This window comes from Triturus cristatus, chromosome 4_2 (assembly GCF_964204655.1).
Source record: "Triturus cristatus chromosome 4_2, aTriCri1.1, whole genome shotgun sequence".
NCBI classification, from domain to species: domain Eukaryota; kingdom Metazoa; phylum Chordata; class Amphibia; order Caudata; family Salamandridae; genus Triturus; species Triturus cristatus.
In genome coordinates, this window is record NC_140586.1 from 42,275,381 (window position 1) to 42,419,559 (window position 144,179).

The following is a 144,179-nucleotide window of genomic DNA, read 5'->3' on the forward strand; positions in this document are numbered from 1 at the left end:
TTTCCAGTAGGGATCTCGGATGTCTGCCATAAAGGAGTTCGAAGGCTGAACATCCCAGACTGCTCTGTTTCTGAGCTCTCAAGACGTAGAGGGCTAACGGGAGGAGGCGGTCCCACTCGGGCCCTTCAGCCGACAGCATTTTCTTTAGGGTGGTTTTCAGAGACTGGTTATACCGCTCGACGAGACCGTCCGTCTGCGGGTGGTACACCGACGTCCGTAGATGTCGTATATCTAAGGTTTTACAGACCTCCTTCATTAATTTCGAAGTAAACGGGGTACCTTGGTCTGTTAAAACCTCCTTCGGAAATCCGACCCTGGAGCATAGCTCAATCAATCTTTCGGCTATGTTAGCTGTTGTGGGTGCTCTTAGGGGAAAAGCCTCGATAAATCTGGTTGCATAATCAACAAGTACCAGCGCGTACAGGTTACCTTTAGATGAACGGGGCAGCGGTCCGATTAAATCCATGCCAATTCTATCGAAGGGCCGTCCTACGATGGGTAATGGAACCAGAGGTGCTGCTGGGGGGCGATGTAGGTTCCTTCGCTGGCATATCTCACACTTCGTGCAATAGTCCTTCACCTGTTTATAAATCCCGGGCCAGTAGAAATACCGCAGTATACTGTCTGTGGTTTTCTCGGTCCCACTGTGTCCGGCTGTAAGATGGGTGTGGGCGAAGAAGAGAACCTGGTCTCGGAAAGAGAGAGGCACCACTAACTGAGGGTCCCCTCCCTCAACCCCCTCCCGGTATAGGAGATCCTTGGTTATGAGGAATCTAGGATATCTCGGGGTGTCTAGGTTCTGGGACATATGTGCGCTCTCCCAAGCGTTTAATAAAGTGGAGTCATTGGCTTGTGCAATACGAAAACTGCGGTCCGTGACCCATGGCTCGGGAGAGATAAGGGTTGTTACTATCCTAAGGGCTGTTGTAATGGTTATCGATCTCTGAAAGAGGGCCAAAAACTCCGGATTATCCACCCCCAAAATCACTTCTTCCGGCAGGGAGTCAACCACACCTACCCTTACCGTGCACGGGTTTTTGTCATGGGGTTTTATCGTGACCTGAGCAAGAGGGTAGGGCCTAACGTCCCCATGGACGCATTTTATGTGTACTAGAACGTCCCGGACATATTGGTGTGGACGTATCAATTTTTTCTGGACCACCGACTGTCGGCATCCCGAATCTAAGAGGGCTTTTACGGTTTTACCGTTCAGCGACACACTCACATAAAATGAGGGACCTGTTTCGGCGGCATACATTATAGTCTTAGGGAGATACCCAACCTCCATGGGCTCCTCGGTCGCTCGTTTCTTGGGACACAGTCGCGCTATATGGCCCCACTCTCCACATTCGAAGCACTGGGGGCCTTGGAGCGGTGTTCCCTCAAATCTTAGGGGTCTAGGTTTCGTGTTGTCTGGTACCGGTTTCTTTCTCTCGGTCTTGACGGGAGTCTGTATCTTTGACCCCTTCTCGTAGTCCCACCCTGTGACCTTAGGTTGTGCACGGGCATAATTAGCAGCCATTTCAATGGCTTGCTCTAAGGACAACCCCTGGTGTTGTTTGAGCCACCTCTGAGAGGCGTAAGGCAAGGCCTCCATAAACTGTTCTAAGTATATTTTGGTCATTACTTCCTCCGTCGTGCTGGTGGCCGGTCTTAGCCACTTGTCCGCGGCGAACTTCAATCGGAAAAACAGAGTCTTGGGGTTCTCGCCGGGTATACCCCTCTCTTTCCTGAAGCGGAGTCTATAGGCCTCTCCGTCAAGCCCTAGATGGTCCAGGATGACCTCTTTTATGGTTGGGTAGGGCGTGGTGCCCGTGGGGTTGGCCACCTGATATGCAAACTGTGCCTCCCCTGACAGGAGCGGCGCCAAAAAGAAGGGCCACTTGTCCTCCGGCCATCCCATTGCTCTGGCAGCCCTCTCAAAGTTCATCAAGAACATGTCCGGGTCCTCCCCCGGCGTATATTTTTGTAAGGCCAGTCCTGAGGGGTGAGGAGCGGGAAGGGGTCGCGTCTCCAGGGGTGTTTGGACTATTGCGACCGGAGGGGTTTTCTGTAGACTCTCCATGTGGGCTGCGATAGTATTTTGGAAAAGGTCCCGGTCGGCTTGGGCTGACGTCATCTGCCTCTGTACCGCCCATTCTAATTTTTCCTGTCCTTTTACGAGATGCTGGATGAGGGCATCCATCTTGTCGTACAGACGGACTGGATCCCACTTCTGACACCAGTGTGACAGGGCTGGTGCGGCAGAGACGACAAACGAGAGAATGCAGTTTAGGTTGAGCACTTTAATCACAACCTTGTACAGGGGTTCTCCCAATAATGTCCGGTACACGGATGATATGTCTCTGGCTCTTCTGGTCTTTGTACTGCCGGTTTGACACTCAGCGCGAAGTTCGTCAGCAAGCTCCTAGGCGATCGTCTGGCCAGTTGCTGTCGAGTCTGCGGCGGGGATCCCTCCGAGTCTTCCCTCCGTCGTATGGAACAAAAGAGACGAAAGTGCGGGTTAGGTCGGGGATCTCGTGCGCCAGGGCACAAATGGGGCCGGGGGTGAGGGAAACCCAGTGCTTTTAGTGCTCTCTCTCTATCGTGACTGTGAGGGGGGTGCACGTGTGAGGGGGAGACTATGGCAGGGTACCGGATACGGTATAGGTGTTACGGACCTGGGTTTATCAACGGAGGTGAGGCGGCTTTCCCCAACCAACCCGCAACCCTTCCACGTACCTGCTCGAGCCACGCTCCTCCCCTGGGAACGTGGCCGGGCGCTTCGTGGTAACGTTGGCCTCCTGGCTTGTCGGGGTCGTCTCCGTCCGTTCTCTCCTCCGCCGTACTGCTACCTCCGCTTCTCCGCTCCCGAATCATCCTCCTTCTCCGCTCTGAATCTCCTTCCGCCTCCTGGGAAACGCCGTCCGTCGTCTTCCGGAATCCTACTGCTTTTGTGTATCCCAGCAACGTGACGTCATCGGTGGGAGTGGTCTCGTCCTTCTGAAAGGCGAAGTTAAAGGAGCCCTGTTCATTTCCCACGGGCCAGTCCTGCGTATAATAGGGATATCTCTCCTCCAGTGGTCTTGTCACCTCGGGTTGCTGCAGGGGGAGAGAAGGGGTCAATGAGACGTCTGGTGTACAACTGTACTGTTCATGGGAGGGTGGTCTTACAGTGTCTACCACCCTGTCACAACATGCAAGCTACATTCTATGATAGGGAGCTCCAGAGGTGTATTTTTTTCTAAAATGCCAGGATTGTGTGGAGTGCTCTAATGAGAAGAGCCAGCTATTGTTGAGGTTGGAGTGGTAATAGTACATTTGACCCTGCCAAAGTCCAATACTTTCTCTACTGTTGCTCAGGTTGGAGTAGGAATAGTAAATCTGACCCTTGCAAAGTCCAACACAACCCCTACTGTTGCTTGGTTTGGAAAGGGAATAGTGAATTTGAGACCTACAAAGTCTAATTATTTTTAAGTCACTTTTTAATGTTTTATTTTTTTAACATATATGTGAATGACTTCTTTTTAAGTTCGTTTAGTTTTAATTTTATATTTTGATTGGTTTTTTTTAAGGAATGTGTTTCAGTTTAAATAATTTGTTGAAATAATGTTAATGTATGTATTTATTTTGTCATACCATTTAATACCTATTTTATTAATTATTCTTAATATTCATTTTTTCTATTTTATTATTCACATGTATTTAACCCCGTCGCTGCGGCGCGAATTCCGCCGCGGCGCTGGGGGGGGTGCGGGGTGAGCGCAGCGCCGCCATGCTCATGACGGAACCACGCCGTCATGAGTCACGGGCGAGCTGTGCTCATGACGGCGTGGTTCCGTCACGACTCCGCCCACTCTCTATTTCGCTCGCACAGGTGGGGAATCAGTGCCGCGTGGGAGGAGCGGCCGCAGCATGACGGAACCACGCCGTCATGAGCACACGCCGCCCGTGGCTCATGACGGCGTGGTTCCGTCATGAGCACGCAAGGGGTTAATAATTGTATTCATTTCCATATTATGTATACATATTTTCTACATATAAAGTGTACATTTTCTTTTTTAAGTTATAAAATGTATACATTTTCTATATATTTATATATTTTTATGCCATTTTTCAAGTTAATATATTTTTTTTATAGTCAATGTTACATATTTATAATTTGATATTCTTACCTATATATAACTCCTCTATATGTATACAGTTCATATAAAAAGTAAGTAAAGTCAATATTTGTATCCTTGTTATCTTTTTAGCGATATTTCGTACCACATTATTTTTGTTGGTCGTATGTCATAGAATTGAAAAGGGACATGCCGTCTGTACCGGACTGCCAGATTTATTTATGCTTGGGTATTGAGCAGCAGAAACTGAACACAAATGATGTCTGAGAGCTTTCAGCACAACAGTCATTCATTGCAAAGACATCTGTATTTTCATTGCAGATGTTATTGTTCACATAAGGAAGACCCTGCACACCCTAGGATGGAGGAGTGAACATTGTTGTCTGTGCAGCAGAGTCAGACTGGCCCACTACCTGGTGGCAGGTGCAGGCCCGTGTGGGCGGGCGCCCTGCGGCTCTGTGAAGAGAGTCAGGTAGGGTTACAAAGCAGGAAAGACGTTAAACCTCAGTAATACAATCCCCGCTTTCACTGTTACCTGAGCAGGTGCAGCAGCACTGAGGGCTTTTCCTGCAAACAGCCTTTTCAAAGGTGACAATAGAAATCACTGCATTAAATCCAGGACCTGCGAAACCTGGCGTCTCTTCCCGTAATAATGAGTTAATCGAGCCTGGCCCGGCCTTAGGTAACCCTCACTGGGTAGGAATGACGAGAGTATGGGATATAAATAAACAAATGATATTATCCAATCAAGATTGTATGTTTCAGCTATATTAAGGAGCTGTTTACCAGTTGGGTCTCTTTAACAGTTGCAATAGAAAAATCATCAATTTGAATTCATTAAGGATATTCGGTGGGTGCTCAAAATTTGTATTAGGCGTTTATAGTAGTCGTAGGACCTTCTCCTGTACAAAGATACAAAAGGATGTTTGTATGCAACATAGAATAGTATTGGTCCTTGTAAAGAGCGGCAACAGATAGGCTGCAATGGATCCATACATGTCATAATAAGAAAGTGGAGAGGTTCAAGATGATGTACATAAGTGGGGGGGGACCAAAAGTCATATTGCTGGGCCCCGAGGCCAGAGGAGCAGGAACATTTCTTAACGGTGGTGGCGGGTGAGATGTTCCATGAACAGACGTGTCTTCAGCTACTTCCTGAACTCCAGAAGTGAATGGCCAGCCTGATGTATACAAGTTCACTTTGGAGACCACTGGTGTGTTTTCAATTTTGCACTTCCTCAATTCAAGCCTGACAATGTTGTGTCAAAGTTGCCTCTAGCCTTTTTTGCCAGAACGGCTGCTGCGCTGGCTGCTATAGGATAACAACTGTTGGGGGATCATGGGAGGGGGAGGGGTATGCAGGCTAGGGCTGGCAGCCAGTGCAGCCCCTTTTAGTTGGAAATGATGCAAGCCCTACAATGTGCCATGCAGTGACATGTAAAACACTTTTCAGTAGGACCAGAGACACTCTACAATTGGGCTAGAATGGACTATGGGCTCGGACAAGCCGCGTACCAGCTGAAGTTCAGACAGTAGTTCTGAAGCCCAAGTAAAGGAATCAGGATATTATTCTGCAATTGAGGATAACTGGGGACCTAGAACTGTCCTGTAAAATTGGAAACCCAGCTTCCCTGCTGCATAGAAAGAAACTGTATCCTATGGTTTGTGTTCTGGGCAAAGTTAACATCTGTGAATGTGATCCACTCTCAATACCGTAGATTATTTTCAGTGTGTGTGCACAGTTTACATTTGGCCTTGTGCTGCACCCTGTATGTCATGGTTTGTGTTCAGTGGGATGTTAAGTTTGTCTTTGAAAATATGCTGCACTCTGTATGTCATGGTTTGTGTGAATGTCAGTGTTCTGTGCTTACACTGGAGAATGTGCTGCATACTATATCTCATGGTTAGTATTCAATGAGGTGTCATGTATTCATTTGGGTTTGTGCTGCACTCTGCATCTCATGATTTGTGTCTTCAGTAGGGTCTTATGCTTTCATTTGGGAATGTACTGCACTTTGTTATTATCTGTATTCAGTTGAGCGATACATTCTATTAGGAAATATACTGCACCCTGAATGTCCTGTTTTTTTTCCAGTGTGGGTGCACAGTTTACATTTGGCCTTGTACAACAAACGGTATGGCATGGTTTGAGTCCATTGGGGTTTAAAGTTAACATTTTGTAATGCAATGCTGTATTATGTCGCGATCTTCGCAGTTAGAAATGTATTACGCACTGTTATGGTTTGTTTTACTAATATTTACTTTTGACAATAAGCTGAAATTTCTTATGATGAAATGTTTAAATATAGAAATGTACCAAACATGTTCAGGTTGTCAATTGGGTTTAATGTTTACAATTGAGAATGTGCTGCACTGTTGTTCTACACACTATGTCTTGGCCTATGTTCAGTGGGGCTGTAAAGTTTATATGTGGAAATCTGCTACATTCTGTATGTTACGGTTTGTGTTCAACTGGACGTTTTGTTTACATTTGGGAATGTGCTGCACTCTGAATGTCCTGGTTTGAGTTCAGTAGGATAGTTTGTTTACATTCAGGAATTTGCTGCACTTTCTCTCTGTCGTGGTTGGTATTCAGTGGGGATATGATGAATTTAGAAATAAGCACTTTCTGCAAGTCAGGGGTTGTGTTCACTGGGATGTAATGTCTACATTTGGAAATAGGCTGCACTCTGTATACCATGGTTTGTGTTTAATGGGATAGTATGGGTGCATTTGGGAATGTAAAGCACTTTATGCGTTAGTTTGCGTTTAGTCGGGATGTACAATATATATGTTGATATGTGATGCACTCTGTATGCCATGGCTCGGAGTCAGTGAGGTGTTCTGTTTACATTTGGAGTGTACTGCACTCTGTAGAGTCTTGTTTTCACTTTGGGTGTGCTGTTAACATTTGGCTTTCTGCTGCACTCCATGTCAGGGACTGTGCATGATGGGGTATAAGGTTAACATTGTGTAACTTGCTGCACTAGTGTGGTGGGCTATCTGCATGTCACAATTTGTTTTATTTTTACATTTGGGAATGTAAAAGTGTTGTGTTTACATTTGATTTTATTTACATTAGATAGCAAATTTCCCTCTGTCATGATTATGAATCCGAGGGTGTTATATTTACATATAAGAATATGCTGCATTATGTCATGGTAGTGTTCAGTGGGTGCTCATGTTTACATGTAGTAATGTGCAGCACTCTGGTTTGTGTTCAGTGGATTGTTATATCTGCACTTGGGAATGTGTTCCACTTTATGCATGTCATGGTCTGTGTTCTGTGGTGTAAGAAAGTGGACTATTTTTTGGGGTAGGTGACTATCCACCTCGAGCAATATTCAGCCAAAACCAAAACAGTAATAAAGTCGAAAAGCAAAACAATAAAAGTGGCAAACCAAATTAGAAAAATAGAGTAAGGTTTAATAAACAAAATGATACCAAAAATGGGCCAAGAAAAAAGTAAACTGCTAATGATGGTCAATAGTTGCGGTAGACCAGGACTTAGGAGCAATATGAAGCTGACTGCTACGGAGTGCGGGTCTGATACACCAACCAGGTTTGTCCTGGTCAAAGATTCTACCTTCGATTTAGTCTGTAAGTCCAATTCAATCACAGGAGTACATTTCTAAGGCTCACAGGACCTCAGGGAAGGCATTTAGAGAATCACTGGGTGTCAGGCAGAGGCCAACAGCAGGGGCCCGTCCAAGTCCACATACCACCGGTTAGCTGGGTGTTTCCTAGAAATGGCATCTTGCACCTTGTTATCTCCCTCTAGTCACACAGGAAGTCAGTCACTCACCGTTGGAGTCCCCTTCTTTGTCATGGGTACAAGACTGAGCAGGTCCAGTCCTTCAGTGCTCCGCTCATGTTACAGACAGCAGGCCAAGTCCTCTTCTGATCTTCCGTAGATCCAGAAAGTGTTCTGAAGGAGGGTGCCCCGAGGCGCCACATTTATGCTTGGCACTAGCGAGTGGGTGGGTGGGTGTGGCGCCTGGGCATGCCCTAGCCAATGAGTTAAAAGTTCCTGGGGTCATCACTATCAACTTTTTCAGTAGTTCCTGTTCACTTTACTGCAAAAAGGCCCAAAATGACACTTTTCAGGGTATTTTCAAGATGGTTAAATTCTTTGATCACACTAAACTTGAGCTCTGAGGGCATAGGTGTACGTATGGGGAGTGTACTATGGTAATTCTAGTGTCCTATCACATCTAACACTAAGATCCAATTTCAGACACTGTACCCATAACAAACCTAGAAACAGAAGTCTGGTAGGACAAAAGCAGGGAACTTCAGCAACCAGACTGGGTATCTACAAGAATTGTCTTGCTATCCTGTTCTTGCCCTTCAAATATACTCCAGGTGTTACATGTAGCTCAACAGACCTGTCAAGCATGATTTGACACAGTGCTGTCAACAGGAGGCCCAAAGACCCCACTCTGAATTGTCTGTGGAATTCAGGAGTCAATTCTGCCCATTCAGGTCAGGCTACTGTTGGCCTCTGGGAGGCATTTCACACCTTTTTACACCTATTCAAGGCTGAGAGCTGGTAGAGGCTTATGCAATTTAGGCTTCTGACATTTAAGGCAGGTAAAGGGTAACTTTCTAAAAAATACTTTTCCTTAATATTTATTTCAAATTTGACTTTACCATTGAATTGGATTTTTAATAACTATTATAAATTGTGGTTTAATAATTTTTCTAGCTGATACCTTTCTCAATTTAGCAGTATACGTATTTTAATCTGCACTCCAGCTTTCTAGAAAGGATAGCTAGGCCTGTGTAACAAATTGGATAAAATATTTGGGGTCAGTGACTACTGACCTCGAAGAATAACACAACTCATGTCAGGGTGAACCCTCAAAGTCACTAAATTAACCGGAGCTCAACCCCTGGTGGCTATGTCAATCAGCAGGCAGGCTTAACTTAGGTATTTATGCAGTACCAAAACAATAATAAAGTAAAAATGCAAAACAATAAAAATCCCTCCCGAATTAAACAAATAAAGTAAAATACAGTTGTTGTTTTTTAAAACTTTTTTTTATTGAATTTGATGACAATCATACATACAGTACCGATTAATAAATTGGCTAGTTACTCATACCTTTGTACATTATACAGGATCAGCAAAGCATTATTCATTAATTTATCACATCTCTGTCTGCAGTTCTGCGCATTTCCAACTCCACCATTGGGGATAAGCTTAAGTCTCCACGATAAACATTCCATTTGAACCATTTCCTGTCCCATTTTTTGGGGCACCCCCGGGCTATGAAGATCTCTTTCTCCGCTATCATGGACCTGTCTAATTCTTTTACCCGAGTCACCCCCCCATCCCCTCGCCAGTTCCCGCTTGACCGAAGTGTAGCCTAGCGTCACTAGCTGTTGTTCGATTTCAGTAAAGTCGGTTGCGGCCCAGATGTTCAGTAGTTCTAGTTGTGGTGTCAGAACTACCTCCTTTCCCAGTGCGGTCTGTGTGTGGTTTGTGGCTTCTTCCCATAGATGGAGGACTGTCAGGCAACCCCAGATAGTGTGGTAGAAGGTGGCTGGCTGTTGGCAACCCTTCAAACAGAGATCATCAGGTCTGGCGCCTATTTTTGCCAAGGTCACCCCAGTCATATAGGGCCGGTGTTAAATCCTAAGTTGAATCAGTCTAAATCGGAGTGTGATGGCTGCTTCTCTAGGGGACATAAGGGCCAATCGCCAATCCTCATCATCAAGTGGTCCCAGGTCTCCCTGCCATTGCTCCCTAAGTTTACTGAAGGTATCGGGCAGATTGTTGCTGATTTTTTTTATATGTTAAAGATATGGCTTTGGAGTGTAGTGACCCATCTAGCAAACGATCCTCTAATGGTGATGATTCTGGTATGTCCTTGACGTATTGGAAAGGCCGCCAGTAAGGTGTGTCGTATTTGCAGGTATCTGAATACTTCCCCTTGAGCCAGTTGGTGGTATCTCTGGAGTTCCTCAAACTTAATTATCGAACCCTTTTTAACCAAATCCCTTACCACTGAAATTCTAATCATGTCCCATTTATCGAACCCAGGTTGGTAACACAGCAAGCCCAGTTTAGTGGCGTCGCCTTTGTAAGGGTATTAGCCCATCCCAGTCTGGAGTTCACTTGGTGCCATATCCCCAGTGTGTGGGAGGTGAGTCCAAAGTACCTATATTTCCTAGTACGTGAATATAAGGCCCCTAAAAAACCGGAGCGGTCTGTTTGGTACCTGTCCAGAGCATAGGCCGGATCAGTAGGGGGGTGATATATCCAATGGTTTACAGCTACCAATTGTGAGGCCCAAAAGTAAAGCTTGAGGTCTGGTAATGCTATGCCTCTGTCATACCAACTTTCTGTTAGCTTTTTCATTACCACCCTAGGTGCCCTACCATCCCACAGCAGCGTACGGACCTCACTCTCCACTGCTGCGAAATATGCACCTGGGACTCGTTTGGGCTGTTCTGAAGGATATACAAAAAGGGCGGCAGAGGTAACATTTTGAAGAGGGTGGCGCGGCCCACTAGGGATAGAGGCAAGGACCGCCAGTGCTTTACATCTGTTCGTAGCCTAGCCAGCGGGTGCGCTAAGTTAAAATTGTGAAAAAGAACCAGGTCCGATGTGACAAAGACTCCCAAGTACCGGAATCCCTCTCCAGTCACTTCTATCGTACAATTAACTGGAAGGTGAGGGATCTGACCCCGGAGCACGAACAACACTGACTTGCTCCAATTTTGTGAATATGTTCAGAACAGCGTGTATGGATTTATAGGGGGAGGCGAGATACAATAATATGTCGTCGGCATATAGGGATATTCGGTCTTCCTGGTCTTCCGCCCACCTCTACCCTCGTACTATTATGTCTCGACGTATCCACGCCACCGGCGGCTCCCATATGAGAGAGAATATCAGTGGGGACAAAGGACACCCCTGTCTGGTGCCTCTCCGCAACGTGAATGTGCGAGACGTGTAGTTATTAACTCTCACTTGTCCCTGTATATCGGTATACAGCACTTTTACCCAGCCGATGAATTTGGGGCCTAATCCCACCTTGTTAAGAACTTCAAATAAATATTGCCATTCTATGGAATCGAATGCCATAGAGGCATCCAATGACAGCACAACTGCGTCTTCCTCCAGGAATTCTCTGCGCGCCAGCACATTGTGGAGACGACGTATGTTAAGAGCCGTATTTCTCCCAGGCATAAAGCCGGATTGATCCGGGTGTACTAGGGAGGAAATTACTGTCACGAGCCGTATGGCAAGGACTTTCACTAGGATTTTAGCTTCTACTTCTCTAGTCTTAATTCTGTACTTGTCTTGTTTTAGTGTCAGTCTATGATAGGTGTCGCTTGATGGGTTGTTTGCGTGATCCGACTCCAGCTTTTGGAGGTCCTCTTCCACCTGGATTAATACCGGACGCCTTTTTTGAATATAACCAGTTTTTAAGGACAGGGCTTGCCCCTTCAAGACCACTTTGTATGCCTCCCATATGGTTTGCGCTGAGTCAACCGAGCCCAGATTTTCTTTTAAGTAGTTCCCTGTTTGTGTGCACAGTTCCTCTTTTATGTCTGGTATTTTCAGCAGCCACGGGTTAAGGACTATAGTGGTGCGTGCCTGTCGCTCCCAATGCGTGAATTCAATCCCGACTGGGGAGTGATCCGATATGCCCCTAGGCAGGACTTGGGGGTGTCTAAAACTACCTAGCGCTGCTGTGTATGTTAAAAAATAATCAATACGGGTTAAACTTTGGTGCACGTTAGAAAAATACGTGTATAGTGTGTCTATCAGTTGTAGCGCTCGCCCCACATCTGTTAGCCCTATTGCTGTGGTGAATTCTGCCATGAGTCTGTTCGGTCTCGCTCCTGGCCGTTGTGGGTGCCTGTCCATTATATCGTCCATTGTCATGTTATAGTCTCCACCCATGATTAAGGTGCCCTCGGGAAGCCCGGACAGTATGTTACCAAGGTCCGCCAAGGCTGTCTTACCTAATGCTGGTGACAGATATAGAGAGATGACGTTAAGTGCCCTCCCCTCCCATTGTGCTTCTAATACCGCAAATCGTCCCCCAGGGTCTGACCATGTCTTGTGTACGATAAGGGGTGTACTCCGTTTCACCAGGATACCTGTTCCTCTGGAGCCAGTGGTGTAGTCTGCGTGTACAAGGAGTTTGTACCCCCACCTAGTGAGGGCTTTGCTCTTTTGTCCGACCAGGTGGGTTTCTTGCAGTAATACAAGATCCGGAGAGTGTCTCTTCAAATACTGTTGGACTATTCCACTCTTAATTTTACCGCCCATCCCGTTCACATTCCAGGTCAGAACAGAGAGTGTCCGATCTCTTTCATCCCCCATCACCCACTTTAGTGAAAGTCGCACTACAGTAGATCAATGATAATGGATAAGTGTCTTGTAACACCAGCTGAATACGAGTACCTCTTCTCTGTGCATTTCCCCTGTTTCTGAGACCAACGTGGACATCGGTACCTAACAATATACAATAGCCATGTTTCAAATCAACAGATACTGGATGAGTGTCATGTAATACCAGGTGAGTCTGAATAACTCTTTTCTGAGTTTTTTCCCCCGCTTCTGAGAACCGCTTGGTCATCGGTACATTCTAATATATGGTAACCACGTTTCAAATCAACAACCCCATGAAATGGGTGAACACCCCTCCCTCCTCCCTTCCCCTACCCCCCTCCCTGCCCCACTGTCCGTGGATGCAAAACTACCCACTCCCCAACTAGGCAGAGTGCCTCTCTCCCCCCCAAAATACTGAAAGAGCGTGGGCTCAGTCATTCCCCATCCCCGCTAGTTTCATGTTACATCTTGCCTGTTGCAGTCTATCCATTGTCCGTATTAGTTAAATGTCCCGGGAGGATCTCCCTCAGTGAGGTGTGAGATAACTACGTATACAGCAATCAAATCTCCAATCAGCCACACATGTATACGAGTCTTAGGAACAGTCTCCCCATCCCCTCAATACTTGCGCTTTCGCTGATCCACCGGCAGGCATCCCATCTCTCCAGGGTCTACTCAGGCTCCGCCATCTTCTCACTTCTTTCAGCAGATCTACCTCCAGATGAGTCATCTAGGTTCCCCCTCTGCTGTCTGCGTCCGCCAGTACGCTCTCTTCTCTGGCCCACACTCTTCGCCACCCTTCCAGCCAGTCCCATGCTTCCTCCGGCAATGTGAAGAACCATGTTCTGCCATCGGACTCTACTCTAAGTTTCGCCGGAAAGAGCATGGCGTATTTTACTTCCCGGTCTCTGATCTCTTTTTTCACTGCCTGGAAGCTGCGCTGCTGGGCCTGAACTTTGGCCGTGAAATCCGGGAAAAATGTATCTTTGCTATTATCAATTTTTAGAGGCAGATTGGATCTTGCCATCTGTAGTATGATATCCCTGTCTCGATAGTTAAAGACACGAGCGATAAGGGGTCTCGGGGGGGCCTCAGGTTTCGGCCTACCTCCCGGCACCCTATGTGCCCTCTCTATCGAGAAATAGTGCAACAGGGTCTTGGGTTGCAAGTGCGTGGTTATCAATTCCTCCACATATAGGTCAGCTGCCGGCCCTTCGGCTCGGTCCGGGACGCCTAAAATTCGTATGTTATTGCGGCGTGCCCGGCCTTCATAGTCGTCTAGTTGTTGCGCCATTCGCTCCTGTTTATTCTGCAAGTCAGCCACCTGCGTTTGGAGCTGGGAAGTGTCGGTTTTCAACGCTGTAGTAACGATTTTAAATTCCTTTACCCTCTCATCCATTTTTCGAAAGTCTGCTCTGATGAGAGAAACCTCTACGGTAACCGAGTTCAACGAGGTGCGCACTCCGTTGATGGCCGCCATGACGTCGTGAAGCGTTGGCTCCGACCCTGGTTTAGGGGCTGTCTGCGTCTCGGTTTTTTCCATTTGGTGCGATTCTCGGTCCTCACCAGTTTTATTCCAGGCACATTTTGCGAGTTTGTTCTGTGCGTTGCCCTTGGGACCCCTGCCTGTTGCCATGTGTGCACTTCGACGTCTTACAAGTCGATAGTAGAATCTGGAGCGGCCCCGGGTATTACCCGCCGCCTACCCAGTGAGTCTGGTATTCTCGCCGTTGGCCTGTCAGGTTTCCCTCGGGTCCTTTTCACTCTAGCTCTCCCGAATTCAGTCTCTTCTCTTCCGAGAGCTCCCGCTGTGCATGGGTACTCCGCGACACCGGGGGGCTCAGCAAGCTGCGCTTTTTTGGCCCACTCTTAGAGGTGATCTTTGGTGGGCAGGAAGATGTGCCTCGACTATCTCTCCTACTACTAAGCTTTGTTTGCACCTGAATGATTGTCGGGTAATCTCCACTTCTGTTTGGAGGTTGCTGGCCCCACCTGTATGTTGGGGGTGGCAAGAACCACCCACTCCGCTCTATGAGGGCTTCGCTGCAGACGGTGGTGCTCACTCAGACTTTCCTTCTCCACCCAAGACCCCCGTCTTCTCAGTGCCGTCTGACCGTTTTTGGAAGCTCCCCGGTCTCTGGGATCTTGCTGTCTTCCAGTGTGTCTGCCTCAGTTCCCCTACGTATGGTGCACATGTGTGGGCTCAGTCAAAGCCGGAGTTACCTCACTTCATAATACTGCCCCAGTGGACAGCAGAAGGTCCATGAAATTGGGTTTGCACCCGATTAGGACTCTTGCTACTCACGGCATCCGACGAGTAGATATTATCTCACAGTCTCTATTTCTATCTGCACTGGGGACGGGGTGGGGTGGGGCGGGGCGCTGGGGGGGAAGGCTGGCCGCTGTCTCTGGTGTCCGTCGGCCTGCACTTATGCCCCTGGATAGTTACGAGCCTCCCCTCTGCTTTCTCTCCCCTTACCGAGTCTCTTTTCCGCCCGGGTCTGGTCTGGGCCTAACAGGCCTTTCCAAGCAGGGCCTCGATGTCTAAGGGCTTCCCCGAGACGCCCGACTCGATCCTCCGGGCTGCCGCCGCTATTTTCAGAACCCCACACACCTTTGCACTCCAGTCCACCGCTTTCATATGCCCGTGTTCCGCACCACAGGTCGTTTCGGTGAGCTGGTGGCGCGGCAGCACTACAGGACACCGAATTCCGTCATCGGGTGCCTGGATGCCGCCATGTCGGAGTCTCCGTCTTTTCCCCGTCACTTCACTCAGGCTCTGCTGTTTGGGCTCCGATCACTCTCAATCGCCCTCCACTGGTTTCTCAGGGTTTTCCGTACTCTCGGAACGGGTTTCCAAGTTTAGTTGGCACAGGATTATTTAGGATAGCCGGCAAGGATGCAGGAGCTCACTTAGGCAGCGGCCATACTCGTCGGCTGCTAGCCACGTGCCCTCTAAAATACAGTTTTAAATTGACACCAAAATTACAACAATACAAAAAGGAGAACTGAAGAGATTCATTTTTTTAAAGTTTTAAGTAGGAATAGCACCAAGAATCATAAAGTGCTTATGACAGTCAATGTTCGCTGTAGACTAGGAGCCAGGCTTAATTTGAGGCTGGCTGCAATGGAGCGTGGGTCGGATACACCAACCAGGTTCATCTTGGTCAAAGATTTTACCTTCTGACTTTAGTTCTTCAAGTCCCAATCCACCACAGGAGTTCACTTCTAAAGCCTTCCAGTATCTCAGTGGAGGCACTAGGTGAGTCACAGGGTGTGAGGCTGAGGACAACAGCAGGTTCCAGTCCATGTCCAGTTGCCACTTTTAGTTGCAGGAAAGGCCTCTAGCAGCTTGTTTTATCCCTATAGCTTGAAAAGGAGGTCAGCCGTATGACCCTTGGAGTCCACTTCTTTGTCCTGAGTACAAGAGGAAGCAGACCCAGTCCTTCAGTGCCGCTCTCAGGACACAGACAGCAGGTCTAGTCCTCTTCTGTTCTCCATCATCGCCAGAAGTGTTTTGAAGTACATGCCTGGAGGTGCCACATTTATGCCTGGCACAAGCTAGTGGATGGGAATGGCACCTCGGCACTCACTGACCAATGGACTAGAAGCTCCTAGGGCCAATTCTACCCACTTTGATTTTCATGATGGAAAAAATCTTCAGCCAAACTTGGGCTATGAGGGCTGGAGTTGTGTGGGAGTGTGCTACACTAATCCTACTGCCCTTCTACATCTAACACCAAAATACAGCTTAAAGCAGCCATTGCAAACCCAACAAACCCAGAGACAGAAGTCTTTTAGAACAAAAAAAGGTTCATCAGCAAGCAGACAGTGAATACACAAGAATTGTCTTTCCATCTTGTTCCGGTCCTTTCAAGCATGCCTCGGTGTTATAAGTAAACCCAACAGCCTGCTGTAGTGTCATGGTAGATTTGACACTCCTGCAGGATTTGCCAAAGCAGTGTCAAAAAGGATGCTCACAGCCCCCACTCTGCAAATTCTGCGAGGTTCAGAAAAGTTTTAATCTGCTCATTCATGTGAGTCAATTGTTTGCTCCTGGGAGACATTTCACACCTATTCAAATGTGAATCCCTGGCAGGGAGAAGTTTGACAGCAAATGCAAATTATCCTCCAGGAACTTCAGACAGGGAAAGGTAACTTTCTAGAAGTTACTTTTCTTTACTATTTATTACAAATCTGACTTCACCATTGAGTTGAAATGTTAATAACTATTCAAAATAGTTGTTTATTTTTGTAGGTAGTTTCATTCCTGAGATACAGTATTAGGATTTGAATCTATACTCTAGTGTTCTACATAGGACAGCTAGGCGTGCCACCGTGAAAAATAACTTTTGGGTGCTACTCATTGTAAGGGCATGTTAACATGGAATTAATATATGCTCTATTTAAAAATCATGCACCCTGCTTTGTGGGTAACTAAGCCTATACAAGGTTGATTTATTATTATTTAAAAGGGAGGTTTTGACTCGCCAATAGGGATATTTTTACAGGTTGAATTGCAGTTTTTAAACTGCCACAGTCAGACAATAGTAGTGCTGAGGGGCTGACTGAAATATTGTCTATGCCTTGTTGGTACAAAATTAAATGGCTGAAAGATGTTAAGACCTTGCTTTGTGACCTCGGTCTTAACGACGCTTGGGTGAATAGAACCTCACCCCCGAAAGCTGAACTGAAGAAATTGTACTGGAGTTGGGTCACTGCGAAGAGGAATTCTAGTCTTTATGGTGCTAGAAGCACCACTGAGTTTTTAAGGCTTGAGGATGAAGTGCGTTATGAGCCTTATCTTGATATTATCCAGATGCATTTTGATTGAGCCCTCTATTTTAAATTTAGGGCTGGCACACTTCCAGTGCGCGAATTAACCGCACGCTGGAAGCCACCTCTTCAGACATCACCATTTTGTCCTTTCTGCGAGACTCGAGTCGAGTCAATTGCACATGTTTTATTTGCATGTCCTGAATATAAAATCCCAAGGACCTATTGGCTCAAACCCCTGTGTAGAGACTTAGGCACAAGAGACCATCTCATAGCCTTGCGCATTTTTAAATCAGATACACGATCTCTGTATGTTTGCGCATTATCCAAGTTTCTGAGGTGGTCTTGGCTTTTAAGATCTAAAGCCCTCGCAGTCCACACATAAGCAGATTTTTCTCTTTTGTCATATTGATTGCTTATATTCTCTTTTAAAGAAATTGTCTTATTTATTCTGTTTATATGTACTTTTTACCTTCTGTCTGCTTTGGAAATCTGGTGATATCACTGTTTTATGACTAGTTCTGTGATTTTATATTTGTCTATGTTATAAATGTACACGCTTTTAAGATATGCTTATATCGAAATAAAGCTTATTTCATTCAATAGTAGAACTGGAACCATGTTTTACATTGTCACTGTAGTGGATGGCACAATATGTGCTGCAGTCCACTAATGATATTTAACTTACAGGCCCTGGGTACATTATGTGCCATATACTAGGGACTTGTATGCAAGCTTAATATACCTGTTAGGAATATGCCAATTCAACTATGTTTAAAGGAGGAGCACTCACATTTTACTACAGGTTAGCAGGGTTAAAGTGCACAGAATTGTAAACCCAGCTAAATATAGGGTCCTGCAAAAGGCGAAAAATGCGGGGTGACCATGCAGAAAAGGCAGATTTCCTACAGCATGCCATGGTAAGAAAAGCTTTTTGTGTATAGTCAGTGTAGGGACATGTTAATATTAGTTTTGTACACGTCTCACTTATAAATATAATGCACCCTAGCTTGTAGGCTACATTGCTTACATAGGAGCCCTTACTAAAATTTAAAAGGGAGGTTTATTTTAGCTGTCAAAATGGGTTATTTTAACAGCTCGTACTGGAGATTTCAACTACAGCAGTCATGCCACAATAGTAGGCTTGAGGCCATGTTTTCCTTGTCACAGTGACTAGCTAATGACACAATAAGTGCTGCAGTCCACATGCGACATTTAACTTTCAGGCCCAGGGTGCACTTTTACACCATATACTAGGAACTTATAACCAAGTTAAATATAACAATTAGCATTAGGCCAATCATGTTTAAAGGGGAAGGGCAGGCACTTTACTACTGGTTAGAAGCTGTAAACTACACAGAGTTCTAAATCCAGCAACAAATTAGGGTCTACCAAATGCGAGCACGCAGAAAAGACAGATTTCGTATAAATAGGGGTTTAATTGTAGCATTTGAATATAGTTTCACGTTGTCATGGTTTGTATTCGGTAAGGAATTATGTTTACATTTGAGTAAATTTTGCTCTCTGGACGTCACTGTTTGTATTCAGTGGTTGTGTAGTTTACATTTGGCATATGTGCAGTGTTCTACATGTCACAGTCTATTTGTGAAGTGTTATGTTTACATTTGTCAACCTGCTGCAACTCTGATCAAGGTTTGTGTTCAGGGGGGGTGCAATTGTTTACATTTGGAAATGTGCAGCAATAATTGTATTTTCTCTGTGTAGTTCGCCGACACCACAGTGCAGGACAGCATTGCAGTTGTAACGTAAACTTTGGCTGCCATACAAGTTTGTTTTGGACTTTGTTTCCCTGAAGGCAGTACATGCGCTCTACGGTGGAGGAGGGGGCTTTAGGTCAAGGGTCACGGGCATTAGTAGTACGACTGTTGTGCATGCCAAGTAGTGTGCGTTCAGTGTTTCCGGAGACGCATCCCACGAGGTCCCAATCTATCTCTGTTCATGGCCCTCTTCGCTCGTGTTTACCTCGGTGGCTGCATTCTTGAGGGGTGGGGGAAGAGGATAGAGTAATCCATTCCGGTTCCCATTCTTCTGCGTAGAAGAGTCTGGCGTGAGCGCGTGTAGTATTTCTCCGTCGAGGGCCCCCGGGCGGGGGGGGAAGGCCTCAGTCACAGACTCTATTCCAGGCCCCGCCGCCTCAGCTGCTATTTTTAGCCCATTGATGCTCGAAGGGATTCCACTGACGTCCATGGAACGCACTGTTGACGTCACCGGCTGCTCCGCCCTCCTCTCCCCCCCGGCGGCGGAGGAATCTGCGGGTGGTTATGTGAACCGCACTATGGTGCGTGGAAGATGGCGGAGGGATCCGGAACGGACCCACACTGGGAAAGATGATGAGCCTAAGGGGCCCCTTGCGCCCCCTTACCGGCAGTTAGATTACAGCACCCCCCACGCGCCGTGGTCTCTACCCGGAAGTCACCAGTCTCCCTAATCGGTGGCACGAGGGAGCCCTGAACACCCTTTCCCCAACTCTCTTGATCGCTGGGCGAAGAACCCTCGCCCCCACCCTCCGGAGCAGCTATGTCTCGTCATGAAGGCGGGGGCAGGTGAGTGAGTTAGTGTACAAGATTCAAGTGTTTACATCACGTTAACATTTTGAAGCAGGTAAGGAGTTTTAGAGGAGTGCATTTAAGTAGAGAAACCCCTGAAAAGGAGAAAGCTACAAAGGAGAAGGCTACTATAAAAGAGTTTTGCCTTAAAATTCTCACTGCCTTAGCTTACAGCATTGGTACATATATAGGTGGGTAAAGTTTTAAAGGTGGGGTACTGGTATGGTATTGATATAGCACTCCTTAACCCCTTTTAATGCATAAATGACTTTCTCATACACGCCAGCTTGATCAAACTGGGTAGTTAGAGATTTTGAAAAAAATTTAAAATAGGGGAGCATTGTCCCCATTCGCTTATGTTCAAGCACCTAAAATAAAGCTATTTTTGTCTTAAAAAATTGGTAGTCCTTCCCCCTGAATAATTTGGTCTATTGGCATGCATGCTTTCTGAACCATTATAGAGCAACTCTGCATCATAGCTATAGTGCTTCGTAACCTTGACGAGGTGGGGGAGCTCTCAAGTGGCATAGTTCCATGCAGGAAAGGAAAATTCAGTCCTTTTGTTTTTTTCATTGCTTGCTTGGATTTTTTAGTGCTCTTTAGCCTAGTATAAAACCTTGAGTACAAGGAACATAATTCAAAGAAATTGGAACTGCGAAACTAGAGAGCCCTGGCCTCTAGTTCTGCATAAAGTTCTTGGGTGCCTTTAAAAGTACAAATTTGAATATGTGTTGTTTGTAGTTAGGCCTATGTGAACTGTAATGGGTGACCTATTTTGGAAATGTAGTGTGATCATAATGCCTAGAGCACCTCTGCGTTTAACCATGCATAGAGGAATCGTGTCACTACAGAGGAGGAGTGTAAGAGGATGGTGGGGTGCATATATTACCTGGTATTACTTCTGATTTTATCTCACTTGGTATTATGCCTCAGAAAATAAACAGATTTTAATGTTTGTTCAAACTCATTGTAGTTGCTGGTGATCCTTATTTTCTTTGTGTGCATGTTCCAGATCTTGAAAGTAACTACAGAGAAAGAACTGACCAAAGAAATGCGTTCTTTTAATATAAAAAATAAATTGGGAGTATTTGGGGAGATTGTCGGGAGCAGTGCTGCACAGCGTCTGAGAGTCCACTTTTAGCATTAAAGCCTGAGCTTTGATCAAAAGAAGATCTAGTCCTGATCATTTGATCTTCGGTTGGACAGTGCAGAGTGCTTTTAATGTGATTTCTCTAGTCACAGAGTCCGTGCGTAGCCGTGAGGAAATGGGTGATGTAATTGTGCCTGCTCAAGTATAGCACTTGTCTAGTTTTAAGTATTCTTGATCCATAGAAATTTGCCGAGTAGGTGTTTTGGGAGCCCAGTGTAAAGCCACTGGCATACTCGATGCATGACATCACGGGTACTCTGGCGACCAGGACCCCGTTAGCTTAGAAAAGATGCTGTGCAAAAGTCTAATTGTGAATATTGCATTGTTGGTCCCTTGGTTGACCTGTGGTGGAAGACCATATTAACTCCTAGGTGCGTTACTATTGTAGCAGTGTTTGGAGAGGCCCAATATCCTTTGACCAGACGGTGGTGTGGCTATATTTTTGCTGTGTTCTATAAGCGAGGAAGTCTCTTTTTAAAGATTTTATTTTCACAGGATTCTGTTGCATCCTCGTGCCTATTGCCCTCAATAGTAATGAAAATTCAGCTGTGTCCAGGTCTCATGGTTTTTCTAGCTTTAGGATGAGCTGAGTGTTGCCAATATGGTTCTAGCAATTATAATTGAGAGTTTCTTGTGTTTCCTGTCAGTGGGTACAGGGAAACATTACATAGCAAGGGAGCTATGGTAGAGTTTTGGGGCCACCTACTCAATTAGTAAACTAGTGTGCAGAACAAAGTAAGCATGAAGATTTGGTCTGTTTCTGCATGGTATGTCTTAAACCATTTAAGAACTGTTCATTGGTTTCCACTGAAGCTCAACATTTGGAGCCGTGGCTGACTGTGCCGAAGGCCGATGATGAGTTGGATGAGAGGGCAACCGCACATTTATAACCCATATTCTTCGGTTCAGCAAAGATTGCAATGGACACCAATTTAGTGCCTTTTCCTGGCAAGAAACCAGTCTATCAGAGAAGAGGTGGTTTTATTTGAGGAAATCCGAGATTTGTATGTAAGCTGCTTTAAAAAAAAAAAAAAAAAAGTTTAAACAAGTTTTATTGTTTTCAAACACATACACCACAATTGTTGCAATAGCACCACAGTGCAGATATCACAGCCCAAAGTTATAAATCCAAACCATAATATTTCCCCCAGATCTTCCCTTGTTTTTGTGGCCAACCTCTTGCAGCATAAACAGGCTTCTACTGCTGGGCGCACCAGTCTACACCCACTCTCCATTCGGCCAAAGAGGTGGTCTGGGGTGATCCCAATGAAAGCTGATTTATTCATTTTTTTTAATGAGTTTCCCAATGAACGCTCTATCGGATTTTGACGTATAGCTTCCCGAGTCAGAATCATTAAGCCCTTGCTTCTTATATTGTGGCTTAATATACGAAGTGCTAAGTCTGTTGGTAAAATCTCCTATTGATACATGCAGAGTTTGCTTAAGTAGTTTTGGTGCTTGGAATATGAGTGAATGAGATGACACCGTTTTTTCTTCATGAAATGGCCCTTTAGACTGCTTACTTTTTCAATAAAATAATCAATCAGTGAATTGAAGAGCTCTTCCAAGTAATTTTCGTGGTTTGATTTGGAATCCTGGCCCCAGAGCTCATGGTTTTAAAAGACTCTTTAGTTTGGCATGGAGGATCAGAGAAACTCCCTGAGAAGTTTGATCACTTGACTTCCTTTATTGTTACTTTGTATAGTGTGTACGGTCTCTTTTTTCTTTTTTTTGTCAGTGCTGTGTGTTTTTCTTCAATTCGTAATTATTTCTTTTTTGTAATTTTACACCTGAATTGAACCAGCCCACCATCTGGCAATTCCAGTTTTGTGAGACTTTGTTGAAACTGTTTGTGAACCATTGGCCGAATTGATTAACAGTCATCCAGTGGTCATTTGCCAGCTAGCTGTACCCAAAGTACACTCGGGATCACATTTTTCTCATGGTCTTTTCTGTGTGTTTGTATTGGATGCTGAAGGGTAGGGAAATGTGAAGAGAAGGTTGATTTCTAAGGTGAGGGTTTGACGATCATCACAGTTAGTGGAAATGTTTCTTGTGACTGAAATCAGTGTTGTGGTTAGAGGGCAGGGTCTTATTACTAGAATCTCTAGCCACTCAGGTAGGAGCTACAATCTTTATTTCTTGTTAGACCCTCAGTTTACAGCAATAGCAAGTAGGTCCTGTTGGGTCTTCATTCTCCCTACAGCTGTTCCCACTGGCGGCCGCCACAATCAAAGGGTGGAGGGGAGGAAGGCGGAGAAGGGAGTGTGGTAAGGTGTTAATAATAAAGTATATTAAAAAAAAAAAAAAAAAAGGTATTTACCTTAAGCTGTCGGATTGGCCTGAGCGGGCTGAAAAGATGCTCCGCTCAGGACAGGGAGTCTGTGGGGTTTCTCCATCCCAGCTGTTGAATACAGCTGGGTTGGTGAAACCTGAGTGCGCATGTTTGTTTGGCCGGCCTGAGACTGCCGTCAAACACACAAACCCCAAACTTAGAAGTGCACATAGCACTCCTCGACCCGCCCCTCCCTGCACGCGCTGGCTTATGAAAAAGAAAACTATAATAGAACATTTTATTTTTCACCTGCCAGCTCTGAGCAAGGCAGTGGGGCGACGCTCCTCAGTCATTGTGAAGGAGGTGCCGCCTCCTGTCCCTATCACATGGCTTCCCCTGCAGACTACAGGCCAACTTTCTATTACATTAATAATTCTGCATTCCACTTTCGGCATTCCAGACATCATCTCAGACATACATGGAATGGGAACACACAGGATAATACCAACCTTCCTTTCCTACAAACAACAAAAATAAGTATTTTTCTTGCAAATAAAATATAGGCACAAGCATTCACAAATATTAAATCTCTAACTTGTGTAACTTACATATTCATGCAACAATATCCTCTTAATCTCTCCAGTACCCATGCAGAGGCACAAAAGCAAAAAATAAAAGTCACAGAAACTCGGCAACTGGTCAAGACATGAGGCTCCTCACACCACGTGCCAAAGAAAGGAACAAGACAACAACTAGGTTGTGATAAGCTGTTGCACAATGATCCAAGACGTGAGAGTCTTGCTACTTCCGCGGACATGAGGTCCTACTACTACGTCTATACACTCTGACGCCTCACACCATTTATTCACAAAGGACATGGAGTCATGGTTTCCCAGTCAGACGTCAGCGGGGGCATGCAACCCACCTGCTTCTTCAACAAGGGTTTCCCCATCATACCCCAATCTGCATGTACAATCCAAATTACAAATGGAAAGTATAACTATACATTACCTTAACTCAAAACTCCCTTGACCAGACTTCAGCACAAAACTTGGATTGCAACTACTCTCATTCGCAATTTCCCCAGACATCCGCATAAGGTAACTAAACAATGCTGCGCAACAAACCTTCACACCTTCTGCATCTTCCACAAGCAAGGACAGCACACAACACCACAACACACGGGCACACAAAAGTGTAACCTAAAATCTAACAAACCAACTCCCAGTTACACTAGCTGGGCAGACCAATATGATCATGTGCTAAATAAAGCACATAATCTGCACCCTGTACCGTCTGAAAACTGACCAGAAAAAGTCGGTGTCTTCCGAACATTATGGTGACAGCCTCCAGTAGAAGCTTTTAAAAATAAATAAATTATTAAGCAGTTTCGATCATACACAAAAAGGTTTCCACAATACTCTTAGTTGCACTTGTATTACGCATAATATAAATATATACTTATAAAAATATTGCAAATATAAATATGGCTAATTAAAAAAGCTTATTCAAAATGAGTACAGAGAATTCATGTAAAATTAAAACTGCCAAATAAAATGCTCTATCAATTTCTACATAAAATCACATAACCTTGCTCCTCAGGAAAAAAGTACCTAAGCTCTTCATATTTCCTCAGTTCATTAGTTCTTCTGCCATATAGATATTCAACCTTCCTTAAGCTTTGCATTTTTGCCTGCCATAGACTAAACAAAGGAAATCTTATAGATTTCCAATGTTGCAAAATTAATGATCGTATTATTGAGATTGATATCAAAATATTCTTCTGCTTTTTAGTTGTGTCCCATTATTATCTAGAAGGCCAAATAACTCTATTGATGGTTCTGGTGCCACCCTTTTTGCAAGCCGCTGGCTTATAAATCCTAATATTTGGCTCCAGAATGTCTCCAGTGCTTGACAGGCATAAAATGTGTGACCTCAGTGCCCTGGTACTATTATGTTGCATCTAAAACATTGATTTGAGACTTTGGGAAAATATTTATGTAGAAACTGTGGCATATAGTAAAATATCCATCTGGCAAAGAATTCCATTCTCTTAAAATTGGCAGCTCTAAAATGCTTATACCTTAAAAGCAAATTCTCTGACCATTGTTTAGGGAGAATTTTGCAGTCGTTGCTGTTTGGATTTTAAGTACAAAATTTGGGATCACGTGATCCTGCATGTCCTGATAAAATTGTTTATACCAGCTGCCAGTTCCTCAGAATTTATTCTTAAAAAAAAGGGCCGACACCTGCTGCATAAAATTCCCTAGGACTGTAGAAAAACTCAAGAAATTCATATTATGCGCAAAGAATAAAGCCACTCTTATTCCCTTGTAACATAACTTGATCCCAGGTCTTCCATGTATTAATTTTTCTTTATTGCATGATTTGTTAAAAAACCTTTGCTACAGTATATAGAGACAGAGGTTTATTGCTAGGTACTAACCTTGACAATAGAGTTAAAAACATAATTATGTCCTTGGGTACTGGCTTTGACAGTGAAGTTAAGAACATCATTAAAACCTAAAGTCTAAAAATGTATTCAGTTTTGGCTTAAGCAGTTGGGAATCAAAAAAGAATCATTGCGACATAAAAGCCTCTTGCCTGGTGCACAGTCCATGATTCTCTGTGAATTATGTTTGTTTGAAGAAAAGAGTTTGGCATCTTCCTAATGAAGGGGAGAGGTTGAAGAAAACTGTATAGACAAACTCCTCTTGTGCCGTGTATTGATTGGAAGTCGAAAGCATGTCTGTTGGTCGATGCCTGGAGGCAATAGGCTCAGTGAAGGCGAGGAGACAGGTTACCTCTCTGTCCATTGTGTGCACATCTTACCTCCTCTAGCTTCTTGATCAAGCGATCCATAAATCTGACCAAAGCATAGTTCGGGGTAGTAGTCAAGGGGTCAAAACAAGCCAAAACCGCTCCTCTGCAGGATCTTGTATCTTTTGCAATCCAAACCCTTCGTAGCAGGGCCCTTCTATCTTCTAAGAGATTGGAACACAGGAATATTACGTGTATTATGTCCTCCTTCTGTTGGCTGCAGAGCCGACACATTTCCAGAGCAATGTCTTTTCCATTTTGGGAAGTGACAGGATAGGGGGATCACCCCCATTCTCAGCTTTAGAAACTGTAGCTTAATGCGTTTGTTAAAGGTGATCGTTGGGTAGTGTTGGGGTTTCAGTTGTAAATAGGTGCGTAAAGTCATCCAACCATGATTCCGAACAGAGAGGCTGGCCCTATCTTCTAATGAGGAAAGTCGGTTCGTACTGATTTTTGCTAACCTCTTGAATTCGTGTTGGCTGACACGTAGGTCCCAAAGGGGTGTCAAGCCAGGAGAACTGAGGGCTCGGGACAGGTAATGGTAACCTGCCGACCTGCGATTTGTATTCAAGTGGATCCATAGGTCGTGGGCCAGAGTGCCTTCCTTAGATGCCCTAAGCTTGTGGCAGCTTATTAGGAAGGCCGCCATACTGGCCAGTGCCTGTCTGCAGATGTCAAATTCCAGTCTAATTTGTGCTGGTGATGTGTAAGAGGGAAGCTGGAAGAATGTTCTATAAATGTTTGCGACTACTTTGTCCACTTGCCCACTGCCCCGCCCTTTCAGAGCCTCATACCCATATGTTAGGGTTGGAATAATCTTTGCCTGGGCCACCTGGAGGATTGGAGCAAAGGAAGGGCCATTTAGTCTTTTGTAGACAGATCTAAGTGCGAAAGACAGCGCAATACCTTTATATTTTAGGTCCGCCAACTGACTCGCGTACCTGCCGTTGTTGTTGAAGAGGACGCCTAGATATTTGTGTCATCTGGTTGCTTCTATTCTTTCCTGATGTAGGGACCATACTGGCTTTTTGGTCCCAGTTGTGCGGACCGTAAGGATTTTGGTTTTCTTTTTATTTATCTATAAGCCATTCCTATTTGTGTATGTGGCGGTCGCTTACAGGAATGTTGTAGGCCAACCTTTGTACGGCTGAGAGGAACCAGGTCGTCGGCATAGAGTAGGTTGGATAAACGGAGGCCTCCCAGTTTGGGTGGATGCGAATTGACTGAATCGAGAACTGCAGAGAGGTCGGACAGAAATAGGTTGAAAAGCATAGGAGCAAGGACACAGCCTTGCTTAAGGCCTTGCGTTATTATTATGGGTCGGGACAGATGCAAACCGTCCCCAATCTTCATCCTGACCCACGTGTCGTGATGCAAGAGCTGCAAGGCCCTGGGTAGGCTGTTTAGAATGTTGAGCAGGAAGAGTTTCTGCCACAGCTTCCTTCTGTTGACCGTGTCGAAGGCAGATTTGTAGTCTATAAAGCCCATGTATATGGGGCTAATATTGGATTTGGCCTGGTCGATTAAGAAAGAAAGTGTGATAAGATTTACTGATGTCCCGGTGTTGCTTGTGAATCCTGTCTGGTTTGGTCGTATGATTAAATTTGACTCAGTCCATGATCGTAGGGAGTCCAGCCGTACTCCTGTGAAGTATTTCGCTTCATTGTCAATTAAGGCTGGTATCAAGCTCTTTTCTAAAATAGATAAGTAGAGAGGGGCTAGTCGAGTGGCCCAGAAAGCTGAATCCTGGTGGTATTCTGGTGATATTCCACCTGGGCCAGGGGCCCCGTCCTTGTGTCCCTTTGCAATTTGCTTTTGGATTGATGCGTCTGTAAAAGAGAGTCTAAGAGATGACTCGTTGTGGGTAATGGTTTGAACCTCCCGGGCCTTGCTACCCATACGGTCTTCAATCTGTTCTCAGTTCTGGTTTGACAATGGAAGGACATTGAAATGGTCATGTAGAAAAGGTAACACTGTGACTCCGAGATATTACAGGAGGCTACCTTAGGAGGCACGCCCTCTAGGCCGTTTATGGTGTGCCAGAACCTAGCGGAGTTGCTGGTCCTTATGTCGTGAAGTAGTTTGGCCAAAATGAGTTCCAGGTGTTCCTTCGATGTTTACATTTGGCCACCTTCAAATGTCTACGCGCCCCTCTTAATTTGCCTATTATTTTTTGATCCATTGGTGTCGTTTTGACTTTTTGCTACAGCCTATTTATACTTTGTATTGCGGGAGTGGAGAAGTTCACTTGTATGGACCCATTCACTTGTATGCTCTGTATTGGTCTTGCAAACCAGGCCGCCAATTTTTCCGAGAACGTTGACCAGTTGGCGAGTGGGTCTCCCTCTGTCCCGTAGATGTTGACAAGTAATTGCTTGGCTTTTATCGCCAAAGTGGGAAGATTGTTTGCAGTGCACTTAATACGTTTTAAGTTAATGGTATGACTTTCAAAGTCTTGGCCCGCTGCCGTATCATGTTGCAGCAGCCTAATGTTGAGGGAGAGCTCTTGCGGACGGTGATTACTGTCCATTTTATTGCCAAAACCAAATGTGGAGACTTGATTCAATGGAGGGAGGCTGGCAAATGTGGAGACTTGATTCAATGGAGGGAGGCTGGCAAACAAGTAATCAATCAGGGAGGCCCCGGTTTTGGTTAAGTAAGAGAGACCAGGTGGCTTGTCAGGATGAAAACGGCCATTAAGGGCTCTTCAACAGAGATGTTCCAAATTGTCTTGAAGGGCTCGCTCCTTGGGCCTACTTTGCCCCACCCGGGGCGATCTTGCGATGGGATGGCCCAGTCGCCTTCCTGCGGCTATGTTATCTCATTAGCGTGAAGATCGGATATCAGCCCCATGTTGAAGTCTCCTGAGATTAAAATGTCTGTGTTGGGATTTCCAGATCTCGCTTTTAGTACCATTGAAGTCAGCTCCTCAGTTAGCGCTGACCTAGAGGCCGAGTTTGGGCGGATTTAAACATTCATCAAGGTTAGACTCCTTGACTGGCCATTGGGGGTTCTAAGTGAAGTGCGTACTACATGAAGCCCTGGGGTACCACTTCCATGATCCCAAGAGCGGATTGCGCTGTCGATACGTAGATTGCTAGACCTCTCCTACTACGGCCAAGGGTCTTTAGTTTGGTTGCAGAGTTTGATGGATTTTGAACCCTTCTTAGGTGGTGTGGCTTATGAAGCCATGTCTCTTGCAATAGAATTATTTCAAAGGAACGTAAGTAGGATACAGTACCCTGGTCACTCAGTTTATTTGCTAGGCCGTTAACATTCCAGGAACATATCTTAAGTGGGCTTCCTGCAAGGTCGACGTTGCCGCTGCTTTATTACCGTAGCAGTCGAGTTGAGTTCAAAGTCCCCGACAACCATGACCAGGTGTCGACTCTAGCTGGTCCCACAGATTGAGCGTGGTGGCCACCACTTATGTTCCTTAGGCTAATGACAGGGGTTTTGCTTAGGGCGCTCCTTAGGACCGAATAGACCAGTCTTGGCGGCGCTCTTGAACTCGCCACGTATGGTGCGGTATCGAGGATGTAAGGATAGCCTGGTTCCTTCCCAGAGATAAGGGAAATGCCCCACTGCTTAAAGATGTCCATGTATCTCAGGATCTTATTTACTAACTCCGTTGATCGCCAGGTGACTTTAGTGGATTCATTGGACTGTCCTAACCCTGGTGCGATGAACTCAATGAAGAGTAGCTCATGGGATGTGACTTCTTCCATCAGGCCTGTTGCTTGTATTAACTTCAGGATATTCCCCCGATTTAAGATGTCGAAACTGCCTTTTGACTTGTACTCTGGATAAAATAATATATATGCAGATGATGTGTGTGCTGACTGTGTATAGGGGTGGCCGTCAAGTGTAATTGCAGGTAGATTGTTCCCTCAGGGAAGGTGTGGTTAGTTAGACTGGGTTCCAAGGAAGAGTCTGCCCACACGGAGGCTGCCCCAGGTAGGCCCAGAGTTACCACCACCTGATTGCTGCGGTGCATAGAGGCGCTTCCCACAGGCATATTGGAGACTGTAACAGGATTTACAGTTGGAAGGGGTGGAGGAAGAGTGACGCATGGTTCTTTTGGACTCCTTAAGGCTGTGATGGGGTAGTGCGCGAGGCGCTGGCTTGTGCAGGTTCTTCAAGGTAGGTTGTTTCATGTCTAACAGTTCTATTGTTACTGGCAAGTGGTTCTGTTGTCAAGGTGCTTCTTCACCACTTGGCAGAGGTACGGAATCCAAAACTTGCCATTGGGTATTGGCGGAGGCCTCAGGGGAGATCCTTATTGCTGTAGCCTTTGCCTCAATAGGTGGTGAGATTGCACTCTGTTGCTTTTTAACCTGATTAGGAGTACAAGTTGAGTTATCCATTTCCTTTGCTGACTCGCTGGGCCGATTTAGGTTCTTGTGTCCAGTCTAGTCTACACGAGTTCTGGTGTTAAAACGTGAATAGTGCGCTGATTCTTATGTTGTAGGTCGGATCTTATTTCGACCTTTTCTCGTTTTTGCTAGTTTCACCTTGCGGTCAACCTCCTCCATTTTCTGGTCTGGTGAGTGTGTGGGAATAGACTCTAAGTTATCGGCCGCTGTGGGCCCTTGCGGATTGTTACTTCCGCCACAGCTGTCTGATATGCCCTGAGGCTGTGATGGGTCAATGTTCGAACTCCCCATTGCCCCTGGTAGTAGCCCCTCTTGCAAGTTGTTTGTTGGGTTTTCACCCAAGACCCAGACTCTTTCGCTTGCTGTAGTGGACTTTGCATTGTTATGTTCCTTTAGGTCCACAAAAAGCTTTGACATCACATCCAGGAGTGCACTTAGTTTTCCTAAAATTGGCAAGCAATTGCAGCTGTGGGGCGGGTGTTTGGCATCTGCCTGGGCCCGTTTTATCAGATTATTTAGGTTTGTGGTTTTTTTCGTCTATGCTGGCAACATATACGGACAGGGTGTTTAATAAACGTATTTGTATATCCATTTTGTTGGCTTGGAACGTCATAGCGCCCACTGACATCTGTAGAATGTGCAAGACTGTGGACCAGGCTGACTCTTGTTTGTGTTCCTCATTCCCGTTTGAAGCAGATGAGGGAGCGAGGTTGTGGGGGGCTTCTTTTCCACAGGATGAAAGCATGATTTCCCACTCTTTAGATTGAAGGTAGGAGAGGTCCTTTTCAGGATCGGAGGAGTCCTCGTCATAGGGAGATAGCAGAAGTTGTCCCTGCCCCAGTGAGATCAGTTGACTGGGGGTGAGTGCTTGCAATGTTCAACACTCCGTCCATCATCCCCTTTTGGTTTTGCTTTGTTTGCCCTAAGTTGGCAGGGTATGCCCAGACGTGGGTCCCTTGCTCACTTTGCCACTGGATTCAAGCTAGCCTGGCTGATGACGGCTGATTAGCCAGAAACCGGTCCCAGGATGCTTGTTTCCAGTCCAGGGAAGACGTGGCTTGGCAATTCGGGCTGGACTGTTCCCATGAGGCACAGGGTCAGACTGATTTGCATATGGCCATGTCTGAACTGGGGTGGAGGAGTTGGCTAAAGAATGATGATGGATTAAACCCAGATCAGTTGACTGGGGGTAAGTGCTTCCAATGTTCAACACTCCGTCCATCAACCCCATTGGTTTTCCTGTGAGATGTGTGTCAGGCTTGCTCGCAGCATCCCTGTGTAGTGATGAATGCACTGTTTGATCACTTAATTGTTAATTCAGAGTTGCCCTTCTCGGGAAGGGAAGCCCACTTTTTTGCCTCTGCCTCTGCCTCTTTTTCCAAACTAAAAGAGCAGTGGCTGATATCTTCTCCACCCGAAGCTGAATTGGGAAGGGGCTGTGTGCAGTTCCATACTGGCGAGTTGGTGAGAGTACCATTACTATCTGAACTGATTATTTATTTATTTATTTATTTATTTATTTATTTATTTATTTGGAAGTTTATTCAGTTCTTTTGGTGATCCTGCTGTGCTCCAGATTTTGAGGTTTACATCTGAAGTTGGGCCCTCAGAACTGCCCAGGGGGGAGGGAGCCACCCCTGTGTCTTTGTGAAGCTGGCCCCTATCTTGTTCAGCAGGCTCTGAAAAGTCACTTGTGCCTAGGTGGTTTGCTAAATTATAGGATAGGGGTTTAACGTTGTAGCCCACCTTACTGACAATCACTGTTGGGCCTGAGGGGGTGAGGATAGTTAGTCCCTTGATGCTCATATTGCTGGAAAAAAATGTCGGAGCCCCGTTTTTCAGATAGGCAAATTTGGACGTGATTTTTGGTTGGGAATAGGTGATCTTGGGGTCAGTGGACCTGGCTTTCAAGATGCGTGGATTGGAGTTGGTTGCTGTGCTGCTCCATGGTGTATTCGATGATAAATCGAGTATCTGGTCGAATGCTGCTGTGGGTTTCATGCAGTCAGCCCTCTGCTTCCTTTTCTTGGATGGGGCTGCCGGACCCCTCTGTTTCCCGTAATGCATAATTTCGGTTGGTGAGTTGCTAGAATTCCTGTGTTGGTGCCGCTGTGGGCTATTGTATTGCTAGAGTTCCTGTATGTTTGTACTGCGGGCTGCACCCCTCAGCACCTCTTCTGCTGAAGTCCCGGGCTTTCCTGGCTTGGGGAGCCCTAAGGCTTGTGAAAAGAGTCTTTTAATGATCTTCTGAGGGCCTGCTGTGCCACTTTGCGATTTAGACTAGTTAAATCCTGATGTGACGAACTGCCGGGCTAGATGGAAGCGATGGTGAGTGGAGCCACAAGTGTGCTGCAGGCTGTGCCTGAACTAGTTCCAGGCCGTCTCCGCGGTCCACCTGGTGCCGCTCTCCGCGGCAGCCAAGTAGCGACTGCCACACTCTTTTTTATATCTTGTGTTTTTGGCATTTCTTAGTTTTTAAGAAATATGAAAGTTGAAGCTCGGCCTCCTTTAGCATTAATCTAAGAAAAAAGTTATCAAAAAACAATTATTATACAGTTGGGAAATGCTTTCTAATAAGGCAGCTTACAGTACAAGCAAAGATCGGGTAATGCCAGGCCCCCTGATCTTTATTTAGTTGAATATTAATCGGCTGAATGCAACGACGCTGATATCTCCTCAAGAACTTCCTAATTAATACATCAATCTCTTTAAAATATTCCTCATTTAACTTAATCGAAACATTTAAAAATAGAAATGAGAATAGGGGTCGAATCATCGTCTTAATTAGTGAAACTCTACCTGTAATCGATAAGAACAAAAAATACCATCTATCCAGCAACTTTTCCCCTTATTCAACATAGATCTGAAGTTTAACTTTAAAAAAATCAGAAACATTAGATGTGACAAACTCCTAAATATTGAGTGCTGCATCGGAGAATACTGGTCCCCTGATTTGGATTGGGAGATCTGACTCTTTGGTGTTAAACAAAAAAAATTCAGATTTACTGTGATTAATCATAAATCCTCATATTAGATTAAAGTCACTCATCTGATCAAAAGCTCCCTGGATATTTACTTCTTCTGTTGCTAAATGAAAATAACAGCAAACCAATTTAACTTGAATGCACCAGGGTCAGTATGTAAAAGCACTATCACTTCATAGTAATTAAGCCAATGGTTCGATTAAAAGTAAATAAAATAGGCTACAGTGGGCATTCTTGGCGAGTGCCATGGAATGTTGTAATTTGGCCAGCTTCGCTAGAATTGATGATGATTCACTCAATAGCCCTGAGTATTAATTTATTAAAATTTGAATAAACTGTTCTGAAAAACAAAAGGCTCTCTGCATGTGAAACAGGACTGACCAATTTACTAGGTGAAATGCTTTTTTAGCATCTATCATTATAATAGCAGCTTTGATATTAATTTTAAAATAATCGATATCCTGTATTAAATACTTGGTATTAATCATCATTTATCTCTGAGGAATAAATTCATTTTGATCCTTATGGATCAAATTTTGGCCAACCAGAGTAATTTGATCAGTTAAATTCTAAAATAGTTTATGATCTGCATTAAGCAGACTAATAGGCCTATATGAGTTGGGGTTATTTGTTGGTTTGACTTTTTGAGAAAGCTTAATGAGATTGATTCTGAGAACGAGACATGGATAGAAGCATCTAAAATAATGTAATTAAACATAAAACCCTGGAGATGGGGAGAGCACTCCTTATAAACGTCAATAGGGATGCCATTGTTTCTATTTGCCATAGATGCCAAAGCCTCCTTAAATTCTTCTAATGTAACCAAGTTTTACAGTCTTCTGTTGATCACATAATAGTTTCAAGAGGTAGTGCCCATGAGTTTTCTTGCTTCAGTGCGAAGCAAAAAAACTCATTATTGCACCTTCCAAAGCAGATTCTCAGGCCTGATAGAGAGAAGTGTAGTGAGTCAGAAAATTCTTTTAACTACTATTACTGTTGTGGAATTGTTCATGACCGGATTCATAATCTCTGATGTTATTGCTATTCCATCTTCATCAAATAAACTTTATTAGATTCATTGAATCATAAAAGTAAGCATCATACATAAAACATCTTTAAAAAATTTCCAATACAACAATTTGGGGTGGATAAATACTTAAATTTCACAATATAAAAATGTAAAACATGATCTTAAGCTTTCAGGGTATCCTATCACTATCCGAAAATAACTGCATGGATTTAAACCCTTCAATCGCATTACCCGGATTTTCTAACACAATTCATAACGTTTCCTAATTGATAATGCAGTTCTAATAAAATTAAGCATAGCACTACAGATGGCAACCAAAGATAAAGATAATCAATAATTAAAACCCTCTTTATGCGAACTAGGACATCTTACTTTCGATGCCAAGGCTAAAATCTTCCCAATATGTTTGCTTTCTTCATAAACTGTCTGCACAGCTGTTACCTCATTTACTAATTCTTCTTTTAAAAAGAAAGTCATGTAGATTTTGCCGAGCTCAAATTAGTGCCTTGCTTGAGGAAAATGTTTGCAATTCTAAACATTACTGCATCCCCCTATCTAAATTCTCCTGTAGCATCTTGATTTCCTGGTTATGCAGTTTGTTTTACTGTGCTTTGTATGTGATTATCTGGCCCCTAAAACATACTTCAAATGTTTCCTAAACAATTACCATTGGGGCGGAAATATGTTTGAGCCAAGGAAATTCCTCAATAGACATCCGTGTTTCCTTCTTACAGTTGTCAGTGGATGACCAAGATCTATCTAAATTCCATCTATTACCGACACCTCTACTCAGTTCAACTTAGAGCTTAATTAAAACGACTGAATTTTCTGAAAACCCATTTCCTAGAATTGCTGTATTTATTCTAATTAATGATTGAGAGAGTTTTTAAAAAGTCATTCCCTTGAGGCTGATTTAAATTGCTTAGTAAAGCAGGTATATTGTCTGTTATAAAAATTCCCTACTCACCATAGTCCAATTTGATTCTCTCAATTATTGCAGCTGTCTTAGGTTTTAATTGTTTTTTTATCCATATGCAATTCGTACATCTCCAGGTTCTGTAAAACAATAAAGTCATCTCCCATTAAGATAGTGCCATTGCAGTTTAAAATTGAAGTCTAAATCTGTTGTAGAGATGCATTCTCATCCTCTTTAGGGTTGTAATAATTTATAAAAATTGAATTTCTGTGAATCCAAAGAACCATCATCCTCGGCCACCTTTCAAGATTCTCGTTTTAACAGTCACACTTTCCCAATTAGCAGCTCTTTAGAAAAATATTGCTAATTCTCTACATGAAACTCCTGCTGATTAAACATTGGCATTGCCAATGTCTTTTAGCCATGTTGTACAACAGCTTAGCTGCTGTTCAGCATGGCTAAAAGCTAGTGGCGTGGAGTAGAGAGGTGGAGATTGGCATTGTGTGGAGTGATTTTGAGTGGCATAGACTGAGTGGCTTAAAGTAGGGTGGCGTAGAGTACTATATGGTAGAGTGGAGTGGGATATAGTGATGTGGAGTAGCGCACAGTGGTGTGGAGTGTTGTAGAGTGGCATTGTGTAGTGTGTGAATACACAAGAATCACTATCCTAACAGTTCTCCAACCTAATGAACCTCACAGTTTGTGTGAAACAAAGTACATTTCTTAACAGAAGTACATCAGATAATACAAACTCTATGAATACCAATATTCTTGCTGACTAATTGAAAGTCCTCTTAACATTGCATTGGCAAATGCCATACAGGCAATTTATCGACTTGAAATGAGTTCAGGACACATTTTGTCTCTCTAATGTCCTAGAGATAGTCCTACTTCCGTTTCTAAATTATCCAGGTGGCCACTGAAAGTCTTTTCTCAACATCTCCAGAATTATCCTTCATAAAGTCAAAGTCTACGAAGCCATCCCCTCCACTCCGACATTTAGATCTGGAATCCAAGACATTCGTAAGTATCTCTCATGAGCAAGTTTTGTTGGTATGCCCCCCAAACACCACGCAATCTTCTTCCTGCACCAACTGACTCGCACTGGAGAGGAAAGTCCTCATTGATCTGGTGCTGCTTATTGTCAGATGTCCTTTGCCCGTTGCCTTGCCCACAGCGCTACCAGAAGCTGCTTTATCTCCTTTAGTCAATCCTCACTGGGCACCATAAAATAAGACGAAATCACACCGGACCCTCCAAAGGTATGCACCACTCTGTGTCACAGTCAGCTCATTACAGAAATCTTATTGATCACTCGCCAGCAATGCTCCTTATGTCACCATTTCATGTATAACTGCATGAAACTCTGTGGGTCACTTCAGAGTTCTGTTTACTGTAAAGGAAATGTTCTGCTGCTTCCCACTGTCTCCACAATGCTGTCTTTATAACACTATCTCCATATCATTGCCCTTAGGCTCAGGCCCATACACTCGGATTCATCACCTCAATTCAGAATTCTCCTCGGGTAGCTTCTTGTCTCTGCCAGACCTTGCCCACCTTTCTCACTGAGCCCCTTCTGCCCAGCAGCTTGAGCCGATCCCACTTGACAATGGATTTAAAGGTGGGCGGCTCCAAACTGGTCCTCCATGGTTTCAGGGCCATCTTTCTTCTCACAACCAGCCTGCATCTCTAGCTGAAACAGCTCAAAACTGCCACCAGAGTCTTAAGGCATTTTCACGCAGGTCCATAACTCTTCTCCAAAATGTTTGGCCAGAGGGTAGGGTCTTCATACCAGGGTCAGGCGCAACTCGGGTAGGAGGTAAATAATTTCATGTTAGGCTCCTGTTTTACAGTAACAGCAAGTAGGTCCTGTTGGGGCTTAATCCTCCCTCCAACACTCCATATCTCCTGTATTCCACTGCAGACAGCAAACCCACTTTCTATTGCATCATTCAGTCTCCACATTCCAAACATCAGCTCAGACATACAGAGAATGGGAACAGAAGAAATTGCAATCGGTCCTTTAGAGGGCTATGATGTATGGCTTGCCAAATTAGTTGCTGCAGTGACTAGTTGGAGGAAGTCAAAAGCTTCTTGCCTCATTCAGTCACCCAATCTTCTTTATTTGATTAAAAGTTCTTAATAAAATATACTGAAATTAACAAAACTTGATGCAAAACAAAGACTATTGAGCTTGTTCATTCATATTTCAAACTGTCTGATGAGCTACTTTTGGGAAATTACAATGTGGTTTAGCTTGGAGCAGGACATGCACCGTTACCAGGAGTTTGGGGACAGGGTGTGTCAAATGGCCAGTGATGAGCACATCAGCTGGATCTCTCATGTAGAGAAGTCTGTGAAAAGCATTATGGTGTTTATGAAATGATACAGCGGTATCCCAGTGGACAGAGCAGTGTCCTGATTGCAAAGTGAGTGCAAAATGACTGAAAGTAGGTGAGGACTGTCCTGAGAGCTTTTAAACCCTTCAGAAAGCTTGAAGGAAGATCTGTTGGGAATGTATAGGTCACACAAAGTATTTGCCGTGGTGTAAGTGGATGTGGGAACCAAATGGTTGAAGGTTGTATTCGTGAGAGAGAGCACATTATTAGTTGAAGTACAGGGTTGTTTGGGAGATTCTTTTAGGAGCAGGATTTCTTTCTTACTCAGTCACAGATAATTGGGTTTAGTTAACCAGACTCAAAATCCTGACTTTTCTCCATAGTAGCAGGGTGAAGCACAAAGACATTGACCTACAGCCCATAGTCTAATATGATCATTGAGTGTGCAAAACATGAACAGGCATTGGCAATGCCATTAGGTCTCGGCAATCGGAAAGCTATAGACGTTGGCAATGATAATGCATTGTGTATATTAATAAAAACCAGCCCCTGAGCCGTACACAAATAAATTACCATTGACAGCGCCTATAGCTCTCGGATTGCAGAGACTGACTGGCTTTGCCAATGCTTGTTGTTTTACTGACGTATTGAAACCTAGCGAATGTTTTCTCCTCTATATGTGCAACCAACAAAGGGCCTAGATTGTTGAAAGGTCGTTTGTTATAGTCTGCCTGGTTGCTACCTTCCCTGTAGCTGCTGTCGCTCAAAACAGGATGCAGTGGATGTGACTAGAACAAAACAAAATATTCTTTTTGGGAAATAAATCCCCTAAACTACAATGATGACTGGCCAAAGTTGTAAACCACTGCGAACAGAATAAAAGCTAGTGTTATTTAAGATAAATGTGCTTGGCATGTTGCCTGGCCCTAATGTGGACGCTGGTTCTACACATGTGCAGTGCATGGGGTGCTGCTCCTGAACCTTTGCCGGTAGGGGAATATGTTGGATGAATGACATCAGGCGGGGTGGGAAGGGAGGGTAGCACTGGAAACGATTAAAGGTTCGCCGCACAGTGTGTGTGCCCGGCCCATACCTCCGGCGCTCACTGAACAAAGCTGGAAGAAGGAAGCTTAATAAGAGGGGGAAGTGGAACCTTGGATATAGCCTTCCCTGCTCCTAAATATGGCAGCTCTGGGAGTGCTGCTGCTATTTCTCTGCTGGGGGGCCAGTGCTGGAAAACAGAGGTGCCCTGCCTCTCTGAGAATGGGGTGGTGGACATAGAACCAACACACAGCCTCCCTGGCGTCATCCCAGTGATTTTGGAATTGGTCTTGGAGGGCGTGGCACTATTCACAGTAGTGGCACGGCTGCTTGGGGTGGAAAACAAAGATGTGGTCTGGAAGTCCCGCCGATGAGGTGCACGCACCACATTGAACACGCATATATGAGGCATGGTCAGTCGAGGCGGGTAATCCTTCAGATGCCAGGGAAATTTGTTTCGTATTAGGAGGAGGGGAATTGTTGTGTGAAAGAGACAGCCATTGGTGGTTGCTTTGAGCGTAGCAGTGCGGTGGGGTAGGCACTGCAGGCTTCAAGGGAGACGGCTCTTTGAGCAGACGCTGAGCGCCTCGTGTTGTTAAAAGCTGTAATGTCCTGCCCAAAACAAGCAACTTTAGGATTAGTTTGAACCCCCAACACACCCGTGATAACAGAAAGGGAAAATAATCCACGCTGGTTCGCCCGTCTGTTGCCACTGAGAACCGTGCTGGTAAAAAAAGAAAAAAACAGGGGCGCTTGTGAAAAGTGCCCCTAAAGAAATTTAAAAAAGTAGTCCTGAAACAATGCCTAAGTGTCCACTGCGTATGTTTAGGAGTAGCTGGTCGCTGCTCTCGGGGAAGGATAAACCCTGAAAGAGCCATGACTTGTGCATTCTATGGACAAAGGAGAGCGCATAATAGAAATATGATGGAGCTAAAAAAATTCGGAAGGCTTTGGGCAGGCTGAAGCCCATAAAGTAGAAACAACATGTCTCTTTTCAAGACCGCGCATGCGCACTGCCTAAAGCCGAGATCTAAAAAAGGGCCATCCAGATGGCTGTAGCGAAAAGGCATAATAAGGCAAGAAGAGCAAAGATGGTGTGGGCTTATTGAACCATGCATAACTCGGGTACCTGACAAGCAACAGTTTTACTTACAAGAGAAATGCAATCTGTTTAAAAAAAAAAAAAAATCTACGTCGTTGCTAAATTGTTCTTAAGAGGGAAAAAGGGAGAAGGGATGCCATATCTAAATACTTTATTCCGTGTACGGTTAGTAAAATCAAAGGAGGCAATGTCATTTTGGATAACCTTTGGCTATGAAAAAGGTGGAGAATAGCCGTGCATAAGAAGGGGAGTAAATTAATTATGGTAAGAATGGGGTTCGTGTGCGGTGTGAATAACATTGCATTGGTATGGTAGTTGATGACAATCGATGAGGATGGAAGAATGTTGGAAATTGAAGGAAGACTAGGAGAGGAGATGCAGGTGATGCAATGGAAGCACAGGGTTATGTATGTTACCATTGCAGGTGGAACATTGAGGTATCATTATTTTTATTCTATTTGTTTATGATTTGTAATGTTCGATTCCTTCACCCCTGTGTTTACTTTGTCGGTAAAGGAAAATGTTTTGGTTGTTAATCTTGTTTCCCTATGATAGGGATATCACTTCAGCACTGATAATCGTTATCCTACCATGATGTCATAAATGCGGTCTGTGTGTTCTACCCTCGAGCTGCATGTGCCAAGTTTGTAAGTTGGTGCTGCCACCTGAGGAACCAGGGCTTACCTTTCCTTTTGTGTTCCTGAATAATCCTTTCTGCTTGTATTCAAGTGTGACTGCGTCATTGCTTCACAAAGGTAAAACCTGGACTGGATGAACGTCTCCAGCATTAGTTGAGAAAATGTGAGAGCTGATAAGTTATCTATGTAGGTGGGTAGACTCCTGTAGCAGGTCAGGAGAGTACTGGAAAGGGTATATATTGAATCTTGGGGCATTAGCAGGGGAACTGAGTGTACAGTACTGGAAAACTGTTGTGTAGACTATTGATGATGGGTGCATAGAGAACTGGAGGCATATTAGGAAACATGTAGGTAGAGTACTAACAGTAGTGATTGAGAGAGTGTAGGAGTATTCTAGGAAAGATCTGTTGAGTAATAAGTGTGTGTACAGTGCAGAGTTTGAGAGTACCGGGATATGTTATGGGATGTTGGGTGTATAGAATACACGGATGAGAGGACAAAGGATGCGTTCTCTTGTGTAGATGACTGGCGAGGGAGATATTGTGGGTTATGTTTGTAGATTACTGTGGGTGTAGGTAAGTAGAGTACAGGGAATGATAAGAAGATGCAAGGTACGGCAACATAGAGTATCAGTGAGTTCTGGAGATACAAGTGGTGCGAGTACCCGGAATATAGGTACGAATAGGATAGTTGGTAGGGGTGCATACAAGTAGTGTAACAGGATTTAGAAGGTAAATATTGAAGGTTACATACAGTCAGGGGGTGGTGAGCTAAAGGAGAGCCGTGCACCTCAAAACACCCCAGTGATAACAAGTATTTTCTCTCTGTTTGTTTTGATGTTTAGATGATGGTGTCTATTGTTTGTCTATTGCTCGAGATTAATGGGGTCGTTTACCTGCCTGAAGTAAAATACATTGCACAAACATCCTAGTATAGATAATGTGTGGTAAATAATGAGGAAGACATGTTTGTATTATCACCTTTTTTGGGTGGGGCTGTCTACCGAATGTGCAGTAAGCTTAGTGCCTGGGCTACAGTCAGAGCTGGGATAGTTTGATAGGTACCAAGCGCAAGTGTTAAAATGGAAGAAAGTGTGGGGATTTGAAGCAGGCACCATCCTCCTTGTGCCCATCCCCCTTATGTTCCACTCAACTGCCTCGTTAACAGCACCCACCTTGAGATGTACGGATACCCACAGTAACCATGGCTGGATTCCCCCCCACCTTTTTCAGGTATTTGTACCTATGCACACTGAAAGTTAAGTAGTGTGGCCGGAGCCTGGCCCTATTACACATGGCATTTTGAATGGTGGGGCCAGAGCCTAACCCTAGTGTACATGGCGTTTGTAACAGCACACTGACGCATATCCAGTGCACCCCAGGAGTCCCAGTACCAGACCATGGTGACAGATGGAAGGTGCTGCTGGCGGCCTTAGAGTTGAGTGAAGAAGCCTGTGTTGAGCATCTAAGTAAGTGCTAAAAGACTAAGAATGATGTGACGCCTTCAGTAACTCTGCACTAGGCTAGTCTTTTTATAGAAACACTGGTTGAGGATGGAAGCTTGTGGTATATCTTTACATTGCTATGCACAGGAGGTGGTGTTTGGTTGTAAACTGCAGTGCGTGAGGTTAGGGGTCGGGGAAGTGTTTGGTTTCCCTTATGTCCACTGTGAAAGGTTTCAGTGTTATCTAAAAGACCCGGTGGAATTCTAGACTGGCTCTGTTGGTAAAAATACACGTGCGCAGATGCGTCTTTCAAAGCATAGGGGGGCTTTTATATTAAATGGGCCCTTGTCCACATCTTTATTCGCTCTATCCCACCCCCCAAACATTTCTAAACTTAATCAAATTTACCGTGCTGATTAACACGATCCCAGTAACTCCAGGAGGTAACGAGCACATGAACGACCTGTTTGACGAATAGGCCTCCAGTCACCGGGAGGAAAGGGCACTGTACCCAACCATTTCTCCATTGTAGAAGCTATTACAGAATAGAGGGAGTATACCATAAATTGATAACACACAGGAGGTATTGTACATAATGTTCAGTGTGTGGATTCGCTTAGATGGCGCGGTCTGGCTAAAAAATAATGGTACTGTTCATGCCTGTTCACCGAACCAACCCTAATTTTGCTCTACTGTGGAATTGTTCCTAGTGCGCTCTGGTGAGCAAAAGTCTGGTTGCCCGAGGGTTAACCGTATCAACCCCAGCACATCCACAATTAGTAGGTTTATGAAAGCGCCAAATCCAGGGGAAGGGCCACAGTCACTCCCCGAGGTAGCCTTCCCATTCCAAACGTAAGGTAGGGATAGTAGTGATTACTGCACATGGTCTTTTTTTTTAAATAAGATTGTTGCCACTAGTTGTTCGTTGTAATTGAAAATTAGGTGGTAGCTTGGTGGAATTAGACAGTAATGATTTGGACAGATTGACTGAGATTATGCAGACGTGGGTAGTAGGATTTGTGAGTGGAATTTATAAATAAATTGGCGAAAATGGCTGTGGGATTTTAATTCAGGGTTTGTGGGTGGGAGTCTGAGGTTTGTGGGTTCCCTGTTGTCATTTTATCCACACCATTTTCTCCCTCACGCAGTGGTGTGACACGTGGTAAGGCCATTTCTAGACCTTGCGGTACCAGAATCTTTTATATGTTACAAAGACTCCTCTAGAAGCAATACCCTTACTTAAAAACATGGCTACATTTTAAACACACTAAACATTGACTCCCCTTCCAAAAAAAAAAATACCAGTTAACAGTCAGCCACAGCCATAGTCACATGGCTTGTAGGGCCATGAAGGTCGCACCCGTTTCAGAGCAGCACTGGATGCACCCAGATCCTGAAATACAGGTTTTGCTCATTTCAGCAACAATTCTTTACGTTGCTGCAAGTTTGGTGCAGTTTCAATTTTTGGAACATGTACGTTTTGCCTGATGTCTGGGAGGTGTTGTCACTCGTGGGTTGTTGATGGGATTTGTAACATCCGATTTCTTGTTCGCATTTCATATTTACTAATTTAGTTTGTTGTTGGGATTGAGAAGCTGTGGGTTTGGACTTATTGGTGGGACTCAGTAGCTGCGGTTGGAGTTTTATTTGTGGATTTCAGTAGATGCGACTTGTTGGTGGGGGTTTGGTTGTTTTGGGATGTTGGAGATCAGTACATAACAGATTATGGCTTTGATTCAGCAACGGTAGATGGTGTTTTGAGTGATTCGGTAGCTGCACATTGGAGACCTACTTTGGAGTTTATTTTTGAGCTGCAGGTTTCTTTACAGGATGATTAATTAGCTGCTATGTGGAGGTGTGCAAATCCGTTGTCTAGCCATGGTTTAAGGTCTGTGGTTCACTGTCGTTCGGAAAGTGCTTTGGTGGTGTTTGATAGCTTCTGCATATTGGTTTTAGTTTTATTCTGTATCTATCATTCGGGGAATTTAGTGTCCGCATATGGAGTATTTAAATGGTGGCCTTTAGTAGCTATGAGATGTTTAGATTCCATTACTCTGGGTTTCTGGTAGGATGGTGTGGTTCTGTTGTTGCAGGTTGGTGATGTAATTAATTTGAAGTAGCCTAGATGTCTGTGGGATTTAGTTTCTGAATTATGGGATGTGGTTGGAATAAGTTATGTCTTTGTTGGCAAGGCTCTGTAGGATCAGGTGTGCTTGGTAGATGTGGCTTGTGATTTGATGCTGGGGCTCAATAGCAGTTGGATTTTTTCATGCTGTTGGGGTTTAGTAGTTCAACTTTACTGATATGATTCGGTATGTGCAAACTGGTAATAAGATTCACACGTTTTGGACTGGTATTTTTACTGTCTTTCGTTTCGACATGAGCATGTGGTTGCTGATTGCTGGGTTGTTGCTGTATTGCAGTAACTGCAGGTTGCTGGTATGTTACCAATACGTACAATTTCGTGATTTGATTATGTCCAGTGGGTTTATAGTTTTGTTATTGGAATTTATTTTCTGTGATTTGGAGGATTTTTCCAGTCGTTCTTCAGCTGGGAATCGGTGGATTTATAAACTTTTATACAGTAATTTTTTAATAAGTAGTGTTTTTGGGGTTGATGGAGAAATTCACTAGTTGCAGGTTGTGTTATCCTGCTTTTTGGTAACATTGTGTTTTGGTACAATTAGGCAATTGTAGGTAAATTTGCCGCTGAGATTCTGCTGCTGTAACAATGTTGGAATTTGTTATCTGTTTGACTGGAATGTCCGTATGTTTGAGGTTTGTGGGGATTGTGAGTGGTTTTTTGGGGTGCTTTGATATTTTCGGTTGCTAGCGAGGTAGCTGCTGGTTTTTTTTGTTTATAGATTTCTGCACGGTTGAAGGTTGTTTGGTTCTTGCCTTTTTGGGCTCTTTGGTGGGAATATGTACTGTAGGAACACAAGATATGTTTTTTTAGGTCTCGCTCGCGCAGTCTTGCTGGCGATTTAGTGTTAACAGGGTATTTTCAATAAGGGGCATTAAGCCCCGCCCCTCTTTCCCATTGGCCGGCGTCACCGTTTATGGTAAACGGCGGCCAGCCATTGGGAAAGAAGAGGTGCCGGTGACGTTTTCGCTTGGCTTTTCGAGCCGTCCCATTTGGATGGCCTCGCCTGCTTTGCGTTGGTCGCAAAAGGTTTCTTATCTTTATGGGGCCAAATACATGGCCCCATAAAGACAAGAAACCTTTTGGCAGGCGAGGCCACGGCAGAAAAAGCCAAATGAAAACGTCATGGCGAACGCTTGTGTTTATATGCGCTCGAGCCATGCTGTGCATTCTACATTCCAGGTTGTGAATCGTAAAGTTTACCACACGTGTTGCTGCTACAGAGTGTGAGGTGAGGGAGGGCAGGGAGCAGTGGGCCTTGGGAGGGATGAGGTGCCGTTGCCCAGGGGAGAGGGTGGGAGAGATATGTGGGGCAGCTGACGGGGTTAATATTACCAACTGAAATGGTAATAAACGGCAAGAACGTTATGGGGCATTAATAAAGTGCTAAGGGAAATAGTTGCAGGATATTTCTGAGTATTGTTGTATATTCGCCTAGCTCACCTTTCACCGATTGTGGCTCGTCTGGCGAGGTCCCCGGCCGAGGGTGGATTTCCTCCTCAAGGCACATTTGTGGGGATGGGTGTGTTGGTGATGGAGCCACCAGGTGGTTGGGGTCTGTGGAGGTCGGCGTGGGCTGCTTGGTTGCCGATCTAGGGTTGACGCGGTGTTGGAATGCCTGCGGTGACTGGCGTTGTGGTCGCCTAGACTTTCGTGATAGGTGCAAGAAATTAAAGGACGGAGTAAAATTCGAGGGGGAGGGGGGTAACCGTGGGAGCGGGCGGAGTTTGAAAGGGAAGGGAGGACGACACGGGAGTTTATTTTATGCGTTTTTATATAACGCGGACTTTACCCGAAGGGGTCAGGGTGCCATCGGACGGAGTGGCAAAGGTGTTGTTCTGGGGTGTGAGCGGAGTGGGATGGTTGGGTGAAGGAAGCGGGGGCGATCGGCTGAGGGTAGGAGGGGGGGCGTTGTGGGTTTTGGGGGTCGGAGTGCTACGTGGGAGGGTGCGGGATGGGGCGTGAAGGGGAGGTGGGCGTTCCTCGGCTGGTGGGGTATGCGCAAAGGCTGGGAGGAGGCTTGGCGGTGGTTTGAGCACCATTCAGAGAGGATGGATGTTTTTGCCGGGCTGGGCTCTGCCTGCTGGCATGTGGCTAGCTGTGGAGGATAAGGGGCAGTATGGAGGATTTGATGTGGGACGGCCGGAGTGTCGGCGCTGGTTTGGATGGGTGGGTGATGTGTGAAAGTCGCATGGCGCCTGGGGGGGTTGGTTGCAGGAGTAGAGTTTGGGAGGGGGGACTGTTTCTCGGAGGGTTGCAGGCTCACTGTGGAGGTTGCGAAAGGAGGATCGGAATGTTATTAAACAGCCAATAATAGGCGGGATCGGGACCCCAGGGGGGGCGATGGGCCTTGTGGGCGGGACTGTCGACTTTGGGCCGGTGGGATGGGGTGCGGTTTTCGGTGTGGACGGGCAGCTGGTGGTCCTGGGCAGGTTGTTAGATGTCCGGGGAGGTGGACTTTGTCCGGGTGTGGTGCAGCGGGTGGTCCCGGGACAGACTGCCACACATTGATTGGGGTTGGAGGGGAACGAAGGCGTGCTGGGGGAGGGGTGGGGGCAGGGGGCACTGGGGAGAGGCAGCGTCGGGTCTCATTACATGTTGAAGGGAGGTGCCATGGGCACAGACAAGGTGTACATCACCTGGAGGCTAATTACATCTGGGTTTCTCCCCTCCCGCTATCCTCATTTCTCTTCGGCCCCAGGTGGAAGGGGTGGGGTGGGCTTCCGAGGAATCCCTCGGCATTCCTGCCACATCTGGAAGTGGAGGAGTATGGGGGATTGCAGTGCCAGGCACTGGTGGGCGCTACACCCACGGCTGGGGAGTGCAGCGTTTAGGCCCCGGGTGTCTAGGGGTGAAGCACTGTCTGGGGAGGGATGAGGAGGCGCTATACAGGGAGCAATGTCTTCGGGTTATGCAGAGGTCCCTCGGGGGCGGGCGATAGGAAGAACACACTGGGAGGTTGATGCAGCCCCGGGGTGGGGGAGCAGGCGAACCTTTCCTTCTTTAAGTAGCACATCTAGACATTGGGGGTTTGTGCCCCATCTCAGGGTGCGTTTTGTGCATTTATTCCTATTATCCCTGGTTCAGCAACATGCTCATGGATGCCATGTCTACTCTGTATCTATGTCAATATTCTTTATGACACAGACATGTCACGTGAAGTAGCCTGCTGAGTTGGGGAGCTGATTACATTTATCTCTGGATGTTATAACTCCATAGGTCTGCACATGGCCTCACCTTCAAGGTGCTGTTTGATTCTGACTTAAGTCCCGAGTGAGAGGGCAGTGGTTGGGGGGCTTCCCGTGTTCCTGCTGGGGGGCATTGTACTGTGAAGTTATGGAGCACAATTATTGGGTGTGAATGGGCAGTCAATTATTCGAACTCTGCGTGATTTAAAACCCATTCACACAGTCACGTGAACAAATATGCCTTGGTGACAGCACAATGGGCATGCAGCTATATCGTGACTTGTTGTCTAACATGGGGAGGTTCATAGAGTCACTAGAGGATTATGAGGAATCTGCTGTGAAAGTGATGGAAGAGCACCGATGTGGAATCCCACACTCCTGTGGTGTTTAGGCCCTATGATGAGTGCACACGGACCCAGATACAGCTAACATTTAAACAGCTTCTGGCAGGCATCTGTGAAGGCCATAACCCCACGATCCCTGGGGATTGTAAACATCAAGGGGCCTTCATGTCAAGTTCAAAGACCTCATAATAAATCGGGTCTTATCTCCGGGAAACTCATTCCTCAGCTGCCCTCTAGGCAGGGACAGGAAGGCAGGATTACGGTTCCAGCACGAGACAAGCATTTGCAATGCAATGGGCCTCGCGTTTACGCGAGTTTAAACTATTGGCATTGTAAATAACAATGCCGTTTATTTATCTTTTAAAAACCAAAATAAAAGGCATTGCCATTTGCAATGTTAATAGCTCAAACTCTTGTAAATGCGAGACCTATTGCATTTTTAATGCTTGTTTGTTCATGCTGTACGGCATTGCTGACTTTTACAATGATTTTTAGCCATGCTCTATAGCGGCGAGGCTGCTGTGAAGCATGGCTAAAAATAATAATAAGACTAAGATGCATCCAGGGTTTTAATTCACTTTATAAATAATAAAAAAAAGAGCATTAGCCTGGCTGTGTCACAGCGCTTTTTAAAAACAAAATTTAGCCCCACTGCAAAGCATCTGCTGCTGTTTAGCATGGCTACAAAACATTGCCAAAGCCAATAGCTCTCAAAGGTGAAATCTATTTGCTATGCCAATGCTTGTTAGAAATGGTTGTTGTCTGATCTGTAAAGCCAATTTATTCAAATAATGCTAAACAAGGCTAAAAATTGGACTTCTTTGTCAAAGGAAAGGTCTGCACTGGAAAGTGTTGTTCTGGTGTTATAGAATGACCTGGCAGTGCTGGCGGGGTGGATGTACTTAGGGTCACCGACACACACTAGGAAGACGGCTTTAACTAGATTATTTCGCTGGTCTGAATGTATATTGGGTAGAGAATTGGCAAGGTTAAAGCCCCCTGTAGCATCCATAAACACTGGGCTGTGCTACAAGGAGGGCTTCCGACCGTGTACTTGTGTTTTCCTAACCCACTCCTTACCAAATTCTTTCTAGGCCATCCTGCAAAGTGTTCTTTGCAAAGGACCCCATCAAGATCGCGCATGCCCAGCGGCAGTACGTGTTTGATGAGAACGGGCAATGCTACCTGGACTGTAGTATCAATGTTGCCCATGGTGAGTAGATTTTTGAGTGACCCTCGGAGAGCCCCATTTGCTCTTTAGCTCCACTTGCTGAAAACATGCATGCAGGTTTTTCACGCAGCCTTTCTGATGAGATTTTAATGTGGGCTTATCTCACTTTTTAATGTATTTTTAAGTATGTAAATATCATTTTTTTGAATTCAAAGTAAGTGAAGGGTTTTTGTTATGTGTACTCTCTTTTCTCGTAGTTAAGCAGATAAATAAAACTGTTTTAATAAGGCAATATTCCTTTAATGCCCATCTCAGGTCTTCTGGCACCATAGCACACCTACTGGCATGACACTGGTATTGCAATAATAATCCATATTTGTAAAGCGTGAACGTATCACCCCTTAAGGTGTGAAGACGCTGGGGGCCATTGGGGAGATTAAGTGAGCTATTGCCCGAGTCACATAATGCTGAGCTGAGCTTCCGCCGATGCCAGTTTTCGAACCGTGATTCCCGCACTCCGGCACCAGCCACTCTGGCCGCTGTGCCACACCTTTCCCCATTGTAACCAACGAGGGGGAACTGTGTGGATCCGGTTAGTTCTACAGGATGATCGCCTATTTCTACAGAGTCTACAGAGTGTGGCTACTCATCTTCAGAGTGTGGCTACTCATCTTCTATGGAATCTCTTTCATTGTTGCTCCCTTCTTTACTACCTCTTTTCCAGGTGTAAATCCACGAGTAAAGAGTACTCCTTACTGAATAGATTTTTTAGTATTAGCATGGTGTGCCATTTCTACACATCTCTAAGTCATGCCTTGTCTTTCTACGTCAGTGGGACACAGCCATCCAGATGTGACCAAGGCCGGCATTAAACAGATGGAGCTTCTTAATACAAACTCTTGGTTCCTGCACGACAACCTGGTCCGCTACGCAGAACGACTGACAGCCACTCTACCAGAGAAACTCTCCGTCTGCTATTTTGTAAACTCTGGGTACGTATTGGAACTCCCTTCTGTGTTCATTAGGGCTGCCACACCCCACAAGTCACCCTCAACAGCTCGCCAATCTTTTTTTCATACCATGATTTTGATGCTCGACTTTTGTGTAGAGTTTGATTGCATTCTCGAAGAGTGAGTGAAATTAAGGGATTTTAACATCTTCTTGGACAGACAACTGCATTTAAATCCTCAATACATTGGCATCTGTTCCAACAGTCGGTAAAATGCATGTACCGCTTTCAGCAATCTTGGGTTATGATCCTTGTAAACAATTTCATACTGTTACAAAGCAGTTGAAACATGTCGCTCCATATAGCATATGCTACACTTGCCTTCTGTACTTCAATTTTCAACCTAAGAAGTCACATCAGTAGAATTCTTTTTCTCCAAAATAAATTTACGGCTTGAAGACTGGTAGACGCTGTTATTAAATAAACTGTGTAAATATTGTAAAAACAATAACAAGAGTTGACACTAACAGTGCATCAGATTTATTCAGAATTAAGCCAGAACTGGTTGGGGAGCTCCCGCATGCTTAATTTTGAGTGGCTGTTAACTTTTCTTCAAAGTTCGAGCGTTTGGCTACTTTGGCTATATATTCCCATCCAACAGATGCGACGATTTTAACTACAGATTGTATTTCATTTGGATTGATAGGTTTAGTTCAGTTTTTTTTTTTCTCTCCTCTTTGGTGGTACATGTTTTTGTTGTAGATACGGTCCCATAGTTTTACATTTTTTAAATGTACAAATGAGATACAGCCACTCCTAACTCTGTAATTCTTTCCCATCAATAACAATCTTGCGACAATCTTATCTTATATGTATGTATGTATAAAATATACCACCTTTCCGTTGTTTTAATGAAGGTTAAACTCTGATCCCTTTAAAAAAAGTATTTTACCCACTTGTATAACACACACCTAACCCATAACGAGCATTACAAATGCAATAGGTCTCGCCTTTTATTAAGTTAAAGCCATTTGCTTTGCTATACAATACCATTAGCAAAGCAAATGGATTATCAAAGGCGAGACCTATTGCATTTTCAATGCTTGTTTTTTATTTAGGTTTGTTAAATTGTTTTTGGTAGTGGCTTGTGTTTTGAATCGACTTCTTATGACAATTGGGCTTTTGGGTGAGATTGATTTTTGGTGGTATTTAAGTTCTGCAGTAGTGCTATAGAACAAGTGGGTTCTGAAAACGTTATTTAAGATCTACTACGAGGTGTTTTGAAGCAGTTGATGGATTGTTAATGCGAGGGCATGGTAAGCGAGATTAATTCTGCCACGAGCGTGGACTGGATGGCTGTTTAGAGGTGATTCTTAATTCCCAAACGAGGGTGAATGTTGATGGATGTATATCAGAGGCACAACTAGAGGCACATTTCGGGGGGGGGCTAAGAAAAAATTTCGGGGGGTGGGGCTGAATCTTTAAGCAATAGGCAGAGTGGAGCTGCAGGGGCTCTTAGAAGGGGTGAAACAACAGGAAGGCCTCATTAACATGCAAATGGTCTTTTAAAGACCGGTGAAGTGTTCGAGTGCGACTGTGTAGGTGCCCGGGAAGCTGTCTCATCCCGGGCTGCCACACACGACGAAGGGGGGGGGGGGGGGGCTGAAGCCCTTTGAGTCCAATGGGTGTTGCGCGCCTGATGTATATAGATGTGCAGTATTTGACGTTTCCGTCGCAAACGAGAGCTCTGCAGAGACCTCTCAAATAATGTAAGGACTGTGCTCAGCTGTGCCCCCCCCCTCTAACTTAATCGCCCCCATTTTTTTGCTCATTGTACCGCCTCCGAAGTAGCAGCAGCCGAGATCCCACGTAGATTCCAGAGGGCGAGCCAATAATAGTCCCTATTCGCGCACATTCCGCGCCATCCTGGGCCGGCAGCCAGGGTTTCCACACACAGACGCAGGAGCGCCTCGCCGCCGTCGCACGTTCACGTCTGGCAACGCCAGCACGCAAGAGCACCCAGCGAGAGCTCTAAAAATAGACCCCCAACAATAGGAAAAAGGCATCATCGGGCCTTGCGTTTGTTTTCAGTTTAAAAATATGTTTTGCCACATTTCTGTGCGCACTCCTGCCTCAAAGGCGTCATCTGCCCCCATAATAGCGCACAAAAGAAAGTTTGGGCCGAGTGAGCTAAACTCCCCCACGCGAAATAACAGGTACGGCGTCTGTCGAGTTTGTATGTAAATATTTTGAATGGGAACTAAATCTTCATACTGTGTTTCATCACAGAAATGGAGGAAAAAGATTTTCAATCGTGCTTTTAATTCGACATAATGAAGAAATGTATCACAAAATATAGCAAGCAGACGGGTGCTTCGATGGAAATTTGTAGAAGAAAAGCACGCCAATCATGCAGCTCTTTGTTTTTTCCCTTCTGCAGTGTATTCTATGGCAGTGAGTGTTGAAAACAATGCGAGCGAACAGGCCAAAACACCCAGGATTTGTCGTTGACAGTGGGACGATATTTTGGCTTAAAATAAGTTTTTACAAAAACTGATGTTTATTGTTAACATTTCAAATCTTGTAACGAGGGTAGGGTTTTTCTAGCGATACGTACTTTTTTTCACTCTCATATAGAGCCTGGCCGTTATAGACTTGTCATTCACGAGCAAACCTCTATAGCCAAGTGCATTCCTGTTGATATCCACTCTGCTCACTGTGACAAAGGTTTCTGCCGTGGTTACTGGCGCCGGTATCTGATGACCAAGTCTAGATGCTATTCCACCAGTCCCTTTACTGGGCACCTTCCTATCATACCATGCATGGGCCTCTGCTTGGGTTCACTAGGCGTGCCTATTCCCATCACGCTCTTTTGTTTGTTTACGTGTTTTATATAGTGTCAAGGTGTCATTGCGATTACTCAGAGACCTCTAAGAAATCAGAAGTATGCAGAAATGTCAAACCAAGCTACCACTTTGCTAACTACGGCAGAAACCTGTGACACAGAATGTGCTTTAGTCAGTGGTGTGCAGAGGCCAATGCACCACTTGATTCCTGACATCACAGTGTTTTTAGTGCTGTTGTCCAAGTGTCAAACACCCCTGGGATGCAACTCCTAGCTTGATCACACAATTTATACACATTAACCATAAATCACACACGGCTCGGATGCCTTGCTTGAAGGCCCTGACTTGACCGGTGGCCGAGCCGCTATCCCTGACTGATTCCTGCCCCGCTCCAGCCCTGGGTTAACAGCGAAGGAGTGCGGCTGTCAATTAGTGCTGGTTTCTGTCTCTTCCACCCCCCCCCCCGGCGTTTGTCAGCCATATTTGGACCCGCAGAAAGAAAGAAGAAGCAACAGCAATAGAAAAGGTACGCCAAGATCAACAACAAATGGGGTAACCATCAATCACTCTTCATAGTAATAGAAAGACGACTAAAATAACATAAGTGGCAAACATCTTGGATTGGGCAAACGCTCACCAACGTAAACTCCAATATCAACTACAGGCTTTATAAATGCTATGAACGAAATTTCTGACTAACCCTCAGTCTTCAGCCAACACAGAAGTGCATCTTGGAAGAACTACTGCTTACTGACAAATTCATAGCGATGCCGATTATTGTCTTTTCCTAATGTTAATAAATCAATTTGTAGCTCTATCTTACACTTAGCGGCAACCCTTATCAGTTTGGTGCTCTCTCTAACTGAAACCTTCGAGGCATAATCCTACATCAATACTATTCTTGTTACGAATACAGTTATCAGCAAAACGACCCCACAATCCCCCGACACTGCCCTTGTGAGCTATGGCCCTAACTCATGAAGCATCGTGTGTCTGATGAATATCTCCAAGAACGCTAAGAAGAATCTCAAACATAAATTACTGAAACTCCAGCCGGAAACTCTAAAACAGACACCTACCACAGCTTGTCTAATGCCACGAAGAAAACCGACTTTATTTTCTATTCCAAACATCCAACTAAATTGAAAAACATCTTCCTTCTCCACCTCCCAGTCACTAAAACAATCGCAATTCCGTTTGGAATAACACTGACGACGTCCCCATCACCTTCTTTTAATGGGGAAATTGGTATATCCATCCTTAGGACTGATAATATACTCATTCAAGCCTCTGACCCTCACCTCAACATCTTCAATAGAAATTTCAAGACTTTGGCCACCTCGCTCACACCCCAATCACCTCTCTCCCCCGTTCCAGAACTCATCCTCCCTGAACAGTCTCACCTTCTTCCTCCTATAAATCCTCCATCTTTATCCGGGCCCTCCCTGAACTCCACAACAACTTCTTGCGTGCCCCCCACTTAGTGTGCAACCATTCTAATATGCATACCTTGCATAGGATTTCGGGCTCCTCCCATAATCCCGCCTCCACGAATCCTAGAACTGATGGCCTTCATCCTAGCGGTACCCCTTTTCCGCTCACGATGACTAGGGACAATCAAAGGGCCTCTGAGAATAACCCCCCCCTTGGCTTCGGGCTCCCTGCCCTCCCCTACTCAGAATTGACTGCATATTCTCCTACTCTCACCAATGCTCGGTCTCCATCGGACACAACCAACAACATCGATTTCCCCCTCCAATGCACTCCTTATGCAAGCGCCTTCTGGACGGTCACCTCCTGCTCTCACCTCGATGTTCAATCACCCTAATACTAATGAAGTCTACTGCAATCCGTGCGATGAGGCACCTATCCTGACAACATCATCGATGAATTACTCTTCCGACACACTCCCCCCCCCCCCCTCCCCCCCCCACAAGATTGACCTGAAGCATCACTCATAGACGATCTACAATCCTAGTCCCAACAACACGGACCATCCCCTTAATGTGGTGATTCCCCCTCTCACACAGACCTCACTGTGTCTCCACCCACCATCATAGCGGGAAGCTCCTGCAAATCTCTTGAACAGATTCTGAACCGACTGGAGCAGAAACAACTCTCTTGGAACAGAATTAGTGCATCTTAGACAGGATCTCTTAAACCAAATCACTCTGGCCTGCTCTTACACTTACGATCCTCCACCTACAAGTGCTCTGAACGCCTCTCAATGCCCCCCTTGGTCTACGGTTCCTCTTTGCAGGCAGGCCCACAGACCTTACCGTGCCTACTTCCCTCTCGCCGCTCTGGAATTAAATGCTCTCAGCAAATCCTACCTCCCAAATATCTAGGGGACAGACCATTTCCCCTCCTCCACCATACCAGTAATAGTGGGCTTAAATAGAACCCATAAAACTCCTTACTCGCCCAGACCTCCAGCGCAATATACCACCATCCATACTCTTAAATCTGCTAAGGATAATCCTAGCCCCCTTTCTTGCATGCTTGTCAACTACAGATCGGCAGCACAACATGCTACTGAGATAGCCAAAAGAATCCTCAGTGAGGGAATTGACATTGCTTTTGTTACAGAAACTTGGCTCAAGGACCACTCAACAGCCATTCTTGGCCTACTTACTATGCCTGGGTACTCCATTATTAGATAGGGCAGGACTAATAGAACAGGGGGAGGTCTAGCCATTATCCAGAAAACAGCAATCCAACTCTCTGTTCTAAAGAATGCTGAATACTCGACCTTTGAATACTTTGGCGTTGAACTTAATGACAAAGGCTCCCCACCTATCAAACTGCATACTTTCTACCACCCGCCTGGTGATCGCCCACTCTTCGCTGAAGATCTATCTAAACCACATAATCACTCCGTGTGGGACAAAAATCATGAATTCCTCCCTTGCCCCTGGGTGTGTACCTGAGTCCCTTCAATTAGGTCAAATCACACCTATACTTAACAAGCATTTACAATGCAATGGTCTCGGCATTGTTAAAGTTAGAGCTATTGGCATTGCTCATGACATTTTTGTTTTATGTTTTTGTTTTTAAAACATTTAAAGAAACGGCATTGTTATTTACAATGTCAATAGCTTAATCTCTCTCAAATGCGAGACCTATTGCATTTGCACCCACACACAGAGCCACACACACAAAGCCACCCACACACACACACACATCCACCCACACACACAGAGCCACCTAAACAGAGCTATTGACATAGAGCAACCCACACACAAATAGAGACACCCACACAGAGCCACCTACACACACAGTTACTCACACACAGACAGAGCCACCCACGCATAGAGCCACCTACAAAAAAAGCCACCCACACAGAGCCCCACACACAGAGGCACACACATACGCACACACATACAGCCTCCCACACACATGCAGAGCCACACACACAAAGCCACAGATACCAACACCAGAGACTCCCGAACCTCACCTGCTCCACTGTGGCAGGTTCCCTTGTGAAGGCCATCAGTACAACACAGGCCAGTACACGTAAGGGGACAAACAATGATAAGTCATGGTCCACCTATATTAACTCCTAACCCTCACCTGCTCCACGGTAACTGATCACTTGTGAAGGTTATCCAGTACCACACAGACCACTACGTGTAAGGAGACATGACATATCCACCTATGATACCCCTGCCCCCCAGCGAACCCCCCCTCCCCACCCCTCAACGAGCCTCATCAGCTCCACGGTGACGGACTCCCCGTGTAGGCTATCCAATACCACACAGACCATTACATGTAAGGGGGCAAGCTGACACGTCCACCTATAATACCCCGAGCCTCACCTGCTCCAAGGTCACAGATCAATCAGTTGTGTAGGCTATCCAATACCACACAGACCAGTCCATGTAACGGGACATAAACAATGACCCGTCCACCTCCAATAACCCCCGAGCCTCACTTGCTCCACGGTGACTGATCCCCTGTGAAGGCTATCCAGGACCACACAGACCAGTACATGTAAGGGGGTAAACGATGACACGTCCACCTACAATAACCCCCGAGCCTCACCTGATCCTCGGTGGCCGGGTCCATGGCCTCCACTCGGGCCGCCGCCGTCTCGTACTCATCCTCGCTGTTGTAGCCGGCGCCCCCCTCCTCTTCGTGCTGCTGGGGGCTGGCTCCTCCAGCGCCAACCCCTTGCTGCCGCCGTTGCCTCTTTGTGTTTCCGGGTCCGGAGCAGCAGCGCCACTGACTCCGTCTCCCTGGCCGGAACCGCCAGCGCCCCCGACCGAAGATCCTCCGCGAGGTCTGCTGCCCAACTGTGACCGGCCCCCACCCGGACAGGAGCCCGAGGAGAGGGAGCGAGCGCCAGGGGGAGGAGATTGAACAGCGCCATCCAGAGAAACGGGGAGGAGACCAGAGCAGCAGCCGGGCAAGGGAGCGAGCGCCAGGGGGAGGAGATTGAACAGCGCCACCCAGAGAAACAGGGGGAGGAGACCAGAGCAGCAGCCGGGCAAAGGACCCTGGCTGTCCCGCCCATCGGACTCACGGTCGAGGCTGCCTGTTCCCTTCGGCAGACGGCATGGGCTGAAAGTGCATGTCACCGACTACTATTTCATCAGGTTGATAAAATCGAAGCGGATAACAGAAGTAGAAAAATAGAGCACTTGGTCACAAAGTGTCTTTAGGCAACTAACGCATTGATGCCCTCCCTCTCCTTCAATGCGCATCAGCGCTGAGGACATGAGCCAAAGGTGCCCGCGGAGAAAGCGGGTCACTGTTCCGGCATATCCACCTATGTCACCCCTCTCAATAGGCCACTACTTTTAACTTTTGCCAACACGACCTCAGGGGGGGCTGGAGAGCCTGATACGCCATGAACACCGTCTTTCTCCGAGGCAAGTTCAAGCAGAAATGCCTCGGAGAAACGCAGCGTCATGTTCGGATTGGGGGGCGTGTTTTTCTTTCTCTCCTCTTGCCATTGGCTGGAGGAAAGAAAAACACGCCCTGCGCAAAGCAACGAAAAAACACGCCCCCCGATCCGAAAAGGACGGGGCTTCAACGGAGTGACTGGACCTCTTCTCCAGTGGCTGGCCAGCATTTAAGAGGCCAGCCAATGGAGAACAGGAGAGAAGAGGGGCGGGTGCAAGCCCCTCTTCTCAAAGTCACTCAAACTCATTAAATCTCGGAGCGAGACTGCGCAAGCGCAGCCTTCGCAGCCGAGACCTAAAAACCACAAGGCAGACCCTAATGATTCCAACAACCTCCAAACTATCTCTAACCTCCTGTTTGTAGCAAAAACCACGGAGAAATGTGTTTTACAACAACTCGACGGACACATAGACAGATACAACCTACTTAACTCATTCCAATCTGGTTTCAGAAAAGGTTGCAGCACAGAAACTGCCATGCTTAACATTGCACACAACAAATCAAAATTAAATCTTGCCTCTCTAATCCAACTCCTGTCTCTCTTGGTGTCCCCCAGGGCTCAATTCTCTCCCCTCTTCAACCTCTTCATGGAACCCCTTACTATCATCCTGAAACAAGCAGGGATCAATTACCACGTATGCCCGGATGACACACAACTCTACTACAAAATCAAATCTCACAGCAACATCCTACATCTTAACATCATACTGAGTAAAATTCAATCCTGGCTTTACTCCAACCATCTAAAACTGAATCCCAACAAAACGGAAATCATTCTATTCTCCCCCAAAAGTAACCACCTCCCAATCCAAGGCTGGATCACTGACATCAAAGCCCTAAACTATTCGCTCACTCTATCCAACTCAGCTAAATCCCTAGGATTAACCCTGGACAAAGATTGGTCACTGAAGGACCATATCAATAACTCAGCCAAAGAAGCACTCTACACACTTAAACACCTCAGAAAATCAAATCTTTCATCCCATCGAGTGATTTTAAATGGGTTGTTCAATCTCAGGTCTTCCCTGAACTGGACTACGGGAATGCTATACTCACTGGGACCCCTAAAATTCACCCACCCCCAGATCAGTACTCAATATGGCAGCCCGGATTATAACAGACTGCAAATGGTACGAACACATCATGCCTGCACTCAAGTCCCTAAACTGGCTTACCATTGAAGGAAGATGCATCTACAAGACTGTCTGCATCACACACAAAGCACTTCACTCTCAGTCCCCTGACTATTTTGACAGCAAACTCACAAGAGCAGTAAGTGCCCGACCTTTGAGAAGCTCAACCACTCTTTTCCTCGTACCTCCCAAACTAAAAAAGAAATCCAACCCGACTCGCTCCTTTTCAGGTAATGCTCCCAGCATCTGGAACTCCCTCCCAAGGGACATTCGCTGCAACCCCTCCTACCCTGGCTTCAAAAGAGACCTGAAACACCATCTCCTCAACAAATACTGGAGCCCATGAATCAAACTGAACCTGATTTCTATTAGGCTCCTGTGATCTGTTCATACCCCGGTTGATCTGTTGGCCTTTTTTCCAGTGTGTACACCTTTATTGTTCGAGTTGTCTCTCTCTCCAGGGTCGCTTAGTGCTAATTTCAGTAATTTTCCATCCTCCATAGCCTTATAATTCTTTCTGTGTATAGAGTAAATGTGTGCTCCTCTGTAAACTCTACTTTCCTTATCTTATTTTATTTAATCTTGAACCTATGATTATAACCTTGCTCTTGATTCTGTACAGCACTCGGATACCTCAGGATCCAGCCCAGGCAGCGCTTTATGGTCACTCAATTGTTAATTGTTATGACCTCATTTCGGTAATTCCTTCCTTCCGGTACCTACAATTGTTTCTTTGTATGTATTATTGTGTGCTTCTCTGCTGACTTTCATTCCCCTTATTTTACAATTGTATGTAACCTTGAACCAATGATTATTACCTTGCTCGTCACTCTGTAAAGGGCTCGGATACCTATGGGTCTAGCTAGCACTATATAAAACCTTAAATAAATACATGGACACTGCAGCCTGAATTTCTACAAAGTGCATATTGCCTTGATGGTGTTTTGTCAACAGTTTCCCTGCCTTCCCCCCCGTGCGGGTGCAGTGACTCTTTTCCTGTGCCTTACAGAGTGTGCACACACTTGTGAGGAAGCCATGTTGTGATCTGCATAGCTGGATTCATTTACCTCTTTGAAGAAAATATCTGTACGATTGGTGCTGGGGGTCTATGGAAAAGTCAGACCCAGGCTTTGGGCAGTTGGTCTATGCCTGCAGAAATCACTGGGGAGCAGCTTTCTGCCTTTCTAGATATTGCCTGGGGAAATGTATGTTTTACTTGCATGCATTTCTAGACTGAGTTATGCAACCAGCCCCCTAGTTATATGAATTTATTTCGTGCTAAAACTTCACTGTAGGAAATTTTCCTTTTTTTGCAGTCACGACCTGAAGTTTTTGTCCTTTGCTGGATCCTATATTTTTGATGATGGTAGAACTCTTTGCATTGCTAACCAGTGGACTGCAGTACCCATGGTGCAACCCCCTACAGTGACAGTGCAAACATGACTGCAGGCCTATCATTTATAGCCTGCCTGTTGTGGATTTAAACTGCAAATTTGACCCGTCAAAATAACCTCATATTGCCTATAAGGCACAGTGCATGAGATTTCAAAGTAGATCATGTAGGAATTTATTGTCATAAAAGCACCAAAAGCTGGGTGTGTTTCTATCCCTACCTTTTGATAGGTTGATTAATTGAAAAGTCAGGTCTTCAGCTTATTGTAGAATTCAAGCAGAGAAGTTGAGGCTCTGAAGTCTGCAACTATTTTTAGTGTTTATTAAAACTCCATTTCAATGGTGAAGTTGGATTTTTGAGAAATATTAATGAAAGAATACTTTTTGAAAGTTACCTTTTCCTTGCCTAAAGCCTCTGGAGGCCCATTTAAAGGGTGTGTGAACACTGCTCCCAGAGCAGAGAACAAAGGCCTATGTCTGGTGAGGTGGTGGTGTTCCCTTGACAGGAGTCCAGTGGGGTTGGGCACAAGAACTGGATTGATTTCAAAGAGGCCTCCGCTGTCACAGGCAAAAGTTAGCTGATACCTGGGCATGGCCCTTCCTTTGCTCCCTCAGCCAGGAAAACTCAAATCAAGGTGGACATCTTTCTAACATTATATTGTCAGGTCTGCTGAGTTTACGTATAAACACAGGGATGACACTTGAAAAGATGGGAAACAGGCTGCCAAAACAATTCTTGTGTATCCACTGTTCACCAGATGTCTGTCTCTGGGTTTACTGGGGGTACAGTGACTACCTCACATTGGACATAAGTTTTAGATGTGGAAGGACACTAGACTAACCAAGATACATTCCCCACATACACCGCCAGCCCTCAGAGCCCAAGTTTAATGTGGTAGACGACTTCTACCATCTTGAAAATGCTCAAAGTGGGACTGGAACTTTGACCCCATTACTTAGGGCATGCCCAGGAGTCATTCCCTTCCACTAGCTTGTGCCAAGCCTAAATGTGGTATCTCCAGGCACCCACTTCAGAACACTCCTGGACCTAAAGAAAATGAGAAGAGGAACACACCTGCTGCTTGTGCCCTGAAAAGAGCACTGAAAGGACTGGGCCTGCTGTCTCTTGTACCAAGGACAAAGAAGTGGACTCCAAAGGTGTTTAAGTTACAGTGATACTACTTCTACAAGAGGCCTTTTCCTGCAACTGCCTAGCTGAAGAAAGGCAACTGCATCTGGACCAGATCCTGCAGTTTGGCTTCTGTTGTGATTATTCCTTGAAGTGGGTAGTCACCCTCTCCAATTGATGATCTAGTTAATTTCAGTCACCGTAGTAAGCAAGCATGTAGCTAGTAGATGCTTCCAGACTGCTTTTAAATGTTGGGCATTGGTGGAACAGGTGTGTGTTTTCTAGATACTTACAGGTTGTTTTTTTTCTGCAGAGAATTTCAGGGAGTTGGTCCAAAAAGATTTGGCTACACTGTTGTGGAATCTCCTTTTGCACAGGATTTAAAAAGTTGATATGATGCCGGAACTCAAAATTCTCATTCTGGTCTTGCAATATGTGGAGCATCATCGTAGATGGGTTGTTGTGCATGTTGCGAAATTCAAAGCAGACTGCTTGGACTCCGTAGATCTCCTAGGACTGGGATGATGTGGGATCTCCTCTGGATTTAGATTATGACAGTTCAGTCAGTGACTGCACCCGCCTGCAAGGAGATGTCTGGAGGGTCCATAGGACCATCTGTAATACAGCGCGGGCGCAGACGCAAAGGGATTCATTTGCTTGGAGCACACCCCCATGCAAATGAGGAAATTCCCCCTGCAGATAGCGCTGGTGCTTTTTGTGCACCAGGGATATCAGTAATACAGAAGAGGTCGCACAAGCATCTGCGGCCCCTTCTGTAATACCAAAGTGCCCTGGGGGCGTGCAAAGTGGGCACATACCCCTCTTGCGCCCTAGGGGCACTCTCCGTAATACGGCCCCAGGAGTACGTTGTTGTTATGCTGGTCAAGCATTAAATATTGCATCGTTCAGGACTTGGTGGAGGAAGATGATGCCTCGGTGAAGTGCCAATGGTAGTAGTATCAGAGAGTTGCATGAAGAGTTGGATGTTAACCTCATAGCAGTGCTTGTATATCAGTGGTGTTTAGAGTTTTCCATGCCCACTCTAAAATAAATTAATGGACAACCCTTAAAATATCGTATATTTTACAGTGATATTAAAGGTTAAATACTTTAAAACTAAGAAACCTGTGCAGTGGGACTTGAGTGCATAACCTCCAAGAGAAAATAGAGGCAAAAATACATATTCAGTGGTGCTTTGCAATACATACAGTGTAAAACATTGCAAGCAAGCCAATTTAGAAGGGGTTATCTTGAAGAAAATGTAGAACCACTATGTTCCATGTTGCTTTGTTTCTTTGTCTATCAAGTGCATGCAATTAAAACAAGCATTGGCATAGCCAATAGGTCTCGCCTTTGGGACTTTATAAGTGTTTAGCCATGCAAAAGTTGCATAACTAAATACTTATAAGGTCCCAAAAGCGAGACCTATTGGCTATGCCAAGCGGCCGTGCGCCCACGAAAGTGAAAGTGATCACGATCAAACATCAAAGCGGCCGTGCGCTGTGAAAGTGATCACGATCAAACATCAAAGCGGCCGTGTGGCTGCGCACTGTAGCTCTAGGCTGGCCTGGTGGCACTTTTTGGAGCCCTCTCAATAAGTCTCGCCAGACCAGCGCATGCGCTGGGTCAGGCAAGACCTAAAAACATTGTGAGGGTTGAAGTTAAAACATATAAAGGCCTTTGGGAGGCGAGTGTCATTTTGACAAGGGCAAAACTCATACTTATCTTTTTTTCCGTTCACCTTAGTATGTTTCAAATATAGCAATGATACCCCAATATCAGGTTTTTTAGAGGCCCTTCTGAAGTGGCGGTCCAGTTTCCATCACTTGTTCTTCTATGGCCATGCCATCCCGGTCTCCCGTTCGCCCTAGAAGAAGGAGGGTTGTCGGAGGGCTACCCAGTGTGATGGTGACAATTTTATGTAGATGTCAAGCACTGTAGAGTTTTGAGTCCTGGAAATCCCCACACGTTTTTAGAGGTGTCTTAGTAGCCTCGTGCTAGTTGACTTTAGTAGCATTGCATCTGCCGTGAAGGGTCTGAACCTAGCTGGGGGCTACGAATCTTTTAGCATTTCACGACTGGTAACATTTGATTTAATGTCCTTTGATTTAACTTTTCTTCCCCAGAACTAGATCTAATCTCTTACGGCTTATATGTTTTAACTGTTCTTCAGGTTTGCCATTCCCTTTTGTTTTGTAATTTACAGAACTAAAACTTTTTGGGTTTTACTGTATCGGCATGTGTCTATTGTAACATTAATACAGCCTTATGTAAAGCTTGCTAATGCTAAATAAATAATATAAGGAATGCTGTGGACCGCTTGTAAAAGACAAACTCTGGTAGCTCCGTGTGGTTGATCTGGTGTAGTAGGTTGTCGGGCATGGCAGTTTTTGGGCACTTTCTCAGGCAGGTGGGCAAAAAGGTGTATTTTAAGTGCTCCTAGCTTCTTTAACCGAAGTTTGAGACACACATGGTTGAGATTGGGTGGTAGGGTAGCCACATGCAGTGGTCTTTGGTGCATTTGTTTTAATTACAGAAGAGGACAAATAGTTGATTTTTTTTAATGTACGAATTGATGAAGCATACAGTGTTGCTCAGCGTAGGCACATTGTTTTAGTACATGGGTCTTCTATAAGCCGCTCGGTATTGGGCCATCACTAATATGTTTTGTCATTTATATACTAGCTGGGAGTATCTGCCAAAAGGCAGGGGATTCCAAATATTCTTTAAAAAAAAAAAACACTTTTCATAATCACACTGTGGATACTTGAACGCACTAATAAGGCCTGCTTGACCAAAATATTATATTCCCCAATCATGTATTTGATTGCATTTTTTAAATGGAACAAAACTTAACTGCAATGTTTAAACAAGTCTAGACTTATTTAAACATTGCCAATTTAATAAAGTAGTTGTGAAACATTCTGAGGGGGCCCGATTTTTATTTTTACACTGTGGGGGCATTGCATTACAGCATTTGAAGACCACTGCTTTAGTACCTAAAATGGTGGCAATCTTTCAAACGGCATGTGATATGTAGCTTTTATATATTAGCAAGTTTCCCACTGTTCCCAATCAATGATGCTGGGATGATTCAGGAACACATTGGGGGTTTTTCGGGAGATGCGTACATCTACAAATTTGAAAAACCAACATCATGCTCACTTCCAGGCAGGTGTACCAACTTGGAAGACCAAACAAATTAGACACAATACATCTATAAAAATAGATTTGAAGTGTACTCAAGACCTAACAAGAAGTTGGGGAGTCTGGTTGATCTCATGGATGATTATCCAGTAGTGTGGAAACCAAGCAGATGAGAGGTCCCTTGAATGAAGAGGGTTCTATGGGTCAACTAGGGGACTCCGTCAACCTTGGGGGTACAGCCAAGCTCATGGCCTGGATCCCATATTTCCTGTTCAATTCAACTGAGGAAACCACACCTTCCTCTGTATCCGACTCCGTATTGACCATTCCTTGATAGCCACAATGATCTAGGTGAATTACCTGTAAAATAGATTCTGGGGAATTACTATTTATTGAGCTGTCAGCTGACCGACCCCTTCAAAGGCGGCAGGTTCCTGTCTGACATTGTGCAAGAACATTAGAGTCTGTTGTGCTTCTATGGTTTATCAGGCCATCTGCAACTTGAGTCTATTACAGTCCCCTCCTGAACAGCATCTGGTGGTGGTTGCAAACAGTTGTCTTCCTCAGTGGCTCTGATGATCTGGCTTAACAAGAGGGGCAGCAGTCGATACCGATGTGCTCTACCACCAGCCACACATACTCTTCAGTCTCCAGCGCTTCTTCCTCCCTTGTGTTCTTCCTCCAGTGTCTCGACATGTAATTAGTACGATTTGGAGACCCTGGTTTGTACACAACAGAGCGAGAATATCCCTGCAGCTGTAGAATCCACCTGTAAATCTGCGGGGCAGAGCCGTAGCTGAATCTTGAAAATGAAGGGATCAGAGGCCTGTGATTGTTGTGCTCAACAAACGGACATTCATACAAGTATAAATGAAAATGTCCGCACCCACAATGTATAGCAAAAGCTTCTCTCTCAATTTGAGAGCATCTTCGCTCCATGGCGGTGAGGACTCTCACACCCAGGGTCCATTCTTCTCAAGTTTGTTGTTGTGAAAGTATTGCTCCCAGTCAGTCCAGTGGGGGTAGCATCTATGGATAGCTCTGAGTCTCTGGTAGGCAGAGCCGGACTGGGAACCGAAACCAGCCCTGGCAAACTGCTCGGCTGGCCCCTGCCTGGGGGGTGGCGGAGCTGTTTGCCAAGTCCGGTTTCGGCTGATTTTGTCACAGGGGGCTGATATTGCAGCTATGGCCCCCGGTAACAAAAACAGCCCCGCAGTGCCCCAAAACTGCCCCCCACCCCGGCGGCCCACCAGGGAAACACCCGGTGCCCTCTACGGCCAGTCCGGCCCTGCTGGTAGGGTAAAAATATGCTAATGTTTCTGCAAACAAAATTGGACTTGGTGTTCTGTATGATGTCTCTTACATCTCTTCCTGGGTCCAGTTTGTTGATTCTTTTGTCAGCTCTCAATGTAGGGCTGTCATGTGTTTTAATGAATTACTTGCATTAGTGTACAATGTCAAAAAACAGAAAACTGTGAATTGGACTGGTGTCAGCTTGATATCCCACCTTCGCAGAGTCTGGCACCATCCCTTCCGCTTGGAAGTGTACTCAAAAAACGGATTTCCCTTTTTTAAGAATTAACACCTGACCCTGCTGCCTTTTATTCTCTGCACAACTTTCCTGAGACCAGCATTCCTCGAGTGTAGGTACATGCGCAAGAATTTTATCGCTTACATTGACTCCAGTTACCCCGACAGCACTTCCCTAATTGCTTTCTAGAAGATCCCTACTGCGCTGGAAACGCCAAAGTCCAAACTTGTATGGCAACGGATCCCAGTTGTGTGGCGAAAGTGATGCGGTGTCGGGACTCTGATTTGGGAGGCGCATGTGTATGCATACTCTCACCTTGGTGGCCAACTTGGGTTTCCAAGTTCCCAGGATAGGCGACACACAGGGGGTGGGTTATCCACTTCTTCTATTATGTCGGCCTCGTTTAACTTCCAAAGATTTTCTTCTGCTTTGTGCTGCAAATGGAAAGCTACTCAGTGATGGAACACGCCCAGAGTCTGCACTGATTGATCAACGTGAAGCTTTACCATTTTCGCTCACAGACATCCTATGCCTTGAAAAAGTTCTTAGAAGTTACCCAGGAGACAGTCTATCGCCACTGTGTGGACAGTAAGTGTGAAGTGAATCGGCTTCAACGTGCCGTTCTGTGACAGCTCAGAATCATGCCAGTGCCTCTGTGTGTGACATAGGCCTTGACTCATCTGGCCACTGTGTGTAATGTCTGATGCGATCATGCCTGAAAATAAAAAGGGGTCTGGGTGCCCATATGCATATACCTTTATATTCATGCATCTGAGGACTGGTTGACGAGTCAGGAGTCTTGGACCATGACATTGACTGGTGTCAGTGAAGGTAGTCCGTATGTTCAGGCCTACCACCATCCAGCATTTTGGTGGGTATCATGCCCAAGGGTCAACTGCGTGAATAATGTGTATTGGTTCTTCCCCTTGTCATTGTCCATGTCCTTATCCCCTTGGTCAGAAACCACTGTTATCACAGCATTCACTGGGGTGGTTCGCTGTGACCTGGATCATCGTTATTCTTTGGCAAAGTGCTTCAGTTTTCCAAATGACAAACACTTGACTTTTGTTGTAAGCTTTATTGCTTAGTTAATTAAAACCATTACAAATAGATCTAGAGAAGATAAAACTATTATCAGATAAAATGTCTAAAACTTCTGTATATAAAACATGTGCAAATTATGATAATTGTAAACGGTCAATCAAATTTGGCTTTGGCTAGAAGTTATCATTGTCATTAATGCCACATCGGGCAGTTGGGTCCTTATCTTAGCTACTTAAAATATATACATTCAAATTTGTATCCAAAGCGATCAGTGCAATGCAGGGTTCTTCCACCATCACTCAGGCTATGGAGCGAGGCTGGCTGTTCTTGTTTGCATTTGCTTTTCTTTGCAGGCCATGGCTGAGCTCGCTGATGGACACCGCCTGAGTATGGCCACAAGTTTTGCTCATCTTGCCGGGTCCCAGGGGGGCAGAATTTAAGAAGCAAATAGAAGCTTCCTGGCATATTCGAGCCCCGTAGGCCAAACATACCAGTTTGATTAATTGCCATCACTGATGTTCCAGGAAAGGACAACAACACAACAGATGTAGGGAGGGTTGGGTAAGACGCCAGAAGTGGTGAAAGGATTAACAGTTGACATGTAACCACTAAAATCGACCACAAGCTGCCCTAATGCCAGCTCAGTTTCTATGACGTTTCATTTAACGTTAACACAAATGCACGCCAGTGTTCTACGTCACCCTCGTCCTCTTGACTTTTCTAGAATCTGTTATGGATATTTTCATTTATTGTACAAAAAAACACCGTCTTATCAACTATTACAGCAAGCAGAGTTGTCTAAGCAAAGTTTACAGAATCTGTGGAATACTGGATCTGTTTGCTGCATCATGTCAAGTTTAAATTAACATCCTAACTTCACCTGACTAACTTGCTGCTTACTGAAAATGGCGTTTAGTTTGCCCGGTGCTTCCTTCACACACAACGCCAAGGATTATTCGAGGGTTTCACGAGCGCCCAAGGTTAAACTAGCTTTGTGCAGAAATTGTTACATATGGCTTCTGTATGTCAGTTGCCATTTCTCAATACCTTGATTAAAAAAAAAAAAAAAAAAAAATAATAAAAAAAAAAAAAGTTCCAGTTAGTAGTTTGATTTTCATGCATCACAGTATTTGAATGGCATTTTCCTTTTCACACTTTGACACGCTGAGAGCAGCGCGCTTCTTAGCTGGTAATCAGGATATTAAACATCTCTCCTGCTCAGCACCTCATACTTTGTTATAAATGACCGTGCTAGATCAGGAGTGCACACACCTGGAGAGGCAGATGGACTGCGGTATTGTGTTTGTGTTTAAACAAAGCCTTCTGAGATTTGCTCTGGTTTGTTTAATCCTGTCGGTGCTACTTGCGGCAGGCACTTTAAAAGCATAAATAGTTTAGCAATGCACATGGCTGGAAGTCATGAAGCGCTGCAGCTGACTGCTGCATCATAGCTATGATCCAAGCAGGATCTCTATTCGCTTTTGATGTTGCACATGTAAATACATTTTTGTCTGTTTTCTGTTACACATAAGTTTGTTATTGTTTTAAATAATTATTTTCCATAAAACAAACATTGGTATGACTGAATCTTTGCAGGACCGAATCCGAAAGCTATAAGGGGGTTATCATTTCCACTGTTGTTTAATGCTTTGTCTATATGGCACATTATGGTCACCATGAGCAATGTAATTGAAGGAATTCTCTGTATATTATTGTTAAAATGGATTATTTACATTTTTTTAAATAGTATCACAAATACCTAGACAGGCTGTCATAAATTCAAACCTATTGAGTGCAGTGCAGCGAAGGGTGAGTGATGTCTGTGTGAGTGCAGGTTTAGCAGTGTGCCTGTGCGAGTCCAGGGTGAGTGATGTGGATGGGTGAATGCAGGCTTACGGCTTAGTGATGTGTCAGGGAAGGGTGAGTAATGGGTCTATGAGTGCAGGGTGAGTAGTGTGCCTATGTGAATGCAGGTAGAGTGATGTATCTGTGCAAGTGCAAAGAGACTTGTCTGGCTACTCCCATAGATGTGTTCGCCAAGCCACCTCTTTCTCAAATTTGCTTGAGAATGCACCCTTTGCCCACTCTTTTTTCAAAATGTTCTCGGGGGGAGAACCCTTTGTAGGTGGTTCGGGCTCACTCGCTACGGTCGCTCGCCACAGTGCAGTATTTACGCCTCACCACTTTCAAATGTCACCAGCCACCACTGGGTAGGAGTCGTTTATTGTCAGACTGCATCGAAGTTCCTGAGGAGCTGCAGGTCTCGGTCCATCGAGGTCTCCTCTAGTTACCAATTAGTTCCCTTTTTGTCATATCGTAATTGGGACGGTTCCTACCTAGTGGATTGAGCCTGTCATGGGAAGCGAGCACAGGGCATTATTTACTTTGCAATACCAAGGGTTCCCTGGGGTTTCAAAGATGTATTTTAGGTGGCTTTTCAATGATTGCATGTCATCCTTCCAGACCCTGATGTAGTACTTCAACGTACTTGACAAGCTAAACTCTGGGATACCAGACCGAGTTCCAACCTTAGCTTGGCGTGGCGGACAAAGCGAGGTTGTTGGAAGAGTTTTTTTGTATGCTGTACAGTTCTAGGTCTTTATCTAAAGTTCAGGTATGCTAAATGGCCATATTGTATGGTGGAAAGAAAAGTCACTTTCCTTACCCTTAGTATTGGGGCTGCAGATGCACTTCTTAATTGTTGATTTAGTTGGCCGACCCCATATGAAGTAGCAGTACCCTTGTTTTTTATTGCATTTATTTGTGCCACTGCTGTGCTACTTTCAGTGAACCGTACACCAAGATTGTTATACTTTCTAGCTGTGGTGATGCTCTGGTTGCTAAGACGCCAGGAAAGGTTCTTTTTGTTCCTGCAGCAACCGAATATTAGGACCTTTTTGTTTTTTCCTGGTTAACTATACGCTGGTTAGCCTTGTTAAAAGCATTCAGGGCATTCAGCCCCCACTGTAAACCGGCCTTTGTGCGATCCAGGATCACTATATCGTCAGCATATTGTACAACTTGGAGCTTGGTTGGACCGAGATTCGGCAGGGCCAGGCCCACTGGGCTCCAAACACTTCCCTTAGTCAGCTGTATACAAATTAGCAAGTAAGGGCGCCAGAACGCAACCCTGCTTTAGGCCCTGTTTGCCTTGATTTGTCGGGTGGCCGATCCAGGACCAGTGGACACTTGGATCCATTTTTCCGAGTACAGTGAGATTATGGCATTTAGCAGTTTTACAGGTATACCCCAGGTGCCCAGCTTCCTCCATAGGATTCCCCTATCCACTCTGTTGAATGCAGCGCTATAGTCAATAAAGCAACTGAATAGAGGTAAGCTGCTGTTTGGCGGCTTGGTATTTTAGGAAAGATAGTGCTATGATATTGTCCACTGTAGATGCCCTGGCTCTGAAGCCTGCTTCAAAGAATGGAGGGATCACTTGGTCACTAACCAAGGCCTCAAAGAGTTCCAGCAAGGTGCGTGCATATATCTTGGCTTCCACAAGCAGTGCCATTAAGCGGTAATTTGCAGGTGTTGTCCGATCCCCTTTTTTAGGTTTCGCTGAGTCAGCGCGCATGCGCTGCTCGGAGAGACTTTAGTAGTGAGTTTTCAAAGTGCTGCTGGCTGGCGACAAGCTTGCGTTCACGCGAGTGGGCACGCGCTAACCGCCAGCCTTCAGCAGCACTTTGAAAACTCACCTACTAAAGTGTCGCCGAGCAGTGCATGCGCGCTGTCTAACCAGTGTGTATTTATTTCCTGTTATTTAGCCGGAGTACCCAATCCCAACGTGCCCCTTTCTACAAGATAAGCTTATAACCAATGCCTAACTTATAACCCGCTGACTCGCCGAAGTTTTCCCCATTACCTACTTTGTGAAAGCTGGCGTTTTCTTACGTCCGTGCCATTCCTTTCCCGATCGGGTCTAAATCGCGCTCGACCTACCGGGCTTCTTATACTTCCGCTACCTCAGGTCAAAGAGCACATCTCAACTTTTTTAACAAAAAGTTGTTTCTTTCAAAAAGAAAACACGTTACCCTTTGTGAACGCGTGTATACACGCAAATTTTACTATTTCTGCCATCTTTGAGTGTATTACTTTAACATAGCGATGACCCCTATATGCAAATTCGACTGTTTCAGACATCTTTCACTGTTTATCTTTAACATTACAATGACCCATATGCGCAAATATAACTATTTAGGCCCTCTTTAAGTGTATGTCTTTAACATAATGATGACCCCTATGTCCAATCTAAGTCGTTACCAGTAAATGCAAGATGACCTCGTGGGCAATTATTGCTAAAAATGAAGAAAGAAAAATTGAAACTTTTTTTGGGTACCAGAGCTCATACTATTAGCTTTCTGTAAAAACTTCTTTGTGAAGTTCTTATAAAGAAGCCACTGTTCATATACACCCCGAATATATTATTTTACTCAAACGGGTGCAGTGCTATGTTTCGTGAGACTTTTCTGGGGATACTCCAAAGGTTTGACGTATAGAAACGCCAACCCCCTCTTCCCGCGGTGCAGGAACCTCAGCCCATTCATGGCTTCAAACTGGGATCAGGCAAGCATGTCACCGGAGCACAGATCTTCCCAGTCCCCTCCAGCATCACCCCTAAACTGTTTTAGTTTGCCTTTAGCGGCATACAACCAAACCTGTATGAGGCATAGTCAGACATTTTCCTAATGGGTGTCAGTCCATCATATCTGACAAATAGGTCATTCTGATTGTTCTATGCCCTTCACACAACCACACACACACACACACACTCACACAACCACACACACCCACACTCAAAACCACACACGCAACCACCCACCCACACAACCACCCACCCACACAACCACCCACCCAACCACACACACGCACAACCACACACACGCACAACCACACACACGCACAACCACACACACGCACAACCACACACACGCACAACCACACACACGCACAACCACACACACGCACAACCACACACACACACAACCACACACACACACAACCACACAACACACACAACCACACACACAACCACACACACAACCACATATACCTTATAAGTGTTTTGCCATGCAACAGTTGTTGTTGCACCAAGGATATTGTGCTGCATAACTAAATACTTATAAGGTCCCAAAAGCGAGATCTATTGGCTATGCCAATGCTTGTTTATATATGAGGCGGAGGATTGAACCTCGTCACATGTCCAGGACTGACCTGGTCTGGAACACGCTATTGAAGAGGGGGGGGTCAAAGTCCGTGTCCAGGCGCAGCTTTGAATAGAGATGCTGGCAAACCGTTGGGGCCGGGTGCCCCGTCCTTCGTTATGTGCTTTATGATTCTTTCAACCCTTGGGGATATATGTTCAGGACCGTCTTGTTTGGGTTCGTCAGATGGAGTGGAGAGCATGGGCCTTGCAGTTCCACAAGCCTTCTCCCTTGGTAGTAAGACCCCTGTGGCTTACTCTATGGATATGGTTTGCTTGCCCGTCTTTTTATATCCACATGGAAATCTGTCAGGGGAGGTAGAATGTTAATGCATAGGTGTGTAACGTGACTGACTGAAGCTGCTTTAGAAACTCACTTTTCCCTTGTATCATTCAGGGTCTTTAATTTCGTCACCTGATCCCAAGTGTGCGTGGTTAGGGTTTTTTAGCAGTTGAAATGGGGTGGCCCATTCCTTTTGATTTCTTGCCTCTTTAAGTTCCCAGGTTATTTTCTTTGATTCGTCACTTGTGCTTAATGTCGGCAACAGTGTTGGTTGTAGGTTTTTGATCATTTCGCTTCTGTTCTCTGCAGAGGGCCGTTTGTGCTGAGATGATAGCTTTGTTATAGTGGAGTGCTGGCCTCTGAGCACCACCTGGGGAGCTGTTTGATCCCAGTCCAGACATCTGTGGCCTTTTCTTGCAGTACAACCAGCTCTTCTTTTGGGGGAAACTGGCGGGTGTCGAGGTGAAGTGGAGTCCCCGCATGACACTATGCAGCAAGTGTAGAGAGCGTCAAGCGGAGCAGTGGGAGCAGCGGGAGCTGAGGTTGAGGTGCAGCGGAGCTGCGGAAACGGGCAAGTGGAACGAACATCGCTGGAGCAGAGCAGAGAGTCAGCGGGTGAGCGCGAGCGAGCGGAGAAATTTGCGGAGCTTAACGCCAACCGCTAACCGCCCCTCCCCATCCCGGCCCGGCTCTATTCCACTCTGCTAAACCCCGCCAAAACATAATCATTTACACTCAGCAGGTCTGCTATTGAAAGACCCTTGCTGGACCCTCGCTGGAAAGATCCTCGCTGGGGATTGCAGGAGACTGCTGGTGATTGTTACTGATTGTAGGAGGCAAGCACGTCCGCTCTTTAACAGGCGGCCGCAGCAAGTGTGTGCCCCTGGCGTCTTGCGGAGGCGGCCCGGGAGACAGTGTCCGGAGGCCGCTCAACGACCACAGCAGAGTACAGACCCGGGACCTGCCCACGGCCGGGGCACGATCGGTCAGATCAGGGAGACCTGAATATTACGCCCTAACAGCGAGCAAAACGCAACGCATTTTCTTCCCTGTGTATAAGGCTACTCATGGTGCCGCATATTGCATACGGTCTTTGACTGTGGTGTTTATTCACCTCTTCAACCTGCCCGGAACGGGCGAACTTCCATAAGTGCCTGCATTAAATTCGGCGGAGCGCCGCCACTACACGCTGGCCTAGCCGCGTCATTGGGGCCTGCGACCATGGTGTGGTTTCTGCCTTTCAGTGGATACTGTGGTTTGTGCGGTAGCATTGACATTGTACCCTCATTACGGGACCTGGCCGAGAAAGTACATTTCACCGCGATTGGCGCCCAATCAGCGCCTGCGAGGAACCGGACTGCAGCCTTACCACAAAAAAAGGGGCATATTACATACCGGCATTGAAGGGAGGCTGAGTCCACTTAAAAAGCTCAATGGTGGGCTGGTCGCATCTGATGTCTGTCCTCCTCTCCTGCTTACACTACTGAGGTAGCCGCGACCTGGCTCTCTTATTGTACTTGTATAGCGGGCATAGCACAATACAGGGAATATTGCACCACCTTTACTAGTACCAAAACTGCAGCTGTGGAAACTGTGACCTCCATACTCTGCCTGGACCGATTGTTGGAGTACTCCTTTTGCTACGGCTCCACTGTTTCGCCTTAACTACCAGACGGCCCTGTACACTTGAGTGGCTGACCGTACTAAAAGGCCTGAATAGTGACACTTAGTGGAAATTATAGTCCTATACTTTGCTTGCGATGTCTGTGCGCGAAGGGAAGGGGAAGAAAGCTGTAATGGGTGGGACTGTTACTGGGACTCTTGACCAGTTCATAACAAGAGCAACGTCGGTGTTTGCGCATGAGATTGCATTAACCGAGCGCCGTCTCTCACTGGATCCGGTATTTTCCAAAAGGTCATCTTTGGGGGGACTAATGTTGGCACATTCTCCGGGGCAGCCCACACCCACAGAAACTGACTTTGGGGATTTGGAGCAAAGTAGTAGCCTAATGCCTCGGGAACCTGTGAATACACCTACGGTTCAGGAGCTTGGCCCTTCTGTTTCATTTACGGATACATCCCCGTCATGCACTGATAGCGGCACAGCTACCCGTACACCTAAAATGTTGCCCCAACCAACGGACCTCATACCGGGCGCGGCCTCTAAGAGGAAGCGAGGAGGGGGCGTACAGAGGGGAAAAAGCTCAAAGGCGCCTAAAAATATTAATAAGCACAGCGACCAGGCGACCATAGTCCCTATATGTTCTGAAGCGCTCCAGGCAACTTCTCTCGGACTAAACACTTCATCTATGGGTTCTGTTGACTCTCCCTTGCCCTCATCAGAAGATGGATTTTGGTTAAAAGTAGGAGCCCTCATAACCTCATCCATGCAGCCTTTTTTCGATAAGTTGTTATCAATTCAGGATAAATTGTTAAAACTTGAACAGTCTACAGTAACTAATTTTGATTGTATCAAGAGTATTCTGGGGAGGAGTGCCCAGGCTAACGAAGTGATGACGAATATAACTCTGGATTCTGTAGTCTCCAAACACCCATTGCCTCCCTCAATTACATCTAACATAGCGGATGCTTTCCCTAGTGGGAGTGTTGTAGCCGGATCTACCACCTATAGCGGTGTAGTGGCCCAACGAAGTACAGGTTGTCCCCGTGGTGAAAGAGCAGTACAGCAATCTTTGGGAGGGGGTCTGGCACAAAAATCGCTTGGAGGACCAAAGGAAAGATCTAATACTAGTGAGTCTAAGCATATTTTGCCATTTATTGATTTACCCCCTGATTCCTCACCATATGTCGTCGTACTGACCGGGGTGCCTGAACTAGACAAAGATAGTGTAGAATCTTACAGTGAACTAAAAAATAAATCCATTCATTGGCTGAATAACAGTAGACCTCTCCCGCCGAATGTGCAAAGTCAAATCTTGTTTGCCAGTAGAGTAAGCTGGGTGGTTCGAAGAGTGAAAGACTTAGCGGGCGATTGTATTGTTATTAACTTTAGAGACAGACGGGTGGTCCAACATATATGCGAGTGGTCCTATCAAAGGACAAAAACTGGTATTCAGTCTTTTGACTTAAGTTACTTTTATCCTCCCCCAACCACCATGGTTAAATTTGGACATTTATGCAAGAATTGGGAAGGGAGAGCCCAGTTAGATAATGCCTTTAATAGAGGAGTGAATGATGGTATTTGTTTTGCATCCAGTATCCCCCTCTGCAATAGATTTAGTGTCTTAGACCAGGTGGATTGACTGACCCCCACTGACTTTCGCCCACTTATCACGGATAAACAGCTGTGTAATAGTCCTTTGGGTATGGGGGCTGAGGTAACAAACCAACAGGCCGCCCTAAGCTATGAGAAGGAGAATGAGGAGACAAGCAAAACCACTAAAGTTAGCGACAGTGGGGAGGTGGGGAAATCCTTAGGTGCACCCAAGAATAGTATTACTACAACCAGTGAGGTGGCACTCAACTCCGAAACATTAGGGACTGCTGATAACAACTGCGAGCCCTCAGAAGTCCTAAACAGGAGATTTTATGAGGCGACCTATGAGAGTGAGTTGGAAGCAAGATCACATGGCCCCAGGATCCTGTCGTGGAATATTGTGGGCCTAATGTCCAGATTGGATCTCCCCGACTGGGGCGATTTCATAGACTCCCACGAGATTTACTTATTCCAAGAAATTTGGGCAGTAAGACCTTATATAGAGTAGGTTTTGTAGCATATTGTGAAGTGGCAGTGAAGGGCCCAAGGGGTAGACAGTCGGGGGGGGTTTGTGTATTTGGGTAGGTACCCATTTGGGTTATATGGTGAAGAGAATAGAAACTCATTCACCTGACATTTTATGTATTCTTCTCACCCATAGAAACCTTCCAAAGCTGGCCATTATCAATGTCTTTTCTCGCCCAGTTAAGCATGGGCAAACTTCGCCGACGCTAGATTGTCTGGCTGGTCTTCTTCACTGTCTGGGGAAGCGTATTTTTAAATTGGTGGGGATTTCAATTGTCACTTTGATACCCTCAGCGGGTTGTTAACACCTATTACTAGTGACGAGGATTCATTATGGTCAATCCCTGCGTCTAATGCGTACCCGATAAAGGGGTGGACCCCACTAGTCTTGCAATTAACCTCTCTTACCCTCACCCATTAATTGAGGGCATGTAATGGTCTGTTCCCTGACGATAATCCTGGGCATCCCACTTTCGATAGAACTTGACAAGCAACAATAATTGATTATATTTTAATAAATGTTGAAATTTGGCATAAGGTTGTAAAGTTTTCTGTCCTCCCCAGTCATGAAAGCGACCACAACCCATTGGTCGTAACCCTAGTTAGCCATGTAGTGGAAGTAGGGCAAGACTTGGAAAATCCGCTACTAGACAATTTGATAGTGGTTGAAGGAAGGAGAAGAATACGCTGGGGCTCAATAATCCAAGCTCCAGAAGTAATGGTGGATATGTATACTAGCATTATTCCCTTGTTGGAAAAAGCAAGTCTTGTCTCTGGAAGCAGTGCTAATTTAGAATCCGATGAAGATCTAGGCAAAATCCACCTTGATATGGTTGCATGCCTGGTAGATTTTTTTTATAGCAGTAAGTCCAATAAGAGTAACTATCGCAGAGATAAAAACCCCTGGTACAATAGGTCATGCAGGGATGCGAAGAGAGCCCTGTTGTCAAGTCTGAGGCGGGGGGATAGCAAGCAAATAAGGGAAGCAAGGCTGTTTTTAAAAAAAATTCTTTTAGCTGCGAAATCTGAATGGGAAATGGAAAGATGGCAGGCCATTAAGAATGCAATGGACGTTAAAGACACAAGAGCTTTCTGGAATTTAGTCCATACCATAGCCTAATATTGCTGAGGAAGCCTGGCGTCTTTATTTTAAAGATTTATATTCAAGCCCCTATAATGGACCTAGTGAGAGTGGGATATTGGCTTGCTGTCATACCTTTGATTCCCTTGGGGATATACCTCCATGTACCTTGGCTGAGGTATTATCTGCCTTAGCCAAAATACTGCCAAACAAAGCTCCTGGGCTGGATAGAATCCCCGGGGACCTGTATAGAAATAAACAGATTGTTTGGGCCCCGTACCTTCAGACATTATTTAATGCCATTCTTTAAGGCATGTCACCCCCCCCCCCCCCCCCTACGTGGGCCGGGCAGAGATCATTCCTATCTATAAAAAAAAGGGTGTCCTATAGAACCGGCAAACTACAGGCCAATCAGCCTCATCGATGTAGCTCAAAAGATTTTTGCTAGTCTTATTGGGAAGACTCCAGGAATGGATGGAAGACCTTAATATTTTAACTCCTTTACAGGCAGGCTTCAGATGTAAAACATCTACTATGGATCGGTTGTTTAGGCTTCAACTGATCTATTGGAAGCATATAATTTTGGAGGGTGGTAGTCTGTACCTTACATTTGTGGATCTTAAATCGGTGTTTGACATGGTGGATCGTGACCAGCTGTGGGGAATCTTGCTGAATATGGGAGTACCACCATACCTCTGCCACCAGTTTAAACGCCTCCACGAGGGAACATTTGCTAGGGTAAGGTTCGGCAAGAATGGGAAATTAACGGCTCCTTTCCCTGTGGGAAAGGGGGTGAGGCAGGGTTGTGTGCTTGCACCAACCCTTTTCTCACTCTTCCTCAACGGGCTAATAGGAGTCCTTCTTGCCGTTAAGGACATTGACTCCCCAAAACTAGCCAACCGCAAATTCCCTGCCCTAATGTTTGCGGACGACACCCTGCTCCTCTCGAAATCACCTATGGGGATGCAGCGTGTATTAGAGGAATTTAGTCGGTTCTGTAAAAGGAGGAATTTGGTAGTTAATATTAAGAAAACAAAATACATGGTCTTCCACGCTGACTACATAAACTGTCCGCACCCAAGACTGGATGATGGACCTTTAGAAAGGGTTCCTATCTTCGATTATTTGGGCCTCACACTAAATGACAAAATGGGGTGGGGACCCCAAATCAATAAAGCTAATTTAAAGCTAATTCAGGCAGTCGGAGGGATTTTAAAGGTTTATAAGAGTTGCACCCTAAAGGTTATAAGCCCGCCTGTAGAAATCTACAAGGTTCAAGCTAGGGGGGCAACTATGTATGGGGCCGAACTTTGGGGACATAGCTTAGTTAATGCCCTCACTTTAACAGAAAATAATTTTATGAGACAAATCTTGTGTTTTAAGTACTCCTTTAACGCCACTAAGGATGGATTTGGGCATCCTACCCATTGCAGACCTAATTGCTTCACGCCCACTGCTTTATTGGCGACGGCTGTGGAGTACGACAGAGCTAGGACATTATAGAGAGGAATTAAAGGCTGTAATGTCCACTCTGGGGGCGGGTAGTATCCCGTGGTTCTCCTTTATCAGACTCGTATTCTGTGCGATAGGAAGGGAGGACCTATGGTCCGCACCGGAGGAGTCATGCTCAGCCATTTCAAAAAAATCATTGGTTTGTGTACTGAAGGAGTATAAATTGTCGCGCATTTTACAGACCGCTAACTCCTATAGTTTAACCTATGGGTTCCTGGACATAAAACAGCAATATAAATTGGAGCAGGTGTTGGATTTTATTCAACCGCCAACAGCAAAAAAACTGTTTTTGCAATTTACATATGGGACGCTGCCGCTCCATGCACTTGCCAACAAATGGACAGGCGCTATCCCCCCCCCCCCCTTTGCCCGGGGTGCCTAGTAGAGGAGGAAACTGTAATTCATGTGTTGTTCTTCTGCTTGGCATATAAGTGGGCAAGGTTAAAGTGGGTTACTCAACCGTGTAGGAACCTAGGTATTAGAAATTATAAGGAATCCTACAGGGTTTTAAAATCTGATACTAACCCGGTTTTTGTTGTTGCAATTTCTAAGTTTCTTTTTGCAATGTGGTGTAAGCGAAGGTATCTATTGAAAAATCGATATGAGAATTAGTAATACCCGCTCCGACTTGACAACTATTGTGACCCTAGTTTTGGCAAAAACCTAGCCTGTAAGCGTAGATATTTTATCAAACAACTGATATGAGATCTATTAAGACCTGCTTTTAATTGGCTGCTATTGTGACTTAGGTTTTATATAAAAACATAGGCTGTGAATTTCCTTTTAACTTTTTTAGTTTAATTTATATTTTTAATGATTGGGTTGCACTGATTATATTTGCCATAGTGATGATTATCATTTTATGCCACTGTTTCACAATGAGTGATTAATACTGCTATCTATGCTTGTACTATTTTATAATAAGTGGTTCTTACGATATTGTATTCTTTCTCGATATTAATTTTAAGTGGTTGTGTATATGTATGTACTTTTATGGCCGTAATAGTCGAAATAAAGTTTCATGAATGAATGAATGAGTTATGGGATTTCTGTGGTCGTCACCTTTCAGAGGTGTTCTAAGACCCTCTGTGCCGAACACCGCTTTCCGGTGGCTGGGAAATCCCCTGCTTTTGCTTCTTCTCACCTTTTGACACTATAGCTGTCCTGGTGACTAAACTGATTAGTTTGGTCGTTATGGGTCTGTGAAGGGCCGGGTCTGTGAAGGGCCGCCTCCATATGCGAGACCCTCAATTTCACCAGTTCTTTGGATCATCCCAGATCAGGATGTCTTAAATTGGGTTTCCAGGCTCCTGCAAAATGTGTTCCATCAGCTCCACCAATGCACAACCCTGGCTACGTTTGAGGTTGATTTTCTTCATTGCAATACGTAGGTTATAGGTGATGTCCATCATTTGTTGCCGCAGGCCAGTTCTTTCAGTCATGAATGGAAAGCATGCACAGACGCATCCGGAGCCCGTTGGGCTTGGCCTAACCAGAATTGCTCATAATCAGGGTTGGTCAAAGTTCCAGAACTATTGTTTAGGGCAGTCACGATTGTGTCATATGTAAATAGGGTGCTGCTTCTAGCAGGCTGTGTGACAGTTTGTAAACGCCTTCCCCTGCCATGTGTAATATTAGCAAGTGCTTTATTTTGTCATCTGTAGCAGTAGCTGCAAAGTATATTTCGAGTCATTCCACCCCGAGTTTTCATTTTGGTGCGTGGGTGGATAGTGGTCATGTAACTACGAATGACTCTGGCTGGGATGTGCGTGATATTGTGCTGGGTTGGGTATCGGCCTTTTCCCCCCAGCTGTGAAAAGTTAGATTGTAGGTTTGAGTTTTCTGCCTCTTAGTGCTTTAGGCTGAGATGTGTTCATTTTCTTCTGCCCTAGATTGTATTGGGCTGTCTCTTCTCTACGGTCACAGAGGCTGTTGATGCCTTCCTACCTCTTATTTATTTGAGACTGGGCTTGTGTAATGTCATTCTTTTAACAGCCTACATAACTGGTAAAATCGTCCATGGTGCATCCCCTTGTCAAAAGCCGTCACCGCGTGTGGGCGGTCGCTGATGCAGGACCCGACTTGTTATTGCAGCCAGTACTGCGCCCCATCCTTCCTCCGGGGTGCAGGTAAGGCGAGCGGCACTTAGTAGGGGTGCTGGCAGCGGGAGACTGGTTCAGGCTGCGGTTGTCGGCTCATACCGTGGCTTTCCCCACCTGTCAAGCTAAACTGCCGCTCGAACATACCACAGCTCTCTTAAACTGCCGGATGAGTGAGGTGGTGGGTCTGCTCTGGTCTTCGCAGTTTCTCTGTTTTGTAGCAGGAAGGCGGCAGTAGCCAGTTGTTACTTAAGAGTGTGGGCCGGCATCTAGCGTCGTTATCCACCAAATAAATGAGACCGACACCCTCTTAGGTTTGCTACACCCAACTATCCCCTTTTCCCGGGCAAAAAGTCGCCTTTATTTCACCAACTGACAATCACCAGGTTTAAACCGACCGTTCAACTTGACCACGGTAAATTATTGGCAGGGGGAGGGGAGTTAAACAAGCATTCGCACTAGCAGACATGGCTGCACTACATAATAAACTTAAAATAGCTCTCACAGGTCGTGAACTACTATGCCGGGCCCTGCATACAAAGGCGCCGCCTATGCTTGCAGCATGGTTCCCCTTTTCACATTCAAGTTCGTTCCCAGCAGTTCTATTCTTAGGTTCACTCCACCTTTCTTCTCCAGCGTAATCTCCATTCCGTTCCCCTTCGTTCTTTACTCAACCACGCCCCTATTCTCTTTTCTATCCTCCGTTTTGAATTTGATGATTTTATTCACCCTCGCAGTTTTTTCCTTTATTCGTATCCAGCACCTTGTTTTTGTAATAACTGCCTCCACCAAAAAAGTGCGGTAGTTACCCCCCCCCCCCCCCCCCACACACACATGCACACACACCTTTTTCCTAGGCATTTTGTTACAGCATTGGCTGTATTCTGTCTCTCAGCCTTCCTCCTGACCTATGTGTGGATTAGTCTTTGAGTTTATTTTCCCTACTTTTATGTTCCTCTGTCTTACACACTCGCATGTAAACATATCTACAGTGGGTTCCGTGAAAGAGTACTAGACGGCATAAAGCTCTTCAACACCTTGTCAGGGGTAACAAGCGCTATATAAATGTAATTACAATACGTGTATATACACCCCTCCCCCCTTATTTTTCTTCAATTCCTGGCTCCTTCCAATCTCCTCGGTGTTTTGTTATCGGTCCCACTGCTATTCCTGGCCCCCTCCTTTCTATTCCTGGCCCCCTCTTTTCTATTCTTGGACCCCTCCCTTCTTTGGTTCTATTTTCAGCCCCCCGCCTCCTTCCTAGTTCTATTCTTGGCCCCCCTCCCCGTCGCTCTATTATTAGCCCGGAGGGCCCCCCTTCTCCTGCGTCACTGGGTCTCCGCGTGCGTCACGCGCCTCACATTCCGTGTGCGCTGCCGGAAGCCCCGCCTCCCTGCCTTCTTTGGACGGTGGAACCTCGTGCGTCAAGGGTAAGGGCCCGCCCTTCCTGCCTTAAAACAAGCCGGAGGGGGCCGGGCCGCAGCCAGAGCTTGAGAGCACTGAAGAGATACATAGCCTAGAAGGGGAGGGGAACCGGGGAGAGAGGAGAGTCGGAGTGCCGCGGGGACCTGAGCCCGAAGGACCCCGAGGAGAATATCAGGGCTGCCCAGTCATCGGACCAGCAGCCAGCTGGGTATGTATAACCACGGCTAACCTCTGAAGTACGCCATAGCTTGCGCAGTCACTTGCACGGAGTCTGACAGCATACGGGGTTACCTGGCAACATACACTGTTATCCCCTTGCAAAACCTGGTAGCCTGCACTTGTATTCCCGTGAATACCTGACAGCGTGCACAGTTGCGCTCATATAATTTATGTAAACTATGATTGATAGCCCCAGGGAGCAAATTACACCATGCATTATTACCTCAGGCAGTATCTCACAGAATGCACTTTTATTCCTTTAGGTTATCTGACAGCATGCATTGTTGCCCATAGGGAGTATGTGCAAACATGCCACGTTACCCCTGCACCAACCCCCGGTAGTGATGGCATACTGGTTTTAATCCCTACCCTCCATTTTTAGTCCCAGGGAGTGCATATAGGTATGCCTTGTTGGGCCCGGGGAATATTCGACAGAGTGCACTGTTACCGCTAGAGAGTATCTAACAGCAAGCAATGTTGCCGCCCCCCGGAACTGACAGCATGCAATTTTATCCCTAGCTTATCTGACACCTCCATTGTTAGTCCCAGGGTGTACATGACAGCATGCACTGTTAGTATCAGGCAGGGAATATCTGAACGTGTGCACATTTACAGCATGATGACATAAACTGTTAGACCGTGGGGGTGTTTGACCGCATGTTATTTTACCCGACAACATGTATTGTTATTTGCTACACTATTAATTATCCCCAGGGAGTATCTGACTGACAGCGTTCACTGTTGCGGACACAGAGAATCAGTAAACCGCCATTGTTATCCCACGGGGAGTAACTCTCACCATGCATTGTTACCCCATGAGTAACTCGCAGAATGCACTTTTATTCTTTGAGGTTATCTGACATCATGTACTTGTACCCCTACCGAGAATCTGATGGCCTCCCCTGTTAATCCCAGATACGACCCGAAGGCCTCTATTGTTTGTCCTTGGGACTACATGATAGCATTCAGAGCCAGCCCCCTGGCGTATAGGACAACATGCTCTTTTACCTTTGGGGAGTAGGGCGGCACTTTGTTAGCCTCATGGGGTATCTGTCTGCATGCACTTTTACAGCCAAGTGGTATCGGACAGCATGACCACATACAGTATGAAGTACCTTACAGCCTGCAAGGTTACGCTATATGATGCTTGGAAGAATCAGTTTAATTTTTCAGTTTTTTTTTTTAATACACTACTGGATTATCTGAAAGAATATACACTGTTAGTGTAGGGCGTATGTAACAGCATGTACTGCTGCACCGGCTGGAGTTCCTGAGGGCATTTCCTTACGTCTGGAAAAGGGACATAAGGCATTTACGAATTGTCGATGGTTGGTGTGCGGTATGTGTCATCATTGCCCCCACCTTGTCTGCATGGACCTATGCATACTGTTTGAAGCTGTCTTTATGACCACGCCCCCTCCTGCAGATACCTGGTTGTGAGCCACTCAACAGTGCACTCTGCTGCCTTTCCTTCCTTGCCCTGGTCTGGCAGATGCTCATTTCCCCTTCCCCTCATCTTCCAGCCTGCCTGTCTTCTCCCTTTCCTGTGAGGTACCCAGCTGAACATTTTTTCACCTTGTTGTTCTAGCTGACCCAACCTAGACCTTCCCCATGGTGTTCTGGCTGTAATCCCGGCCCCAGCAATCTCCCCTCACCCGATTTTCACCCTGTGTGTTCTCAGCCACTCCTCCATTCCCATCAGGTCCCCTCATTGGTTCTCATTCCCCCAGGGGTTCACGGCTGCCCCTTATTTTTGACACTTTATTCTGCCCTTTCATTGGCCTTCAGCATTGGGGATCAAAGCTTTCGGACCTCAACAGTGTAAGTTTTTTCCCATGCCTGTCTCTCGTTAGAAAGTGAGCCTATCCTCAACATCCGACCCCACCGCTTCCCTACCCCCACCTCACCACTGTGCCCTCACTAGAGAAGGCCAAGCTCCGAGATTGTCTTCCTCTGGTGGGGGTTCCAACAGGATGGTCTAGTCTGAACAGCGATACTGCCATCCTTGCCAGTATCTGCGTGGGAGGATACGCCCTTGGGCCAATCTCTGCTCAGATGTCTGCACCTCTCAACCTGCCTTTTTTGGAGGGGTATTCTTCTTTTGTGTACTTGTGTACAGTCCTCACTTTTGCCTTCTGTTAGGGACCATACTTTGTTGATCTTCCACCCAGGTTAGTCCTAATTTGATTTTGTTGCTTGGGTCACAGCACCATGAGCCACTGGGTAGTGTCCACAGAGTTATATACAAACTAGTTACGCTTGTCTGTATTTTTGGGGGCTATTCCCCTTTGTGCCATATATGTATGCAGGGGTATTCCCCATTGAGCAGGTCTCTAGAGGTACATATCGCTATGGGTGCCTGTCTGGAATAGCCTCCGGATCCCCAGCTAGGTAGCAATTACCAGCCCATTTCTTAAATTCCCTCATTCCCAAACTTCAGAAACTTGTCTATTAAGTTGTGGTTGAATGGTAGTTATTCTTTCCAGCATAGTCTACGTCTAGAGGGGGATTCCAAATAAGGTTGATGTGGTTCTTGGTGACAGTTTTGCGGCTGTGCTCATTCTGTTGATTTATCCATAGGTTTTAAAGTACTCTGGGCTGTGCCTCCTTTTATCGGGAATGCACACAGCAATGATGGTGTCTTGCCATGGATTGGTTTGGGACCTTTATGAGTAGAAGCCAGTAGTGGTTGAATTAAGCTGATGGTGACGGGTGGGGTTCCACAGCGGTCAGTGCCTGTCCCCTCTGCAGATTAACATTGATGATTACATGTTATATTAACAACTTTTTCTTCAGGTTGATGTCAAAGTTAATTACTAAGACGATAATTGCAAACTGGTTTTCTAGTTCAAATGTGTCAGAGGTTAAGCTAAAATATACTGAGCTCGTTTTTACTGGGTTTCAGAAGTTAATGTCTCTAAACTGTTTCAGTTTTAATGAGCTAAAAGTGCTCCTTGTTATAGCCTCTCAAAGTCGTGCTTATATCAAACACACTACTTGACTTCAGTTTTTGTAGCTACCTATCTTTAGTTCAGCTGTCACTGGCTCCAGAACTGATTGCTGTAATGCTGTGCTGGTTCTGGCCACAGAACATGGCACTGACTATGTTTACCTGCATATAAATCGCGTATCGCCAGTGATTTATAGACTACATTCCCTGCTGGTGAAAGCTAAAATCCAGTTTCCAGTATTGACTGTTAGATCCTTGTATACTGCTAAGGAGTGGTTTAGATACTACAGCTCCACGAGGCCACAAACTTCGATTACTTTCCGGAGGAGATACTAGTATTTTTCTACATGTGATTCTTGTTACCCATAGTTATATTGCTATTCCACTGTCTATCCTGATTTTGTGTATGAGCCTTTCTCTGATATGTTAGTATGTTTGGTAAAAAAAACTTTCCACGTTTTAGGGCGGGTGTGGTTTAGGTCAGAGATGTCTGGATAGAGTGGACCAATGCACAGAAGTAACCCTATCCCCTTTATATAGTTAATAGATCATGTGCATTCCAGAGAACTTTATTTGGCATTGCATGTTTTTCTTATGCGTTTAAGGTATAGCTCTTTCTAGTGGCTCAAGCAGTTTTTTTTAGCACTTTGCATGTAGGGGCACATTCTGCCTAGGGCACTTGTATAGCAGAAGTGTCCCAAGGTAGGAACCAGAGAGAATGATGCATTCCAGATTTCAACATATGCACCTAAGGTATATTTACATGCTGGGATTCTAAATGCAACTCTTATACATATTCAGGTGATATCCTGAAAGTCAAGCTCCTGCATTCCTGGGCCTACATTGGCAAAAAACAAATTGAAGCATCTAGATTTTGGAAAGCTGCCTGAACATCACAAGAACTATTCTGTATTTGATGTGAGACTAACACCATAATGTCATAGCCTTCTAATCCTCTTACAGAACATTGTTCCAACTTGGATGTCTCACTAGGCATTTTAGCCCTTGATAAGTTGATGACGAAGAAGATCCTTGTTTTTGGTGGCCCTCTCTGAAAGGGTTTCCGTAATGTACCCCTTTTGAGCAGGATGGTCTTTTCTGTTGGGTGTTTCGGCGTGGGAGTAGATGAAAAGTAGCATACACTCAAATATTAACCAGAAGAAGCCAAGATCACTTTTTGTAGTTCCTAGCAGTGCAGGTCGTATGAGATTTGGAAATAAAAGGGTTCACACCCTCTATGTTCTTAAATAAGTCAATTGACAAAATCTAGAATCCCACAACCTCTAATTGGAGGTACGTACGCAGGTTAATAGGATGAATTTGAGCTCACAAAAGAACAGATCTTGAAAGATTTCTCCATGCCATAAATCCAATTACAGGTTTACTTGACTTGAAGGAGTTACTAGCATTTGTGTTTCCAAGCTCGGTACACAGTTGGTCATTGGAACTGGTAGAGTGCTTGTGCTAGGAATTACCAGTTTGCCTTGTTGCCTGGAGGCTTGGGATGTACTGTGATTGACTGACCTTCACTCTTGGTGATCGGATTGAATTGTCCCTAGTCCGTGCAGAACTGCCTTGATGATCTTTAGTAGCCACCACAACAAGGAGGGGCAACGAGACAGCTGGACCCCCCCCCCCTAAATGCATCTTTTCGTAGATAGCCACTTTTACAATCATGTAAGGAGATGGGTACATGGTACTTTTCTCTGGTTAGTAGGGCCCTGGTGCCCTTTCTGTGAAGGCAATGTGTAAGGGAATCCCAGATACCCATCTCTTTTGGGGAACAGCACGCAATGATGTTCTAAAGCAAGGAAATGAAGAGGCTCCATTTTCTTTCTTTCTTATGGGGTTGGGGGTGGGGAGAGGGGGACGGCGGGGACATCGTGCCTTTCTCCATAAGGAGAGAGAATACGAGTACTCTTCTAGAAGCCATGGATTTTCCTCTTGGAGATAGCTCGGCAGAGTCAGACTGGAGACTGTAAACGACTACAGATATTTGCTGAGGGTGACAAGAGCCCATTTGAGGCAAGCGCATATCCCCAGTACAGTAAAAGTTGTATGCAGAGCAGTTGTGTGGATTGTGATCTACCCTCCACCCCCACCGCCTTTACCATTTGTAGAATAGTCACGTGGTCGTGTCATCCCATGCACCTGTCTTCAGAAGCATGTCTTCCGTATAGCTTCTCTTAGTGGAGGGTCGCCCTTTTGGGACCCTCTGGTCCCTCTTGGTCTTGACCCTTTGTTGGTCGCAGGGCTCCAGTTTGGCCTTTCCAAGAAAACGTCTTGCATCCCATGTGGTGAGGAATGTGCCACATGGTCCTTGGCGTTGACAGAAGAGGTCACTCTTCATCTTGCCCTGAGAGGGGACATTCCAAGAGTGACCTACACGGAGACCTAGAAGGTGGGGGTGGTGGGTTTGCGTTTTAAAAGGAGTGTCTCGATTTCTTGCAGTGTGGCCTTGAGAACGGTAGCTATAACCAGGCAACGGTATGCCCTCGCTGCTTGGAATCACACAGCATTAGGTGCACCCTTGGCTGTCTCTCCCTGGCATTAGACTGTGTGCTTGTGGCATGTACAGACACAGCCTCTGCATTGGCCTAGGCACCAGTGTGGTGTCAGTGGCTCCACATATTGCTGTGGCCTCAGCTTGGCCTCAAGGGACCTGTGGGATACCTTGCCTCTGCTTGTATGCAGTGTGCCAGGTCATCGGAGATCAGCATTGCATGTCCACGCCTTATACACAGTAGGTCTTGTATGTGGCCCCCACAATCAACTTCGCTCCTGATAGTCTACCATTTGCACTTCTATATCTTTAATGCTGAACCGGAAGGGAAAGGTCCTGTCATCTGAATTGACTCTTGGACTCCCAGCAGGCCGTGCACTGCACTCCCCACAGTGCTGTCTTTAATTTGGCAAGTTTTCTGCCATGCATTATCCTAAACTTCTGAGCCTTTTGCTCTTACCAGTAATGGGTGCATTGCTTATGTCTGGACTAAGCTAAGCTCCTCTGAGCTTTGAAAGCGAAACTTGTGCCAGCAGGGGCTTTTGTTTATTCCCAGTGAAAAAAATAATTTTTATTTTTTCCTAAATTATTTTGTACTAATCCTACCTGGAACGAGTAAGGGTTGTTTTCTTGTGAATGGGCTTGGGTAATACTTGGGAAGTTCAAATGCTTCAACTTGTACCGCAGTTATTGAAGTGGGCAGAAGTGTGTTGGTGCTGTATGCTTGCACTTTACTGTGAGTCTCCCAGAGTTCCATTTTCTGTTATGTATATTTTATGCTCTCCGTCAACCTTCATTTCTGAGCATTTTTTTCTCTAGGTGTGCTCTTGTTTTGTTAAGGTGTGTGTGTGTGGGGGGGGGGGGAGGGGTGGGGGGGGGGGCGGCATACAGCTCTGGGCCTCTCCAGTGGGTTTTCTTCACCATCAGCTAGATTGGCTTTAGGCATCAAATATCTTTTCACATCTTGGTCTCAAATGATTTCTGATCAGTATCATACCTTGTATTATGGTTTCTTTGAGATCTTCTAGATTAACAGATGCATTACCTGAAATAAATGCCCGCGTGTTTAGCAGTGCTGCCCCTGGCGTCCTGCACACACTGAAGTGCCTTCCATCCAGCAGTTGACACAGTCTTCATCGCACCTTCTTTATTTATGACACCTTCATGCTTGTGATGCTAAACACTTGTGTCCCTTCTTCTTACAGAAATGCCCTGTGTTCAGGCGCAATATGGAGTGTTGCCTCAGACTTCGCTACCCTACGAGACCTTTGCTTCCGATTTTCTTCTAAGCCCCGAGTTCAGCCGAATCGCCATGGACCTGGTGAACGCAGATCTCTCTGCTACATCCTCCCTACCAAGCTTCAGTACGTTCATGGACAACTACGCCGGAGAATTCGACACCTTTCTGTACCCAGTCCCCAGCACCAACCCACCCACTGCACTCAAACTGGAAGACTTCCAGCTCTACGGATGCTATCCAGGTTCCTTTGCCAGTCACCTGGATGAGACCATGTCCTCCAGCGGCTCGGACTATTACGGCAGCCCCTGCTCCATCCCATCTCCATCCACACCGGGGTTCCAGGCTCCCCCAGTGCCCACCTGGGATAACTCTTATGGGCCCTACTCACCAACGCAGGGCTTTGACAGCCTGCGCGCTTGGACTGACCAGCAGAAGGGTACCGTATGTCCAACAGCCTTCTCCTTTAGTGCCCCAGGGCAGAGCCCTGGGCTGGCTCCTGGGCATCTGAAGCTGCCTCCAGTCTCCCAGCGACTAGAGCCACAGGATGGAGAAATGTTTGCCTTATCCCAGCTGTCACCGACGGGGTTTGCTGGTCACTCTGGAGGCCATGGTCCCTCATCTTTGGATGGTTCAGTTTTGATGGACAGTTCCTTGTCGCCGGTGAAGGCACGCAGCCCGGGCGGCAACGAAGGTCGCTGTGCTGTATGTGGAGACAACGCATCCTGCCAGCACTATGGAGTGCGGACTTGTGAAGGGTGTAAAGGCTTTTTCAAGGTTAGGCTCTACCTGTGTGATCAGCATGCGATTGCCAATGTTGAATTAGGTCTCCTCTCATTATTATGGCTTAAGATGTGTTGTGCTATCCAAAGCATAGTAATTAGTGCAACAGTTCATTATTAGAGGAGCAGACTCTTGGAGTGAACAGAAAAATAGCTTGCTTGGTGTAATGCAGCAGTTTACGCTGGGTTGCGACAGGCTGGTTGCAAGTGTGGTGTGTCAGGCTGGTCACTCGTTGTGCTGTGGTGGGCCTATCGCTCTGGGGTGTGATGTTGTGTATCAGTCCCACGGGGATGTGTTGTGGCATGACATTCGCAGTAGAGTGTGGTAGTCTGGTTGCGGTGTAGTATGGTGGCTCACATGGTGGTTGGTGGGCAGATTGCAGTGGTCTATGTCAGCGGCTTGAATTGCTGTATGGCAGTGATCTAGGACAGCAGCTGTCAGTGGGTGGGGCACATACAATCTGGAGGGCTGCCACTTTTAATATTTTTTCCAGCTGCTAATATTATGTGTCTGTATGCAAGACAACTTGTGTCATGAGAATGCCTCCTGGCCACTAGATTAAACTATTTTTACCACCGTATATGCAGTAAGGCTGTGTACATTTCTACGCAATGTTGCTCACTTTGACGTGAGCTCTCTCAGCAGTCCTGGTACACTGGATATGAGTAGTTGGTTATTAGCCCTTGACATTAACTGATCATTTTAAAAAGCAGGTATTGAAGCATCAGTGGTACCCAGTCACAGTTATGGCATTGTCCGAGATGTTGGGTGGGAAATAGGTGGAGTGGCAGCAGTATGATATTGGCCAAGGTCCTTTAGGGTGTAGATACTAACGAAGCAGTGTCATCAGATCCCGTGTAGTATTCTGTCATTAGTTTACGCTATTTAGGGAGCAAATGCATTAGTTACATTGGGAAGATTGATCTAGTCTTGGTAGACTCCACTTGGCACTTGTCTGCTTTATCTCATTCCCAAGACGTGAAATTTCATAAATGGGGACGCATCATCTTAAAGGAAGGTTGGCTGAGCCACAATATGTATTTTGGGCCTTGTAGGCAGTGCATCGGCTCCTGGCCAAGGTTCCATACCAAAGCACGGTAAGTCGTTAATACATTGTTCCCATTGCACAGACATTTACCCTACGTTTCATGCAGCTTAATGATTCGTTCAAGGTGTATTGTTGGAAGTCCACTGGTTTGAGCCATTGTTTCATGGCTTCATACTTCCTGGTGCTGAGCTGTTGGTAGTGCTCAGGCCCGTAGCTATGGTTTCACGTCTTCATACATATTGTAGGGTGCATTGTAGGATGCACACAGGCTCCTAGCCATTGTGTCAAGAGTTTTGTATTAAAGCATTGCATGGTGGTGCATTGTGCACAGTGCACCGGCCATTGTTTTGTGGCTTTTCAAGAGAGCATGACATGATGGTGCATAGTGGAAAGCGCACAGTTTATTTTCGTACTACATCACAAAGAGGTTCTGGTCCATTGTAAGCAGTCTACAGATATTGGGCATTGTTTAGGGGCTTCAAACTGTATCACGGGGCGATTATGAGACAGTGTGGACTATGGACCAGCTGCTCCTGATTCATGTTTTTTTGGAATCATGGAGGTGAAAGTAATGCACAGGGTGCCGCATTCCAGAAGATGGGCGACTTACTGGATGTGAAAATCTGAAACGCTGACGTGTATGATATGAACCCCTTCCTATTTTTAGATGCAACCCCTTGTAGACTGTTTTTAAACGTCAAAATCAGTACAGTTTAAGTCCAAACATGGGAACCTTGCAAATTCTTGACATTGGGACAGGAGGGAGAAGATATGAAATGGGCAGCTCGAAAGTGGAGCGGTGTGCTTGCTTTGTTTTGTGCTGATTGTAGCGCTCGAAGCAATGTGCTAAGCTCTACGTGCTCTATGCAGTGAGCTAGACCAGCAGTGAGGGAATGTTTGGGGCTCTTCTCTCAGTGCTATAGGATATGAAGGCCTGTTTTCACTGTGGACTGTACCCACTGAGTTGAGGACCGTATTTGCTGTACTTGGCGTGTCATCAGGTGTATGTGATTTGCATCCAAGGTCTGTGCTCAACTTAATTTTCCAAAGGCTGTGTTCTTTCTGCTGTGGTGTACCATGAGCTGTTTTTTGTTTTTTTTGGTGTGTTGGTGGGGGAAGTGTACTATCTGAGGTGCTGAGTGACCAGGACCGTGCTTGCTGCAGCATGCCAAGGGCTATGCATTCTCTATTGCTGTGCCAGTGTTATGTGCTTGCTGCACTGCCTTTGCACCAAAAGTCTGGCCAGCTCCATAAATGGAATTGCTGCAGGCGTATCGCACCAGAAAATGAGATTGCACAGCGGTTGGGAGAGATATATTGGGAGTTTATGCCTGAAGCTTGTCGGCAGTAGCCACTTGTCGAAGCAGGGAATGTTCTAAGGTTGCAGAGTAGAGTCTGAATGAGCCCTAGGACAGAACATTGGTCTAGCCTTACTTTACAGGACAGGTATTGGGCTTTTCGTGGCAGTTTTTCTTGAAGGGATAGTCCTATTTTGGGGTTGAGTGAGTTGGCCAAGTTGATTTGGAAGTGGACAGTAGGTCCTGCTTCTCGAGTCAGAAGAAGTGGAAGAGGCTGAGGAGCTGGTGGCCGGCAGGTGTTGCCGAACTAGTCTGGACTGTCCATTGTTCTAGCAGAGCAGAGTGGCCCATCCCCACCCCTTACAGATTTTAGTTTAGATGCTTGTTATGATGGATTGATTTTAGGAATGGTTGTGCTTTAAAAGTGGTACAAAGGCCCATATTTTGTTGGGAGCTTAGGTCCAGTGGGGTGGCATTGGACATGCAGTTTGAGGAGTCTTGTGGCCAGGAGGGCTGCCGTTGCAGCCCTGTGGTATGTCAGTGGAGGTGCCTGCTGCTGTATGAGGGCCAAGCTTGCTGGGGTTTGCTGATGGCTTTGCATGCTGCACTTAATTGCAGTCTGTGCTGACTGTACTCCCTGTGTGCACCTCGCATCATTGTTCAGAAGCCTTCTGGGGAAGAAAAGGCTAGCTCATAATGGCCTCTTTGATCCATCCCTTTGGAATCCGTGCTGATGCTCGGCCATTGTTCCTCTTCCCACAGCGCACAGTTCAGAAAAACGCCAAGTACATCTGTCTGGCTAACAAGGATTGCCCCGTGGACAAGCGGCGCAGGAATCGCTGCCAGTTTTGCCGCTTTCAGAAGTGCCTGAATGTCGGGATGGTTAAAGAAGGTAAGTGCCTCCTTTGCCCAGACAGATGAAGGAATATTTGACCTTTGTGCCTTCCATCTTGCTGTATACCCTACTGTGCCACAGCTCGTCCTTAACAAAGGCTCCCTTGTACTGTAAACACTGGAAATATCCTTCCCTGCTACAGACGCTGTGCCCCTAAACCGCCACCAACCCCGGAATGGCTGCCAAGGCTGTCTCTGAAAATCACATAACAGTTCAGGCCATTCTCAGGCGGTATCCTGCTAGAACCTCGTGGTGCGGGCTGTTCCCGGCAGATATTCCTCCACGGGCCACTTCCGCGCCCCCCGGCAGCAGACTGTGTGCTTCACACCTGCTATAACCCCGTCTCTCCGAGCCCTCCCCCCCCCCCCCCCAAACCCTACATCCCACCAGAACAGTGCAGTCCGCGTGTCCCTCGAAAACCCCAGATCACACGTCGTTCCCCCAGCAGGCTCCACTCTGAACCTCGCCCCTTGTAACACGGAAATGTTGGTTCTTTAAACAAAATGTCACATTCATTCACAAATGGTATGTTTACCTCAAAACATCTTAATCCTTGTGTTCTTTCCGTGCTGCTTCGTACCTGGATCTCCCAGTTTTCATCAGTTTATCAGTTGGCAGATTGTTGTGAGGCCCAATGTTCTGCTTCACTCCCCCTCTGCACTCTCCTTCACGGCCGCATGCTTGAAGTCCTGCTGTAGGGAGAATAGGGAAGATTTTTGTTTTTAATAAAATGGGCACGTTCTCTCTTGAATTGAAGAGGAGCCCAGAAGAACTGACCCTGTAAGGTGGACGGAAAATGTAGAAAAGAAACTTTGGAATGTATTTTATTTATTTATTGAGAGTTCAGCTGCCTCTCACATTTAGTTTCTGAGCGGAGTGCACAACTTTTCATGGCTGAGGATTTGGAGGTTTTACAATTAAATATTACGTGTAGATATTCCTATCTGTGGCTTTAACCGATTAAACCTCCTGCTATGAACAAAGAACTCCACTGCTGTTAACCCAGTACATGGCCTGGGTTCGTAGTTCTTTTAAAGTCCCTCTTTCTCCACCATTAAACACATCCTCTCTCTCCTTTTCCAGTGGTGCGAACAGACAGTTTGAAAGGCCGCAGGGGTCGCCTCCCATCCAAACCAAAGCAAGTTCCAGATGCTTCCCCTATGAACCTCATCACATCGCTTGTCCGGGCACACATCGACTCTGTGCCAAACTCCAGTAAACTCGACTATTCAAGGGTAAGTTGCGCATTCTCCGATCAGAAGAATGATTGTTCTCTTCATTCCTTCCTTGGTGGACACTAATTGTGGTCTCCGATTTGGGCCTCAAGCCCCATGTGTCCAAATTTAAAGTGTTGGGCTTTCGTAGAGTGTTTTGTAATTAGGAGATGTTGACACCATCTCAGTCTAATGAGCAGCAGCGCAGTGCTTTAGCATTAATTTTGTTGATAGCTTTTTAAAAGGGAGCCCTATGCTCTCTTTCAACACAGTGAGCACTGTCGGAGACATTTAATCACTGTTGCCCTGTCCTAAAAAGAGAAGCTTGAAGTACTGTTTGTTTGGTGTAAAAGTGGGTGGGTAGCTAGTTGTTTTTTTTCTTTAATATCCCATTTAGTGACCCCTCCACCCATAGGGCCATCTTCCTGATCGCTTCCCGGCGCAGGGCATGAACTCTGGGTAGTCACTGGAAGTGTGTAAACCATAGCATAGGACGTTGGTGCCCCAGAATCCCCTGATGCCTGATCAGTCCAGTGCAAGTTTTTCAGACCGTTGACCGCTCTTCTTGGTATTCCAGTTTCAGGAGAATGTCCCACTTCAGTTTGAGAAGGAGGACGCAATGGACGTTCAGCAGTTTTACGACCTGTTATCGGGGTCCATGGACGTGATTCGGAAGTGGGCGGAAAAGGTCCAGGGATTCCAGGAGCTTCCGAAGGAGGATCAGGAACTGCTGCTGGAGTCTGCATTCCTGGAGCTCTTCATCCTGCGGCTGGCTTACAGGTGAGCAGTGTGGCTTAGAATACAGCAGCGTCCATTGGGGGATGCCGTAATGGGTGGAGGCTACATGAAGAACTTGCTTACAGCCGGGGCTACAGACAAGCTGTTACTATTCCCCCATTGTAGCATGTTAAGGTGGATGCATTCTTAAACCCTAGAAACAGATTTGAGATTAATCGAATTTAAGTGGGCTTGTTGATAGAATGATTGATTTGGGAAGCTCGGGGTAAAATAGGGTGGTTAGTGATGTCATAAGTGGTAGCTGGGTGCGATCCCTAGTGTGTGTTTCACTTGGCGGGGGCACCCAAGGGCATTTTCAGGGAAGGACAGGGCTCCTGACTTGATTGTGGACTAGTCACTGTAATGCTTCATTCCGCTCTTGGTGGATGTAACGTGTTTCTTTGGGGTTCAAGTTAAACAATCTGTGTCATTAATGGTGGACATGTGTAGGAAAAAGGCTTGTCTGTTGAGGATGTCCCTGGTTTGCTTTAGCAGAGAATAGTTTAATTCGGTAACGGAATGTCTCCTCTCATATCACTGCACTATTTTTAGAGCGGGACGGGCCCGGGAGATGTATTTGCTTCATTGCTGTTGCTATTGGTGGGAACCTGATCTCGGGATGTGATGTCTGCTTTGGCCGCTCTGTGCCTATAACTGCGTGAGCCTGAGATGCAGCGTGCACTAAGAAAAACCCTCTACCTCAGTCGGGCAACTGTATACCATGTCCTGGGGTTTTTTAACAGGTTGAAATCTCCTTTTTGAGAAGCTTACTTTTTGATCAGTATGGTTATTCAACTAACCCATCCTCTTGAAGAACCCCCCCCCCACCCCCCCCCCCTTGCGAGCTGGTGTCTGGGGCAGTGCCTAGTATTTGAGGTAGTTGTGCTGTGACTGCTGCATAACCAGAGTATCTTGGTGGATGAGTTGTTGCTCCCCCCCCGTCAGGGCTGGGATCGAGGTGCATGGAATGCTGTAGTTCCTGGCCTGAAATCAAGTGGCAGTAGAGGAAGTTTTTGTGTGGAATAAAGTTGGAAGATGATCAGCCACCAGGATGTGTCATGTGTGGATTTACCCTAAAAAGGCATAAACAAAATACACACTTGTCCTATACTAACTGTCCTATGTGCAGTAGTGCAGAGCTGGTACAGGTGTCGAGCAGCTTCTCTGGACCCGAGCTTCCCCTCATGCCCCACCCCAGCTTGCCTGTGCCCCTCACCCCAAAAGCTGCTTGTCTGTTATTCTCTGTCAATGTTTGTGTCCATGGCTTGTATCTCAAGTGCGAATGATATCTCTTAACTCTTTCAGGTCAAAGCCTGAGGAAGGGAAGCTCATTTTCTGCAACGGGGTAGTTCTTCATCGCATGCAGTGTGTCCGAGGGTTCGGGGAGTGGATTGATGCTATCCTCGAGTTCTCCCAGAGCCTTCAGCGCATGAATATTGATGTCCCATCCTTTTCCTGCCTGGCCGCTCTTGTCCTCATCACAGGTAGATACACGCACTGTCCCAGAATCTACTGCTTTACAAAAATAACTCCAGCTTGAGTGGACTGCTCTGTTGTATTCCCCCCCTAACTGTGTGAAATGTGCAGCGGTGGTTTCTCTTGAGGTGCGTTGGAGTGTTGCCCCACTGCCCCTTTCAGCTGCAATGCTGATCATGTTTATTTTCTTTTATTTGAGAAAAAAAACTCATCCTGTCTGGGCAGGGCGTTGGACATAACTTGACTATCTGATTGGTAGGCTGCAGGCTTGGGTAGTGCGAATGTCGGTTAGACAGGGCTCTTTCTGTGATCAGCACGACATGCGCACTTCGGTCCCTTTAATCCACGTTGTCCCTTCGTTGTCCCCCAGTGCGCTGACTGCACCTGCTCCAACCAATCCTTGCATGACTCTCGTGCTGTTTACTACTATAAACATCATTGTAGCAATGCAAGGATTGGCTGTGATCACGCGCTTCAGTGACTGTCCTGGTGGCCCCACTTTCAAAGGCATGCCGTGCGGTGGTGGGCATATTAAAGAAGACCATGGCCAATCATTGTGTGGCTTTATTTGAAGCCACTCAATGATTGGTCATAATTTTGTCCCTGCGTCAAGCGTTGCGTACGGACAAGTTTAGTAATTCAGGCTGTGTGAATCTACTCCTACCTGTGTCCAGGTGAATCCAGGACTTTCCTGCATGTAGGGAACGTCCAGTGCATTTGTCTGCTGCAGCACTCGGGTGTTCGTTCTTTTTTTTTTTTTGCTTTGCATTATAATTTGTGTATTCTTGTTTTTTACGCAAATACAAATATTTTCTTTTGCTATGAAGCGCTTGGATGTCCTACGCAGCAAATCGCTCACAGTGCCAGTGCATGTTTAAAAAAAAGCTACATTTTGCAGTTTAAATCAGTCCATGGCCGCATGTTTATGAAAGCCTCAATACCAGCTCGGGCAGGAGCTGCCAGCCGGCCTCGGTCAGGCATGTAGCAACATGGGGCCAGCACTATCACGGACTAGGAACGCCCACCACTTTTACCATCCACCCACCACCACCGGTCCTGTGACCTGTGCTTAAAGATGTTGCAAACTGTTAATGTTGGTGATTTAATTATGCAATGTTGGTTTTAAAACCGTCCACCATCCATTAGCTGCCCCTAGGGGGAAATCTTGTTTTTATAAATGCTTTTTAGGGCTTGTAGGGAGAGTCATGACTTACTATGGCATTTTCCATAAATGGTGTGGTCTGTATTAATGCTTTATCTTTTGCTATGTCACTGCATTGATCTGCTTCCTGATATGGTTCTTGCCGTTCTGATCCTTAGTGCTGTGAGATAAGGGTTTTCAAGGAGTGTTAAAAGCTGTGGCATCTTCACTCTGCTTATGGTTTAGAAAGTCTCTTCTCTGGGTCCACACACTTCCACAGTGGACGAACCTAGAGTTTTTTGTAGGATTTCAGTGGCCTTTTTTGTGACATCGAAAGGGTTTGGAGTGTAAGCTTGTGGTTTACAAATCTCTTCTTATGGTGCTTGGGGAATGTAAGTGTGCCATTCCATTGTTGATTCAACACATCATTTTGGCAACATAGGTCCTTAAGGACCGGATCCCTATCATATCGACTGGATAACCATCAACTGTGAATTATTTTTTTAGGTTGATTGTGTGTAGAAGTCTAACATATGTAGCTTGAAAATGTGGCATATATATTCGGTGCCTAGTTTACAAAGCACTTGTGTGGCCCTGCTCTTTGATAGTGGTTTCCACATATCTTGTGATAGACTTACATTCATGTGTAGTTAACTTACCACAGCTCATTCGCTGTACTTACTCCACCACAGGAAACTCCATGTTGTCACTTCCTTCCCAGGCTGATTGAAGGGAGAGGCGTCACAGCCCCTTGGAGTGATGTTTGAGAGTAGGAGAACCAGGAGCACAAGCAGGGGGGGCAACCTGCAACCTGAGTAGAAAAAAATTGAGAGCAACCGATTGAGGCAGAGAAGGATGATAACCAAGCAGAAGTAATGGCGGTGGGCCGATGGCCACAACCTTGAACTTAAAACACTCTGCTGTATGCCGGCAATACAATGTTGTACCAGCAGCAAACTGGAGAGAGGCTTGTGGGGAAGCACGGGTTATGCACTTTTCAGCGCTAGAGAAACTGGACTAAAAAAAAACAAAAGTCACAAGTTGTGTTAGGCCATTAGGCATAGAGACCTGATAATGGCGACAAATATGGATTGCTCACCAGCAAAGACATTGTCTGTGAACTCCATCAGACCTCAATTGGTGGGTGGGGTTGGAGGCAATCGTAGGTCAAACAGGCTACTGGGCTCCAACCATGGTGTCTGAGGTTGTTTGCCCCTGGGGTCCATCCCATTATGGCGCTGCACACTGGGTCAAGTGCAACCCTTCAACCCTTTCTGCGCTTGACTTTAAGTAGAGTTGGTGAGCAGTCGGACTTCTCAGAGAGGTAGTGTGGGAGACAAGCTCGGAACTCAACAGTCATTCAATTGATAAAATAAGTGATTTCCAGCCCAGTGCTTATATTTCACGTAAGAAGCAAGTACTTTGATCACCCAGCCAAACTAAATATTACACAGTTGAAATTAAATATCTGTTACAGGTTTCTAATCCTAGTTCTGATCACCAGGAAACTTTACACCCTGCAGGCGATACTCTCTCCCAACTCTGGCAATTCTAATGGTTATAGTCTCTGGTATACTGAGGGCAGATGCATGAATTCGGCCCAGGTTACTTCACTTTTACCCCCACTCGTTAGATGCACAACTCTGATCCACAGTTTTCAATCCAGGCATTAACTCAGGCAAACAGTATCAAGTCCTTGTGCCAAATTTCCCCGTGCACGTTTTGGATCCCACTTTTAGACCTGTTTTCCAGATAGTGGATGTGAATCCACTGTCTTAAGGTTTCAGAACAGGTTTGGGTTGGTTCTCTTTCAAATTGCATTTCTAAGCTGCTCTCCGGATACAACCTTTGTGCAAAGAGATGTTTCTCACAGCGAGTACTAATGGTCCTGACTCCAAGCAGGCACATCCAAAACGGTGGCACAGTGAAGTGTGAATTCTCAGCACATGTCGGCCATCAACTTCCTGAATCAGTAATCGGAGAACAGACAAAGTAAGCCACGGGCCCTGCTTAGAAACTTCTTCACGTTGAACAACAGAAACCAACCCCCCCCCCCCCCCCCCCCCCTCCCCTCCCCTTCACGGCTACCAAATGACAGTGCTCAGGAAGAACTAATAAACACTCCTTTGCAAACGAGGTACTCATTGATTTTTTTTTTAAAGTAGCCCTGTCTCCATCCTCTTCTGGTCATTATCCAGGTCTCTCTCCTCCAGTCGCAGGAAAAACAGCAATACTCCTCCACACTCTAGGAAATGTTGTTACCCCCTATGCTAAACCAGGAGCATTCAAAATGGATCCTACTGACTCTACTACACACACAGGCAGAAAGACGCACACTCTATCTTGCTCACATTCTACTACAGCCAAGCATGTGCCACAATTTCACTGCAGCACACGCCCCCCACACACCTGCCACACCCCCACCCGCTCCCACACATTGCACAAGGTTTTGGATTTCTCATAACGGCGGACTTAACACGAAAGGAGTCAGTAGACTGTGCTCTGAGAAAAGGGTCTGGTCACACTTGGAATTCACAAGACGTTACCACTATTGTTTTGAGACGCACCCAGGGCATGGACAGTAGTTCATTGTCCATTGTCCATTATGAGGGCTGGATTGGTGCAACCCTCCAGGTCACAGGCCAGGTCCTGAACCTCGCATTGTTTAGGCCGGTTAAAGGCCTCTGCACTCTTTCTAGGCTGGTGTGATGCTTCGGCCCCAACAAAAGTCAGAATTCTGGTTTTGCATGCAGTCTGGCAATTGGTGCAGGGGTACATGCCCGTTTAGCATGCATAGGGCATTCCCATCCTGACATAACCTGAAACTCCTTAAAATGTATACACATATGGCTTTATATGTAGTTCACAAAGTTGTTAGGGTGCCTCCTGTTATGTCATTCTTCATCTCCAGCTGTTTTGGAGCAAGCCTACAGTTCAGTCGGCTTTTCCTAGTGGTTGCTTTGGTGTTTTTTGTTTTGTTTTAGTACAGGAGTGTTTGTGATAGCCTAGATTTCTAGTTGCATAGACCTTGTTGCAGCACTGAGGTGTGCACGCATGCGTTTCTAGATCCGTTTACAGAGCTCTACACATACTCGAGGGGAGGTAAGCTGCAGTTGTGCAGGTGGTTTAGAGGCTACTGCTGCAGTGTTGCTGCTTCTCCAGCATCAGACGCTGAATTATTCGGCATGACCAGCCTGGGAGTGCTCAGTTACTAAAGTGGTAGTTAACACTTGGTAAACGATGCATTATGTGCACTCCACGGACCTCATTGTACCACTAACACCAGAGCTAGGTAAGAGAAGACACTAGAGCTATAAAGATTCAGTAATAACTCGGGAAGGCCGCCTGGTACAACTGGTACTTCCTACTTTTCTTTTCTGGTACTAATTTGTGTGTGGGCGCTGACCCTTTGGGCTGGGTTGCTATTTTAGTCTGAAAAAGCCTTTTGCGATTTTTATTACATTTTAATATAGAAAAGCTAGAAGTGAAACGATTAAATTAAACATAGATGCTCGCATATGGGGGTCTGAGCTCCCACCAAAAAAGGTTTGTATGAAGTACATTCCTTTGTATAATAAGCAAGTAAGTGACCAAATGGGTTGAACCAAAGCGACTAACAATTGTTAAAGGAAAGTCCAGGAATGCACACGTGATGGCACGCCGACAAGGGCGAGGTCACCAGAAGCGTGTATTGCGAGTCCCCTGCATAGCCTGTGGGTATATGTTTGAATACTGAAAGGGCTGCAAAAGATTTGTATGTCATGGTGCCTTGAGTTCATAGTGTTTCTCACAGAAGGCACCTATGAATTGATGCCAGGCTGTCGGCGCTAGTCGACAAGCCCCGAGTGGAGCACCGATGGTGTGCAATGTTTCCGAACTAGAACTGGGGGTGAAACCCACGTGTTGTTTGGGGTGGGGCGAGGGAGTGGGGGGAGAATCCCTCCTACATGTATTTCAGTTGCTGCCCATAGGTTTGTCATCTCTGTTCCCTCCATGCTGATTAGTTCAGATCCGCAAAGAGATAAAATGTGGTTCTTCCACACACACAAATAAAAGGGATCAGAAAAGCAGTCTATTGCAGGGAGAAGAGAAAACCTGCCCTTTCCGAGCGCTGAGCGGTGAGTCATCTCACAGACAGCCGGTGAAATGCTAGCAGCTGTCAGCAGAGCCTTGGCAGCCGAGGGCACTGTAGGGTGTAAAGGGGGTGTAATCTGTGCCTCCTGGCACCCGGTCACACAGGGTGGGAGGGTAGCTCTGGCTCACAGCTCAGTTGCATGAGATGCAGTTCTGGGACTCCTGGGCCTTGGGTGCACCGGGCGGGGAGGGGGGAGAAGAGCGGATGGCTCCATGTTGTCATTCAGTGCTCTGCTGGAAGTGGTCCCTCTGTGCCTCCGGCCCACATCTACTGAGAGGGGGCGCGGGGGTGCTTTGCCTCCAGCCACTTTGCTGTACAGTGGCATATTGATCTTTGCCACATTGCCCCTCTCCTGACCACGAGCGTAGGTGGAGCTTTTTCTTCCGGCCCTTTATGATATGGGGTGGCACCAGAGGCGCAACTAGAGCCAAATTTCGGGGGGGGGGGGGGGGGGGGGGGGGGGGCGGGGCTGAGCAAAAATTTCGGTGGGGGCTGAACTTTAAGCAATAGGCAGAGTGGAGCTGCAGGGGCTCTTAGAAGGGGTAAAACAACAGCAAGGCCTCATTAACATGCAAATGGTCTTTTAAAGACCTGTGAAGTGCTCGGGTGCGGCTGCTTTTTTGCCCGGGAAGGTGTCTCATCCCGGGCTGCCACACACGACGGGGAGGGGGGGGGGGGGGGGGGGGCTGAAGCCCTGTGAGTCCAATGGGTGTTGCGCGCCTGGGTGGCACAGGGACTGAGCCACCCTTTCCAGGTACCAAAGCGCTTTTCACTTTTGTCACCGTGCTGCACAGGGATGGAAGTGAGTAATGGGGTTGTACCACCCGCCTCTTAGTTGTGGGGAGGTGGCAGTGGGGTGCTAGCTATGCTTTCCATCCAACTGACTCTGAATGAGGATGGCAATTATACTCCTCACCCCTGCAGAAGTGGGCTGTGCCTTGTGGCCCTGCACTGTGCGAGGGAGATGAGAGATGCCGCCCCTCCCGGTTGCTGCCTTTCGGAGCAGAGTGTGTGCCTTCAGAATATAAATATTTTTTGATTTTTCAACTAGATTGCGCAGTGCATTTCTGATATGCTCTTGTCGGCGCTATCAATGGCAGTGTGTGCAGCTGATGCCCTTGCACAATGTACAGTTTCAGCTCTTTGAGACATATAGAGCTGAGGCTGGCGTGAAAACTGTAGCGTAGATTCAAGTGCACACTGCTGTGATCTCCTCGTCTGCTTCAGTTTCATTTATACCAAGATAAAATGTGTCCTCTACCAACCTTTAACAGCACCTATCCCTGGAAGGCTCACCTCTCCCCCTGGCTCACTCTTCCTTTTGTCCAGAGGGGTGTATCAAACCTTTGAGCTATCCCAAATGGAGCCTTCCCCACCCGTACTTATGGCCCTTTTACCTGAAGGGGATTGTCCTAAGGAGCCTATAGGTTTATTGTTGGATAGTTAGTTGAAGTAAACTTGTATGTGTAATTGGTGCGGCTTAAATAGTTTTAACAAGCGTTGCTCACTGCATTTGCAGTAGTTAATGGTGCATTTGTGGAAGCTGGAAGTGCAGTCGCAGATATTGCAATACGTTGATATTGCAGATGCATAGGCCGTGGGTGCTTGCTGTGTGGCTTTCACCGGCGTAGTTGGAGAAGCTGTGGTATTGTATCTTCTGTTGCAGAAGCTATGGATGTTGTAGCTACAGGTGAATTATTCACTTGCTTTAGTACTGTAGAGAACAGAAGATACAAGAAGCGTGGACTATAGGGTGTTCTAGTTATTTCCTGAATCTGGATGATTCACCTAGACATGAACTACTGAAAGGCAAAAATTTATGTTATGAACCAATACTTTAGTGGTTCCCAAGAAGGATGGCCGCCATCTTGGATGCTTGTTTCTTTGACTCCAAGCTTCTCAATCGCACCCGATCCTCCGTTATTGTCTTCGATACTCTGCTTGTAATCTTTAACCCCGTGCTACCATTTTGTGATGCAACGTGTACCCAAACGACAGCAACTATTGACATCCTTTTTCGAAACCTACATTGAGTGCCTGGACCATTTGAGTGCATTTTTTAAATGGATTCTTTTTTTCTTCCTTTTTAGATCGACATGGACTGAGGGAGCCCAAAAAAGTGGAAGACCTCCAAAGCAAGATCATCAGTTGCCTGAAGGAGCATGCCACGACCACCGTGAGTGAGCAAGGACGGCCCAACTGCTTGTCCAAGCTGCTAGGCAAGCTACCGGAACTTCGCACCCTCTGCACTCAGGGTCTGCAGCGCATCTTCTACCTGAAGCTGGAGGATCTGGTGCCACCCCCTCCCATTGTAGATAAAATATTCATGGACACACTGCCTTTCTAAAGCACTTTACCAAAGGGCGGTCCGCCCATTGCACTGCACGCACAATCCTGGACACTGAATGAGCTCGCGTGGACTCGCTAGCAACCGGAGACTTGGGCAACTTCGGAAGCTGCTGGCACAGTTCGCCTCTCTGTGGACTTTTCACTTATGCTTCGGAGAAGCTGCTATGTGCCTTCTTAAGAGACTCCAGTCCAGAATATCCTTCATTTCCCAATCTCCAGTGGCTTTGTACAGCTCATGGAGGCATTACAGCACTTTCCCATGTTCCCTTGCTCCCTGGTGCAGTATGCACATTGACATTTCTATTAGGAGGACCTGGGGAGAAACTGCGATGGACTAGTAGACAAAGCTCTCTATACGCACGGACCCGGGTCTACTGCGGCCGTTTTGTAAAATCTTGTAAATAGAGACTGTAAATAAGAGAGGCACGCAAATGACGAAGCCAATGAGCTAAGAAGCAAGGTGCCGACATGGAGAGGCCTCATGTTACTGAAGCCTTGCCACCATTTGGCCTTTATGTACATTTATACATATACATAGTAATTTGGAGTAATGCAAACCCACGTCTGACGTTTATATGTGTATTTTTCTGGATTTAAAGTACGTGACTTTTTTCTGATTATTATATATTTAATATATTGAATAAAAAATATACTGTTGCTCATGTTGCGTTGCATCATTGCCCAGGGCATGCCATGTTCTCTCTTACGGGTAAAACAGTCCGCCCCGGTTGTAGAAGCTAAGAGTTGCTTGGGAAATGTAGAAGTTGTTGCTTTAAATGAATACAGTTGTTATGCTCCAGCTACCTAACTTGTTTTTGAAGGAAGATCACTCCGATAGTGCACCGCGACCAGGGCCGGACTGGCCATAGCGGGCACCGGGCGTTTCCTCGGTGGGCCGCCAGGGTGGGGGCTGGTTATGGGCCCCTGGAGGTCCCTTTAACAAAATCGTCTGAAACCGGCCCTGGCAAACAGCTTTGCCGCACCCCCACCCTTCCCCCAGGGGGGCCGGTCAAGCAGTTTGCCCGTATCGGTTTCGGTTCCCAGTCCGGTCCTGACCGCGACACCGATTCAGAAGCACACTAATGGCTGTAAAGCTTTTTCATGGGGTTATGGCAATAGGCAGTAATGAGTGGGTACTGTTGCTTACCACCATGTCCTAGGGCCTTCGAAACAGACTGCTGTACTCCATTGCATAAACAAATTTCTGCCTTTGGGCAGACTCTCATGGGTTAGTGAGATCGAATAGTCAACATTGGATGTGGGTTGTTGGCACGCATGCCTTTACCACGCATGGTGTACAACGTGTTGCCCATTATAACACGTTGTATTACATTGTGATATATTTCCATACAGACAGTCAGACTGGTTACACTTTAGCAGTCACCACTGTGTAATTACAGTTAGGTCAGAGTTTCCATCGTAAGAGCATTTTTAGTTTCACTAATAAATTTGGCCCAAACGGGTTTTCCCCCTTGCAATTTCCTGCAGGGATTTTGGGAAGTGATACAGAAAAAATGGGTGAACAGAATACCACCTAATTTGGCAGAAAGCTAGATCTTTACTCCGAAAGCGTGCTTTTTGTAATTTGGTGTAAATCTATTCAGCCATTTTTGAGATATTTCAGCTTCAAAATATAGTGATACCTGGACGGTTGGTCCCACAGGTATACCACAGTACTGCAAACACACAAAAAATAGAGCAATCTGATTGGTCAAGAAGGCTTCTCCCCCTCCTCCCACCAGCTCATTTGACACCGCATGACTGAGCAGGCTGGCTGGCTGGCTGGCTTCAACATCAACAGAAATGTTGGGGCTGATTTTTTAGGTCTCTGGGAACTCAGTCCTCATGAGCTTTTTTTTTATTTTTAAAGCACTAAGTTATAAGACAGCATGGTAGGTGTATCCTAACACCCCGGCCCTTGAAGGACCACACCCCCACAACCACCCACCAGTGCCAAAATAAAAATAGCGGGACTTGGTGTAGATCTCCAAGAGGTCCCTTGGTAGTACCTCAGGACTGTGCACGTGTAAAAAAGTGACGTTTGCAGTGTTCCGCAGTACCTTAGAGTGCTTCTTCGGCAATAGATAGCACAGTAGTACAGAAAAAATGGATGGAGTGGGAGTGTTGCATGGCTGTGGGGGTTTGACCAGGCCCTGCGGCCAATCCCCTGGTGCGCACAGTTGAAGCCCATGCACAGCAGCAGGATGTTAGGTGAAGGACCTGCAGCCAATACCCTACTGAGCTCGGCCACAAGCTATGCTCCGTGAGGGAGTTGGTAAATATGATGATACAAACATTTTAAATTCCCAGAAAAAAACTACGTTTAAGGTGAGGTTATGGTTTGGTAATAATGCCTTACTTTATCTGAAAACAAAATTCAAAAATTCTCTGAGAGAAACAAGTTAAAGCAATGTTATAGTTGGTCCTTGTAATAATATAAAAACTATACTTTTAAAACCAAAAAAACACAGAAATTAATCAGTTCTAGTATACCGAGCTAACTATAACTTGCACTACTTCCATACACTGCAAACGTCCTCACACATTCACTCATGATCTGTTTAATGACATTATTGATGAGGTTATCATGCAATCATTGTGACACACACACTTATAGTGTTTGTGGTCTTGATGTAAATCAACACTACAGGTGTGAACATTTTTCTATTCACCTAAATGGAATTACCTCTTAAGACTTCACATTACCTGCAATTTTAAGTCAAGAGGTTGAGAGGTATACATTTGCCACTGTAAAGGCACTTTCTTCCACGTCTTATGGGCAGCGGTCTGTAGTTAAGTAAAATGCACTAAACCTATTCCTGCGATGGTCATAATGACATACAACCTTGCATGTAATGCTTACAACACTAGTATGAAATAAACCACATCTCATTAGCACACCCCTATATTCTATTCTATTTAATAAACTGCAGTGCCTCAAAATCTTCAGCAAAGTTCTGGAAATAGACACCCACACATAAAAAATGTAATTGCTACATAGAATTTGTCTAAAGAACTGCATTGCAATTATTTAATATGGGCACGTGCCCACATATCCACTGGTAAACTATGTATTGTAAACCAATAGTTGTATATTTTCTCACCGTTTTTTCGTAACAGGCTTTGGCTTTAAGACTCGATTTCAAACATACTTCTGCAATCCACAATAGGTGGGCTCGGCCGTTATCTTGTTTAACCGAGAATAATATGCGCACCCTTAACTTTAGTTATTTGTTAATGGTGTACCCCATAACTTTCAACCAGCACAATAATGCATGTTTACACAACTTACATGCTATGAACACATACATGTACACTCAAATCGAATCGTTATCTTTATTCCGTCAAGAAGATATCAGACCATAAAAGCACAATACAACAAATATAAAAAATAAGACAATACCTTAGAAACAGGATTCCAAGCACATACAGATCACCCCAGAATTATAAAACGACAGACCTTTCCATATGCCCATTTTAACAGTCAATTAAAAAAGAAATGTATAACTTGTATCTTTAAAAATATTCATGGTGTACTATCATGGAGTAGCAGGAAGGTAAGAGCCTCAGTAATTCTGGGCCCGCCATACCTGCCTGTCATGCTCACCTAAAGCAATCACCAATCCGTAAAGATTTCATGTAGATCATCATACAGTTCATAAAACAGACTTCCTAGCGTAAATTACACTCCACAGAAAGGATGACATTCTTAGGCATTTATCAATTGTCAAAAGGGACTTGAAAAAGTAGATAACATTGACGACATTGATGAAAATCTTGATGCTTTAGGTAACTTAATATATAATGCCTCCTCCATTTGTTATACAATTTGCAGAAGAGAACAACGTGCATTGTTGTCTGTGCCGAAACATTATCGCATGGACACTTGGATAAAGTGGAGGACCAATCATTTACATCTGAAAACGTAACCATGCGGTGAAAAATGTCCATCCTAAAACCTGTTAAAACATATCTATGCTTTTGGTGTGGGACCTGGATAAGATATAATTGAGTATCATAACTAGTTAGAATTAGCTGGTTTCTTTCAATAGTTCTTCCGACAGCCTGTTATTCTCCAGGTGTACTAAACAGTCAGTTTTTAGGTCTTTCCTGTTTAGTTTCGCTAAGCTTTCAGGATTATTAAAATATTCTGGGTGCCCCAAATCATTGCAAAAACTCTATACGTATTTTAACCAGGTAATTTGTGCGTATTGAGTAGAGTTTAGGCAGTCCCTAATGACAAGTTGATTAAAACCAGTATACTCGGATGTCCACAATTTATGACACAAGAGTATGGGCTCGGTCTTAATTAAATCTGTAAGAAAAGGTAGTCCCAGCTCTGCATGACAGACAAACGTTGATGTAGATTTAGGAGTAGCAAGCAGGGATCTTAAAAATTAATTTTCCACTAACTGGATTGGCTTGCAGTTCACGTGTCCCCAGATGCCTGCTTCATAAATAGCTTTGCTGACACACCGGGCCTTTATAGATGATCAGCATTTCTTTAGGGAGATTTGTGCCCAATCTCCGAGCGAATTTACGTAGTGCCATGCAGGCACTTCTAAAAAGTAACAACCTTGTTTTAACAGCTTGATTCCAGGAGCCGCCTTTGTCAAATAACACACCGAGATATGAGAAGTATGGAGTCCTTAATTCTCATAGCTCGTGTGTTACCAGGTTTCTTCCCACACTTCATTACAAAAGCTTTTGCCTGGTTTACATGGAGGTCAAGATCCTGCATGTATTTAACAAAGTTGTTAAGTACCAGCTGCATTGAGTTTGGGGTGCGCGCCATCAGTACCGCATCGTCAGCATTGAGAAGGACGGGCACAGGGCGGTATCCTACCTGGGCCAGGTCCCTTGGATAAAGGGCCAGGGCATTACCCACATTGTTGATATAAAGTGAGAACAGAAAAGGTGCAAGGAGACAGCCCTGCCTCACACCTCTACCAAACGACTTAGTACATTCACCATGGAGTCCATGTCTAATCCTGGCTTTGGCGCCTGCATAACGATCCCTAAGAAAGGAAATACATGTACACTCAATACATCAGTGATTTAATCGATGATTTCATTTAACATATCATTGGTGTAATATTTGCAATCCTATGCATTGCAGGGGTACATGTAATCGTTTGCTCAGTAAATTTTAACTGGTGAATCTCAGTGTTTCTTTTGTTTTAAAACAATAGTTTTTAAATTATTGCAATGTCTAACTATAACGTTAGTAAATAAATAAATTCCAGTGAATATATCCACACACTCGCACACTCGTTCAGTACTTTTTAATACATATATGTTTTTTGGGGTGGGGGGCAGTCCTGGCAAACTCCCTTCTTTTTTGCTTATGAATTTTTGGGAGTTAAACCACCCATAACACATTTTTTAAACCTCTTACCTCCATTTACCTATTCCCTCTTCTCAAACTTAACCCTTACTATGCCTTACCCACCCATGAAACCTTAAACCTTCTTAACACCCTTTACCGCTACCCACCCATTAAAACTATTGTTTTTTAATGACATACTTTTCATCATATATACAATGTAATCAAGTTAATTTCTTGTATAGTAAAGTACCTAAAAAGGGACTGCGTAGTACTTAACTGCGTAATAAAGTATGGGTGGTAATATACCATCAAAACCTAGTCTAGGAGGCAGCAGGAAGGTGTAGTACTCCCTGGGGCCAAGGTCGGAGCCAAACTTTATTAAAGCCCAAACTGTTCTAGTGTTGCTTCTGTTTGTTTTGTAGTGTCGAAACTATTATTGCATCTTAATGAGACCTTCTTGGAATCTTTCACATCTGTTAGGTGTAGACCACCTTCTTGGTAGGCGTTCCATTGTGCGGTTGCTCATAATGATTGACCAGATGATCTGACTTATCCTCTCATCTTTCTAATGAAGGCCTCTGGCAACAGGCTCCTAGGTTTATGGGTGTCAGTGGTGGCCCTCTTCGTCCTCCCCTTTTTATGTACAGAGTTAATGGGAATCAAATCGTTTTCAGCTGTAAGGAAGGCCCTTTGGCTTTGCCTATTGGCATGTTACCCCAATGCTCTATGCGACTGGCACAGCTGGCGGGTTCTCTTTTGCTGAACTATGTGAGGGATCACATTTTTTAAGTTGTTGAAAATGGGCTAGGAACCCCTAGGTAACTTCTTTGGTCCAGTCTTGACACTGTGGATTCGGTGGCCAGGTCTCTGGGCTCTTTGGTGGTCCTTCATAGCCATGCCTGGCTTGGTTCGTTAGGTCTCTACTGAAAAATGCGGACAAATGTGCTGGATGTGGCCATCGGTGATTCTCACTCCTTTGGCAAACTAGCTTCAGCTGGCCTAGAGGGATGTGCCAGTGCCCAATCTTTGGAGTTGACATGTGTTATGAGCAAGCTCAGTAGCTTCAAAGAAGGCTCAGAAGCATCACCAACACTCCTGCTGTGATCATCCGCTGTTTCCACCCACCTACTTGTGAATATGGGGGTGATTGGTACCTTTGAGGGTTACGTGACCAGACTCGGCAGTTTTTTCTCTTTGTCCTCCCTGACTTCTTCTGTGCATAAGATGAAGGCTGTTTTGACACTTGTTCAGGCTGCTAGGCTTTCAGCCTATATGGAAGTTTTTTCCCTGCTGCCAGGCTGGCTTGTTGAGCTGCTTTTCTTCTTGCCATCTGTCTGTTAGATTGTTTACAAGCAAAGGAATTTGACTGCTTAATTCTCTGCAAGGTAGCCCTTTTGATATAGGGGGTGTCTCGAAGTTCCTGACTGGGATCTTGCCCTGTGTTTGAGTATGTTCAGTCTTAGTAATAGATTTATTATTGCTTTTGCATTTTGCCCTGGTTAGGGTATGTACATTCTGTTCTGATTGCTTAATAGATGTAGTATGGAGGCTTCATGCCCTCTCATGGTAGTTAGTTAACTAATGCCCGAGTCCATGGTTTAGATCTCGAGTGATCACTGGCAGAACAGAGTTGCTTTATGAGGCATGATAGTTTCTTATTAACGATGAGATTTTTGAAGTCACCGCCAGCACACTCACCTGCCTGCCCATTGCCGTGAGGGGAACGGCCAACGAGACATCCAGCAGCTCTCGTCTTGCGCTTCGCATCCCGCCGTGAGGGGAACGGCCAGCAAGGACTACACATCCCGGCGGCCCAGTGCTCACCCCAGGCGCGTGCCATTGATGTCAGCAGGCAGTGCCGGGGGAGCATAAAGCCGCGACTGGTGCCCCGCAGCGCGGGACGCGCCAACAGCTTTTTGAAGTCCCCGCCAGCACACTCACCTGCCTGCCCATTGCCGTGAGGGGAACAGCCAAGGAGACATCCAGCAGCTCTCGTCTTGCGCTTCGCATCCCGCCGTGAGGGGAACGGCCAGCAAAGACTACACATCCCGGCGGCCCAGTGCTCACCCCAGGCGCGTGCCATTGATGTCAGCAGGCAGCGCCGGGGAAGCATAAGCCGCGACTGGTGCACCGCAGCGCGGGACGCGCGCGGGCGAAGCCCGGGCCCGTCCTTGCCCGTCACTGCCAGGAGGTGCCAGGCCAGGGCTACCCCTCTGATGTTGCTCTCTATTTATATTGTGCTTCAATATTAATGGGAAAATACAATCGAGCCCTACACCAAAGAGATTTGATTTAACTCCAAGAAGACGCTGCCTAACCGTTTGCTTTATTGACTTCTGTTGTTCTTGTGGACCGGGCTTTGCTTCACTCCTCGCCTGCACACAAGGTTTGTGGTTTTTTTAATAGCCAGTTAAGTAAATTTGATGGCCGCTTCTGCAATGCCTAATATTGGTGGCTCTAATATTGTCCCACATGTTGGAGGGTCGCTTATGGGTACCTTAGATAATTTTATCATTCGGGTTTCCACAGCCTTGGCCAAAGACATTGAATTGACTGAGAAAAGGTTATCCCTAGACCCTCTCTGTGAAAAAAGGTCTTCTATGGGAAGCATAGCCGGTGCTAGGTCACCTAAATTGTACGAAGTTGACCTAGACGACTCCATATGTTCTTTGGCCGAAGTTTCAAGTAGCCCTATTGTTTGTACGGAAGTACTTGCCGTGGCATCGGAACAACCGCCAGCACCAATCTTAATAAAAAAACATCACGGCATCTCCAAGAGTAATTTGGCATTGTCTACTATAAAAACAAGGTCTGCAAATATTGCAAAAAAGGGCGTGGCCACTCAACCAAATGGCGATACAATAAAAAATTGTGGTCATGGGGCAAAAATGAGAACACCAACTCAAGTTAAAAAAAAAAGTGTTGATAAAGGGAAGAGAGGAAAAGTAAAGCTGCAACCTAGTAAGGAAAATATTGCACCAAAAGTCAATCATGAACCATCGTCTCTAGAACCTGAAGAAATATTGCCAATACCAGTAGAGGAGATGGGTACCGTGTTTTGGAAAAGACTTGAAGTTGTTCTTAAGAAGTCTATTCAACCCATAAATGGAAGACTTGATCGTATCGAATCAAGATTAGCATGCCTGGAACTCTCGATGGCATCAGCCCAAAAGACGATAGGAATCCGGTGCAAAGATATAGCTGGAAAGGCGGCAACATCGCAATGTAAACATATTGATGATGCGGGTATAACAATGAATGGTCCACATAGCTGTAATAATAATCCCGTAGTAAAATCGACAGAAAATGTTAGACCTGTTAATCTACTAGCCAAGGGCTTAGATTCGAACAACCCAGGCCAATCACTAAAAGATAGTAACGAGGCGACTAATAAATTAGCAACAAACCTTTGCCCATCACTGCCTAAACAACGGGATAAAGAGATTCTAAATTTGCCAACTATAGAACTTCCCTCTGAATCAGCCCCATATGTGGTTATACTGGCAGGTGTACCATCGTTAGTGGCGGGTAAAAGAGAGACCCATACTGAACTTAAAAATAAGTGCATATATTGGCTCAATGCCAATAGGCCTTTACCTATATATTGTAGGGCGGAGATCTTGTCTGTGAGAAGGGTTAACTGGATAGGCAGAAATGCTAAGACAGTTAGTGGGGACTGTGTAATTGTCAATTTTAGAGATAAGAGATGTGTAGATCACATCTGTAATTGGCCACAAATAGAAAGTAGATCCACTATTCAACCCCTGCCACTGACTTATTTTTATGCCCCAGTACAGGACCAATGTAGACTCGTGTCCTCATGGAATGATTGTATTAGATACCCCGCCGCAAGGAACTTAAGCTCACATAATAGGTTTTCAGTTTTGACAGGAATGGAAGAATGTGACTGACAGCAATTACAGGGTGGGGGTAACGACACAAGTGTAACTAGTGATAGTATCACCGAAAGTAAAGGGCAAATAAGCGAAGGTGAAGTTTTGGTAGGTGGAGTAATGAATCCTGGGGAAAATAATGGTGATGACATTGCCCTAGGATCAAGTATTAATAGTATTTCTCCATCCTACGCACTTAGCCCTAATCATTTATTGACTTCTTCGGAGAACCCAACATTACAGTCTAACACCATCCCTAATGGGACGGTGTTACCTAAGGGTCCAAAAATTATCACTGAGCATGTGACGCTATTGTCAAGCTCATCTTTAAATAGGAATATGCCAACAAAGGGCCCACAAATTTCATCCTGTATGACTTCGATGGTCTCATGGAACCTGGCAGGCATCGGGACTAAAATTGTTTCCCCATGCTGGCTAGGTTTCATTAATAAATTTGATATTTGCCTCTTCCAAGAGACCTGGTCTGTGGAACCTGTTTTTATTCCGGGATACTTGAACTTCTACGTCCCTGCTGCGAGAGGGCTAAGGGGACGAGCAATGGGAGGACTGATAGTCTGGGTTAAACAACATTTAAGCTGTAGTATTCAGTTACTCCCAGTTAGACATTGTGATATTCTTGCTATTAGACTCAGTATGGGGTATGGGCTGAAAATCGATATCTTTAATGTGTATGCCAGAGGAATCCCCGGAGGGAAAAAATCTGAGGTGCTAATGGCATTGGAATCACTGATTGAGTCCGAGCCAGAAGGGGTTCTACCGATAGTTGCGGGTGATTTTAACATAACTTTCGAACCCTTAGGGCTAGAAAATGTAAATATGATGGAAGAGGAAGATTCCAGATGGGGTGTCCCTGAACTTGAGGATAGGCCGATAGTCAAATGGACTGAGGCAGCGCTCAATATGAATGGATTTTGCCTAGCTAGCCAACTAAGGGCGGCGAATGGACGGACACTGTCCGATAGAAAGGGGGCGAAAACCTTCGATAATGGTATAAGATCAAGTAATATTGACTACATACTTGTCCACCTGAAGCTCTGGCATACTTTGGTGGACATGGAGGTCAAGTCCCGTGTCGAGAGTGATCATAACCCTTTAACAGCAATATTTAGGTTAGGTCAAGAAGGATTGACAAATGCTAGAGAAAAACGGATAGGCCCTGAAATCATTTTATCAAATGATGAGCGCCATCTTAAGTGGTGCAAAGTGGCTAACCAACCTGATGCTCTTGTCGCCATCCAAGACTTAATAGTAAAGTCCCTAGAAAAAATCAGAATTAGCATTAGTAGCGAAGAGAAATTTAGTTCCATGGAGGATGAACATAAAGAATAATTTTTTTATCTCAAAACCCACTTTTGTAAGCCATGTACTACTAAATCAAAAATTATAATAAAACCTGAGAAGTGGTATAGTAAAACATGCAGGGAGGCTCGTGTTGCATTAAGTATAGCCCTGAAGACTAGGAACTCTGTGTCAATAAAAATGGCACGTGTAAACTATAGGAAAAAGTTTGATGATGCAAAAAGAGAGTGGGATGAACAACTGTGGCAGGACCTTAAAGATGCTTGTAAAAGTAAGAACCAGGCATTATTTTGGAATACCTATAAATGGGAGGGAGGGGGCTCTGCTGTATCCCCGCAAAATAATGTGCCATAAATTCATGGGTTGAATATTTTAAGCCCCAGTTTGCCTGTATAGAAGGAAACTTAAAGGAGTCAACCCCAGATTTTAAATTGTACGAAGGAATTGTTTTTAGTTTGGGGGATGTGGATAGTGCCTTGAATTCAGTGGCTAAGGGGCGAGCCCCAGGGATAGATGCTATACCTGCGGATCTATACCTTAGTGATAGAGAGAGATGGAGACAGTAGATCTACTATCTCTCTAATGCTATTGCTCAGGGGATGGCTGTTCCTAGCACATGGAAAGGTGCAGAAATTGTGCCTGTTTATAAAAAAGGGGACAAGGCCCTTGCGGCTAATTACAGGCCAATTAGCCTGATCGATTCGTTACAGAAAATAGTGGGTAGACTGGTCCTGGGAAAGATACAGGCTTGGATGGATGAAGGGGATATCCTGAACCCATTGCAGGCAGGTTTCCGACCTAGGACCAGTACGATAGATCAAGTTTTTAGATTGATTGTCCTATATTGGCGTACAGTTGTTTTGGATAAAGGGGTATTATATGCAGTTTTCGTCGACCTTAGGGCGGTGTTTGATCTTGTCCCACGTGGGAAGCTTTGGAAAGTACTGGAGGAATTGGGTATGCCCCTGGAGTTGGTGACTGACTTCTCGCCTACATGAGGATACTTACGCCAGAGTGAGATGGGGCTAGCCGGGTGAGGTCACAGATGTATTCCCGGTTAGAAGGGGAGTGAGGCAGGGTTGTGTTATGGCACCAACCCTGTTCTCACTCTTCATAAATGGAGTGGCAAAATATCTTTCCCAGGTTCCAACTGATGCCCCCATGATCGCTGGAGAGCGTGTCGCGATCCTTAAGTTCGCGGACGATACATTAATAATCTCGAAGACTCCAAGTGGTCTCCAAAGAGCGCTTCAACGTTTTACTGATTTTTGTGATATGCGTGGTCTAGAAATAAACTGCACAAAAACAAAATTTATGGTTTTCTCCGAACCTAATTGTCACAAGTCAGTGAAACGGTTTAAGGGAAGAATATATATGAACAGTAATCCTCTTGAACAGGTTGAAGCTTTTATGTATCTTGGGTTTAACCTGCAGAACAATATGTGTTGGAATGCCCAGATAGTAATGATGGAACTAAGGCACAAGCAACAGGCAGGCATTTTACTTAAAAGATACAAGTCCTCCTTTACAAAACCGATTAGGTCATTGCTTGAGATTTATGGGATGAAAGTTATGGGTTCCGTCCTATATGGTGCAGAAATTTGGGGATTTTCAAATATCAAGCATTTGACGATATTAGAAAACGAGTTCCTGAGGAAAGCTACGTATGTTCCTCGTAATACTCCTTTAATCCCCTTGTTTTGGGAACTTGGTAAGAGAACAGTGCAAGATTTAGCCATGTTACGTCCAATATTATATTGGCGTAGACTTTGGTCAACTGAGGAATTACATCATTATGCCAAGGGATTTAAGGACCTCATAGAGAAGGACCACTTTCATAAAATTAGCTGGTTGAACTTAATAAGGGTCCTTTTATGGAAAATGGGATTGATGAACCTATGGAGCGATCCCATAAATGCTGTCTTTCCCTCTAAAATAGAAATGAAGCGAATATATTGGGAGATGATTAATTCTGAAAAATGCGCTGCTAATGTTTCTGTCCACCTTACAGGGCGCTTTCTTCAATTCAAGCCCCTCCCTGTATTTGAACCATATTGGGACGCAATCGAAAAACCAATGGATCGCAAGTTATACTTTCAATTTAGGGTAGGTTGTTTACCTTTAAGGTCTTTTACCTCAAGGTGGGCAGTTCTTGGTGACGACAAATGCCCAAAATGTAAGGACAAGATAGAAAGTAGGAGTCATTTTTTGTTCTTTTGCCCTTTATATGTTGCCCCTAGAAGTAAATGGATAATACCCACATGCCGTATAATGGGTTTTCAGAAACATGAGGAGGCACTGAGGATATTGTGTACAGACTCTAGCCTCTTAATTTCAATATCCATAGCACATTTTTTAAAATGGGCTTGGCGAACTCGTACAAAGGAAGTCGATTAATTAGATAATAGTCTTATAGGAGCAGTCTGTAATGAAATAAATGAAGTAAGGTGATTTATCCCCTATGAACTATCTTTTCTTTTCTTCTTTTTAGAATTTTCGACAAACAATTGTATGCAGTTTAATTAATTTTTAATTGTCGTGATAATTTTTAACTATTTATGTAATTGTTTTTTAATGCATAATGTTTTGTACACATGAGGCTTTTATGACTTTTTGTCGAATAAAGTTTATTGAATTGAGATTTTAATCTCTAGACTGCCTTTTCTCAGCTCATAAGTTTTGCCTGTGGTATTGAGTGAGCATGACCAAATATCTGTTTTTATGGTAATTGGCATTGAGGATGCCTACCACCTTTTGGATATGACATCATTTTTTACAGGTTGGAGTGGGCCATGGTTCCACTGCTTGATTCCTAAAAGTAAAGATTCTAATGGATACTTCTACCTGCAGTTTTCTCATCTTTGAATATCCCCAGATTCCAGTCTGAAATCGGAAACTCTTCACACAGCTTTCAGATGCCGGTAAGGGGCACTGGCTCTATGTCAACCCCGAGGTGGCATTGCAGTGACCTCACGGAGCCATATAGCACCCTCTTTGGTGTCCAGACGTCTGTTCTGTTTTTTCAACAGCTGTCAGAGGGCCCAGAATTTCTTTCCTCCATTATAAGGTTGAAGACATTTTGCTCTCCTGTTTATTTTTGGTGCTGTGTTGGGGCATGCCCCTAAGAAAGAAATTGGGGTTTGAGCTGGACTGCAGGTGTTATGTACAAATGTCCATCACAGACTCCCACAATGACTGTTTGTAGTGTCTTGGCTTGAGACATAACTCATCGCTGCGTGACCTCTGCCATGAACCCCAAGGCCATCGAAAACTGGGAGGCCAAGCTCTTTATGTTCTGGAACAAGAATGATCATAAAGGGTCATAAGCGGTCAAGTATAAGGTCGAGATCCAGGTCACTTTCTCATTCATTCATCATTTTCCACTCCTTCACCCATGAGGTCAGAATCTAAGACTAAGTTGCCACAACCCATGTACCCGAATTTTAGTATGCAACCAAACCATATACTAAATTTGTGAAAGGCGGCCCAAGACTCAAGTCGACTGTGCCCAGAAGACGTAAAATTGTCGGGGACCCAAGGAACCACCCAAGGTAACTAACTAGGAGCCCCACAGTGGTCGTGTGCCAAGTGGGAACACGACCACGTGATCTATACAAGTCAATGGATAAGTCTCAGTTGCAATTTTAAAGAAGGACCCTTCCCAGCGGACCCTGAAGAAACCCTGTGGAAGACAGAAGGTTGAAGAGCCACACCACCTGTGGATACCTTAGGAACCAGGATACCTGCCCCAGGGAAGCCGGGTGCATAGGTGTGAAGTGGCGTTAGAAACCGCTGTCGATTCCAACGGAGGACTTCAGAAAGATGCTGCTGATGGAGAAGATGAAAGTGTCTGGTGGAACCCAAAGGTGGATTCAAGATGTGAAGAACCTGCAAGCAGAGGGGACAGAGTCTATGCCACTCAGGAGTGACCAGGTGGCATGGAAGACGAATGGCCACCAATGTCTGGTGCTGCAGGGGAGCAGATGGTGACCTTAGAACTGCAGCTGTGTGGACCAGGTGACGCTGTGGAAGACCAGGAGCCGTACACAAACTGACCGATATCGAGAGTTTAGGGGTCTGTGTCTGGTGGGAGCACCAACAAGCCTTGGCAACTGCAACCAACATTGAAGTGGAAAAAGGTGCAATGTTGGGACCAGCATGGTCCAGGGGACTCACCACAAGCAGAGGAGTCAGGGAAGGCCCTGAGCAATCGGGGGAGCCCAAAGAATACGAAGATGACCCTCAAGAGGACCCACAGGCCAGAGGCACTGGAGTCACAAGAGGACCTTGAGCAGCTCACCAAAGATGTTTATTTGCACATTGGCCTTTTGAAGTTCTGTCGTGTTTTGTTTTTAGTTTATCTGTACATACATTCTTGTGTTTTTCTTTCAGGTTCCGGTGTCTTTCTTTGTTATATTTGTTTCATTTTTTTCTTTTATCTCTAGTGCACACGCTCAATCCCCTGATTTTAATAGCAATATTGTATATATCATTTCATTGATGCAGTAGAGACACCTTTTCTGTATGATAATCACAGATTGAAATTGTTTTTCATTCGAATGTTTCTATTTCTTTTCATGTACATACATTGTCCTTTCTGTTTTTATCCCAGGTCCCGTTCTTGATTTGTGTGGTTTTGTTTTTCGCCCTGAAGAAGGTGGTTCTCCGCTCCTCGGAGTTGTTTCACCGAAACGCGCGTCGGCGTTTTTCCCAAGAGCCCCGCCCCCTTGATTGTTGAGCTTGGACTTAATATTTTGATACATCGTCTTCCCCTGAAATTTATATTCCATCTATAATTTCCATACTTATTTGTGTCCTTGAGTATCTTTGTGAAGACCTCCCTGAGGGCTGGGTCCTTGGTGTTTACCACTTATTCAGTTTTTGCACTAATAGCACAGTTATATATACCTTGATGAATGTGTGTGATTGGGTGTGAATGAAGGTGTATATGAGTAGAATTTGCTTCCTTTCAGTGGGAACCTGTGTGTGTATTTTGATATTTGTCATTTTGTATTTGTATTTGTTTTGTCTACCCTGAATTTGTCTTATTAAATAGCCATTAATGTATCATATTTATCCACAACATTCATTTAAAGTAATGAAATAAATGTTTGCATATTATTACTGGTTTTTTGTTCTTTTCTCCTTGTGTGTCTCTAGCTGGCATCTTAAGATATTTTTTGATACTGTGTACCTCTTTGATAAATAGGGTAGAGTTCTCCTCCGTTTATTCTGCACCAAAGATGCAAGCCCACAATGCATGAAGTGAGGATGAAGATCTTGGTCACTGGAAATGCTTGAGTTTGGGGCTACTTGGTTCCCGAAGATCTTGATGGAAGGAAGCCAACAAGCCTTTGCAACTGCAAGTCGACTGGATGCACAGGGGTTCGGGTTTTTTGCAGTTCCGACGAGGGATACTGGCCTCAAACTTGTTGAGAGGACAGGGCAGGCCTCGAGGGATGTGAAGAACCACCACCTGTGTTGCTGAGCCTTTCAGAGTCCGTGGGAGCTCAGGATCAGAAGACCGGTCAGCTTGGTTGCAGTGCCTGCAGATGCAGGGAAGTGACTCCTTCACTTCAAGGGAGATTCCTCCAGGTGTCTTGAATGCCCACAGGCCTTGGAAAGTTCTTGTATGGTGCACGGACGTTGCAGCAGACTAACAGGGTGACAAGATCAGGAGCAGCAGGAGTCTTCCTAGTTGCAGCCTTGATGTCCAGAGCGAAATCCAGAGTGCCCAGACGGTCGAAAAAGTGGTGTTGGAAATTAATCTTGTCCCACGAAGAATCTCTGGTCCCACCTACAGGTAAGCCCTTAAATACCCTAAGGAAATGATTGGGACGATTCGGGGGTCCCTCCCAAAGGAGGGGCTGGACAAGGGGAGGATACTCCCCTGTTGTTTGTCCAGTTTTGAGCCAGAGTGGGAGCCAACGGCTCCCTGAACTGGTTTGAACTGGACTATGCACGGCGGGCACCAAGTGTGCCCTGCCCTAAGATTATGTGGTGCTGGCAAGCGCTCCCACCCTGCCCCAATACACTAAATCCTGTCTGGTAGGTGGTCACGTCTCCCTGTGATAGGATACCTATTGTTCTGCCTTCCCCTGCCCGAGCTTGGCTTGGCAGCAGGAGGGCAGAAATGTGTCTCCGTCCGTCAGCAGCTCTGGCTGGCTGTCCAGGTCTGGAAGACTGGTACTGGGAGCACCGAGGGCCTCCCAAAGGAGCTTTATGGTGCATCGAATCATACCTCCCACACCGTTTGCGGTGTTGGTATGATTACAACATGTTTGATACCAAACCTGATAGGATTCGTTGCAGCCAGATTGGAGATGGTCACCGCGTAATGACGCAGTGCCCCTCTGTATATCATATGGTTGTCTCGCGACCCGGCAGAATCGATTCCGTAGGTCGTAGGGGTGTCCTGCTCATACACTTAGAACCAAGCACTCTGCCTTCAGGATTGCAAAGGCCTGCTGTAGGTGTGGCTTATAGGTTTTAAGTACAGTGAGCTAAGATATAGGGAAACCTATATCTTTCATAAGTGGTGTTAGCACCAGCTTACACAGGCTGCCATGGCAGGCCTGTAGAGCTAGTTTGAATGGTCTCCCATCGGTGGCATTATACATGATTCAGCCTATGGGGGACCTCTGGGGTACCTATGCCCTAGGTACCTTCCCTAGGTACCTTAGTACCATTTACTAGGGACTGATAAGGGTACCCCAGTATCCAATCTGGGATGTACTGAAGTACCTACCATTACCATTTAGTGGAGAGAGCACAGAGACTGGGGTTCTGATTAGCAGGATCCCAGTCAGACTAGTCAAACAGCATTACATCAAGCGAAAAGTGGGGGTAACCATGAAAGCAGATCCTACTTTCCCACAAGTATGTTTTACTAAGTGGGAAAGGCAAAGGCCAAATGTTGGTTCGTGCACACTGTGTCACTGTAACCAAGCTATACCTGAGCCCAGAACAAGGGTGAAACTAGTCCTGGGTTCCTTGTGCTCCGGTTCAGGGAGGACCTGACATGGAAGTGCGGATTTGACTGTTCCCATTGGAGCAAGGTTAAGGCTGATATGCATATAGATGTGTCCAAACTGAGGTGGCATGGTGTGCAAAATAACAGTGGACTGGGATGCAGCCTGAGTAATTACCAGTGGCTGAGATTATTTCAAGAATTCCATCTATCACTTTCTGTATGCTTCTCTTGACCAGCTACAGTAGTGGTAATGTGGATTTCTTTTCAATGCCCCTTTTAGTGTGGGTCATCAACCTGGTGCTGTCTGTGCTGAAAGGGTGCCAAAAAAGATGTATGTTCTGATGGGTTGCAACTTTTGGATGGCAAGGTAGGGTTATTTTATACAGATGCATGTCCTCATGGTTGCCCTTACCATCACGTTTTCTAGGGTGTCTTTGAAATTGTTTTTCTTTCTCATATGTCTCTGTCTTGCTTGACCCTGACTGTGGTTTGGGATTGCAATTTGTCCATCATTGGGTGGCTGTATGTCTATTCTGTTCAGTGCTGGTTCATTCAGGGCTCTGGGGTATGATGGTGTTCCACCTGACTTGAGTATGATTGTGTTGCTATTTTGACAATTTTCCGCTTCAGTGTTTTCAGTCTCTACCTCTGGTGGGATGTAAATGTACGAGGAAGTGTTCTGTAAACATTACCAAGTGTTGTGTGTGGCATTGTCCATCTTGATATCATTTCTTTTAGCGTGTATTGTTGCATACTTTGGACTCATCTGGGATTATTGAACAATCTTGGGCAGATTTTTTCCTTTTGCATGGTTTAAGGCACAAAAAAGGAAACTAACACATGACCTATATGGCATGCTTTCATAAAATTTAATGGAGTGGACACTTTTCAATGTCCTTTTGTTGAGAGTTTTGCTGGTCAGGGTCACTTGCTGGGATGAAAACCATTCTTTTCCATTAAATTAGGCGCAGCCAACTAGAGAGCAAATTGGATTGCTGCGCAAGGTGCATTCTGTGCCTTGTAGGTCATTGTGTACAGCCTGGATGTGCAAAGCGCTTTGCCTACATGGGTCCATATGGCACCGTCCTTGCCTGTGCTTTCCTACTTACACTCCAATGTTTGTTTTTTTTGCTTTGATATTGATATATAAGCTGTGGAATCTGCACGTAGATGTGTCCATCAGAATACGTTAGCATCGGCAAAAATGTTTCTGATGAATACTCCACCTGTGCGTTTCTCACTGACAGCCCCACCATCCATTTCTGAGACATGACTAATAAGATTCAAAGTTAGATTTATGTGCTGCATTTCTGTGATCTTCCTCAATCTTGATTTTGCCTCTAAGGGTGTGGAAAAAAAGGTCAGGAAAGGATGCCAAAGAGCCTGAGTGGTGCCATATGGGGCTCTGCCGCTACATCTGGGGAGGCACTGGAGTCAAGAGTATAGAAATGGCGACATCTGTCAGTGCAGAAGTGCTAGTTCAACTTTTCCAGGTTCATTCTGACACCCAAGGGGATTCATGAGATGAAGAGTCTGCAGGCACATAGAGCAGCCATCCCAAACATTATTACCAAAAGTGGGTAACCTATTCTAATAGATACTTTTAATTACAGACTCCTCGCCTTTTGAATATTCCCCAGGATCTGGAAATTCTTTAGCTTTACTCCTATGTGCCGGTAGGTGGCATTATGTGGCTCCACGTCAATGTCATTCGACTCCAGAAGTGATCAACGCAGTCGCATATACGTGCCACAGCTGCACGCTGGCATCAGTTCTTTTCTTTCAGTGCTACCAGATGCGGATCCGGAACTACCCCACCTCAAAGGCTTTCTCCTTAACCAATGTGCAAGGGAAAAATTTCACCCACAAAAACAACAGGATTTAAACCTTGTAGGAACAGTCACAAACAAATGTCCATGACTGATCCCCATCATATTTTTCTCTGGTGTTTGGGTTGCACCATGACTCAAAGGCCTGCTGTGGATGCGCCTTGATGCATCTGAAAGCCATCCGAGACCGTGAAGCGAAGCTCTACATGTCCAACCATATCAAGACTGCGCTGCGTCTGGTCAAAGTTGAAGTGATGTACTCGTTTCTTTCATCAAACCCACTGCAGGTCATCGTGGCAGTCGAAGTCTTCTTGTAAATCTTAGAAAAAGTGTAAAAAGTCCTAGAGGGACTCGGCTCCTTCCTGTCTGTCTCTAACCTCAGAGAGGGTGCTAGGGTGTCAACATGCCTCCGGGCCGCGCTTCTGAAGCCGTTTACCTTCAGAACTGATTCTTTACTCTGGTCCCAAGGCAGCCTGAATTTCCAGGTCCATCTGCGGTGCCGCAGCAAATCAAGAGCTTCTGTGATGCCATGCTGCTGCTCTTTGGCACGCGGCCAGCTCCCACTTGCTGGTCCGTTCTCTGCGCCAGTTGCATCCTCTGGATACGATGGAGCCTTGCATCAATGTCTGTGCTGAATCTGACTCTGGCGCCACAACCCACGCCAGACCATGGTGGGTCGACGCCGGACAACAAATCACCATGGCCGCTCCCTAAAGTGCTTTTCGACTCAGTCAATGATGATTCAACCTCGACAGAGGCTGCACCCTGATCAACCTGAGTCACAGCCCTACAGTAACAATTTTGATTGCAATACATTGACCCAACCTCATGGAAGGACCCAAGTACAACATAATTTGTTTATCATGTACTCTTGACGTTTATGATGCAGGAGATACGTTGGCACAACCCTTCACGGCTGACAACTGGTATGAAGATCTTCAGGATGCCAGTGGCTGAAACACTGCGCCAGTCACTGGGTTGGTTTCTCCACTGGACCCTGACTAAGAGGACAGTGCATCATTCATAGTGATAATGCGAAGAACGGCTTAGGTTCTTGACCTCCAGTTGCCTTCTATGGAAGTGACAACAAATGTCCTTAATGAAATGCTTCAGACCAGGCAAACTAATACTGAACTTCTTCTGCCATTTAATGAAGCTCTCACACTCTTCTGGGAACTTGGGCAAAGTCAACAGGCCGATATAACGGCACCATCACTCAGCCCCTGGCAATCCCACACCAGAAAGCATCCACAAGCCGGCAAAACCCCAATGCGTTCCATACCACCCCGGAGGATAGGAAATCTAATTGCATCAAAACATTAAGGAAGCACATGTTTTCTTCCACTAGCTTGGCACTGCATTCAGTTAATGCCAGTTACCTGTTGGGATGCTACACCCATGGCCTTTAAGAGTTTACGGCACAGGTCCTCCCTGCTGTGCCGGTTGAGATTTGCTCCGTTCAAGATGGCCACCATATGGGAAAGTTTATGATGCACTGTGGGCTAGACACTACAGATTACCTAGGCTGAGCAATAGGCCCCAATGTGGTCCTCAGGAGACATGCCTGGATGAGATCTATGGGCTTCTCTGGGGATGTCTAGGCTACCTTGATGGACATGCCCTTTGATAGCAGTCGCCTTTTTGGTGATAAAGCAGACTTGGCCATCAAGCTTTTCAAGGAGAGAAGAGCCAAAGTCAACTCCTTGGGCATGCCCACCCAGCCACTCCAGGAGTTTAGCCCTCTCCATGGTAGAGGCTTTCAATATCACTAGCAAACTATGCGTGGCTGCTGCTCGTGCTACTGTGTGGTGCCAAAGGGGGACATGGGCCTCCATCCTATCTTAAATCTTCATCTTCTCTAAGGCCTTCATGTGGAAGGACACATTCAAGATGCTCACCCTGACCCAGGTCTTGTCAGCCCCCAACCCTGGAAACTGGATTGTAGCATGTAACCTGCAGGATGGTAATTTTCCCATCCCCATACTGTAAGCCTACAGGCCCTTTCTGCAGTTTGCAGTTGGGCAGGAGCACTTTCATTTCACTGTGCACATTTTTGGCCTCACCAGTGCCTCTCGGGTGTTCATGGAAGTGGTGGCAGTACACCTTTGGATGTTCGAAGTCACCCACCTACAGGCTATGCCGAACCTGTTAACATTATTGGTGTTCACTATCAATGTGCAGAAGTCACACCTGATTCATTCACAGACGCTCCCCTTCATCAGAGACGTTCTGACCGTGTTGCAGTTTTGCACTTTCCCTGGAGCGGACAGTCCAGGACATTCGAGCTATGATCCTGAAGTTTCAGCCTTGGTCCTGGATCTCTGTGTGGATAACTCTGAGGCTGCTGGGACTGATGGCCTCATGCATCCTGCTGGTCGAGCACACCTGGTCTCCTAAACGGCCTCTGCCATGAGATTGCGGCTCAGTGGGCACAGAATCTTATCCAGACTTCAGAGGACACTGCAAACGACCTGCAGAGGTGGCTGATTGATCGTGATTGGTTTGGTGTCAGTCCTCTTTCCTTAACTCAGGTTGACTTCTTGGTTGGGTAGTACATCTGGGAGAGGTGGATATCTCAGGCATCTGGTCTCCGGTGCAGGACTGGCTCCACATCAGGCTGTTGGAGTTGCGGGCCATCTGCTTGGCATTGAAACCCTTGCTGCCATACATCACAAGGAGGCTGGTGAAGGTGCTCAAGGACAACACCACTGCCGTGTGATTCAGCAGTTAATGGGGCAAGGTGTGGAGTCCTGGACCCTATGTCAGGAGACGTTCCACCTCTGGAAGTTTTTGGAGCATCTATGGATCTTTTTTGGTGGCACACCACCTGGCGGGATCTTTAAATGGTAGGGCAGACAAATTCATCCACTGGTGCCTAGCAGGCCACAAATTACACCTACTCCCAGAGGTGGCGCAGGATCTCTTCCACAAATGGGGGGAACCTTGGATCAGTCTCTTTGCCACCCCTGAGAATGCTCAATGTCAGCAATTTTGCATGTTAGTGTTCCCAAGACAGCTTTCTCTCGAAGACTCATTCCGCCTAGACTGGAGATTGGGGCTCCTCTATGCCTTTACGCCACTACTTCTCCTGCCAGAGTGCTGAAGAAGATCATGAATAACCTGGCCCAAATTGTCCTTGTGGCACCAGACTGGGCGAAGAGAGTGTGATATCCAGATCACAAAATCTTTTTGAGTTGACACGCTAGGTGCCTGTCAGAACGAGAGACATGGATTCTGATGTCTTTGTCCAGTTTAAATTTTTGCAAAATTGGTTTTATGGGATAAGAGATTATGGGCAAATGGAGAAGAAATTGTGGTATGATACTCTGAATGCAGATATACAATAAGAAAGTTGTTTTCTTATGGATACACAAAGTAAATATATTATGTTTGAACCAACACAGCCTGAAGAAGTTCTTTTTTAACAAAATGCAATGACTGGCTGTAATTGGTTCAAATGCAAAAAGAGCAATTGATGGACAGAATGCAGAACAATGTCATACATTCACCCCAGTACACAGATCTGGGCCTATATCCATCATTTTTTTGCTCACCTGCCATTCCAGTTTGGACCCAGCCATATACAAATCAGTCTTGACCCAGCCCCCAATGGAAACAGTCCAGCCCGAACTGCCAGACGAGGTCCTCCCTGGACTGGAAACAAGCATCCTAGGACCGGTTTCGGGCTTTCAGCCCTCATCAGCCAGGATAGCTTGACTCCAGTGGCATGGAGAGTCAAGACTGATTTGCATAGCTGTGTCCAAACTGGGGTGGTGAGCAAAAGAATGATGAATTAAACCCAGATCCTTATGACAGGGGATGAATGTTTGTGTTGTCCAGCATTCCGTCCATCAATTGTTTCTTTTGCATATGTCACCCTAAGTGGGAAGGATATGCCCAGACGTGGGTCCCGTGCTCACTACACCAATGGATTCAAGCTAGCCTGGCTGATGAAGGGTGATTCCCATAAACCGGTCCCAGGATGCTTGTTTCCGGTCCAGGAAGGACCTGGCTTGGCAGTTCGGGCTGGACTGTTCCCACAACGAATAGGGTCAAGACTGATTTGCATATGGCTGGGTCCAAACTGGGGTGGTGTGGTGAGCAAAAGAATGATGGATTAAACCCAGATCCTTATGACTGGGGGTGCATGTTTGCATTCTCCAGCATTCCGTCCATCAATTGTTTATTTAGCATATGTCACCCTAAGTGGGAAGGGTAGGCCCAGACGTGGGTCCCGTGCTCACTACACCACTGGATTCAAGCTAGCCTGGCTGATGAAGGGTGATGCCCTGAAACCAGTCCCAGAATGCTTGTTTCTGGTCGAGGAAGGACTGGGCTTGGCAGTTCGGGCTGGACTGTTCCCACAAGGAATAGGGTCAAGACTGATTTGCATATGGCTGGGTCCAAACTGGGGTGGTATGGTGAGCAAAAGAATGATGGATTAAACCCAGATCCTTATGACTGGGGGTGAATGTTTGCATTGTCCAGCATTCCGTCCATCAATTGTTTCTTTTGCATATGTCACCCTAAGTGTGAAGGGTATGCCCAGACGTGGGTCCCGTGCTCAATGCTCACTACACCACAGGATTCAAGCTAGCCTGGCTGATGAAGGGTGATTCCCATAAACCAGTCCCAGGATGCTTGTTTCCGGTCCAGGAAGGACCTGGCTTGGCAGTTCGGGCTGGACTGTTTCCACAAGGAACAGGGTCAAGACTTATTTGCATATGGCTGGGTCCAAACTGGGGTGGTGTGGTGAGCAAAAGAATGATGGATTAAACCCAGATCCTTATGACTGGCGGTGAATGTTTGCATTGTCCAGCATTCCGCCCATCAATTGTTTCTTTTGCATATGTAATTGTTTCAACATATCAAAAAGAGAGAAAACGTATTTGAAGTGAAATAAAGAAGATACAAGATTTTCAGATGATTCAATTGGAGCTTTTTTGTTTACTTGATTGATTTGGGTGCATCACTATGTTTATAATTAAAAGTGATGTGTTATGTTTTCTGCAAAGACATTAAAGGACAGAGAAAGAAGATTGGTTTCAGCTATTTTAGAAGAAAAAGTCAAAAGTTCACACTCTGGTCAAGGTAAGGCCATAGTGGCTCTGAAAGGAGTCAGGCAGCGAGACTTTGAAGTGGGCTTTGAGACCCTCTACCCTGCTTCTAAGGGTCAGATATCTGGTCAGCTGCTGCTATTGTCTCCTCTGTGGACACAGACCAACCAGAAAGGCATGCTGACAAAACAAAGAGGAAGACTGAGTCAAGTGAGGAAACCTTGACTAAAAAACTGAGAGCAGCGGTAAAAGAAACGCCTCATATGAAAAAAGCAAAGATGATATAAGGCGAGTCACCTCTTAAGAAATCGTAATTGTCAATGATGATTGCTTCTAATGACAATTGTCGACATCACTGACAAGAAAGTCGATGACAAAGACATCTTTGCCGACAACTTTGTCAGCAACGCAGGTGCCCAAACCAGAGGAATCGTTGACGATATCTCCATCAGTGCTTTAGTTGGTAGTGATAGCAACATCAAAAATCAATGACAACGAGGAAGCTAATGTTGACAACTCCCTCTTCGACTAAGAAAAACCCTTCGCCTATGGACTCAACATTTCTGTCGACAGCACAGTTAAAGTATTGCAGACTACAGATAATTCTCACAGAAGAGACTGCAGTTTATGTAACCTTTGCCAGTGGAGCCAGCAGCATTGCCGTTATGAGCCATGATATCACCAGTACCGTTTGGTCCCACTTTAAAAGCTGCTTCAGGGTGAAGCTTCGAGCTCAGAGATGGATAAGAGCAAAATGAATCCAGCAGATGAAATAGAAGCATTTTGTAGTCAAGATGATGACCATGTTAGTGACTGAGAGGCCATAAAACCATCTGATCTTAAAATACAATATGTAGATTCAGACAGCGAATATGAGCAATGCAAACTTTTGCACAAGCAACAGAGCTTGAGTTCACCCAAACTATCCGACCGTCCCTAGCTTTGTTCGAGATGGGAACAACCAACGCCACAGATGGTGCAGATTTCTTCGACTGCCACCTCCCTAGAAACCAGGATATGAAGGATTATCAACACCTCCGCCACCAAATATAGTACGGGTGACCCCAACACCATTTAAACCTAAACAACTGAGCAACTCAAGGACTCAATCGCCAGAGAAAGAGGTACCAACTAAGAGGGTGACTTCTCTCATCAGGTAATCTTCAGATACAAATGGGATGTTTCTTCCTTAGATGATGAACATCCAGGACCATTGGGTCCCGTAGAAGAGGGAAATGATTCAGATGGAGGAGGCTCACCTCGTTCTCTTGGTTTAGATGATGATGCCTCACCTCAGTTTAATCCAGTGTCTTCTTCAAGAGACTCGGACTGGAATGAATCTGTAATTCTTGAGGGTGTGAGTCCTGATCTGAAACCTAGAGGTTCTTCCCCAGATGATGTTTGGAAATGTCATGCTCTTGTTGAGAAAGTATCCAAACCTCTGCAGTAGAGAAATCTTGTTTTCTCTTTAATTTAAAAGAGAAAGCACAAAGGGGTGCCAGATCTTTTACAGTCTTAGAACATCTATGGGATGAACGCTTTGTAACTAGGCAGAATTGTGTGACGGCCACAGATAATCTTTCATGGATTAAAAAGAAATACAAAGCTAAGAACACAGCCACAGTTTATATATCGAATCAAGTAAGGACTGATTAGTTGTGTCTGCAGTGGCGCAACAGAGTTCACGGAGCCCTTTGAGTCCATGCTCTGCACCCTCAGATAGGGAGGGTCATAAATTGAGGCCAGTGGGTAATGTCCTGGTTGCAGATGCTATGAAGATAACAAATGCATTAGCCATTGTGTCATGGTTCAGTAGACAGTTGTGGAGTGACAACCGCTCCTTTGCTACTGGGGGATGACGAGGCAAATGCAGTCTATTATTAAGGATAGAGAGGAAGCATGGGCTCCCCTAATTGATACAGCCATGGATGCTTTGTACTTCTATCAGATGAATAATGCTACTGTCATGAGACAGTATGATTGGCTAGAGAGCACAGCTTTTAGACCTGAGGTCCAATCAAGTGTAATAAACATGCGTTTTGATAGTACTTAACAGCTTCAGAAAAAAGGTAGATGACACCCTACCATCTATTAAAGCAGACACAGAAACTACTCGATCACTAGGTGTCTTGCAAAACGAACAACAATTAAAAAATTATAGACAACAAGAGCACAGATGCTAAAATCGGGAGTAATGATTTCGGCCTTAGAGGCAGTACTGAACAGATCGACAACATCAGAGACAGCAAAGATCATAAAGCAACAGAAGTAACAACAATGCACTAAGAAAAAGAGAAAACTATCCCTCTACGTACAATTCAAAGGGAGGACGAGCATGACTTCCCAGTTGAAGTAAGCTACCTAACACGGTTGTTAGTAGGGGCAGAAGAAAACTGGCAACATGTTGCTTCGGTCAAATGGGTATTAGACATAGTACATCATGGTTAACTCATACCCTAGCGTTTGTGGAAGGCCCATCAGTTGTTGCACCAAGAAGAGACAATCACAAACACCTCCCTCAATTGTTATCTGAGAGTTCCAACTTCTTTAGGAGAGGAGCAATAGAAGAAGTGCCAACTGAAGAAAAATCTCACCGATTTTACTCAAGATTCTTTCTAATTTTGAAAAGGTCAGGGGAATGGTGAAGTATCCTGGACTGAAGGAATCCCAACCAATACATGAAAACTCAATGCTTTGTATGGTTACTCTTCAAGAGACTTTGCACTTCTTAACAGAAGGAGGTTTCTTAGCATCCATAGATCTAGAGGATGCTTACTTCAATCAATCAAACAGCATTTGTAAAGCGCAACACAGTCACCCCTGGGGGTATCTGGGCGCTTTGTATCAGTCGAAGAGCCGGCTCTTGGGTCAGGCCCTTCAACATCCCAATACACGTAAAAAACAGAGGTTTTCTCAGTTTCATGGTGGCAGGTCGCCACTCCCAATTCAGAGCCTTACACCTCCGCCTAAATTCGGCACTGGAACCCTTCATCAAATGCTAGCACCGGTTGCTGAACTTATAAGACGAACAGAAGGTATAGTATATCCATAGCTGGATGACTGGCTTATGTGAGCAAGCACTTATGATGAAGGAGTGTATGCTACCAACCTAACAAAGAGAACACTATTTATCCTGAGACTAGTAAATGTAAATTGATACTTGTATAGCGCACTACTCACCCGCAAGGGTCTCAAGGCGCTTGTACGAATACCGCTGTGGAACCCATCCTGGCTTTCCCTGTGAGGCGTCCACTCCTGGGCACCCCCAAGGTGGAGGCCAGGCACCCTTAGCGTTGTGGGGGCCGTTGTGGAGATTAAGCAAGCTATTGCCCAGAGTTGCAGAGTGGGACTCCATGATTGGAATGGCACCGAGGCGAGAATTATCAGGTCCGTGGAATTTTTGAGCCCAAGACCCGCCGAGGCGGGGAATTGAACCCTGGTCCTGGGCTAGACCTCTGCATCAGGGTCTGCCGCTCTAACCATTGAGCCACACTTCTCCACTAGAAGTGTGGCTATCAACAATGAGAAATCTCATGTAATGCTGAACAGTGATATCACGTTTCTTGAGGCCAACATCTCCACAAATTTGAGCCTGGCATACTCACCTCAGGAGAGAGGAAAGAAATTGATAAAGTAACCAATATTATTACAGTCAAGAAACCCCACCACAGTGAGAACACTGAAAGGGATCTTGGGGATCCTCATGTGTTCTCCTGTTATCTTGTTATTGTTTACACATGAGGATTATTTAGGAACTATTGAAGAATGGATGGCAACAAATATCTCTTTGAAGCTCTGTGCCTTGGAATGCTAATTTACCAGCCTTCCTGGAGGAGCTGTATAACACCTCCCTCCAGAGCAGGCATTGTTCTTGACCCCCTGAGGTCATTGACTCTCACCCTTGGGGGTCAGAAACTCATCTGTGGTGGCAGGCTGGACTTGACCAGTCAGCCACCACACTAGAGGGCTGGTAGGTTTTAGGGGATACCTCTAAGGTACCCTCTGGGTACATATGTTAATAAATCAATCACTGGAATCATTGTGGGTTTATTAATTGAAGGTGTTTGATGCCAAACAATATAGGTTTCAGTGAAGCCATTGTGTAGCTGGGGAACTCATTTTGATCAGTGCCAAGTACATACCTTAAGATAGCTGCCCTGCTCATTTGTAATGTCTAGTAGAAGTAGACATCACAGAAGCATATCTGCTCATGCTGATATGTCCTCACATAAAATATAATGCACCCTGACTTAGGGCTTAAAGGCCTGCTGTAGGGGTGACTTACATATATTAGATTCAGTGACGTTGGCAAAAGTCTTTCGCCAGTTGCAGCACAATTAGACAACACCTTGTTTTGGGGAAGGAGCACTGGCACGGAGTTCTGGTTAGGAGACCTCGGTGTACTGTCAGCAAAGTAGGCAAAAAGTGGGGGGATAACTACAACTAAGCCCAGCTTCCTACAGATACTATGCAACCATTATAATCCGTTTGATACAAGAAAACAGTGAATATGAGTCTTATTGTCAACATCTACCCTCAAGTCTATCAGGGAGTCTGCTGGTCCCCCAGAGCTATTGCCCTACCCTGCCTGACCACAATTCAAGAGTCAACCTGGACGGTTGTTTGCCCCACATGAGGGTGTCTCATTAATGATCTGGCTCATCGTGTTTGGAGTTGCAGCAACCAACACTTTCTGCCAGATTGCTTCTGTGTTTGATTGTCCCCATTTAATTCTAGCTAATTCCATACCTCCTCCCGCGAAGTGAAGTAGTGGGAATTTCCCACCATGCAAAACTTTCAATTGCAGGGGGAACAGTAACATATTTCAGAGCCATAGCTTTCAGTTTTTGTTTCACTATGGCACACTATATTCTGAGCTTTAGGATACTGTGTACAAAGATTCATATCACCTGTCCCTCATACATGGGATCACCAGGGTTCCTACGGCTTATAGGATTGCATCCCTGTCTAAGTAATTGTGGATTTTGGCAATTACAGTTCTTAGGGTTGGGGGCTCCTGAGCTGGCTCAGGGGCCAAGACCCTATGTGCCCTCTTCACCACAAAGAGGTCAGACAGACCCTTAGGTTTCAGAGCGTTCAAATCCAGTTTTCAAGGAAGAGTTCTGGGACCATTTCCTCCACTTTCTCTAGGCATCCCACAAATTGGAGGTTACATCGCCTAGACCTGCCCTCTGCATCCCCTAGTCTGTTGTTGTTGGAGCTCAATGTGGATCCAAAGGTCTTCACAACTTTCTGCAGTTATTCTACATTTTATTAAGTTTCCAGTGTACTCTCAGAAATCGTTTGCATGTTTACACGCAAAAGGCTTACCTCCAGGAAGATGTTATCGATTATTGCCTCCACAAAGATTGAAAATTTTCAATAGCCACAAGCTGTTGAGTACCAGAGGGGCCCTGTAACTCCTGTCGACCTCTGCTCAAACATCTTACCCAAGATCCTGCCACCCTTAATGCCACCAGCCGCTTATTGGGCCACCTTCATTTGCTGCAATGTTTTTGCCTGTCGATCTTTCCCCACATTGCCAGCAATATTGGACTGGGACCTCCAGTCCCCCAACCCTCAGGGATTCAATTTCCAGTAACAAATTGCAGAGCAGAGCCAGGAGAAAAAGGAGACAGCCCAATTTAAATCTCAAGTTGTAATGATCTGGCCTCCACCACCCCACCAAGCGTCCAATAAGAGAGGGGGAAATGACAGCTCACCCTAACGCATGCATACACCAAACAAAGGGGGCTGGCAGTCACACTCCATCAATGATTCAACTCCACCTCAATGTAATCTTACAGGGAGCTCAGTTGATCAAACCTGTACCACACAGCTGCTCAGTCACATAAGGAGTCATCTAGGTGCTCCTCTCCTGCCACGGACACTCCTTAGGACCTTACAACGTTCTCCCCCGTGTCAGAAGATATGCAGGAGATCCACAAACAAACAATACCTTCCAACACGTCTATCATCCATTGTTCAATTCAGAGCCATACAGCATGACACTCAAGCTCCCCCACCACCCCTCTCCCACACATCGTCCACCTGCAACATACACAAAAGAAATCAATCCACAAACTCTTCATAACTTTGCATCCCCTTGTCTTTCCCAAAACAAACCCACCATTCAGACACATCTCCACAGACAAACTTCACCATTTCAAACACACTCACGCCACCCACGCAACAAGACTCAAAAAAATGTCTTCTAAGCCTTTTGGGAGAAGATAATGAATACCATAAATAGCACTCCCTCTCTACTCCAACAATACCACACCACCCACAAATTCAATGGGCAATACTCACCCTCCTACTGAACAAATTCTCTCCACCTTCCAGAATAGATTCTTTACACTGCTTCTGATAAATGCTTGTTCCATCTCAAAAAACAAGTATCACATATTCAAGCTATTAATAGACACACAGCCAGATCTACTTTTCCCTACAGAACCATGGCTCTGGGAAGATGTGGCTCCGGTATTGAATGAAGCTGTTCCACCGGGATATAAAATGAGGAGGTGTGGCTCAGCTATAATATTTGAAGAAACAACAAATCTCACCAAAGCTGAGGATGTTTCTTTACAAGGTTGTGAGACCCTTCTAATCATATTCATTTTCATGTTGCTTTCTCCTTCTCTCCAGACCACCACCTAGTAATGCGACATTCCCAGTCACTTTGCTAGATACAATCTCTAACCATCTTACAATATTCTCAAACCTATGCATCCTGGGTGACCTCAACATATGGTTTGGCAAACCCAATATGCCTCACCCAAGAACCATCCTCATTGGCCTAGGAACACACAACCTACAGCAACTTGTTTCATACCCCACACACATTGCTGGAAACACATTACATATCATTTTTGCCAACCCACCCAAATGACACTCCAAACAATGACTGCTGTCACATGGTCAAATCACTTCCTCATTGCCTTCCAACTCAAGACACTTAAACCCACCACAAGTTACCCTCACTCACATACCAACCATAGAACAAGCAGGATCTAGAAAATCTGCCTACTTCCAAAACAGATCTAGTCACCATCAATTCTGTAGGAACACTTTATGGATGGCCCCAGAGAGCTTTTGATTTCGCAATTCCTCTGAAGTCATCTCAGCTAAACAAAAGGAAACACAACCGTGGATGAATACAGAATTGAAAAATACCAAACTACAAAATGGTAGGCCTCAACACAACTAACTCAAAACAAATAATCCTGAAGACAAAATATTACTACACAGACATGTTGGACTTGGTCCGTTTTGCAGGGTCATCCCTAAACTTTTTGCCTTCCTCCTGTATTTTTTCTGACCTGTTGTTTGCTGTTTTATGACTCTGGGCACTTTACCACTGCTGATCAGTGCTAAAGTGCATATGCTCTCCCTATTGTAATATGGTACATTGATTGGATTCCATGATTGGCTTATTTGGTTTACTGTCAGGCCCCAGTAAAGTGCACCAGGAGTGCCCAGGGCTTGTAAATCCAAATGCTGCTAGTGGGCCTGCAGCACTGGTTGTGCCACCCACAGAAGCAGCCTTGTAAAATGTGTCTATGGTCTGCCATTGCAGAACCTGCGTGCAGTCTGGTACTGTCATGCTGACTGGGCAAGGGCACCCCCTTGCCAGTCCCTAAACCTTCCCTTAACTTCATATTAGTCACCCCCTATGGTAGGCCCAAGGGCAGGGTGCATTGTAAGTGTAAGGTAGGACAAGCCCTGATGTGTGTGGCATGTCCTAATAGTGAATTACAGCCATTTTCGTTTTTCACTATTGTAAGGCTACCTGTTCTCATAGGCCAAAATGGGCTGCTGGAATTATTACACTCTATAATCCTAGCAGACTCAAGGAAAATGGTAGAAACTCGAGTTTGATATGCCTGAACTCAGAATAATAAAATACATCTTTTAGCAAAGTTTATTTTAATGTTCTGTGTTTGCAAATACCACTTTTAGAAAGTTGGTATTTGCTTGCCTAACCATTTCAGCCCGCCTCTGCTCTGATGTGTATCTGCTGTCTGGTTTGTGTGAGTGACAGGGCTGAGGAATTCCAGGAGACAGTCTGGGCAGCCAGGTGGTGAATAGAAAGATTACACCAGGATGGGTGGGATGAGTGCCCCTTGACTCTGAATAGGGCTGTGCTCTGCCACCACAATGCTGGCTCCACCTCCTGTGGAGCGTCTGATGTCTCTGCCCTGCACACTGAAAAGACAAGCCAAAGTCACCACAAAAAAGTGCTCAAGAACTGGACTGAACAAGGCAAAGGCCCCCTGGCCTCAAAGAACAAAAGAAATGCAGTATAAAGATAGGAGCCCTGCTCCTAAGAAATCAGATCCTGCTTGAACCATGAAGAACCTCTGCCCGACTAGAAGGACCTGGGAAAGCTGAAGGAGGAGTACTGTCCCTGACCTAGGGGATTGGCCTGCAGTGGGTGCCTTGCTGAGAAAGGAGAGGAAAAGACTGAAAGAGACTTTGCAGAACTTCTGCTTCATCCTAATCTCCAAGGGCTTGTGGGTGAGCTTGCCCCCTGAACGGAGTCCCAGGAATATTGGACTCCTCCTGCCTCAAGAGCCGCTGGACATTGCCTCAAAACTTGCCCTGCCGCTGAAGCCGCGATTGAAGTGCGACTCGAAACCCTGTTTGCTCTGCAGCCGTGTCTGTGGCCACCCCGCACCATGTGGCTCCGCTCTGTATGAGCCGTAACCCGCACTGTCCACTGCCGGGCCGCTTACACCCCGCTGCACCCTCCCCCCACGAGCCGCACTGCTCGTCTCGCCGCCCATGCCACTGGCAGTTAAGGACCAGAGCGCCCCGCAAGAAGAATCTGCCCCGTACGCCAAAGCGTACCGGCTCCCCTGGCGCCGCACTCCAGAACCCGCAGCCGCGCACTGAAGGGTACGGCTCGTACACTCGAGGCTTACCGGCCGCACCGTACTGCACCGCTGGGTTCGGATTGGCATCCCCGCTCCAAGGCACCACGCGCATCCCGCGCCGCACAGTGAAGCCGCTACAACCCGGACCGTCCGCTTCGCCCTGCAGCCCCGCCCAGATGCCCGAGCCGAGGTATCTACCCGAGCCGGGCCCGCACCGGAGGAGAGCCAACGCACGCTCCTGGGACACCTTCACCTGCGGCATCATCCGCGTCGACCCCTACGAACTTCAAAGGTACTGTCAGAGTCGCCCCTGACTGTGTGCGCATCGGACCCGCGAGTCCGCAACGTTTAGCTAACTCTTTTTTTTAATACTATCTTCCCCCAAAAAAAACGCACAGTCAGCGCGAAGCGCACATGACATAAAGATACGCATTTTTGTAACAAGGAACGCTCTTTCCTGAGATAGTATTGTGGCATCCTTTTAAAAACGTTATTTGGGTCTTGTGCTAAGCCTTTTATATAAAGAATACTTATTTTTATACAAACCCTGGTGTGGTGTCCATGTGTGGTGTTGTCACTGAGTTGCTGTGTGTATTTACAAGTGCTTAACCCATAACGCTCTGAGATTAGCCTTGTCTGCTCGCGCCACGCACCTAGAGGGTGAGCAGGGGTTATTTTAAAGAGTAAGTCCCTTGCCCTGACGAGAGGAGAGAGTCCCTGCTTGTCACAAGTACTTACCTGTGCCAACCAGAGACCCCCAATTCTCACATTGGAGGCAGCGGTGAGGATTTCGAATTTGCATTTGTGATTTATACACAGTAATTGGTGAATACCACGTAGTGAGTTCAGACCAATAACGCAGCCACATACTTGTGATTTTTGTTTTGCTGAGAAATCTCCATTTTTTAAAGAAAAGTCATGCCTGGTTCACTCAATGGAGGAAAGGCAGCATTTATCATCCCTGTTACAGAGAACAGTGGTCCCTATTCAGGAGGAATACAGTGTGATAGATAACCATACACTTAGAATAGAATGTATGTCTTATGTCCAGCCGGACAAGAATTTATTTTCATAGTATTTTTCAAAAGTAGTATCAAATAAAACATTCAAATGACAAGTGGGCACAGCCGTGACCAACAGAACACAAGACAGAACGATGAACACAGAATTGGCCAAAAGGCAAGCCAAAATGGGTCTGTACAGTTGTTCTCAGTATAGACAGACACAAATTAATCATTTAACACCGTTGCACAATGTGTTATAGCTTGAGTCTAGTGCATAGGGTGTTTGGGTGTCGACGACGTTTCGATGCCACATTAAATATAGGGCATCATCTTCAGGACAAACAAATAATGCACTGCTGTCTTGATAATATATCACAACATTTTTACAATTCAATTCTGTTTGCTTTATGGCAGAAAGTCCTGTTGGGTGCTGTCTGCCAGCTGTTGGAGAATGCACGATCGCATTACTTCAGTGAGCGTGGGCAGTATCGCCGCATCTGCTTCGGAGTTTCAATGGAGACTGCCGGTTTGCCGAGGCAGAGCTAGTTATGCCATAACTAGCTCTGCCTCGGCAAACCGGCAGTCTCCATTGAAACTCCGAAGCAGATGCGGCGATACTGCCCACGCTCACTGAAGTAATGCGATCGTGCATTCTCCAACAGCTGGCAGACAGCACCCAACAGGACTTTCTGCCATAAAGCAAACAGAATTGAATTGTAAAAAAGTTGTGATATATTATCAAGACAGCAGTGCATTATTTGTTTGTCCTGAAGATGATGCCCTATATTTAATATGGCATCGAAACGTCGTCGACACCCAAACACCCTATGCACTAGACTCAAGCTATAACACATTGTGCAACGGTGTTAAATGATTAATTTGTGTCTGTCTATACTGAGAACAACTGTACAGACCCATTTTAGCTTGCCTTTTGGCCAATTCTGTGTTCATTGTTCTGTCTTGTGTTCTGTTGGTCACGGCTGTGCCCACTTGTCATTTGAATGTTTTATTTGATACTACTTTTGAAAAATACTATGAAAATAAATTCTTGTCCGGCTGGACAAAAGACATACATTCTATTCTAAGTGTATGGTTATCTATCACACTGTATTCCTCCTGAATAGGGACCACTGTTCTCTATAACATGAAATTGCCCAAGGTCCCTGTCTTAATTCCTTTGGGTTCCCTTGTTCTGTAAAATAGCATTTATCATCCCTGACATTGAAGGAATAGAATGGGAAGAAGAGAGGCTAGAGAGCTACACCGTAGCCCAACTGAAGGGCTTCTGTCTCAAGTTTAGAGTTTCACAGTCTGGATGCAAAAACAAGTCCCACTACCAAAAGGCGCTGAGGGCCTGGATGGAGTCAAGGGCACCCGAGAATGCGGTGGAAATTGAACCAGCAGAAAGCATCCATGATTTTAGCAGAGTCCTATCGCCAGAGGAGTTGGCAGACAGGAAAGAAACCCGGGCACATGAAATCGAGATGGAAAAACTTAATGGACAACTGGAGCTGGAAAGCAAAAAGCTGGCTCTGGAAGAAAAGAAAATGCAAATGGAGCATGACTTGATAATGAGGAAGTTTGATATGGAGCTCGAGAGGCTTGAGGCCATGAGTGTCTCAGCCCAGCAACAAGAAATGTGTGTAGCTCAGAGATTGAGCGTTGCTGAGTGGGAGGAGGAATCCAGCTCAGATGGTGGCAGCAATATTGAATTTTCTAGTGCTGAGAGAGTAGTACACACACCCAGAGATGTGGCGCCTGACTTGAAGGAGGGGGTTAATTTACACCAGGAGGTTCAAGGATATGAGGTAGCTCCAGTGGTGCGCAGTGTTCTTGAGGTGAATTGGGAAACTGGCACAGGGGTTCATAGTCTTAGTGGTGGGAGGGATTACCCCATGGTTGAGATCCTGGTGTGTGAGTGTGAAGACCGCCCAGAAGAGTGTGGGTTGAGTGACAGAGACAGTCAGATACTGTATTGCCAATCTCAGGAGAGGGGTGTGGAGTACGTGTGCGAGGCACTGGATGGTGAGGTGAACGATAGTTTGGTTAACCCTGCTAGGGGGGCCGTGTGATCCAATTGTGGGAGAGCATATTGTAAGTCCCTGTTTTCCAAAGCTATCCCAACACCCGTGGGAAAGTGAGTTCTCTGACCGCAGGGAGCCTACATTGGAGGCAGTCCTTTTGGTGGAGTCCAGAGGGCCTGGAAAGGCATTGGGGAGTGATCTCAAGATGAGTGGTTCAGGTATCTTCAAACTCAGTGTTGCGGAAGTGGCTCAGAGTAGCCCAGCTAGGTCCTGTAGTAGTGAAAGGGGTGTAGGGCCTCACGTCCTGTCTTTAAGGGGGAGGAGTGAGAATGGGTTCTGTCCCGGTAGTGCTCAACCTCAGTCTCAGAGCCTGGATGGTTCTTTAAGGGAACACCAGGTGGGGAGCCTAGTCTGTCCTGAGGGGCTGCCCGTTGTGCGGGATCCCCTAGTGTCTGGTGAACTGGGAGGGTCTGTAAGCAGGCCCACATCAGTTGTGGTGTCTGGCAGTGCCACTCCAGTTGGGAGGGTGCAGAAGTCCAGAGTGAGGGGTGAGAGGGGGAAAGAGTCCCCAGTGGAAAAACCAGTGGGTCAGGGGCCAGCCAGAAGGGCTGCGTCACCTGTGAATGACCATGGTGACACCACTCCTGTCCTGGGGGATCTTCGCGCACTGTCAGATGGACAGGGGTCAGGAAATCTGTGCCAGGCAGACTGTCACACGACACGTGAGTTATGTGTCACCCTCAGGGGGGGGCATGCATGCTCCCTGGGAAGTCCTGGTGCGCCAGGCGAGCGTTCAACCGCATGGGTTGGTCCCAGGGTTGGGAAGCCAGGTTCAGGTGTTGTCTGACGTGGAGGGAGGGACGTCTGTAATCAGTGTCCCTACCAGTCTGTCTTCTTGGTGTACCACTCCAGGTGGGAGGGTACAGCCATCTGGAAGGGGGTGCAGAGGGAGGGAGTCCTCGCCTCTGACCCCGGTTCAACTGAAGGGTTTAGACCCTAGGTTGGAGGGCCAGGTTCAGGGTGTCCCCCCTGACCTGGACACCCAGTTGCAGGATGGAACTCCTGAACTGGTGGGTGAATTGCGCAGGACATCTGCCATAGGTGCCCTGGCAATTCTGGAAGTGGGAACCACTCCAGGTGGGAGGGTACAGAGCCCCAAGGAGGAGGACCGGGTGTGGGAGAGGCCACCCCAGTCTTTGGTCCAGCCGCCGGGTACAGGCCTGAGGCTGGTGGGTCAGTGCCAGGATGTCATACCTGACCTGACAGGAGGGAGAATGGACAAAGGTTGCCAAGCACCTGGGGCTACTGCCCCCCGCTCCCTGGCGCCACAGAGGTTTGAGAGCCCCGAGAGGCATAAGGCCTGGGTCTCATCCCTGACTACTGTCAGTGACCACTGTGGCATTTTGCTGTCTGTCTGTTGGGACACACCTGTGAGCCAGTTAAGGTTAGGTGCTGCACAGGTTGTGTCCACAGGTGAGGAGAAGGGTTCCCCATGGATTGGCTTGGTGGGCCCTGAGAGTATGGACAGAGAGATTCCAATAGGTTCAGATTGGCGTAGAACTGGAGTCTGCCCCTGCAGTTGCGGGCCAGCACCTTGTTCTATCGCCCAAATCAGGGAAGTCCATCAAGGTAGTGATTGGTCTACCCTGCGTTTTTGCTGGAAGGGGGTTGTGTTGGACTTGGCCCTTTTTGCAGGGTCATCCCTAAACTTTTTGCCTTCCTCCTGTATTTTTTCTGACCTGTTGTTGGCTGTTTTATGACTCTGGGCACTTTACCACTGCTGATCAGTGCTAAAGTGCATATGCTCTCCCTATTGATAATTGCTACATTGATTGGATTCCATGATTGGCTTATTTGGTTTACTGTCAGGCCCCAGTAAAGTGCACCAGGAGTGCCCAGGGCTTGTAAATCCAAATGCTGCTAGTGGGCCTGCAGCACTGGTTGTGCCACCCACAGAAGCAGCCTTGTAAAATGTGTCTAAGGTCTGCCATTGCAGAACCTGCGTGCAGTCTGGTACTGTCATGCTGACTGGGCAAGGGCACCCCCTTGCCAGTCCCTAAACCTTCCCTTAACTTCATATTAGTCACCCCTATGGTAGGCCCAAGGGCAGGGTGCATTATAAGTGTAAGGTAGGACAAGCCCTGATGTGTGTGGCATGTCCTAATAGTGAATTACAGCCATTTTCGTTTTTCACTATTGTAAGGCAACCTGTTCTCATAGGCCAGAATGGGCTGCTGGAATTATTACACTCTATAATCCTAGCAGACTCAGGGAACATGGTAGAAACTCGAGTTTGATATGCTTGAACTCAGAATAATAAAATACATTGTTTAGCAAAGTGTATTTTAATGTTCTGTGTTTGCAAATACCACTTTTAGAAAGTTGGTATTTGCTTGCCTAACCATTTCAGCCCGCCTCTGCTCTGATGTGTATCTGCTGTCTGGTTTGTGTGAGTGACAGGGCTGGGGAATTCCAGGAGACAGTCTGGGTAGCCAGGTGGTGAATAGAAAGATTACACCAGGATGGGTGGGAGGAGTGCCCCTTGACTCTGAATAGGGCTGTGCTCTGCCACCACAATGCTGGCTCCACCTCCTGTGGAGTGTCTGATGTCTCTGCCCTGCACACTGAAAAGACAAGCCAAAGTCACCACAACAAAGTGCTCAAGAACTGGACTGAACAAGGCAAAGGCCCCCTGGCCTCAAAGAACCAAAGAAATGCAGTATAAAGATAGGAGCCCTGCTCCTAAGAAATCAGATCCTGCTTGAACCACGAAGAACCTCTGCCCGACTAGAAGGACCTGGGAAACCTGAAGGAGGAGTACTGTCCCTGACCTGGGGGATTGGCCTGCAGTGGGTGCCTTGCGGAGAAAGGAGAGGAAAAGACTGAAAGAGTCTTTGCAGAACTTGTGCTTCAACCTAATCTCCAAGGGCTTGTGGGTGAGCTTGCCCCCTGAACGGAGTCCCAGGAATATTGGACTCCTCCTGCCTCAAGAGCCGCTGGACATTGCCTCAAAACTTGCCCTGCCGCTGGAGCCGCGATTGAAGAGTGACTCGAAACCCTGTTTGCTCTGCAGCCATGTCTGTGGCCGCCCCGCACCGTGTGGCTCCGCTCTGTACGAGCCGTAACCCGCACTGTCCACTGCCGGGCCGCCTACACCCCGCTGCACCCTCCCCCGTGAGCTGCACTGCTCGTCTCGCCGCCCCTGCTGCTGGCAGTTAAGGACCGGAGCGCCCCGCAAGGAGAATCCACCCCATACGCCAAAGCGTACCGGCTCCCCTGGCGCCGCACTCCAGAACCCGAACCAGCAGCCGCGCACCGAAGGGTACGGCTCGTACGCTCAAGGCATACCAGCCACCCCATACTGCGCCGCTGGGTTCAGATTGGCATCCCCGCTCCAAGGCACGACGCGCATCCCGCGCCGCACAGTGAAGCCGCTACAACCCGGACCGTCCACTTCGCCCTGCAGCCCCGCCCAGACGCCCCGAACCGAGGTATCTACCCGAGCCGGGCCCGCACCGGAGGAGAGCCAACGCATGCTCCTGGGACACCTCACCTGCGGCATCATCCGCGGTGACCCCTACGAACTTCAAAGGTACTGTGAGAGTCGCCCCTGACTGTGTGCGCATCGGACCCGCGAGTCCGCAACGTTTAGCTAACTC

General features: G+C 45.9%; 1 protein-coding gene across 2 annotated transcripts; it reads left to right on the plus strand.

Annotated features, from left to right (window-relative positions):
- The first annotated feature begins 19,528 nt into the window (after positions 1-19,528).
- On the plus strand, positions 19,529-104,869 carry NR4A1 (nuclear receptor subfamily 4 group A member 1). 2 transcript variants are annotated; one of them, XM_085600353.1, is made up of 9 exons: positions 19,529-19,799; positions 48,687-48,805; positions 49,596-49,755; positions 89,065-89,873; positions 92,988-93,117; positions 94,204-94,355; positions 94,912-95,114; positions 96,417-96,595; positions 103,954-104,869. In XM_085600353.1, exons 4-9 carry the CDS (start codon positions 89,067-89,069, stop codon positions 104,208-104,210), a joined length of 1,728 nt encoding a protein of 575 aa, XP_085456479.1. In that variant the 5' UTR covers positions 19,529-19,799; positions 48,687-48,805; positions 49,596-49,755; positions 89,065-89,066; the 3' UTR covers positions 104,211-104,869. The 2 variants fall into 2 exon arrangements, with proteins under 2 accessions (XP_085456479.1, XP_085456478.1); XM_085600352.1 differs by lacking the exons at positions 19,529-19,799; positions 48,687-48,805; positions 49,596-49,755 and adding an exon at positions 82,242-82,395.
- Positions 104,870-144,179: the final 39,310 nt, after the last annotated feature.

Excerpts from the sequence above, each read along its gene's own strand:
- NR4A1 (XM_085600353.1), top strand. The coding sequence starts at position 89,067 with ATGCCCTGTGTTCAGGCGCAATATGGAGTGTTGCCTCAGACTTCGCTA. Across the intron at positions 93,118-94,203 it reads TGTCGGGATGGTTAAAGAAG|TGGTGCGAACAGACAGTTTG; the intron begins GTAAGTGCCTCC and ends CTCCTTTTCCAG. Across the intron at positions 96,596-103,953 it reads CGCTCTTGTCCTCATCACAG|ATCGACATGGACTGAGGGAG; the intron begins GTAGATACACGC and ends CTTCCTTTTTAG.